This window comes from Parasteatoda tepidariorum, chromosome 1 (assembly GCF_982258835.1).
Source record: "Parasteatoda tepidariorum strain Cologne lab strain chromosome 1, Ptep-v5.0, whole genome shotgun sequence".
NCBI classification, from domain to species: Eukaryota; Metazoa; Arthropoda; class Arachnida; order Araneae; family Theridiidae; genus Parasteatoda; species Parasteatoda tepidariorum.
Genome location: NC_141755.1, coordinates 74,652,268 through 74,796,446, shown reverse-complemented (window position 1 = coordinate 74,796,446; position 144,179 = coordinate 74,652,268). Strand labels below are relative to the sequence as shown.

At 29.5% G+C, this 144,179-nt stretch overlaps 2 protein-coding genes across 5 annotated transcripts; one reads left to right on the top strand and one right to left on the bottom strand.

Annotated features, from left to right (window-relative positions):
• Positions 1-25,471: 25,471 nt before the first annotated feature.
• Positions 25,472-57,423, bottom strand: LOC107442832 (uncharacterized). Of its 3 annotated transcripts, XM_087166960.1 has the most exons (13): positions 57,091-57,403; positions 51,822-52,066; positions 49,633-49,826; positions 48,949-49,014; positions 45,714-45,797; positions 44,268-44,305; positions 41,536-41,661; positions 39,923-40,025; positions 37,100-37,285; positions 35,740-35,861; positions 32,344-32,407; positions 30,696-30,827; positions 25,472-27,201 (listed from the first exon to the last, which is right to left on the bottom strand). In XM_087166960.1, the coding sequence occupies exons 1-12, from the start codon at positions 57,099-57,101 to the stop codon at positions 30,702-30,704; spliced, it is 1,365 nt and encodes a 454-aa protein (XP_087023086.1). In that variant the 5' UTR covers positions 57,102-57,403; the 3' UTR covers positions 25,472-27,201; positions 30,696-30,701. The 3 variants fall into 3 exon arrangements, with proteins under 3 accessions (XP_087023086.1, XP_087023095.1, XP_087023090.1); XM_087166969.1 differs by lacking the exon at positions 30,696-30,827 and having other exon boundaries at positions 57,091-57,423; XM_087166964.1 differs by lacking the exons at positions 25,472-27,201; positions 30,696-30,827 and adding an exon at positions 29,366-30,451.
• A 22,146-nt stretch (positions 57,424-79,569) lies between these two features.
• Positions 79,570-143,108, top strand: LOC107442863 (uncharacterized). Of its 2 annotated transcripts, XM_016056527.4 has the most exons (25): positions 79,570-79,903; positions 87,010-87,257; positions 93,477-93,633; positions 94,559-94,678; positions 95,242-95,406; positions 96,516-96,665; positions 96,755-96,910; positions 98,140-98,277; positions 99,475-99,633; positions 99,748-99,912; positions 102,921-103,073; positions 105,423-105,578; positions 108,271-108,411; positions 109,357-109,515; positions 111,821-111,946; positions 114,536-114,676; positions 116,022-116,207; positions 117,806-117,943; positions 122,339-122,464; positions 123,943-124,074; positions 126,435-126,557; positions 129,630-129,761; positions 131,999-132,128; positions 139,893-140,149; positions 141,768-143,108. In XM_016056527.4, the coding sequence occupies exons 1-25, from the start codon at positions 79,819-79,821 to the stop codon at positions 141,923-141,925; spliced, it is 3,801 nt and encodes a 1,266-aa protein (XP_015912013.2). In that variant the 5' UTR covers positions 79,570-79,818; the 3' UTR covers positions 141,926-143,108. The 2 variants fall into 2 exon arrangements, with proteins under 2 accessions (XP_015912013.2, XP_015912023.2); XM_016056537.4 differs by lacking the exons at positions 139,893-140,149; positions 141,768-143,108 and adding an exon at positions 136,025-138,329.
• Positions 143,109-144,179: the final 1,071 nt, after the last annotated feature.

Genomic DNA, 144,179 nt, shown 5'->3' with positions numbered 1-144,179 from the left:
AAGGTAAAACAACGTTTAGAGCACACAAAAAAGAAAAGAAAAAAAAAAGCTTTTTTTTGTGCTTTTAAACGTTGTTTTACCTTACTTTGTATTTCAGCACAAAGGTCGCTCTTATGTGTATTTATGATATCATAAGTAGTTTCTTAGAAAAGGTTTATCGAAAAAGCTCAGTTTTAGCATTATTGATATATGCCCTACTTACTCCCCTAAAGTCTTCTTTACAATGTATTAATTAATTATGTTACTTCTAAAATGCATTAATTCTAAAAAATTTATTCGACTAAACTTAGATGATATATTTTAGATCGTCCTTCCCAATGCTTTCTGTGATTATTTTCTTAACGGAGCCTTATTTGCATCCCTTTTTATCCTGTATCTAACAAGACCTGATATATGATTTTATATCACGGTGAATAATGGGTAATCGGACAAAAAGATACCCCACAACAATATACATTTTTTTTTTTTATGTATCGCTTTTCATTGTTTTTCCAGTTCTTATTGTTTCAAAGACAGCATTTTTAAAATTAAAAATGGAAATATTAAATGAATGTAGGCAAAACACAAATAGTTTTATTTATAGTTTATCGTCCGCTCACATATATTCTCAAATAAATTGAAAACATAAAAACATAGATTTCTTTTTTTTTTCTTCTTTTTGTTAGGAGAGAGAAAAATGAGGCGGGGGTGGGGAATTCTGTCTTATTTAATAGAGACTGTCAAAATCGGCTGGCGCCAGGCGGCTTCCCGACATTTGATTTATACTATTTTCACAAAATAAATTGAATTTCACCTACTATTTGTTGGTGCGGGCAGAACACGCTTGTATTTGAAACAGATGATTTAATAACGCCTTGTCCTCAATCTAAGAATTTTATCTTTGAAAGCTAAGAAGAAATACGCAGGTGTTTTCGTGCCAGGATCGGTCTTTCACATTCGAATTCCTCTCCGTCTACGATATTCCCAATAATTTAAAGCATGTAAAGAAAATTCTGATGAAACCAATTCTTGTAAAAAATTTTGTTTTCACCTATGAGATTTTATATCCATTTTAAAAGCATTTTGTTTTTCTTACTAATAACATTTTTCCCTTAAAAATAATTTCTTTTTCATGTTGACAGTAGTGCGAATTTAAGAACATAATACTATAAGTATTCAAATTCGAAAAGATTTTCCAAAAAATATGATATATATTGGGTGTTCTTAAATTCGACCAACAAGGACCCTGCACAAATCTTATGAAGAATTAATTGTCTGTCAAATTTGCTGAAAATCTGTTGCAGTTTAAAGCATTCTAATCAGAAATTCTCATTTGCAAAAAATCCAAAAATGTATTGATTTTGTTAAACAGACAATGAATATTTTTCTATTCATGAAAATTAAGTTTTATGATTTTTAATTTATTAATGCGCCTTCTACGCAAAAATGTTTCCAAATTCCTGTAGTCTAATCCCTTAAAAAATTGTCTTTTTCTCCCCCCCAAATGAATGACAGCGTCGCATATCGGACCAAGAGTCCAAGACGACACTTAAACACATATTTGTGAGGAAGTACGTATCTGTTTTAGTTATGTTAAAGAGATTATTTGTAATAAGTGTGCTATTATCAAGAAAAAAATTAATATAAATGTAAGCTCATTCAAATTTCTTTTATTCTATTATACATTTCATTTCTAATGCTAAAACGCTTTTTTTTCACTTAAAACACACACAAATGAAGTTTTATAAAAACTCTTTTTTTTCACGTATGAATCACTCGAATAAATATTATTTTTATTGAACAAGTTGCAACTAGAGAAAGTTTTCATCAAAAATCAATTTATCTAATCATTTTTTTAAAATAAAATTGTTTTAGAAATCGTTTTTTTTTTAATGAATATGATATAGAAGTTTCAAATAACAAATGTTAAATCTGCAATTTAAATTACAGTTTTGTTGAATACCCTCTCTTTTTCTCTTTAAAAACCCGAGCAAGAAAAATACTTGTAAATGGAAATGTCTTAGAATATTGTTTTATTTGCGAGCTTAATGCGATGGATATATTTTTAATGGTTTCAAAAATCACTTACGTTGAAATATTTTTCTTTTCAAGCGTTTAAAATTAAATTTGTTTTCTACGTCGATTATATTCTTTTCAATGTTGATATAAAATTTTTAAAAAAATGTGATAAAAGTAGTAAAACTATGATTCTGATAAATGATTTAAAATTGAAGATTCCGTTATTGAAATCTCTTTGAAGTTTATTTTTTAATATAAATTGTTTAAGACGTTATTCCCGATCTTTATTCAAATAAAATAAGAAACATAAAAAATTTTATCCGTTCTCAAATACTGCCATGCTCGGCGTACGCATTTTAATTTTAGTTTTCTCTTAACATTTTTTAGATTGAACATTTTTTTAGGAACTATCAGATTGATTTCCAATTTTTATTATGAAATTAATCAGTTTCATTTATTTCTTTATTATTTAATGATGACATGGTTTGTGATAATACGATTTTTAATAAGAATGCGTCAGATTGTTGAAAAAAAGCTAATATTTTAAGCGCACTCTGATGAAAAAGAAAAGCTAAACCATTTAACGGAAATTATATTGTCAAGTCTTAATTCAGTGTTTCCCAACGTGGGGCCCACGCCCCACCGGGGGGCAATTTAACTGCAAAGGGGGGCAATTCAAAAATGGACTCGACATGAGTTTAAACCTTTTGCGCTGGGCCATTTAAATGCAATGCGAGATTTCGGTGACAAAATCGAAAGAAAAAAGCAAATTCTTAAATAATTGCGGTCAATAAGTATTATGTGACTGAGGGATTTTTTTAAGTGACAAACCTGAAATGAAGTATCTGTTTACAGTCGATGGTAAAGCATTTGCGAGTTATTTAGTCAATACCTTTGAAAAACTGAATATATTAAATAAGAAACTTCAAGGAACAAATAAAACCTTGTTGATGCAAAAGCGAAGATATATGGCTTCATTACCCTTATTGAGTTATGTCAGAAATATATTAACAACAAAAACTTTGAACAGTTTCATTGGCTCCAAAAATGTGAAGTAAATGATACCCCTTTACTTGTTATTATCTATCATCTGAAAATTCTATCGGCTGATTTAAAAGAAAGATATTCTGATTTAAAACAAATTTATTTTCAAACATGGATGTTGCAGTCCATGTTAGTGGATTTGTCTGATATATCAAATATACCAAGAAGAACTTGCAGAAATGCAAAATAATGAGCCAGTTATAACCTTATTTAATATGAAAGGAGTGATGGCATGGCTTCGTGAGGAAACAGAAAACAAATACCCAAATTCAATCAAATTTGCAAGAAAACTATTGTTACCGATTCCATCTTCATATTTAGCTGAATGTGGATTTAGTGCTGTAAATGATTTTATTGGTAAAAAAAATCGTCTAGATATAACACAACGAGACTTGAGACTGAGGCTAACCAAATTGGAACCTAAGATAAAATCTATGTGCAGCAAGCATCAAGGGCAAGAATCTCACTTAATTAAAATATTAAATTATTATAGAAAAATATTTATTAAAATTATTTCGAATTTGAATTTTAGTTCTTCATTATATGTTCTGAAAATTTACTTACTTTGTTTCGCTAACAATTTCCTAAGTTTCTTAAGTGAACAATTCGATTTTTTTAATATTAAAAATTATGTACATGTTACATAGGGGGGCATAAGAATTTTAGAAAGGCTTGGGTGGGGCATGGTACAAAAAAGGTTGGGAAACACTGTCTTAATTTTTTTTCTCCTTGACGAAATGTCGGAAACTTTCGGGATATTTCGGGATCCATTTGGGCTATTTTCGAAATGGAGAGGCATTTAAAAAAATTTTCCTGAAAAATAAAACATTCAAAGTACTACTTATTTCATTTTTTTTGGCACCTAGATTATTATTACCAATAAGTAGCATCAATTAGAGCCAGCCGCGGCAGAGGGGATAGAGCGTTTGAATCCCAATGAGGTAACCCAGGTTCGAATCCCAGTGGTAGCTGGTTGGGATAAATTCTGCTCCCTGCGTAAAATATTTTCAGTGGTAGATGGATCATGGGTTAGAAATCCCCTAGGAGGCTAATCGTAGGAGGCAATCCGCTGGAGGTTTTCGTGGTTTTTTTCCCCATGTAACGCCAATACGAGTTAGTTCCAACAAAGGTTTCCACAAGGGATAGTTTTCTCCAATGCTTGATCCAGGAGTTCCTTTGTTTTCTGGGATGGATTCAAAATTACAAGGCTACGGAGTTGAACATTGATATTCGTAAACTCAGAATTGGGTCAGCTGCTCAACGTCGATTAAAAAATAAAATAAAAAATAGCATCAATTATTTTCCTATATTATTTGTATTACTATTAAAGATTAAAAAAATATTTCCCCTTTGAAAATATTTAAGGAACATTTTGTCGTTGGATTCTTTTTTTTCGGGGGGGGGGAGCAATATAATAACAAAATATTTCTTGAAACATTTAGACGAAATTCGCGAATTCGAAGAAGTTCATTTCATCCCTTTGACGAAATTTTCGCTTGGAGCATATACCAGGAAACGGTTTCGTCAAAAACGGAGAAAATTTCGTGATATTTGTGCATCCATTTTTACAGTGTAAATAATATGAATTCTTGCTTACTCTTACGCCAAAGCATTAGAAATAACACTTAAATTATTCTCAGCATAAAACTATAAAATTAGAGAGAAGTTTACTTAAATTGTTGCATAAGAGAATTTAGAAAAATAAAATTGTCGTTACTATTTAGCATTCACTTTCACCAAGAAAATTTTATAAATTCTTTTACATTAAAAAAGTCGGGAAACTATTCTCTTCTTCCTTTTTCGACGAGTGTTATCGAATTCCAATATTTTTAACGGCAATCTCAGCTAACAACAACCACATTCTTTTTCAGAGTGTCTAAAATGCTCTCCAGCCTTCATTAAAGTCGCTTGAAAGTAGTTCTTGTTATTCTGAAGACCATTCTAAAAAATGTTCTCAAATGCTCAGAACTTTCTTTGAAAATTAGATTTCCATTGATTTTAAATCTTTCCTCGTTCTTTAGAATCTAATAATTTAAACAAGGAATTCCCAAAGTTCTTCCTTCAGAACAATGACCACGGAACTTTTAAAATATTTCTTTCGGTGATTTGGGAGAAAAAATATTTGTTTAGCCTTTCTTTTTTTTTTTTCGTATACAGCCAACTCTCGATTATTGATTTGCACGTTCTTGTTTTTTTGACAAAATCTTGAGCGTGGCTATATTAGACTATATTTCTATATTGTATATTTCTATATTGTACTATAGGGCTAAGCCCCCTGTTCGCTCCCGCTCACCAACCTCGATGATTGCTTAGCAATAATCGAGTGTGTGTGGCGTAACTACCACTATGATTATTAAACATCAATTCACTGGTAGATAAAACATGCTAACTTGATTCAATCACGAGGTACCTTTTGATAGATGAAGGTTGGCATTGTCGATAACTCCTCTCCCCACATTGGTGACTTACGGACGTGATATGATCACGCCTATCTTGACAGTAACGCCCACTTCGATCTGTAACGCTACTTCGATGGATGGTCCACATTGAACAGTTGATTTGCTACTTGTGACTGCGACATTATCCACCTCCTCACGCTGTTGCTGCTCAGTCTCGCCTCGATCATACACAACGTCAGTCTGCATACACTCGGCTACTAAAGGCAACACAGGAGCGACTACGACCGTGAAGTTAATATACCTCTCACGTTCAGCATTTAAAAACCCGGTGACATTAATCCAGCTCTCCCGGTCTTTCACAAATACAGAAACTAGTGGTATCCGTTCATCGAATTCTATCCCCGATAAAATTCTGGTAGAGGAATATTGTGGCGTAACTACCACTTTGGTTATTAAACATCAATTCACTGGTATATAAGTCATGCTAACTTGATTCAACCACGAGGTACCTTTTGATAGATGAAGGTTGGCATTGTCGATAACTCCTCTCCCCGCAGCAGAAAACAGTTTCTCTATTAAAGTTAAAATTATTCACTTAACTTATATGTACTAAAAGTAATTCTGTTTGCTTAAGCTTGTGCCTGCACTTTTCACGTCCAAATATTATTATCCATTAGTATTATAAATATTTAGATCTATTGGCAAACAGAAGGATTTTTTCTAACTAATAATTTCTTAAAATAACATTTATATTCTTATAACATATTGTTCAAATAGATTTGATAAGTTCACAACCGTAGTTTAATATTTTCGCTAACCAGACTGGCGAATATATTAAATACTATTTTTGCTTGAATCTTTTTTGGCATATATCTGATTGTGAAGTTGTTATTCATTTAACAGATCTCTTAACTGTAATTTATAAGAATATAGTGTTATTTGCACAAAAATAATAATTGCAGAATATTGAATAATAATATTTGACCACCTTTCTGAATAACTTTATCTTAAAATGTAGCGGAGAATTACATTATGATAATAATAATAAACAATTCTCTTAGTTTTAAACTCCAGAATTAAAAGTGTAATAATAGCAGTACAGGAAAATAATTTTAAATTAAGAATACAAAAATATTTATAAAAAAACAATACCTTTGTTACGAGACTCTATCAGAAAGTAAAATATTCTGTCATTCTCTACTTCTTCTCTTAATAATAAATCTGACTCCAACTTTTAGTAAAAAAGAACAACATTTTATTTACATAATAATTTTCAGACGATCATTACTTGTTCCACAAAAAGAAGAATAAAAACGTTTCCATAGCAACTCGACAGTTTTAATAGAAATCAACAGTTAGCTTTTAGCTTACATAAAAAGTAATTAACAACCTTTGTGACTTTTATTAATTTTATGCTGATGACAACCAAAACAAAATGGAAATAAATGAGGAAAAACTGGATCCTACCACGTAAATTTCTGGGCAATAAAAATGTACGGACAACAATTCGCGATCGCAACGAACTATAGGGGGCGTTGTTGTATGAGACGCTTACCTGCGATTTCTATATGAACCGTCATTCAGTTACTCTAGAGACGTCTTTAATGTAGCATGTAGCATTGCAACGTTCCTTCCTTATTGTGGCTTATTAAATTTAAAAACGAAAAATGTTTGATATTCTTTCTTATACAACCGAAAACAAAATGGTATCTCTTTTTATTAGAGAAGGAACATCCAAAACACATCGGAAAAATATTTGTACATTAACAGAAAAAAATATGTATATTCTTATAAGAGTTAAAACCTAATGCCCGAGAAATAGTATTACTAAATTTAATGATATAACATGAAAGGCCCATTTAAACTTTACATTCTATAGTTTTAAGAATCATATTAGTTCAAAAATTAAAATGAACAAAAAGTATACATAAGCCTCATAATTTTATGAAATTTAATTTTGTAAACAACGTTTTTTGACAACAATTTTTATCAAAAAATTTCAAGTTTCAATAAAAATCATTATTTAGAAACTAAGAAACGTAAAATAAAGAATACTGACGAAACAAAAACAAAAAAAAAAAAAGACAATTCTTTTTTGTCGCCATTTTTAGTGCTACGAATATTCGTCTTTGGGATTTGCCAAAAACAAAACAAGATGCAATTTTATTTTTTCAGGAGGTAAATATTTTACCGAAAAAACGAAAATGTACCAATTCCCACAACATAAAACTTTATCTTGGTAAACGTACGTTTTGGAATTGTTATTTCATTTGGAATCTTATTCATCAGAGTTCATATGGCGATATGATTGTTTTGAATCTATGCTAAACTCTATATCGGCTCATTTTCCACCGAAATCCGATTAACTATTTTGATTTTAAATAAAGTGTTTTATTTTATGAATTGTCGCAAAAATTTTAAGTGTAGATTAGCGGCTCTTAAAAACCGCCAAATCTGTAGCGGCGGTGGCGTTAATACGTTAGTACCGAATTTTTATTCCATACTTTTCTGAATCATATTACTTCAAACATTGGAATATACAAGAAGTATACATAAACACATAATGTTATACCATTTAATTTTTCAAAAAAAGTATTTTGAGAACAATTTTTATCAAAAAATTATAAACTAAAAAACGGAAAATAAAGAATTCTTAGGATAAAAAAACGATTTTAAGAATTCTTTACATTGAAATAAAAACTTTCATATTGTTTCTTTTTTTATTATTCTTATAGTTCTTAATCAGACGTAAAAACCCATTCTGTAGTGTAGAGAACCATCATCAAATGAAAAAAAAATATTTACAAGCAAATTTTTTATTGTAAAAATCATTGCACTTACCTGATTTATGATTCCCGGAGAATTCCAAAATGATAAGTTCCTCGTTTGAAAACTTTATTCTCAAATAATAGATACATAGTTTATACCTTCATTACTTTTAGATAACATACTACACAGCGAAATTTTATAATTGATATGAATTTGAATATGTAGCTAAAAACAGAATAGCTGAATTCTAGTTGAACTTATTCTTTCAAAATTAAAAAAAACTTACCAAGAAAACGATTTAAATTAATTAAGAATCAGCAGAAATGGCACTATTTCAAGTAACTTGGATAATTTTTTATTGTTGTTTTCCGAATTATATGGATACAGAAATATATACTATTCTATAACTATTACAATTCTGTATGTTCTGAATTCATATTTATTCACTGGAATGACGAAAGCAATGTTGACTTCACTTTAATTCGTAATGAATTGAAGACAGAAGAAATGCATTTTACCTTAATACACACATCTGTAACAGTATCCGAAATCGGAAGTCATCAGTTGCAAGTTTGTTGATAATAGAAATTAAAAATTATTGAAGAATTTTTCTTCAAATGTTTGGCGTGTTCTGTTCCTGAAAGATTTACTAATATTCTGGAGATTTTTTTCAAGTTCTTCGGCCTTTTCCTTAGGGAAATTTTGTTTCCTATTTGCTGCTAAAAAATGGCGTCTGATTCAGTCAATGACTTTGATGGAACTAAATGAAAACGTGATAAATTAATGTCCGATATTTACAGGCTCCCGCTAGACGGCGTACTCGAGCGTTGCGATCGCGAATAGAAAACTGCGACACAATCATTTAATTTTTATATATAGTAAAACAAATATTTTGTGAATAATAGATTTTGGTTCACAATCTGCGTGAGATTCTTGTCTGCAATATTATGTATAAGATTCTATTTTTCTTGATTTTGTTCCAAGGAGAATCTGTCCCACGATATTCTATTGTTCGTGAGAGATTTTGTATCTATATCACCATATTTTATCCGATTGCTGTTCTGTCGCATGATTAATTAGTGCTAACTATTAATAACGTTACGAAAACAGACACAAAAACATAATTTCACTGTAGACATAAAGATACTTTATTTATTCGACTTCGAGCGTACTTGCCTAACTAAGTCTAACTTACAAAAATACATTATTTCTTCTTTTGTAAACGTAATTGTCAAAAACTAAATATAAGAATACTTATCTAAGCCTTGCAATTGTTCCAAAACTGTGGCAGTGTGAATGAAAATAAGGTTAAGAAAAATATGTTTAATGTATCGAAAAAATGTATCAACGAAAAATAGGTATAACATCGGTGTGCTATTTATTCTGGTACAAATCGAAATCTGCCTTTAAGAAAATGAACACAGAAAAAAACATGCCTTTTCACAATTCAACCAAATTTAATAACTAAACGAAGAATTACGTATTTACTTTTCTTTGCTTTTTTAAAAACTAAGCATAATTATTACGTGGAAAAATCTCGAACTTAAATTTTTCGAGGTGGCTATGTATGTTACAGATGCATGCTTTTCATGCATCTTTTCGTATTCAAAGCAATAAACAATGAAGTGGGATTCAAAAAATCCATACTCGTACAATGTTAATATAATACCACCATTAAAAATTTATTGGACAAATGACAACCTTGTAAAAAGAACTGACTTAAATTTTAATATCGTTTATAAAAAAAAAGCAAATTATAAACAGAAATGTTCTAAATTATTTAGGCAAATGAACATTACATTACGAATTTATTTATCTTCATTAGCTGAAATAATAATAATAATAATAAAATATAAATAATTTTTACAAATTAATAAGCCAAGTCCATTTTCTTAAACATGCATTTTTTTTTATGTGAACATTTACTTATTTACGAATTTTGAATTGTGTCTATTTTAAACTTGCAATTTGAGTGCTTCCATTTTCTTAAACATGCATTTTGAGCTGTCTCCATTTTCTTAATTATGCATTTTGAGTTGTGTACATTTTATTAAATACGCATTTTGAGCTGTATCTTTCTTAAACATGCATTTTGAGCTGTGTACATTTTCTGAAATATGCATTTTCAGTTGTGCACATTTTCTTAAATACGCTTTTTTAGGTGTGTACATTTTCTTAAATGCTCATTTTTAAGTGTCTTCATTTTGCTAAACATGCATTTTGAGCTGAGTACATTTTCTTATATGCGCATTTTGAGCTGCGTTAATTTTCCTTAACATGCATTTTAAGCTGTTTATATTTTCTTAAATACGCATTTGGAGTTGCATCCATTTTCTTAAATATGCATTTTGCACTATGTCCATTTCCTTAAATACACATTTTGAGTTGTGTCCATTTTCATAAACATGCATTTTTAGTAGTGCACGTTTTCTTAAATACGCATTTTGAGCTGTGTTCATTTTAGTAAATACGCATTTTGAGCTGTGTTTATCTTCTTAAATGCGTAATTTGAACTGACAAAAGTTAAGTCACGAGTTCTTAGCGCTAAAAAAAGTCCAGTTTAGATTTTCTTATGTACATAAAAGTAACTATTCAAAACTAAATATAAAAACCTGTCCTAAACTTGCTATTTTTTAAAACAAAATCATATTAGCTTCTACAAATACTACTGAGCTATTAGCTACTGATACTATTACTATTAGCAACTAATACTATTAGCAACTGAGATAGATTGAATGCAAATACAACTTAAGAAAAATTAGTTTATTTTCACTTAAATTTAATAAAGGAAAAAAAATGGCTTATTTTTTTCTTTTTCGGAATGCGAAAATACCTGAGAAACAAATACATTTTATAGAGTCAGTTCACAAACAAAAAAATCTACATATTAAGAATTTAGTCTGGGAAAAAATAAAAATTTTACCTTTCGAACTAGATATCACTTCTTTATTAATCTAGATATCACTTCGTTCAAAAATAAAAATAAAGGCAAAAAAAATAGTTTATTTGAAATGTAATATGAAAAAAAAAGCATGCAGCAACATGTTTTGCTGAGTAAGCGAAACTATCTTTTTCATTTAAGGATAGCTGGAAGCTAACATTAGAAAGGTTAAAACTATTGAAATTCGATAATACTCCAATAACGGAAAGAATTCTTTTTATTTGATTATTCAATTTTTTCCCCATTTCGAACGTCAAATTTGCTCCATTTCAATCAATTTCCTTTCGTATGATAAAAATAACGATTTTTTTTTAGTGTTTTATATTATTCCATAATCAAGACAAAAATAACTGAAGAGCCAAATCAAAACCTTGTTTGATAATTTTTTTTAAATTAATGAGAGAAAAAAATAAACATAATTGGTAGAATAAATTTTTAGAATTTCTGCAATATCTGCCCTACTTTAAAAAAAATCTAAAAAAGTAGTATTAAAAGTAAGTTATGAAAAAAGTATATACATCAGATACTGAAAAGGTATTCTCATTGCAGAGTTTTTATTATATTTTTTGATTCATCAAAAGAAGTTTAGTTTAAAAATAGTTTAAAATGAGAAAATAGTTAATAAATAGTTAAAAATAGTTGTAAAAATAGTTTTAGAGAGAATGGTTGCATAAGACATTTAAAAAAATTTAAAAATCTAAAATAATTTCATTTTTCTAATTTTTGATACAAGCAATTCTTTTCATCAAAAGTGATCCAGGTTCAAATTCAAGCTATCGGCAAACGATTCGCCAAACGGCTCACTACTCGCTCCGACCGCCATCTTGATTTAAAATAAATTCTGTGATTGTGATTGATGAATCATGTATAAAAGCAAACTAATGTCAAACTAACCATGGGAAGTTTCTATAGCTTTTTCTCCTTTCAAAAATCCCCTTAAAATACTTATTGGATTCACTAATTATGTTCGCTCATGGTGGCGAGTGTATTGAACCAGGAGTTCTGTTGTCTTCTAAGTTTGGTACAAAATTAAAGGTAATGATTTTGAGCATAGCCGCAAATGTGATATAAAATTGAAAAACTGTATTATTATAAATCAACAAAAATCATCTGTGCCAATAGTCTTATTTTCTTTCATTGAATTCGACGAACTAAAAAGTTGTTAAGAAAAATCAGATTGTTTTTAATTAATTACTAATTTTTTTATGCCTGATGCTCCATTAGGAAAATTAAAAGTAATTAGCTTCAAAAAAAAGTAGCTGTAATCAGTAACATATTTCAATGGCCTCAATTCTTTTTTAAGTCATTTTTAGCGCCATTAAGAAACCATTAATCTTTTAACTTTTTTTTTCTATATATATTTTTAAAATTCGCCTCCGTCGTAAAGGGTTTTAAGAAAAGAGTTGTTGAATAGCCTATTAAATACTAAGTAATTTTAAACTGTACGATACAGCATCAAGAAAGTTTTTTTTTGGTTTAAAATTGTATGATTTTTTTTAATAATTATCTTCTGTTCTAATGGAATTCTAAAGTGAACAAAGTCTGAATTCGAAAAAAGATTATCCCCATTAGTAACCCAAGTCTGAATACTGAATTTAAAACCAGGCGGAAACATAGGGCTCAAACTTAAATTTATAACAACACGTTTATGTAAAATTTAGAATGAAAGTGAAAAAAAAATTTTTTAAATACTACAAAATGGCGATGAACTGTTATCTAGTTACTCAGATATTAATTTATAAAATTGAAAGCAAAAAGCAAACCTCTCTGTGAAGTATTTTGTATTAGTGCTTTACATTAATTATTATGGTCTTTTGTAATCAAAATTTTAAAAATATTGATTCAACTCGGTTTAAATTTAATGGATTATTTCTTTCAAAAATATGAGATTTTGAGGGAAATAACATTTAATTCTAATTGAAACGTTAAAAGAAAGCAATTGTAAAACTGTCAGTCAAATATGTTAAAAGACATTTTCAAATTATTTGAAAATTCTTAAAATTTGTCATAAAGAAACCTGAATATTGAATTAACAACTTAAACACCGTCAGAGATCTGATTATCATGTTTTAATAATTTATTATGGTTTTAGCATTCACTCGGAAAAAAATTAGAGTAGAGTTTAGTTAAGCACCTCTTTTACTGAAAGTCCAAAACATGGCTGGTATTAATGAATTAATGTCAAATATTTGTAATAATTCATGTCTTTCAGGTTTATAAATGCTTTTGGTTAATAGAGTAGTAAAAAAAGCAAAGGCTAATATGAAATTTGTTTTTTTTTTCTTTTTTTTTCGTCCAGAAGAGCAGAGTAAGTGTTTAAATTATTTATTAATCGAATTGTATAATGTAATATTGAAAATCGAAAAATATTTTATTAGGTAGAAGGTTCGAATACCACTACAACCCTGGGTGTATCAAAGTGTTTTTTCTTATTTGTGCTTTCTGTTTTTCTACATGATTAGCCTTCTATTATATTGAGTACATTCACACACACACACACACACACACACACATGTATGTGAATAAAATAAATACAATTGTCTATTAGATGAATGTTTAGTTTTCAATTTCAGGGGGGGGGGGTGAAAATATCAATAAACTTTTATTTTATCAGCTTCAGATCACTTGGTACTAGCTTGTACGTAGTGCTGACCATATTTTATTTTATAGCCGTCGTTGAACGGCGACCCTGTGTTTTGTGTTTACAACTACTAATGTTCAATTCCGTAGACTGGTAATTTTGAATCCAGAAGACAAGGGAACTCCTGGATCAAGTATAAGAAATTTGCTTTCGTGGGGGACTTTTTTATGAAACTAACTCGCATTTGAGTTACATGGAGAGAAAAACCGTGAAAACCAAGGAAGGGTTAGCCTCGCTGGCAATGGGACTCTAACCCATGATCCGTTTACCCCTGAGGATAATTTACGTCAGCACTGTGGTCGGTGAGAGCCGGGTGCGGAATTCGCATCTCTCAGCCACCGATGAGATTCGAACTCGGTTCACCTCGTTGGAAGGTGAACGCTTTATCCCCTAATGTTTCCATTTTCGTTGTATATAAAGTTCATTAATGAGCAGCATCTGAAAATCATCGTTGTCAAGTCTTCTTATCAGATTCCATGATATCGTTACCTTTTTAATAATTGATTCTTTAAAATAAAAAGACTAAAGGTATGAGAACCATCTGCGTAAGCATCCTATGTTAGGTATGTAATACTAAAGAACTCCATTAATGCTTGTTCGTACTTGATACCACTTTGTTAATAATAGCTAACTGTCTTGCAATGCTCGTTAGTTTAGTTGGGGAATAAAAATGAATAAATCAACTTCATTTTAAAAAATTTTTTATTCAATTCTATTAAAATTTAAGTCTAATCAAATATAGTCGATTTTTCTCTCTTCTTTTGGTGCCGTTTATCCGCTCCATTCGGCATCCTGGCGATTTTTCTCAAAATTTGAAGGGACGCATAGCTGATATTTTACGATATTGCTGAAAAGGATGCTTGATTTGAATTTTTGCACGCCGTGCATATCAGAGAACATTATTTTCGAACTCTGATAGGCACCTAAGATAGCTGATGGTACCAACGAAGGGATATTTTTCAAGATTTAATAATAATATTCAATGAATTAATTGGAAAACTGGGTATTTAAAAAAATTACCAAACTCTTATTGGTGCCAGTAATGCTTAATTAATTGTGACAATGAATACTAAGAAACAGAGGTAACAAATAAGGTGCTGGCACTACAAGTTTTTTATAAACTCATACATTAAAAAATATTTAAAAATGATATTACCATAAAAGTTCCGATCTTTTTTTTTGTAACTATAATAGAATTAAGATAGATGAATAACAAAATCCTATTTATTCATCCCACCCAGAAGTATTCCATCATCATATATCTGCTGATAAACGATTCTGAAAGATGCTCTTTCTTCTACTTTACCACCACAAGAGAACAAAATAAATTTATTCCACTGGTGTTCGGTGTGGCAAATGGCCAGAATATCAACTCCGAGTTTTGACTGAATGAAGAATGATAGACTCTGAAAGGTGAATACGACAGAACTCCTTTATTTGATAAGTCCAAGTCCCTAACTCTTGCCAGAACGTGCTTCAAGTCTAAAAGTACTGCTCCATGAATATTTATGCATTTCTCTTTCTCTATTTTATTCCCCACTGGTGAAGTTATAGATGCCACCTATTTTCTTACAAATATTAATAATAATAAAAAAATTACAAAGTTGAGTTGGCAATGCTTGATGATTGATTATCTTTTTGATGTAATGTTCCTAAAAACTTACATTTTTACTGTTAAGTAAGTTACGTAAACTATGGGAACTCCTTTAATTAGAACAGAAGAATTCTCTATTACCAAGTATTTTAAATTTATATCGGTCTATAAAACGGGAAATAATTAAAACGTTAAATGCATTAATCGTTTTTTTATGATAAAAATTTTTAAAAGTTTTATTTTTCGATGTAGTTGTTTATGAAAAATGGTCACATAGCCGCATTTTTTACAAATATTGCTTTTATAATATCGATCCTTTTAGAGAACTTTTTAGACACTCTTTAAAATGTTTGCCCTATCTGATTATAATATCTATCTGTATAAAATGTTCCTTAATAATCAACCTCAATCTATATTATTAGAGTTGTTTTCAAAAATGCAGTTAAAAAAAGTAACTCTAAAAACTAACTCAGTGGCGCGACAGCCCATTAAGAGGGCCAAGGCCGACTGTGCCCATCTCAGTTTTCTTGACCTTGGGCTCTGGGGTGCAGGAGCATATGTTCCGGTCAGGTGGTCAGCCGAACGCGGAACCCCCAGTGTTAGTTCCCAAGCATGCTTGGTACTCATTTTATCGACCCACTGAAGGGATGAAAGGCTGAGTCGGCCTTGCCCGGCCCAAGGATCGAATAAAAAAAGTAAACTTCTTCATTATAATTGGCATGACAGTCCGGGGTGGGCCTCAGCCTTCTCAAGAATTCTCTTCCATTCTGACTTGCTCTCAGCAAAGGCTCTCCAGTTTTTACAGTTCAGTACAAGAAAGTTCTTATCTACAGAATAAGGCCATCTTTTCATGGTCAATTGCCAGATGGTCTAGTCATAAAAATCCTTTTAGATATTCATCCAGTTACCGCATTAGCAAACGCCTTAGGCATCAAAAATTAATATTTAAGCGATGAAAATAAAAGAAAGGTAATGCTATCGAAATATAACAAACCACTAAGGATGAAAACGGAACTTCAATATCACTGACTGTAGGAAAATTAGAGAAGAATTGTAAGAAAAATATTACAAAGACCTCCAAATGTCATTTAATCAAAATGGATACTATATTTTATTTTATAACCGTCGTTGAACAGCCGACTCAATTTTTGGGTTTATGACTACTAATGTTCAGCTACGTAACCTTGTAATTTTGAGCCCAATCCCGAAGACAAGGGAACTCCTGGATCGTATTGGGAGAAATTTGTTTCAGTGGAAGACTTTTTGTTGGAACTAACCCGCATTTGCGTTACGTGGAGAGGAAGACCACGAGAACCTCCCACGGTTAGACTGGTGGCAAGGGGACTCTAACCCATGATCCGCCTACCACTAAGGATATTTCACGTCAGCATTGTGGTCAGTGCAAGCTGGATGCGGAATTTGTATCGACCAGCCATTGCTGAGATTCAAACCCGTTTCACCTCATTGGAAGGTGAAAGCTCTATCCCCTGAGCCATCGCGGCTCAGATATTATAAGTAACCGCTTTCATCCCTAGTGATTCGTTACATTTCGGTATTGTTTTTGTATCTTCGTAACTTAAATAGTAATTTGAAATCGTCAATATGTATGATTTTTTTTTTTAACTTCATTTTTGACAAGGATTCTCAAAATATATTTTTAGTGTGTTATTTATGGAACAACCTAAAAAACAATTTTAACAAAATAGCATGTAAATTCTTTGTTGCAGTTCACCGAACATGTACTATTGTTTTCAAATTACAAATAGATTAATTTGTAAATTAATATGATTTTGAATTATTCATATGTAAATAAAATGCAGTATTTCCAAATTAAAATGCGAACTTCCTACGAATGATTCTTTCGGGTAAGTTATTAGTTTTTAATGCTTCAGTGGAATGATTTTATTATTTTTATAAAGTTATTAGGGTTTGCGTATTATGGGAAAAGTTATTCTCTTTAAAACTAAAGTTCCCTCGAGCTATTCACAATTTATTGGAAAGCAAACAATGTCGGAATTTAATTTAGATAAAAGTTAATTCAATTCATTAGTTTAAGCCAAGGATGTTTATCTTAAAAGTCGACAAGGCTATATCAAAAGTGTTCTCCGAGTTAAATTCAGAAACACCTTTGGTAAATCTTGTTTCCAATTCCCTTTGTCGATGAAAGTCAAATATTTCCCGATAAAACTTTTGGGTAAACTTAATGAATCTACATATAGCACATTTTTAAAAATTAGTTAACTTAACCCGGAGACAATCATATTAAGCATTTCAAATATTTAACGTTTGCCCACGTAATTGCCTTAACATCTAGATAAACACATAATTTTACCACAAACTATAATCGTTGTGGTATTTATTAAAATACATTAATATTCAAATCATATGAACATTATATATTACTTGACGATATAATTAATTAGACCAAGAATCGTCATTTATTAATTAATATCCAATTAATTGGAAAATAAAGGTGAAAATAAAAATCAGATTAACCACAGAGGCCGAGAGAGGTAAATCAGGACAAAATGCATTTCCACACGCTATGGTACTGAGAAACTCATGTCGTTAACAAGAAAATCGTCATCCAAATGAATGTTGTTGTTGTTGTTCATTTACGTCGCACTAGAGCTGCACAATGGGCTATTGGCGACGGTCTGGAAAACATCCCTGAGGATGATCCGAAGACATGCCATCACAATTTTGATCCTCTGCGGAAAGGATGGCACCCCCGCTTCGGTAGCCCGACGACCTGCACGCGAAGTCGAGCACATTACGGTAGAACAGTTTAACGAGAACCAATACCGCACACCCTCGGTCCCTATGCAGACTGATCCAAGTGGTCACCCACCCGCACACTGACCGCAGCCAGTGATGCTTGACTTCGGTGATCTGTTGGGAACCGTGTGTTAACGATCAGTCAACTGCGGGACTCCAAATGAGTGAAATAGCACTCCAGAGCCTCAAGATGGGCTGATGAGATAGGGGTAGAAAGAATTTTGACTTTATCGAAATATTATACCTAAGATCTCAACAACGATTAGCGATCAATGTTCGCTATCAAGAATGCATAGATGATTTATCGCAGTCTTGATAGCGAACGTGCCTAACGTGTTCCATTTTTTTTTGTTGCCCTATCTGATTAATATCTATCTCTAATTAACTTTACTATAACCGTTATGCTATTTATTAAAACACATTAATACTCAAAATATATGAACATCATATATTTTTTGACGATATAATCAATTAAACCACGTTTCGTCATTTATCAATTAATATCCAATTAGTTAGAAAATAAAGGAGAAAATAAAAATCAGATAAACCACAGGGGCCGAGAGAGGCAAATCAGGAGAAAATGCATTTCCACGCGTTATGGAGAGGTGGTGAGAATCATGTCGTTATTAAGAAAACCGGCAGTCAAATGAATGAAATACGACTCCATAAGCTCAAAATTAGCTGATGAGACTAGGGTAGAAAGAATTTTGACTTTATCGAAATTGAAATATTATATCTAAGGCCCGGATTTTGATGGCATTTTCATTTTTTTGCAAAATTTGCATTTTTGGACATTTTTTGTCCTTTAGAGCATTTTTTGAGATTTATAGGGCATTTTCTTTAAATTTTGGGGCATATTTTGCATTTTAAAGAATTTTTTGAATTTTTTGTTAATTTTTGTCTAATTTTTATTATTTTTCATAATTTTTTATTATTACACTGGCTTCCAAACAATGAAGAAAATCTCTAGGATATTAAAAGGTGAAGCAACATCTTTTCAAATTGAAGAAGAATTGTCAGTAAGTGTGACCGTCCTTTTTAAGTGCGCACCAATAACATCAGTAGACGTTGAAAGAAGATTCTCCTGGTATAAAAATTTGTTTTCAGACAAGAGACGCTCGTTTACATTTCAAAATATTAAAAAAAAAATTTATAATCCACTGTAATTCTGATATTTAGTAATATTATGAGATGGAAGTTGTTATATTCATTTAAGTTTCTATACAAAATGAAAATGTTTTGGAGTCAATATATTTTCCTTTTTTTTTTTTTGCTATTTTAGGATATAAAACATATTTTTCAAACTTTAATGAACGTAGAACAAGTATTGCATTGCTTTATATTTTTGAAACGACTCATAATAATTTTAAAGAGTAAAACATTGTTTTAGTTCAATATTTTTACTTCTATTTAAGTCATGTCATAAGCATTTTTAGCGCAATTTTCGCATTTTCAGGGCATTTTTTGCACTTTTAAGGGCATTTTTTGCACTTTTAAGGGCATTTTTTGCAGTTTGTAAGGGCATTTTTTGCACTTTTTAAGGGCATTAATTGAGATTTTTTAGGTCATCAAAATCCGGGCTCTAATTATATCTAAGATTCCAACAACATGCGGCAATAAATGATTTATCGCATTCTTGATAACGGACATATCTATCGTGCTCCATTTTTTCTTTTCGTTGGCAACTCTACTTTTCTATTTCAGATCTTCAGACTTTTGTTTTCCTCAATCACGTCTGCCGAGTCTTGAGAAATGGTGCCTATTTTTGAGAGCTCGAAACAATTTGACTTCTATTACCACCTTCAAATTTTTGAAGCAATTTAAATTTCTTTTTATGATCAAGTACATCTTTCCGTTTCAGTTTCCTCGGATTATTCATTTAAAACATTTAATAAATAAACAAATCATTTTTGAGAATATTTTAAAAATTTTTATTTATAAATGTAGTCTTTTGTTATAATTTATTTCTTCAAAATATTATGTTTCGAATCTAGGAATATGAGTAATTACAAGAAATATGATGGAGCTGTGTATGTTTTAATGAATTTTATTATTTTTTAATTTAATGCTATTTTATGAAGTGCATTAAAAAATTTCATCGGTTTATCAGAAACACTTTGATCGGTATTGTGACCAAGTATATCTATGCATTTTATAAAATATCGATAAATGCAGTTCGACCCATAATTACAAATTATTGGCTTTATACAAGAATATTTTATAGCAATTACACAAGGATTCTTAGTGCTATATCAAACACAATTATGACTCTTCCCTTGATAACGTTCAAGATACTGATAGTTCTTAATGTATATTTTTAATATCCTCCTAAATAATAAAGTAAAAAAAATATGCACACCCGAGATCGTAAGTTAGTAAAAAAAAATATTCAAATCGTTCTAACCGGCTTTTTTTTTAATTGTTTTTCTCACTTAAATATTAATGTGCATAGTTATTTTACTTTATTCTTTCACAATTTTTAAAATGCACAGTCTACCTAAAATAAGCAGTTTTCTCATTGGATTACCAATCTACGCCCGACACAAACGTAATTTAGAAGAAGGTGACAGCACTAGCATTAAAAGGTAAATCATAAATGCCTGATAAGGGAAGACTGGATACTGACTGAGATTTTCTTGCCCCGTATTACAGGAACAAACAGAAGTCGTTACCTAATAGAACCGGTTGAGAAGTCGTTACGCCGTAGTTAAACTGAAAATTAAGGAAAATGTTAGCACTGATAACAAAACATTTAGAAAGTTCCGTTTCTTGACGTAATCGAAAAACGCAGTTATTTATCTCACATCCAAATCGGCACGATCATTGACTTTTGAGACAAGGAGGAAAGTATTTTCGGAACTAATTTTTCAAATTAATTTACCCTAATAAAAGTATAAAGGCCTCAAATTAGCGACACGTCAAATGTGGTGCACCATGAGCCATAGATGACATAAGTGAAAGACCAACCTTTAGCCTAGTGGTTGCTAACAATAGTTTTTCAACGTCTATTCAGCAAATGTTGCTGCGTTTGGGCTTCCAAAACAAACGCCTAGCAAAGCAAATATGCAGACATCTATTCATCGGTGATTAAAGCTGGAATTTTCTTAGTTGTATTTCTGGACGATCACTGAGTGACTTATACGGTTTATCAAGTTTTATTCTTCTTTAGAGAGATATATGTTGGCACATATGGCGCAAAACATCGGAATACAAAAAAATTAAGAGGGAGCAATATGGCCTGCGAAATATTCCCATGACATTCTTTGGGTGCACTAATCATTGTGGAAGGCACGACTAATTAATAAAAGTAAGCATTGTACTGGCAGACTTTTCTTTCCCTTCAGAACGATGGCATTCCACCAACAATGCGACATTTCATTACGACTGCAGTGTAAGTACGTAGTTGACGTTTTTTTTTAGAGAAATTTTTTAAGCATGGATTCAAACTTATCAATTAATAAACTTCCCAATAAAAACCAAACAATCTAAATCTAATTATAAAGCTAATGCATTAAATAAACAGAAATAAAATTTTCTTTAATTTAATCGAAACAATCCCTTTGAATTAATTCTTAGTTTATTCTAGAAAAATCGAATCATATTGTTTCATGGCTGGTTTTTTCTTTTCTTTTTCTTCGAATATTTGTTAAGAAGTGCTAATGCAATCTTTTAACAAAAGCGTAAAAGAACTGAAAACGTTTTTATCTGAAACGAACGAACCATTCATTTCTAAGCTGGTAGCCTTAATTTGTCAACTGCATAGACAAAGACTTGTTATTTTGTGAGAAAAACACTCAATTACAACCTTTTTCGAACAACGGATAATAGAGGATTCTTCTTTCTGTGCTTTTGCAGAACCAATGAGATCCTATTTCAAAGCTTTATCAGCTGCTTCGAACAAGATGGGGCGTTTTTTTCGTTTGATCTAATTAAATTAGTCAGCAGGAAAGATCGTCTGCTGATCGATAATTAATTAGGATTATGTTTTGGCAACGTGTTGAAATTTTTTATCTCCTGAGAGAGAATCTAATTTCCTTCCATTTTCTTAGGGAAGAAATAAATCATAGAAGATTTTCTTTTGTCTTCGATTATTTAGAAAAATTACTAAAAATTAACCAAAAAAAAAGTTTAAAGCATATATTTATTTTTCATCACTGTCATTACATTTTTAATATTTCCACTTCTGTTAAAGCAGCTACATTAAATACACTGACCCAATGCGTTGACCCACTGATTAATTAACTATGTTTGGCAAAGATTCTGCTATATGTGAATTCTTTTAAACTTCTTTTTTTTTTTTTTTCATTTTTTCTTTTTTAATTTCTTCTAAACAGACGTTCTTCTTTTATTTATTAAAATGCATAAGACTTATAATGAAAACAACAATTTTAACAACTTCACGAGAAAGATTATTTCCAGAGATGAAAATTGAACCAAATAAACCAGATTTTGAAAAAACCCTTTTATCAAGTGGACTAAAAGCCTGAAAAGAATTATTTTAAAGTGATCGAAGTTTATTGCGATCAGAAATTTGAGCACTTTAACAATTGTCTTGAATTCAGGCATCAAAACTGGGTAAAAAAAATTAGACTAAAGTGAGGGGATATTTTGGTATCGATATATACGGTATACCAGACATATTTTAAAAAGGGCAAACAAAATACGAAAAAAAAAATATACAATTCGCTCTACAGATTCAAAAATAAAGGAAATTTTTACCCCAAAAATACAATAATACAAACAATTTTTAATACCAGAGATACTTTGCTCAGAAAAGAAAATTTTTAGTTTCCAGTATAAACTTATTAATGGCACAACAAATAACTCATAGTAGTTAAGAGATCAATACATGAATTTTTATAGCATTGTTGGATTAAAAAAAGAAAAACCAGTATCAATTAGTTAATATTTGCGAATACCAATGTTTAACTTCCTTAATCAAATACTTTTAAAGTATCGTTTTCAATAATCTTGAAACGACTATACTATGAATATGTCGTTTATTATTTTTGAACAAAAGAAATTTTGTGTATGATTGCTTACTTCCTCCATTTAAAAATTCTATGATGACTGTATTGTTGATTGGGATCAGTTTTAAATTCAAATGAATCAGTGATTACGAAACTACATTACATAACTCCACTCGACAACGAAATTTGTTATTGCACTTGTTGAAAAAAAAAAAGCTCTGAATTCATTACAATAAATATTTGATAATGCAAAATTATTAAGCGAATATCATCATAAGTGAATAGTTCTTAAAATAACTGAATTCTTATAAAGTTTGAAACAATGAATACAGTGCGTAAGGCAATATGTATGGAGGATGCCACACCACGGGAGAAATTTTTTGTCACAAATTCTCTTTCACCCCCATAGCTTATTTAAAATATAGAAAAAGTGAGTACAAACAAATCTAAAGTAAGCCGTGAAGTTTCAAATAATGAAATTAAATTTTTAGAATATCGGAATAAAAATAAATTATAAGAAGATAACTTAGGATTACGAAATGGAAAAGTTATCTTCCAATACTTTGTTTGTGCTTTCATATTTTGAATTTTTTTTTTCTCATCAATTTGAAACTTAATGGCTTACTCTAGGTGTGCCTGAACTCTCTTATTCTTTCTTTTAAATTAGTAATGGAGGTGAAAGAAAAAATGCGACGAAAAGTTTCTCGGGTGGTATGGCGGCCTATTAAGCTTGAACTGATTGCAGTTTGCGATTTTTTAAAATTCTAGCATCACTAATTAAATTTAAAAAAAGGTGTTGGATCGAAAATCTGAATCTTTGATTGTACAATTTGATTATATTAAAATCGGAATTTTATTAGAAGAAAACGTAATGTTTTAAACATACAAAACAATCCGGAATATCAAGACAGAACAGCTGAACATCAGAACAAAGTATTTTTATCAGAAAAATCAGGACAAATATGACACCCTAAGGAATTTGACCAAAAATTAATATTTTCAGCACTCTAGTTAATGAAAAAATGGTCAAAAAGTTTTACTGCAAGACTTGAACCACATAAACAAATAAACATGAAATAAATATTCTAAAAAATTCCTAACAAATGAAATATTTTAAAAAATTTATCAAAAAAATTAGATTTTGCATGATTGAACCTTGGGTGCACTGTATATTAACAAACACTGCCGAAATACAAATAATAAAATAATAGATATATTTATTTTACTTATTTACTATAAAAATATAGCTTGTAATAAATTTTGTCCTCCTTCAGTAAATGAAACAGTAGAAATTTGAACTATTCAACTTGGATATGAAGTTATGAACAAGTGCAAAGAAATGAACTTTAAATAAATGAAGTTATGAACAAGTACATAAAGGATTGGACAAAACGTACGAACTGAAATTGTATATTTCATTCTAAGACAAATGTACAAAATTCATAAGTTTGGAATACTTATTACTTTGTAATCTTTCTGGAGAATTGCAGTTATCAAGCATGCTCAGCAATGATACTTTTAACAAAGGGAAATGTTCATTTTTCTTAATATAACAAATTTGAGTCGAGAAGGGATTAAAATTAAACTTAAGAAAACTTTTTTATATTTTTTAACTGCATTGGTAAAAGCCTTTTAGTTTTGAGAATAGTGCAGAGGTGCTGCAAAGTGATAAACAAAAAGCATCATTCTTCAGTTTGTGCATGCACAAGCTATCAAGTTAGATCAGTGGTTTTTTAGAGCAACAATTATCCTGCTTAGACAGCTGCAACGACCTTCTTTACGAAGCTTATTAAATGCTGCACCAAGTGATTTCTTTGAGCTCTTGGGTAATGTAAAAAACATCAATTTATTCCAACTATTTCTAATTCATTCAACGAATACTAATTTACTAATTCCTATTTTTTTTACATTTAACCTTGGTTGAGAACAGATATTCAGCAGGTAATGTAATAATTGTTTTAAAAACCTAACTTTTATGTTAAACCAAAGCCTACAAAATCATTATTAATTTTTCATAATGATGTTAAAGGGAGAAAGAAATACTTTCAGATTTAGACTCTTGGTTTAAGTCTATACAGTGCACTATGATTTATGTACAGTATATCATCATTAATCATAGTGTAAGTTCTTTACACACATTGTAGATAACTATAGTGTAAAAATATTTACATGCAGTAAAATCAAAAATAAAAGTAAGAGAAAGAAAATGAGTGATATAAGAATTATTTTAAACCTTTTAATTTGATCTATAGTTTTAATTTATATTTTTGAAAATTTAGGTATTGTGTTATTTTGTTAATGTCAGATGAAACTGGAGAAACAAATACAAACCCGAAATTAGTGAAAACTTTTATTTTTTAACAAGGAATAACTAATATACACAATCAAAAAATAAACTAAAATAACACTATAATTAAACATCAATCTAATTTAGCAGTATTCAACACTTTAGCATGCTTATGTGCCAAGTTAAATTGATGTAACTCTAGTAAATATCACATTCAATATTTACTGTGCCAATGGATAACGTTGCTGGATTATTTGAATAACTATGGCACCAATACTTGCAGTCAAAAAAATGATCGAAATACATTTATATACTGATATTATAGATTCATATCGATAAATGAATTATACATATATATTAATACAACATACATTAATATTGAAATATATATTATAATACATACATAATTTATAGTCAGACAAAAATAAGAAACAGTTAAACAGTGCAATTAAAAAATTAGTAAATGTTAGAAACAAATCACCACACTTAAGCAACTATCATTTAGTTACAAACAACAATTGAAAATTCAATTTAAAATAAGTATAACACTATGTGAAATTTATTGTTTTTGTAGGAAAAAAATATTTTTATTTTTACTGCAGGAATATATTTATTATAATAGCTTATGCTAAAATATTTTAACAGGAACCTGTAAAAATGATACAGAGCTAAAGAAAAAATGATTCACCCATATTTTAATGAAAGACTTGCTAGCTTTTCAACAGAGGTTTTATTTTTCAACAATATTTACAATATTAACCAACAAATTACAATCAAAATAAAATTACCATTACAAGCAAGTAGTAAAATATAGTATACTTTAAACATAAGGCACATAATTACATTTTGATCTTTCTATTTGGTATAGCTTTTCTTTGAAAACCCCAATTAAAGCTAACAAAACTAGTCTATTATTTTTCACGCATCAAAATTAAGACTTTAAATAAGTTACTCAGAACATTTGCTTCATTAATAAAACTAAAACATTCCGTACGTATAATAATTAAAATATAAACTGTAAAAATTAAAAATCCACAAATTTATTCTTTCTTAAATATTTGCATCAAATTTGAAAATCGTTTAGCATTTGTAAGTACAATGTTGGCATACAGTTTAATAAATTCTAAGTAAAAATAATTTTCAATGATACTCTTCTTTAGTGATATTAAAATGCAAAATTTATAATTCTTAAATGTTGATTACAAATTATTTTTCTCCAAGCAATGAAAATACATTTAACTATAGAAACAGGGCTTTCCAAAAGAGTTTTTAGATTTAGTTTCTGAAAGTCTATTAAACATGAAAAGTGCAAATTTGTCTCTTAATTTTGAAAAACATAAAAATAAACAGTAAACCCAAATTTACATTTTATACAACATCAATTTATTTTTTCATTCATTCCCTTTATTTCATTCATTCTATTTTATCATTCCATTCATTTTTTTAAAAAAGATAAAAATTGGATTATTCATGATTACTAGATAACTCCTTAGATATTGTATTAAATTTACAGTAGTTAGCATTCTTGCAACTGGTATGCGAAAAATATTTGTACTATGTTAACACATAATATTAAGTTTTATGTGAAATGTCTATTTTGAAAATATTTTATAAATGAATAAGTAACATATTTTATTTCTCCTACAGTGGCACAATTTTAATGTGATTTTTCTGATTGATCAATACAATCATTGGCATGGCTTTCAACTGCTCGAAGACTTGTAAATCCTTTCAAACAAAGAGGACAACAAAAGAGTTCATCTTTTAGTTTTAACTCCAGCTGAAAACAGTTAAATAATTAAATAAAATCTAAAATTGCAATAAATGTCTGTGTACAGCTCAAAATATGATAAAATATTTTAATAAGTATATAGGGGGCCGCGATAGTCTGGCTGGTAGGGCACTGGGCCCATGTCCCAAGAGGTCGTAGGTTCGATCCCCAACGAAGGAAGACTTCCTGTGTAGTAAATAGTGACTGACTGAGTCACAAAGTTCTCCATGTTCCCATAACAAATCATACCTCTGGGAGCACTGATCCAGGGGTTTCCTTGTCTTCGGGATTGGGTACAAAATTATAAGACTACAGAGTTGAACATTAGTACTAGCCGTATATCCAAAATTGGGTCCGTATTTCTACTTATCTGAACTAATTGTTAGGGATGGTGATACAAATAAAAAACCACTGTTTTACTATAATATTATTTCGTTCATTTAATCAAAATTTTTAATAAGTTTAAACTAGAGAATATTATTAAGTTTTTATCTCTGTAAAGCTCGAAAAGTTACAAAATAATTATTGAATAAAAATTAAACTGTAACTAAAAAACATAGCATATAACCCCATTGTTCAAGAATATCACATAGAAAATAACTTTACTATGTTTCATAACTTTATTATACTTCATAAGAAAATATTAAATTTATTTAAAAAATCAGTTGCTTAAGGATTGTAAATAAAGCACAAAATAGGAAGGAAAAAAAAGTCTGGTCAAATTTGCAAATACAAATACTTTATGCAAATTAATGCAAAATAAATTAAATAATCAGCATCAAGAAATTTCAAGGAATATCGCATATTCAAAACAATAAAACACAAAAGTAAATAATACTTAAAATGAGAAAATAAATCTTTGCTATATTTTCCATATCAGCTTAACAAATAAGAAAACAATCATAACTATTAATCTAACAATAAAAAGAATTAACAATAATTATTTAAACGCTTCAATTGCCTAATAAAATACATGATTTGTTTAAATTAATATGTTAGATCGAAAATGAAGATATTCATATGAATTAAATTCAATGACTTACTAGTTAAATAAGGTACAACACAAAACAAACCAACACATACAACACATGGCTACTAAAGTTGCAAGCACTAATACAAATGTTTACTAAGCTAATATTTAGGGGCTATTACAAATTAAAAAACTTGCAAGCATGTTTTCCCACAAAGCACAATTTTCTTTCTTAATAGCATGCAAGACCCTCAGATGATTTAAAGCATAAAATACATAATATCCTATAAACTAGTATTACAATAGGTCAACAAATTCTTTTTTATGAATATATATATAATTTGTATACATAATCGTGAACTAAAATCATTTGATATGTTTATGGCGTGAATAAGAGACGTAAAACTTACAATTAAGCTCATTTTATGTTGCTGCCTTTTGGAAAGTATATGTAACAGTGTGCATAGTCAAATCTTTCAACAAAAAATAAGCACCTTTGAAGTACTTTTTAAGCACTATATACATTAACGAAATGCAAAATAATTTTCAAAGACTTTACATGATCATGATAAAATAAATAGTTTCTGACGAAGGACTCTTTCTTGATTACATAAGCTACCATAAAAAGATGAGAGATTTTTCGGTTCAATTTCAGAGGATGGAAAATGAAGCTGGAAATTGAGAATCTCTTGCAAAATGCAGCAGAAATGCACATGATAGTGCAAAAACAATTCCCACTGAATCCCGCTTGATATATGCACATGAGGACCAGCAAGCAATTCATCAAACATGTAAAATGATTGGCATGTAAAATTATACACTACAGAATGACGGTACGTCGAAATAGATTGTGTTTGAATGATTTGTGAAAACGTTGAATAGAACAATGTGAAAACCACACTTTTGCATTAAACGTGGCAAAATCAACATGACAAAGAAAAAAAACTCTTTTTAGAAAAGTGAAAAGTAAGCACATTTTAAAAACACCCAATAAAAAAAGCACCTTTAAAAGCTTTTAAAAAACGAAAATCGAAACTAAGCACTTTTTAAAAACGTGGCGCATCCTGAGTAACAATAACAATGCACATTGCTAATTGAAATTTTAAGTACAGTGAGGAGAAAAACTGAAGAAACTGAACAAAATATCTTTTTTATCTCATTTCTGCATAAAAGTAACAATGGAAACAGTAACAATGCTATTAAGACAGATCGCTAACTTTTTTATTCACTTTTGCACATATAACAATTCTATAAAACTGTATTGCTCATTAAATAATAATTTTTAAAGTATAAAATAATTGTACTACTTATACAGTGGCTTCATAAAGCCACTTGTATGCTCAAGCAGAAGCTTCTGTTTCATGTTTCAAAAAAGAAATTTTAAAATAAACTAATCTTGGAAATTTTAATATCAAAAACCATTCAGATCTTTAGTAATGTACATTTTAATATAAATTTAAGAATAAAAATCATTCTTTCTACATACCCACTCCAAAAAAAAAAAAAAAAAAAAACTTTTATACCATTTATTTTAAACATTTTCTTTAAAATTCTAAAAAATAAAATTTAAGAAAAACAATTTGAATAGAAACTACTAACTTGTAATAATACATTTTGTAACTTTATAATAATTTTTAGTATAGTTACAAATGCTAAATGCCGTAAATAAAAATATTTTATTACTAACTATGATGACAATAATTAATGTAAAAATAATTGAGAATTAGTAATGTGAATTAGATATAAACAATAATAAATTTAAAGTACAAAATAATTTAAGCTAATTAGACTTTAACAAATTATACTTCAGTTAACCTATATAGATCAAAAGTAATTTTTGAGTAATAGTTAGCAGAAACATTTATAGTAAAATAATATACATAATCTTACTTTCTACAATATTCACAAGGCATCTAAAATTGTCAAAATAAATGTCGTATTTTTGAAATATATGTGATTTTTAAAACTGAACTTGAATTCAATTAATATTATTTAACATTTCTATCTTGAAGATAAATATTGTGATACATAGTATTATGAATTAAAGATTTAGAGGTAATGCATATGAAAAAGTATTAGAGATGCCTTAAAAGCACTAAAACTTATTTTACACAAAACAAGGAATCGTGTCAAACACTGTAATATAGCTTGAATAATAAGTTCTTAGTTGTAACCGGCTTCATGTTTATCAAGACAGTCATTTACATGGTTTGCACATGCTTGAATATCTGTAAATCCAAAGCAACAAAGTGGGCATTCATAAATTTTTCTCTCTTGCGCACCATCAGGCTAAAAACGATGTGTAAAATAAGAAACAGGGAAGTGTCTCAATTTTAAGTTATAATATTAAATGAAAATGTTAAATTTAAAAGTGCTGCAACACAAAGCTTCATTTTATAAACAACCTTCAAAAATTATAGTCCTCTCTAATTATTTCTTGAATTTTTCTAAACTCTCTTTTATTCTTCGAATATTATGGAGGAAAAAAACTTATTTCAAGAATCTAAGAACTAGCAAATAGTCTAATCCTCACATAACTTTAGTCAAAAGCAGCTTCATGTTTATCAAGACAGTCATTAACATGGTTTGCACATGCTTGAATATCTGTAAATCCAAAGCAACAAAGTGGGCATTCATATAGTTTTCTCTCTTGTACACCATCAGGCTAGAAATGATGTACAAAATAAGAAACAGGGATTTTTTTTGAATTTTATGTAATAATGTTAAGGGAAAAAAAATTTAATTTAAAAATGCTACAACCTAAAGCTTTTACTTTGTTAACAAAGAAAAATACCTTTCCAGATTATTAAAAACTACAATACTCTAAACAATTTTTAAAATTGGACAAATATTTCAATCTGAAGCTGACATTTGTTGAAAAGAAAAAAAAAATTAAAAATATTTTTAAAGACCCTATTGAAATAATAAATAATGTATCATTTATAAAAAATAGCTGTTAAACTAGATTAAATTATATAACAAACTATAAATGCTAGAAAATTTAAATTAGCATAAAAAATAAATAATAAATGAGATAAAAGGAAAGAGGTTAGTAACACAACACAAAAAGTTTATATGCTCCATACTTTCATGATGCTTTTTTAAAAATCATTTCATTAATATCTTTGTTAAACTGTGTCACATATTCAACAAAAAATCAAATAGCTTCTCAATATTAAAATACATTTTTTAATACATTACATACTTCCACATCAGAATACTTCAATTAAAAAGAAAAGCTTGTTCTGTGCATATATACAATATTTAAAAAAAAAGAAATAAATTTAAATTTTTTTTCCAAAGCTATTTGATTTTAAAGATTTTGATAACTAAAATAAAAACAATCATTGATTTAAATAATTTTTATGAAGTAAGAAACTAAATAACATACTAACTAAATAAACTAAATAAAATGTATATTAAATATGGGTAAAGAAAAGGAAGATAAAGCATAATACAAATTAAGCTTTAACAGATACCATGTAAATTATAATGAACAGAGTTATTTGAGAATTCTTATTTATTCACCATTATTGAGTAGATTTTACAAGACACTCTCACACTTGTTATGTATTTTTTCCTCACACTTTCTAAAAGAAATTTTTTTCCTCTTAAAACAAGTGCAAAAAACTAAGCACAGATTAAATAAAAGTCCTATATTAGTTATAATATTAGATGAAGATGTTTGGTATTTCAGAGAAGTCTGGAGCAACTATTCAGATTTTGACAGAATTTACTGATACATTCAATTTAACTTTATTTTTATAATTAGTATTACTTGATAAACAAAATGGCAATGAAACAGGTCTAATTAAAGTAATATATTTTCCCCTTTTATGTAGAAAATCATACGAGAAAAAACTCATATAATAGCACAAGTATAAGCCAAGTTTGAAGGGGAATATGTATTAAAGTAAATTTCAAAAATTTGTGTTCCAAATTATTACTTTTGGAAGTTTTAATAAGACAACCTTATTTTGATTTGAGATTATTATTAATACATTTTTTTTATGTCACCAATAAGTTTTTTTATAGTACATTTTAAAAGTTATAATTAACATTTTAAAAAAAGTTTAAATTTTCCATGAATGTAAAATAGTGGCAAGCATAACTTTTAGTTTGGCTAGTGTCTTTTAAACAGAAATTTCATGCCATGGTTTTATATTAAGTAAAAAAGGTACCTTTTTATAAATGTTCGGTTTTTTCTTTCCGTTTCCTTTTGAGGCTCCCATCATACTTCCATGACTAAAAAGAGAGAGAGATTATAATGCTCAGCAATATTTTGAGTTTGTTTAATAAGTTAAAATGCTGATATTGACGGTAAAAAACGTAAGTACAGTAACCCCTTGCCATCCTTGGGCGTACATATATATATATATATATATATATATATATATATATATATATATATATATATATACCAGGGTGTGCAAATCTTTCAACAAAAAATAAGCACCTTTTGAGTACTTTTTAAGCACTAAAAATATTTTTAAGCACTAGATACAATAACGAAATGCAAAATAATTTTCCAAGAATTTACATGATCATGATAAAATAACTAGTTTCTGACAAAGAACTCTTTTTCTTGATCGTTTTAGCCGCCATAAAAAGATGAAGCCTGAAATTGAGAATATTGCGCAAAATGCAGCAGAGTTGCACATGAAAGTGCAAGAATCTCACCCAATCTAGCTCAGTAAACGCACATGCGGACCCGCAAGAATTTCTTCAACCATGTAAGATGATTGGCACTTTCATACGTTACGTAGCGTGGGTAAAAACATTGTGTTCGAATGAATTATGAAAACCTTGAAAAGAACAATGCGAAAAACAGGCTTTTGCATAATACGTGGCAAAAAGCGCATAGGAAAAGAAAAATGTTTAATTTCGAAAAAGGAAAATTGAACACTTTTTAAAAACTCCCAATAAAAAAGCACCTTCAAGAGCTTTTAATAAACCAAAATCGAAAATAAGTACCTTTAAGCAATTTTTACAAATGGTACAAGCCATGCATATGCCTTTCCAAAGTACGCATTGCGCTTTGCCATGTGCTGTTATCAGTAAAACTACTCCCACAGCTTAGGAGTGCAATAGAATGACCTTGAGAGTGTTTTCAAAGGATTTCAGACAAGAGGGGGAGAGAGAAGGTAAATTTTTTCTCGAAAGTAAATCACAGCTGTGCAGTTTATTGCATGTGCTTCTTTTGAGTAGTATGCACATTTTCACTTTTCTTTCGCTTCAGTGGAAACCAGTGGAACTGGGTGGCCACAGGTTTCCCTCAAAGACATATTGTTATTTCTCGTATTTCTTTCGTAAAAGTAAACAGATTTTTGGTTGAAAAGCGTGGCTTTTTTTTCTTCTTCAATACACACCATAAAAATATGTGACTCTGTGGAAACCATTGGCACTGGGTGGTGAATCTCAAAATTTTCCTCGGCAGGCAAGAGGTTAACACATTAGCTGTTATACGAACCATTTATGGTACACAGTAAACATTTTATTTAATAGAATGCGGTTTAGATTACAGATAATATTCATGGACTAAATGAAACAATATTTTCTAATAATAAGAAGAATCTAAGATTCTAAGAATAATGAATACCTGAGATTCTAATAATAATACTGCCGTGCAATCGAAAAAACAAAGTAAATGCCTAATAATACATTTTGAGAAAAGTACCTTGACAACTACATTCTTTCTAACACTAATGTTTTGAACACTAAGATAAAATTTCAAAAGAAAGATAAAACAAAATTTCTGAATTTTTTTTTTTCAATTAATAGCAAATCATACAAAAACACCAAATATATTAAAAATTTAATTTTGAATCTTTTTGTGGATTATGTTAATTTTTCTATTGCACGGCAGAATAAACATCTTCAGATTATTAAATACTAAGTAAATCTCAAGTATTTTTAGAATTTTCTATAATTCAAATTTCCTTACACAGTTTTAATTTATTCTTATCCTGATACACAAAGAATTATACCTTTATTTTATACAGTAGCTAATGTGTTAATATTTAAGTTTTGTTTGAAAAACGTGATACTCATATTATCCAATTAATGTGAGAAAAGCAAAAGATAAAAAAATTTTACTTTTGTAATGTGCAACTGTAAATAACAATAAATGAATTGTTTGAAAAAATTCCTTAATTGCAAATTTATTTCAGTTTTTGCTTGGAATATAAAAATCAAAGCTGCTGCTGACACGTTATACCCAGAAAAGTAAAAGAGTGAATTTCTATCACCCTTATCACAATTCAGTATGTTGGAAAATAAATAAATTGGTAAAAATTGATTATTCTAACTCATAAAATTAATGGTCACACATTAATAAATTCAGGTGGTTCCACATTAATAATAAATTCAGGTGGCTCCACATTAATAATAAATTCAAAAATCTTGATTGGTTTAAAATTATTGGCCAGGGGTGTATAGTAAACTCATTCTGATGCTCTTAAACTACAAATGTATGACATTCTTGTTTCTGCATTACGCCAACCATTGCAGTGTTTTCAAAATTTCGTTAGACACCATTTATGAACACAACACTGCAATGCGCTGCCACGTGACTTCTGCGACTGATTATTTAACATTGGTGTCATAAGTAAGTGGTGATCAGATTAATGTGACTAAAAATGTTATGACAAAATTTGGCATTTGTAAGACAATCATTTTTGTACGGATATATTGTGATAATACTTACCACTTATTTTTTAAGCTTTTAATTTTGAATAATAATAGCAAGTATTATAAACAAATGATAATAATGATGTAAAATAGCAAACAAAAAATTTCAAGTAAACTTAATTTTTATTAAATGGTGGCTGATGTCAGCTTAAGATATTGAAATTGTTTTTCTATATTAAAAATCATGTCAGGTAATTTTTTTTTCCTAACAAGAATCAGAAAATTAGTAAGGCAACTTTTATTTCTATGCATAATAGTAGTACTAATGCGCCAGACTGGCATAAAAAGAACCTTGATAATGATGAATTATTTTATTTGCATTGCACAATGGGCTACTGACAGCAGCCTGGGAAACATCCATAGGGATATATCCAATGACATACCATCACAATTTTGATCCTCTGCAGAGGAGATGGGTCCCCTGCTGAGGTATCCCAAAGTCTGCACATTAAGTTGAACACTTTACAGTAGAAAGAGGACTGATACTATGCACCCACAGCTTCTCTGTTGGCTAATCAAAGTGGTCATCCACTCATCTTCTGACCACTGACCACAATCAAGCATCACTGACATAACAGTGATGCTTGACTTGGGTTGATCTACTGGGAACCGTAACTTGCAATCATTATTAAACTAAATCTAAACATGTCACTGTGGGACTCTATGCATAAATAATAATTAATAATAATAATATGACAATAAATTAATAATTAATATGAAGAATAGTTAATATTTAAACAAGAATAATAATTAATACAAGTAATTAATTAATAAGAATAATAAATAAGAATAATTTGACACAAATATTAATAATAATTATAATAAAAGAAATACTGATAAGTTTCAATCTTCTAGGAAACTTTAAAGTTGGAGATAGTTATACATACCTGCTATCACAACAAGAAGCAGACCCCACCTCATGTAACTGCTGAGCTAATCTGTTCACTTCTTCTTTAGCAGCATCACGGGCTAAAGAAGCTGATTCTAAATCCATTTTATAAACTTCAGCCTAATAAATACACACTCTTTTTATAACTTTGTTCAAAATTTTAATAACGCAGCAAAAAGAAAAACAATAAGAAAAATTAGATATTTTGTTCTAAAAAGAACTTATATAACATTTTACTTTATAAAGTCCAAGTAGAGATTTCATGATAAAAACATGGTCTTAGACCAGTTAAAGAAAGCTTACTCCATGCCAGCTTTGCTTACGAAACCCCACAAATACTTTGCAATCATTTTGTTTATTAAAAACAAAAATTTCTACATAAAAATTACATAGTATTCAACAAAAGACAACAATGTTAATATTGTATTAACACAATTTAGTTTCCTTTTCAATTGGAATAAAATTTATATCTAAATATTTTTTTAGAATTACAATTGCAACTTCATCTCACTCAAATTTTTACAATTATTCATCTATTTTGTTACCCTAACTTTATAAAGTCACCAATACAATTGAACAAAATGTAAACGGCGACAGTGTATTCCCTTATTTCATAAAATGTTTGTTGGGACAACACTGTTGTATTAAAAGAAACCATTTTTTTTAAAATATCAATTAACAAAAAAATGAGCTGTTAAATATCAATTAACAAAAAATTGAGTTATGTATATATATATACATAACTCAAAACTATTTTTAAAATATTAATTTTAAACTAAACATTAAGACCATCTAAATATCAACTCATGTTATGATGAGAAAAATAGAAAATCTGTTTGAGGTTCAACAAAATGCTTTCCTTTGGAAATCTTAATTATACAGTACAGAACCCATTATCCGGAAATCAGAAAACCGGAAACCAAAAAACCGGAACAAAATTCGATAAATTTTCCCGCAATTTTTTTTAAAAAAAAATTTTTTCCTCATAAGATTTTAGGATTTTTCTTTCTTTTTTGAAAGATGTTTACCTTACCATCATTTCAGAAATAATCATTAGTGTATTACCTCATTGTTTTTTCTTATTTCTAAGATTATTTCCAAAAAAAATTTTTTTTTAGTTGGGTTTAACACTAAAAAAACGGCTTTTTGCAGCGATTCAGAAAACCGGAAAAATCAGTTATCCGGAATAGCGATAGTCCCGATCGTTCCGGATAATCGGTTCTCTACTGTACATGGTTATAAACCAATTAACTTGATATTAGAGTCATTTCAGTAAAAACAACAATATAAACTTATGGTTAACACATTGACAAAAATATTTGTTCTACATTTCAAAATTTAAATAAATAAAGAAGTACCTGGGCTTTGAGTATTGGGATAGTTTCTGAATCCTCTTTTAAAGTGTTCAACTCAGAAGTGAGAGCTTTATTCCTTTCTTCATATTCTTGTATTTTCTGCTCACTATCTAATAGTTTTGCAGTGAGTTGATCAATTTGCTCTAAATACATCTTTGTATCCATTTCTCGCTCTATATCATTTGCAGTCTGAAATGTAAAAGATCAATAGCTTCATTCATAAATAGTTAACATCTTTGACCAAAAATTGAATGAAAGTCATAAAATTAATATTTTTATACTACAGTAGAGAACCATTTATCCGGTATCCAGATAACCGGGGAAAATTTTGCTCAGTTTAACCGAAATTTCAAACTAGAACAATTATGAAAAAAAGCGGAAATTGGACTCATCTTTGAAGTTGAGTAGAGGAAAATGTGAGGAAGGGGAGAATTCCCCCCCCCCCCCGTTAACCCAGAGAAACGTCATTTCTTCCGTGACCTTGAAGATCTTCAGACGAAGAGAAGACAGGAAAGGGATGAATGTTTTATTTTCATCTTTAGGCCGTCAATCAAACTCAAAGGAGTGGCATGCTGATTTCGTTTACTCTTTGATTTACGAGGGGGTGGGAAAAATGCATTGCACAAGTATGTCACTGAACAGAAGATGAAAGATATATCTATATTTTTGACATCAATTAAGAAAAATAAAATATTTTTCTTTCGAAAAAATTCTGATTCTTTGGAAGTGCGGTATCATTTGCAAGTTTTTCTTGATGTGGAATCGCATCTACTTTCGTTAAAAATCGTGTTTTTATAAAAATAAAAAAAAAATGAGAATTGTTTATTAATTTAAACATACGATTATTTTATGAAACAGATTGCAGTTTTGTTTTTCTGATTCCACTACGTTTGATTTTTCTTTTTTCACGATAAATTTCGCACTCCATAAATTAATTCTTTTTATTCATAAATTTTATCATTAGTTTTTTTCTTTTCTTAATTGCGTTGATCTTATTGATCTTGCCTTGTTCCGGGTATTAATATTTATGTTAGTGATAGTGCCTCTTTTCAACTATCTTTTCGGTTTGATAATTGTCGTTGTTTTTATTTAGATTAATAAATTTTCCTTTTATTTTATCATTTTCCCCCTGCTTAATTAGGTATGAAATATATTGCGTTATTTAATCATTGGTTTTATTTATATTAGCTAATTTAGGAATTGTAATTATTTTTAAAAAATAAATAGGAGAAATTTGTATTTTTAAAACTTGTTTTTCTGGTCTAAACTTGCAATTTTTTTAAATTCTTTTAAATGTTATTTTTCTACCATTTTTTCTTTTTAAATTTAGGAGTGCTTTTCTTTTTTCTCTGACTTTAAAACGTTTTACACTTTTTCCTCGTAATTCGGGTTCATTAATACATTGATAACGACACTTTTTGGTCGATCCAGAAAACAGGGAAATTCGGACATCCGGGATAGCGATGGTCCCGAGCATACCGGATAGTTGGTTCTCTACTGTATTATAGTATGTAACTTGCAAGATATAATAAAAAATTATGAAATGTTTTATTATTATGAAAATCATGGTTCAAATTATGAAAAATTGTACATAATATTAACAAAAGAATAAAGCAAAAAATTAATAATCCAGTTTTTATTAGAATATTTACTTTTTTATTAAAATAAAAATATCGACGTTGTTTGCAGCAATGATACTTCATCAATGAGAATTTCCAAGTACATAATAGCATGAAAAGTGACAGAGTAGCCAACAGTTGCTTTAGTTTGGAGAATTTATGACTATGTGCTGCTTCAAAACCCTGAACTCTTAACCTTAGTTTCCAAATCCTGTTTCACCCAAGTCCTCACTGTTTAATCAGAATTCCCACCATTTAACATTATCATTATTTTTTTTTAAAAAAAACTTGGTTTATTCATTTATTTTGCTGAAACTGTAAAAATGAAAACTGTAAAAATGAATACTTGCACATTTAGAGTAAACAAAGACTAAAATTAATAAGATATTAACCCCTTAACAATCGGTTAATTTTCAAGAAAACGGTCATAAAAGTGCCCATTTTTTTTATTCCTGAAAATTATATAAAAATATGTGTATGAACAATATATCTATGAGATATTAACCCTTTAACGATCAGTTAATTTTCAAGAAAACGGTCATAAAAGAGACCTTTTTTTTAATCCCTGAAAATTATATAAAAATATGTGTATGAACAATATATATATTCATTTTTAATTTTTGATTTGTTTTTAGCTTGAAATTTTAAAAAATTAAATTTTTAGGAAAACCCAACATTCTGCACACATCTGCACATGAAGTCACATCAACATGTGACTTAATGTTGGTTTTTCAGCAAGTAAGTAAAATTTAAAAAATATGTGTTTGAAACGTTAAAAACGAATTTTATTAAACTTACGTATAATATAAATAAAGATTAGTAATTTTTTCCTGTGATAAATCTCAAAGCATGAGATACAGAGGCCAAAGTCACAATCTGGACAGTAGTATCGAGTCTCCTTCCTACATCCTGGTTTCCTTCCTACATCTACAATGACCTTAAAAATATCCAGGCACTGCCACCTGGTGTGTAAAATGAGAAATAAAATGTTTTTTGGGCAAAAGAAATGAATTAGTTTTATTTCCTATTGGCGCGTTACTACTGAACACTCCAGCCCGGAAATATCACGAGAGCAAGAAATAGAGGGCAAAACCTCACCCCGTCATTTTCACGGGGGCGAGTAAAAAAGGGGTTAAAAAAAAAAAAACAATTGCGAAATTTTTTGTTTTTGTTTTTCATTTATTGTAGGAAAAGAAAAAATGCAAACCTTGTCTTTTTCATCTCTAGACTGAATCTGCAACAACTTTGTAACTCTATCGTAATTGGTTTGTACCGTGGCAAACATTTTCTTAGTTTCTAAGTGGCAAGACCTAAATATTGTATCATATTAGTTAAAAAATCAGCACAATAATAGCAGGAACCAGAATTTACAGAGAAAGTTTATTTCAAGTACAATGAATGAATGAGAAAAATACTACATATATTTCTGTTAACATAAAAAGGGTATTTTTTTCTTCTACAAAATATAGGACTAAAGAGTTCAAATAAAAATGTCATCAGTGAAGTCAAAATTACCATTAAAAGAATTTTTTTCTTTCTTGATACTAAATATATTTTTTCTCTCAACATTTTGCTTGATTTTTAGGATAGCAAATTTGTTTTTATTGATGTTTGGTACTTAGCAAGAAAATAGCTCTATAAATTTGTTAAAGGTGTGCGAAAATAAGAGGTTTCTTCCTTTGCTGCGAAATTCAACTATCACAGGGGTGCAGATGGAGAAAAACTTTAAATGTGCTTTTAATTATCTTAATTCAATTTTAATAATAAAACTGATGGTTATAATTTACTTGACAGTATCTTTTAAAACATGTAAAATGTAAAGATGCTACCTAATCAAATCACGGAGCATAAGGACCATTATTTTATGATTTTAAAAGATTCTTCTGGAATATATTTTTGCAATCAGAATAATTTCGGAAAAAAAATTTGAGTTAAAAAGATAAGTGATAATTAATTAGAAAGATAACTGAGTATTTTATATTTGTCTACATTTAAATTTTATAAATATATATATTGCATAATGTAGAACATTTATCAACATCATTCAAAATTAAATTTTAACATTTTAAACAAATTTTAAAAAACTTAATTAAAAAGAAACAATATAAGAACAGATATATGTATAGTGTAAATACCAATTAAAATATATAACTGCACAATTTAATTGCTTTAAAAGCACAATTTCATAGTTTTAAGAAAAATCTGAAGAAAAAATCTGTTTTTATAATTCTAATAATGCAAAGCTTTTAATGTACCTAATTTTTAATCTTTTGCAAAATAAAAAGAAATAATTAAATATAATCATGCCAACATATAGAGATGTATTTCTGTAAACACAAAGCTAACTTTCAAGTAGTAACACAGATTTTTACAAATAATATCAAAGTGCAAAATGAAATATTTATTTGATAAGTTTTTTTTTTTTTTAGCAGTAAAGTCCAGTTTTAGAAAACTTATTAGTCTTAAGATTAATAATGCTTGTAAAACTATAACAAAAAAGATTTATTTGAATTTAATTACAAAACAAATAAACAAGCTTACTTCCTCTCAAAAAAAAATGTCTCCTAATTTTAAAACAAATTATAAAAATTGGGAATAAGTCACAAATGGGAGGAAAAAAATTTAATGGAAAACAAGAGATTTTAAAAAAATAGGACTTCAATATAAGAATTTTAAAGTTCTATGCATAGTTTAAATTAAATTCCTGAGAGATTGTAGTAGAATTGCATTCATTGACAAACTCATTATAAAAGTTCCTAATATAAACAATATACTATATACAACATGAAAATAGCAATATATATATATATATATACAAACTTTTCTTCTTCAAGATTTGCTGATTCCACAGTTAAGGATTCCTCCAATTCCTTCACCCTCTTTTCCAGTTGTTGAATCAATGCATTTGATCTAGATGCCTCCTGACTTTGCAAGGATTCTTTGCATCTGATAATGAAACAATTTTAAAGAATAAAGAAGGCACACCTGCATTTCCTTTTTTTAAAATTTGACCTAGTTCAGCCCCTTCAGGGAAGATTGTGAGCCCAACTCAAAAATACTGAAAATTTCTTGAGTAAAATCATTAATGATGCATACCAAAAAATTAATGTCTTTATAAATTTAAATTATTGATGTTTTCAAAACATGAAATTCGAAATAAATTATATGCAGTATAATTTAAATGAATAATAAGTTTACTTTCATTACATTTATCTATATCTAATCACATTTATTATTATACCAGAAAAAATATCTACAAATGAAATAAATACCAAGCATAAATTCTAGTTCTAATATTTCTAAATAAAATATACAGGAATTTTTATACATTAATGTGATGAATTATTTCTTGAAACTTCTAGACCTTGGATTTTTCCCGAAAACTTCTGGATCACACTTAGCGAAAAATCCGAATTTATCCCACAACACAATTATCTCTGGCCATTCAACTGTCATTATTCTACATACCCATTAAAAATTGTTCATTTTTTGCATTAAATTTCATATAAGCAAACTGGTTTCCAATTCAAGAAATATTTATATTGTGTTTTAATTACATTTATGCAGGTTCAATAATAATTTAATTCATTGTTATTACTGTGCATTGAAAAATTAGTATTAGTCATGCTATTATGCTTTTAGAGAATAAAAATAATAATGCTTGAATATTCAAACAGAGCTTTAAAAAACGTTGATGATAGATGTAACAATGAAAGAATGTGTAAGAGACGTGTGATCATACATGTTTTTTAAAATCATAATTTTTTTCCTCAGTAAAATTTGTCCCTTTCATGTCATCCATTTCAATTTAAATTTTTTTTTTCAATTGCTTAGAGACTAAAATGTTAATTTTGAAAGAGGAACCAATTTTAAAAAATTTATTAATGGATTTAAATTCACAAGATTTTATGGTAGAGCACATACCATATGGGCTTAACTTAGCAAGCATGGAAAGCAAACCAAACAAGCGTCTTTTATGGATTGCTTCATTTAGTATTATGCAGTGGAGCCCACTATCATTCACATTTTTTATGCAAAATTGATGTTTGGTAAGTGAACCCTTTATAGGGATCAAAATCCTCAGGTACTGATACTATCAAATTAAAGGCTGGGCATTGTAATAACCATTAGTATTTTCAAAATTTTAAGCTGACTGCTTTTCTGAAAGAGAAAGCTGTTTTTCCCCATGTTATGCATTGAAAAAATGCATTTAACAAGACAAAGTTTAGAGGGTAAACAAGGGAGGATAAATTAAATTCAAAATTTAATTTAAACAAAAGGTAATCATTTCCTGCTAGGATTTGTTTCAAAAGTGTACTAAAAAAATTATAAAACAAAAAAAAACAACTAAATCAAAAATATAAATAATTTATGCCTAGAACAGTAAAATATCAATGCAAAGAAGAAAAATTGTAAATAAAATCTGAAGAATAATTAATGAAAAGACATAAATTACTTTAGCAATACAAATTACCATTTTTATTGGTTGTACACTCAAACCTTGTTAAAGTCAACTCAATGAGAGACAGAAAAATTTTTCACATTAAAAGTAGTTCAAGTTCTACGAAAATGAACTTTTAGTGCTCTATTTGTTGCAAATTAAAAATTACAGAAAAGTAACTAACTAATAGAAGTAAACTGATTTATTATACAATTAGAGAGGATTGCTAATAAAACAATCACTGACAGCTTGCTGTTTTGGTTTCTTATTCACACATCTACTTTCTAAAAATCTTCTAAACTTATCAACTGGATCTAAAAAATTATTTGAATTTCTCTTTTGCATTATAAAAGAAAGAACAGTTTTAATTGCGTTGTAAGCATCTATAAAAGGAAACTAAACCAAAGTATTTGCCAGTGAAATTTAAGAAATATTTTAACTACACTTGTCTTCTCCAGTAGAAATGCAATTCGGCCATAACAATTTCTCAGAACAACCTATAAGAGTGTATGGAGAAATGACTACCCAAGTTGAAAGATAAATATAGATGTTCATTACTGAGGAAAACATGCTTCTTTGCATTCACACCCAGACATGAAAGAAAACTCAATTTATAATGTGTGTTGTTTCCCGTAATATCCAGTCCCTCTCAACAGATTCAATCCATACAACTCTTTCATTTGACTGTGATAATCATCATTTGATTATCACATTCCATTCCATTTGACTGTGATAATCTTACAATTAACAACACTATAACAAAGCATTCAAAAAACTCACTCATATAGATATAAAACTGTGAATGATCAGTTTTCTATTGCCTGTCGGAGAGGAAATAAGTTTTCTGTTCAAAAATATAAGTAAAATTTTTTTCAAGGGTAATGAAATTCAAGTTTACATTAAAAGACATTTCAGGTCAAGTGCATTCGTGCTAAAACTACTTTAAAGAATCATACAATTTGACCATGTATCTAAAATTAGCTCACTTTAAAACAAATTCGTGTTAAGCTTATTCAGGTTAAAAAGGTTTGATTGTATTTTAGATTCTTACATTCATTTCATAAATAATTAATACAAGAATATATTATCTATAACACTAAGTTATACTTACGTGGCTTCACTTTCATTTGACTTCTTCAAAGATTCTATCTGCATGGAAAAAAAAGGTTTTATGAACAGAAATAAAATTTGAAATATGCTTACTCATTCAAATAAAGATTAATAGTTGTAACATTTAACAGAAAGCAACAAATTTTTTTTGGTAACACATTAATTTCCAATTAATAAAAAATGCATATTTATAATACTACTATAGCTACATAAATTCATACTAGTCTTTCTTATAAATTTATAGAATAAAAATTTTATAAACTCCAGGAATCACTATTTAAAATATCTTTAGTTTAAATAACAATAGTCCATGCTTTTTAACCTGAATTCTTTATGGAATATTCAAAAAGTACCTTGTTCAAAATCTTTTTCTTTTTTTTCTCTTTTTGGGAAGTAAAAAAAATGGTTTTTCGTATTTAAAATTTACACTTATTTTTAGCACAAAATATTGGATTTTGTGTGTTTCAGGTGTTCAAGCTGAACTCTAAATTTTAAGATTTTTTTATGATCATTTTAAAAATTTATTAGGAAATGTCATTACTTAATTAAAATATACTTATAAGTAAGAAGAATTAATTGATTCAATTATGTTTCACTCTAAATCGATGTTAATGAGTAAATTCAGTAAAATTTTATATCTTTTAAAAAAAATTCTCACAGCAAAGTACTGTTTTGTTACAATGTCCTCAATGCAATACAATTTATTAAAACTTCAAAACAAGTGCATTCCTGTTTTTTTTTTTGGGGGGGGGGAATATTAATAAAATTTTAAATTCAAAAGTTTCTAAAAAATCTATATAAATATATTTTGACAAAAATTCTAGGCTACTTTACAGATATTAAGAATGGAAATTATAAGATGATGAAAGCAAAATATAGAAACGTTAATACATATTCACAAATATACTATATTTTATTAAAATATATTTTCAATTTTAATGTTTCTTACAACTCCAAAAAATTACTTTTCTTAAAAATAAGAAGTAGATCATTATGGCAAAACAATTCTACAAGTTTCATTTTCAATTTATTGAAAAACAAATGTGTTTAAAGTTACCTATAGAATGCTTAGAGATAATCACTTTTAATTATTATGAAATGAGTTAAATCAATTAACCATTATTAATAAATTTTACAAAACAAATGACATTGAACTGAGATCAGAGAGAAATATAAATTATTTTTCAATTATGACATGTAACGGAAAGCTGTATTCAGAAGAGAAACTTTTATACAAATATGAAGGACAGTTAAAGCACAAAAAGAAATGAAAAAAATAATTTTGAACTACTTTTCCAAATCAATAAATAGATTTTTAACTGTTATCAACAATTGCACTTTTTCAGAATTAAACATTGACTATTTAAAAAATAAAATAGTACTGAAAAATATGATGAATGAGTAAAAAAATTCATGATTTGTAGTTTATATAATTGTTTATACTTACTTCCTTATTCTGATCTTCAATTACTCTGATCAGATTTGATATTTTATCTTCAGCCTGCTTCAATTTGGATTCATCAACCATTTTCTACAGAATATTAAATAACTAAATAAAGTAATAAATATAGTAACATAAGCCTTCATAATGTACTATTGCCAGCAAAAGCAATAAAAAAAGAACTATTTGCATGTTACAAATTGTACTAATTGTTATCATGTTACCAAAATGGGCAACTAGTGTTCCTCTCATAAGGGTTGAAAAAAACTTAACCTGACATTTCAATAGACTTCTGGTAAAATTAAGCATAAAATATACTAATTACTAAGAAAGAAAGAAAAATAGCATTTTTAACTTAAATTTTACAAAAGAGTTTAATTTCTTTTTTAAATTAAATTCGTTTCTTTGAATTTTTTAGAGTTTCGCTAAGAAAATTTAGTCAAACAGAAGAGAGAAACAACAGAATTTAACATTACAATACAAAGAATACTCATTAACTAAACAAAGAAATTAAAGGGTGTTTTGTTATAAAAATTAGACTAATAATTCTAATTCTAAATTTGAAATTTTGCATGCTTTTTGTAACTGGAAATTTAATTAAAAACTTTAGCAATGTCAGAAAACTGCAGTAAAATCACTTTCCAGGGTTTCTCTTTTTAAACATGCAAATATAATTTTTATAAGAAAATAAAACAATTTATTTGTTTAAAATAATGATTTTTGTGTGCAATAAAATAAGCATTATTTCTACTGCTTATTAGCACAGATTTCATAATTAATTAGATTAGCAGTTAGAAGGCACTTAATGTCAACTAGACAAGTCTACAAAAAAAGTTATAAAAAAAAAAGTTTAATGCAAATAAATAAATATCTACATCTAGACTTGAATGCAATTCTATAATAAAAATAATAATAAATAAAGGTCATTAGGAAAAAAAAGAACAGCCTTTTAAATTAATGTCATAACATCAGCATAGCGGCCAACCTCTAGTTATAAAAATGCAGAAGATAGACAAAAAAAAAAAAAAAATACAGAAGAAATACCTAAAACTGCAGAAGATTTGCAACTGCATACTATACTAATGAATTTATCTTTAAGAAAAAATATTGTTTTAAAAACAAGATAAGGAAGAAAAAAAATTTAAAAACTTTTGACCAGCTACTTGAGGGTACAATATTCATTTATTAATTCTTGATTAAAGGGAAATATATAATATTTTAAGACTTATATTAACATTAGTTTAATTACACTTTAATAGTATGCACTATATATTAACTCAATACAAATTATGGAAAAAGAATGACATCAAAAAAAAGTTCTTTTGCAAAGATGCTTTAGTAACATCTTTTGCTTTTACTAAAAATTCTTTAGAAAAATCTCTTTCAAAACAAAGTATTCCTTCTTTAGACTTAATTATTAAAAGTTTTTTGAGAGTCTCATCAGACATCGATGAGTGGAATTGAGTCCTATTTTTTTTTTTTTTTTTACTACAGAAAACACCCTATCGCATTCAGAATTGCTGAGGGGTATAGTCGATATAGTCTGACTGAAAGAAAATACTAGCTATCGGGCGGGCGGGTAAAATGCAGAAGATCTTATCTTCTGAGCGTAAAAAATAACTAAAATGAGTAAAAGTGCGGAAAGCTTCTGCAAAATGAGGAAGGGTTTGGCAGCTATACATTACCAAAAACATTTCATACATATTTTCAAGTCCTTAAACATGGATTTATTGAATTGATTAAGATGTTTATATTTCATGTTACTTTTAATACTTTCCTAAAACCCATGATAATGTATAAAATAAATGAAATTTTAAGAAGTTTTAAACATCATTATTCACAGGGAGTAATTTCATCTAATAAGGTGGTAGTAAATACGCCTCGTAACTCCATTTTAAAAAGTTGAATTTTGAAAAGAAAAAAAAAATAAACAATCATGGAATAGTGTATTTGAAAGACATTTCTCTTAACTTAATTGATTTTTATTTTTAAATACATAAAAATATTTCAGAATAAGAGCTTACTTAACAGGGGTCTGCCCAGACATTTTGTGAAAGGTCCTGTTTTTGTAAAATTGTGAAAAAATTACTCGTAATTTGCGAATATAAAATAAATCTTAAGTCACATTCTTTCAACCAAGGTCTTGCTTTTGTGAATTTGTGCAAATAGGGTCGTGTTATTGCAAAAAACTTTTTCAAGGAGTTATTAAATTGTAAATCGATACAAGAATATGCTCTTCACTGTAAAATTATAATTTAAAAAAATTTAATTTTCAAAAATAAACAGCAATTGCTGCTACTAAATTAAAGATGCAACAAATAATTATTTGATATTTAGCCTATACTGCTGAACGCAGAATATTAATTTCGGACGAATAAATGAAGAAGCGTCTGCCGAAGACAAAACTTAGTTCGTTTACACCTGTCTTTCTCCCACTCCCTGGGAAGGGTTTATTCGATTAACAAAACAATAATGAAGATAAACAAATGTGTGAAGTGTCCGATTAAAAGATAAATTATTTTGTAAAGGGTCCGTTTTAAAATAAAATATTTTGTGAAGGGTCCGTTTTTAAGTTAAAACATTTTTTGAAGGGTCCGTTATCCCCTGCTTAAGTATCCATTAAAAATAAATAAATTTGCAAGCAATAGCATTTCAAAAACATACAAAAGTAGTTCAAATTAAGGAAAGAAAAAAATGTAGCTCGTTTAACTTCCCAAAAAATACAGTAAAAGTTTATCAGAGAAAAAATATTTTAGCCACAACTGCTTCGAAACATTCCAGCCAAGTGCCTTAAATTAAAATTTTACTAAAAAAGTATTATAGAAAGTCAAAAAGTAAACAAAATATCAAAAAGAATCAGATATATTCAGTATTCAAGTGAGTAAGCACTCAAACAGTTAACAAATTAAAAAATTAATTTATGAAACAAAACATTTCAAATCATATGCAACAACAGGTATGGGAAGTGGGATACTTTAATTTGAACCATCAGATTCGGATATTTTTAGCAGAATTGTTACAAATTATAGCAGCTAAATTTAAGATTTCTTTTTAAAAAAATGACATAATTATATCATAAATTTAAAATTTTCATGGCTTTTTTATGCTTAAGAAATTTTAACAATTAATAAATAATTTGATAATAAAAAAAATGAAAACAGTCAACCATAAAATAGGATGAGGAAGGAAATAATAAAAAATTTAAACTGTTTACAAAAATAAAAATTACAACTAAAATTACCTTTATTTCCTTACGATTAATTATTTCAAAATCCACTTCTTCATCACTAAGAGGGGATATGCTATCCTGCAAAAAAAAAGAACAAAAAAAGATAAAGATACTATCCAAGAAAATAAATTTTTATTTAAAAAAAATAACATTGTTCTACTGGTTACAAGATAACAAGCTTTATTTGGGATTTCTTTAAAAAAAATTTTAAATTAATCCCCCGAAAGAAAAAAATTTCCCCTGTCAGGTATGATTCAAAAACAGAACTATTGTTATTCATAAACATTGTCTTTAAATTTCATAGCAAGATTTATTTTTGTAAATTAATTTTCATCTGAAAAAAATAGAGGCATTATAAAATAAATTTGAACAAGTTTAAGAGATATAAAAAAAAACGCTACAAATTTTTGGTAAAAAATTCTAACATACCTTTATTTATACCTTAATTATTTGATAAAAAAAAAACAGATATTAATTATTCAAGGGGGGAAAAATATTATTAATCAGTAAAGGACTGCATTCCCTTCATTCTCACTTAAATATTGAACTGACTACAAATAAGTAATTTTTTAACTAACCTTTTTATTAATATTCTAACATTACAAAAAACAGATTGTCTTTACAGAAAATCATGTATATTTATCAATGGGAAAATTATATATATTTATAATTTAACACTAAGTATTCATCACTTACTCTTATTATCCTGTTTTTCTTCTCTTCTGCTTCTTTTATTTTATTCTGAAGCTCCTGTTCTAATTCCTTGATTTTTTGTTGAGCTTCTTTTAATTCTAGTTGCTGTTTTGACATGGTAGTCGTCAGTTGATTGTGCCAAGATTGAGTGCTACTCAAATGCTGATGCATCATGTCATTGTTTTTCCTCAGAGCCTCTGTTTATTAAAAAATTTTACAAAAAAATATTTAAAAATACTAGAATTGACAGAAACCATAAAGAATATTTTAGAACATTTCCAGTATTTAAAAATTGTCTAATTTTCAAACCTATAGCACATTTTTTTAATTGACATTAGTATGAAGAATTAAATTGAAGAATGACAGATTTTCTATATGTTCTTCTAATTTGAAGAATTAGAAGAACATATAGAAAAGTTGTGTTGAGTTGTGTTTTATTAATTCTTCATAAATAAGAAATTTTAAAAATTGGTGATAAATTGTCTTCATTTTTAGTACATTCCAAGAAGAAGTTCTAATCAATACTTGGCGAAAACATCAAGCAGGGTGCATAGTCAAATCTTTCAACAAAAAATAAGCACCTTTTAAGTACTTTTTAAGCACTCAAAAAATATTTTTAGCCACTATATACATTAACAAAATGCAAACTAATTTTCAAAGACTTTACATGATCATGATAAAACAACTAGTTTCTGACAAAGAACTCTTTTCTTGATTATATTAGTCGCCATTAAAAAATAGAGATTTTTCGGTTTGATTTCAGAGGGTGTAAAATGAAACCTGAAAATGAGAATATCTTGCAAAATGCAGCAGAGTTGCACATGAGAATGCTAGAATTTCACCAAACTCAGCTCAGTAGACGCACATGCGGACTCGCAAGTATTTCATCAAACGTGTAAAATGATTGGCGCTTTGACACGCTGTGGACCAACGGTAAGCGAAATTAATTGTGAAAACATTGTATAGAACAATGTGAAAAGCACGCTTTTGCATAATACATGGCGAAAATCTACACGGTAAAGAAAAAAATCTCATTTTCAAAAAGGGAAAATTAAACACTTTTTAAAAACACCTAATGAAAAAAGCACCATTAAGGGCTTTAAAAAAACGAAAATTGGAAATAATCACCTTTAAGCACTTTATAAAAACGCTATGCACCATGTCAAGAATAACATCAAGCGTACAAACACACATTAGTATGATTGGACTAAATTTATCCAAACCACGTAAATTTTTTAAAGGTGCACAAGAATGCTAGCTTTGAAAAGTTTGACCGTAACAGACAAAAAACAAAATAGGGATTTGGCTCTAAAATTTTTAATGAAAAATAATTTAAATTACTTGTGAAGTTTCATGAGATGTGTTTTAATAACAAGAACAAAGTGAAAATAAGCTACAATTATATTATTTATGAATGCATTTCTGAGATTAGTTTTCTTTAATTGTGCTCTTTACGACATGCCATTGTTAAACATTATTACTCACAGAGAGTTCCTTCATCTAATAAAGTGGTAGTAAATGTGCAGCATAACTCCATTTAAAATAAGTCAAATTATTTCAAAAACATACAAAAGTAGTTCAAATTAAAGAAAGAAAAAATTTTCATGCTCTTAACTTCCCAATTAAAAATACACTAAAAGTTTATCAGACATAATTGTTTAGAAACAACTGCTTCAAAACAATTTAGTTAAGTATCTTAAATTAAAATTTTCTAAAAAAAATGTATTACCAAAGGTGAAAAATAAATAAAATATCAAAAAGAATTAGATATATTCAGTATTCAAGTGGGCATTCAAACGGTTGACAAATTACTTTCATGTGCACAAATAAAATAAAGACATTCTAAAATAATAATAAAAATGCTAGCTTTAAAAAGTTTGACTTAAAAATAAAATAGAAATTGGCCATAAAATTTTTAATGAAAATAATTAACAAGCCATAATTAAATTATGCATAAATCCATTTCCGAGATCACTTTTTTTAATTGTGCTTCTTGCAACTTGTCACTGTTTAACAAATAGAATGTCATATTCTGATAATTTAAGGAAAATTAAAACATATAAATAAGGAAGTTCATTATCACTTGTGTCTATTTTTTATTTACACAACTCTCATATTAGACAATATGATTTCATATTAGATGGCAGTATTTTGCCATCAATAAAAACATGATTTTAAAATGTTATACCTACCTCTAAGAGAAACATTATCTTCAACAACATCAGCCAATCGACTTTGCAATTCTTCTAAACTCAGATCAGGGGTTGCAGATGTCAATGCAAAATGCAAATCAAATACCCCATTTGTTGTTGCATCTTCAGATACACCATTGACCATAGGCTGGTCTGCTATAATACTATATTCAGAATCTATGGATTCAAGCCCACCATTGTGATGCTGCAAAACTTCCAATGAACTCATGCTTTCAACAGAAGTGCTTTAAGAAAAGAAAGAAAAAGAAAATGCAAATTTTCAATATTTTACAAATTTTTAAAACAGGTAATTTATATTTTTTCATATAATGAACATTATAAGATGTTTTAAACAAATTGAATAAAATATCAATTTAATAAGAATAAAACAATTACCTCATTTAATTTCAGATAAAATTTAGAAACATATTATAATATTATTTGAAATCTATAAAACAAACCAAAGATGAAAATCTCAATTTTAAAGTCTTGTTTTAGTCAATTTATAAAATGACAGGCTGTAGCAGATATTATGAGAGGTGCAGCTGATATTTTTTTTATGAATTAGTTGAGTACCCAATTTTTGTACAAAGTAAAAATATAAAAAAATTCACGTTAATAATGGAGTGATCTATATGAACTAAAATGTGATAAAGAAGTACTTGTGGGGATACTACTTTATAAGCATTTTTGCTAATAAAGAAATATTGACAACAAGTACTACCTCTTTTAGTCATGCTTTTAATTTTCAATCTGATCTAACAATTAAAATTGAATTGACAAAGCTTTAAAATAAAAAATTTAACACAAATTTTCGATAGTACAGATTCATCTCAATCATCATTCCAATTATTGAAAATTGTTATTAATAGCAATCAGTGGCATACGCAAGGGAGGGGTTTAGGGGTCTAAACACCCCCCTTGAGCTCAGACAAAATGGAAAAAATAAAAATTTTAGTAGAAATTATGTGGGCTATTTTTTAAGACTATGTATTTTTATTTGCCTTATTCCTACTTTTTTTTTCCTCACGGTATTTCTCAGAATACTGAGAAAACATTTACTACAATATTGTTGTACTTTTGAAACCAAATTCACGTGATACTGTTACGGACTGGTTCCTTTCTGTCTTGCCATTCGCGATAGTTTTCGAGACTTGTTGTCATTCGCAAGGTCTTTACGCGATGATTCTGGAATCCTACACGCTCTGTCGTCTTTGAGACAATTCGAGAATTTTGGAGATGCGGTGAATAATTATATAAAAGGGGAAACGGAGTACAGTGGAGTTAGTACTTGTATATAGCGTAAATAATTTTCTTTTATCTTCAATTGTTTCTATTACTATGTATCAAATTGCGATTTTATTGTTATGTATAACCCAGACTTGAATTTTGATTTTCAACTGTTGTACAATATGAGATTTAACTTACTGTTAACGCAGCACCCCCTTCCCATCCTCCAATTTATTTTTCTATTGCGATGAAAGAGTAGATATTCAACACTGGATAGGTACTCTGATAAAACTTGAATAGTTAGCTTGAGGAATTAGTCAGACTAAGAGTTATCTCCGCCGTTTGTCGCTAAATCTGTTTTGTTTTGCCTTAACAAAAAGTGCATTCAATCGCCGAACCCGTCGTCGCCACTATTTCGACTAGTGAAGAAATCAGTAACAATACCTTAGGAGATACTGTGCTCGTTGAAGTTATTCATTCCAGTTCCAAACTTTGAGCATAGCGGATATTTCTGTGCCAATATATATATATCAGGGTTGGCAGGTTTTTGACATGTGACAGTTTTTGACAGTTTAAACCATGGTTTAAACCGTCACGTCAAAAACCTCACTGTCAAAAATGTCGAAAATGTCAAAAACCTATATTCATATGTGAAATTTAATTAATACATAAAATTTATATATTTTTTATAAAGGATAGTGTTTCTAAATATGTTCTAGAAAAAATAAATTTAAAATTTTGAAGAAACACTTATATTTTGAATAGTAACCAAAATCTTGTACTTTTGAAAGCTCACATCTTTTGTAATATTATGTATTCATTTTCATGTGTTATTGAAAATCTGCAGTGATATTATTAAAAAATTTATTTATAACCAAATTTAGTGTATAGTATAGATTATACTAAAAATTTGACATTTTTAAAGATAAACATTAGCAGTTTTGTACATTAGACATCTCTTAAAGAAAAATCTTTTTAATATTCTTTTAAATCTTCTTAATAATCTTTTTAACATAAGACAATACAAATTTAAGTGCTTTCTGTTAAATACACAGAGTAGTTAGTGTCGATTTACAGTATATTCAGCCTATTCATTTACTATGCTGAAAATTTAGCTTATCCAAATACTTGTGAATTTCATTTTGCTGAATACTATATACATACTTTTGTTGAATATCTAAATATTCAGCTGTTGAATAATTAGTTCTTGCTTTCAAGATATGCATTATTTGTATTCTTAATACAAGTGGGGGGGAAAAATTAAGAGGTAAAAATTGTTTTAAAATGATAAGTGTAATAATTATAAATAAATATAATAAACAATATGAATTATATTTATCATTATTCACAAATATAACTACTTTTAAATTCAAATTAACATACTGGATAATAAAGATATTTGGTATAACATTAATTTTTTTTTCATTCACTTGTATCAAGTTTGTATTTATACAACATAACTTGTAAGTTCCTTATAAATATTAGTTATATGTTCCTTATATGTCAAAAATGCATAGTAATAAACTTTTAATTTTCTTAAGTATCAAAAAAAAAAATTTTTTTTTCAAAATATAAATATTTAAAAAAATTTTGTGCAAAATTTTTCTGCACATGCATTTGAATATAAATTTCTGAGATTTTAAATCTGTTATTTTACCTTAATTTTAATTAAAAAATATTTTAAAATCTGCTGATTACCTATAAATTAATTAAATTTCAATATAATGCATGGCAACTGTTGGTAGTTTTGAAGTTTATATATTTTTTTGGCAAACTTTAGTTTTTGACATTTTTGACGGGTTTTTGACGGTTTAAACCAGTATTATACCCTTGTCATGTCAAAAACCACTTTTTGACGTCAAAAACCCAACCCTGATATATATATATTTATCTTGGCACAGATCTTGATCTTTAGGATGTCAAAATGCAAGATTTTAACAATTTTTAATCATTTTGAGAAAAAATCACGACCTGAAATTAGTGAGGTGACAGCATCTAATACCAATATAAGTTTTTCTGTTATACAGAAATGTGATACTCCCGTTGAAAAAAAAGTTTCTAGCATAACAAAATCTGATAAATGTAAAAGTGGCCCTCAAAGTATTACTTCCCATATATGACATTGGGCTTTTTTCAGAAGATATTACATGCAAGAAGATATTACATTATGATCTTAAACTTAAAGAATCAAATCAAAATTTAACTAAATAATGTTGTCTAAGTAAAAAGTCAAAATTGTCTAGTTATCTAAATTAGGGAAATAATAGTGCTTTATTACATACTCGAATTTCTTTTAGTAGCTTCAGAAAATTATGAACACCCCCCTTGAAAAAATTCTGCGTACGCCGCTGATAGCAATATCTTTATAGTTATCATTAATAAACTGATATCACAGTACGACAAAATCTTAGTTCTTTAACCTTCTCCAAATCATCTTGATGGTCATGATAAATTATCAGATTTTATTAGTCTTCTCCGTGACTTCATATTATACAATAAAAAGGGGTTCAGACACTCAACTTACAAAAAGAAAAGTTTATATTATACTTAATATTATTCAATCCATGTTTGTCAAGTTTTACAAAGATTTCAAATTTTTTGATGAAAGTGACATTAACTTTACTATTTGTTAACGTAGCATGATTTAAATTTATAAATCTATAGAAACAAGTTTGTAACCATATAAGAATTGTACAAAAAAATGGTCACTACATTTTAGAATTTACTAAGCTACGTTTTAGAAACTAAAAACACATTATGGGATAGCACAAATTCAAAGGGTAAAATTCAGAGTAAGTCCCTAAAAATACATCTTTTCATTTATTGAAAGAACAAGCACTCGGCAATGGCAGGAAAAACTTCTATGCCAAGTGTGAGAAAATTCCAGGAACACTAAAAAATTGTTAAAAATTTAATGTAAAAAAAAAAAACAAGAACAAATGGATGCCATCTTGAAAAGTACCTACATAATTTGCAGCAATGCAGAGGCAAACCACAAAATATACATTTTTTTTAGATATTTCTATGTCGTGATCTGTCACGCCAATTACTATTGCCCAGGTGCCAAGTAGATTTTAAACTTGAATTGTTTTTAAAAAAATATGTAGATGTTAGCCTGGGGGTTATACCTTTTGAGAAGGTCACTTTTAGTATTGTTTTTTTTTTTTTTTTTTTACTTTTATAAGTTTCTTACGGGACACTGCCCGAAAGCTGCCAAGACCTGGCAATTATTTTGCCACAAAACAAATCACGATATGGAAATCTCCCTTGATTTTTTTTTTTTAATAATTTTTGCCTTAGGTGCAGATGGATACCACTATGGAATTACCCCACATTGGCATTTCAATTTCTGTGATCAGAATCTGATTGAGAATTCTCCAATTTCTAAGTTATTAAAATTCCAAAATGGAAAATGGTTAATTGTTAAGCATAGATAAGATTTCCTAAGAAACTTAGTTATATTGAACTGTCATATATTTCAATTGTTGTAGATACAAGATGTGTTATATCTTTTACAAGCCTATGAAAGATAATCTTAAAACAACTTATTGTTTTGCTAATCTCAGCAAGAACTCAAACAAAATCAGTTCACAGTATGATTTTGATCGATTAAATACTTTTAAATAACGGCACAAACCATAGAGTGCGACAAAAAAAGATAATTCTTTTCGGGGATATTCCCGTGTAGGTACCTGTTCGGAACAACTACGATCGAAAAAGGTTTTTAATACTACAAAACTATTTTTTAAAATATATGCTAATGTTTGTTAATAATGTTTATAATAATGTGAAGACGAATTATATCTTTAAAGTTTGTTTCCTTCTGTGATATTTATAAAAACGTAAACAAATAAGAACTTTATTTCGTCGAATAGCTTGAAATAAATGAGATACATTTAAAAAATGATAAAATTTGCTTAATGAATCGGTTGACAACGAAAATTAATCTCTAAAGGAAATAATTTATATAAGTTTCACTTTGTAACAAACATTAACTCAAAAAAAAAAATTAATAAATAATGATGCACATCATACAAACCTTTCGCACATGAAAACTCTATATAACAATAACAATCTTTTCAGAAATATAAATTAGTTAATTATTACAATTAAGTTCTAAGTCATGAGAGGTAAATGGTTTCACTTTCACGTCAACTTATTAACAACTTGAGGAAGTCTTGTTTCAAACGATTGCGTTATTCTTAAACCAGCTCCTCAGGCATTTCCCCTCCATATGAGAAACAAGCGGTAACATATACCGATCGCAAACGGTTATATGTTGAAATGATAACTGTGAAAAAGTGAACTGAAAAAGTTGAAAATGTTCAGTGCTAATATCCACCTTATATATTAAAGCAACTCTTCTGACTATATTTTGAGTAGTGCCGTAGATATAAGGAACCCGTAAGAGGAAGTGAAGGTCCTATCTTCTCGATGGCAACGAAAAACCGGTTTTCAGAGTTACCTTATTTTTGTGGTTTATTTTATTATTGGCGTTTTAAAAAAATTTACTACCTTTTTTTTTTCGTTGAGTGCTTAGTTGTACTAGCTCTGATTTCGAATATAACAATATAATAAAATATAAAAAATGGACAATAAATTGTATTTTTACTTTTAGAGTTAATAAAACTTTTAACTCGATTTAAAAATATGTATTAACTTAGTTAATTACTTATTAATAATTAATTTGATAATTTAATTTTACAATGCTAAACTACTAACAGAGCCTTTAGTAGAGTGTACTTTAATGCAGAGCTGCCATCTAGTGATGGAATTAGTAAATCCCTACAGCAATGAAATGAAAATAGAAAGGAGTGAACAAAAAATAAAATTAATTTTGGGAGGGATGAATTTTTTTTTTTTATTTCCTTCAAAAATAAGTCGTTTAAGAATTTTTTACATTTTAAAAGAAGAATTTACTGACATTGTCAAAAAGTGTAGAAACATTACTATTATATTCGGACCAGCAAATCATTCCAAAATAGAAAAGAGTATTGAAGAAAATGAAACTTTTACAATTTAAATAATGTTTTTTCTTCCTTTCATAAAACTTGAAACAAAAATAATTTTTTTAAAATAGTTTAATTTGTATAAAAAAATTCCTTGATGTTATGTTGACATTTTGCTTTACACTTACCTTTAAAAGTATTTAATTACGAATTGAATTGTAGTTTATGTTGATTTAGTTGATTTTACTGTGCTTGAACACTATTTCGAGAGCACAAAGCTTGACATCAAAGATTTTCTTTTCCGTCCACGCTGAAAATGCCCTAAACCTTCTTCGAAGAAGCATTATTTACATGCATTAACACATTGGTCACATATACATGAGTTGGTTTTCAGATATTTAAATTTAAACAAAAGGGGGAGGGAAAAACATTTTTCTAATTCTTATACTATTGAACTATTGTTTTAAAAATTATCTTGTGTGTGTTAATGTTAGCCTTTTCTAAAAAAAAAAAAAATGGTTCATCGAAAATTCGTTGTTTTGACACTTCAGCTTTTTAACTTCTTCTGAAGAAGGAAAATAAATTATATTTAAAATTGCACTTAAAAGAAACTATAGACAAAGGCTGCAAATAAATTTCATGCATATTAAAATTTAAGCGAGAACGAAACATTATCTGTGAAAACCAGCGAATCCCAGTTGGGGTAAATAACGAAGCATACTTGATTTTCGGGTGAAACAGAAAAAAATTGAAAGGAGATTGGTAGAACTATATCTAAGAATCATTAGGCAATCAAATTGGTTTTGCCGTTTTTTCATCTTTTCTTTTTTAGGGACTCGATAGTTTCCAACTATCTTTTTGTTACTTCCTCGCTTCCCCGCATATTAGCCTGCGACCAATAATCAAAGAATATTATAGACAGTGTCCCCCCCCCCCAAGTTCTTGGGCGCATTCATCCCCCCCCCTAAAATAATTTGCTAACTTCCCCCTTCCATGTTAGCTTGTTCGAAATAGTGCTACGTTGCTTCTTTTATTTATGTACTTAAAAAGAAAAAAATTCTCTCGTCTAAATCCCCCCCCCCCAAGCTTTAAGTGGGCGCATCGTGCGCCCACCTTCCCCCCTGATTATAGAACCCCTCTATATCCTTTGATATAGTTATCGGTCTCCGATAATTATAGGTTAGCCTATAATTATTCTTAATAAAATAACCTATAATTATAGATTAACCAATAATTATAGGTTATTTTATTGAGAATTTAATCTAAATAGTACGCAATTTATTGCGTACTATTTAGATTAAATTCTTAATAAATATTTAAACAATTAATATTAAGAACGAGGAAACGGAACACTCTGTTCATATATTTTAAAAATGCTTGTGGCACATGAAGTCGCAATCTGATTAAAAACTTCATGTTCTGGTGTCGCAAATAAATGTCTCAGTCAGAATTTTATCAAAATCTTAGGAATCACTGTTGAGGATAATCACAGCTTAAATGGTTTCATAATTAATTAGAAAAATAGTAATAATCCAATTAGTCAAACAAATAAATCTAGTAACCCAAATAATATCCTTACTTCCCCATTTAGTCTATGGCATACTAACTGGTCTTTTATGATTTTGATGACATACATGCTATCCGTGACTGAAATTAAATTATCAGATTTTAATAATGCTCTTTTTTTTTATTGTTTTCTTTTTCTTTGTATATATATATATATATATATATATATATATATATATATATATATATATATATATATATATATATATATATATATATATATATATATATATATATATATATATATATATATATATATATATATATATATATATATATATATATATATATATATATATACTTTTCATAACTATTTTTTCTTTCTGACAAATATTTTGCAGCATAATTGTTACCGTGGATGACTGAAATCAAGGGAATGTCGATTTTCACCGGTGAATGCCAAGAATCACATTGTCGCTTTGGTGAATGTCCGAAATATTTGTTTTATCCGATTAGATATTACTTTATTCGTTGATATTATTTTATTTATTCGCTATTTTAATATCGTGGGATAGATTGGGTGAAACATCAGTGTTCGGAGAACCGATTTAATGCATATTGGGCAGTGGCACTTGACCTTAAAAAAACATCGATGTAGGACATACCGGGCAATGGCACTGAACCTTTAAAATACATTGATATGGGGCATACCGGGCAAATGTATATCGGGTAGTTGCACATAATTAGAGCTAGTATATAATTCGGACATTTACCAAAGCGATTAGGTTATTGCCAACATTCACCGGTGGAAGTTAACAACCACCAATTTCTTTCATTCACGGTAATATAAATAAATGCTGTCTCATAGTATTCAAATTATCTACGAAACTGGCAGGATGCTTTGGAATTCGAAATTTTTTTTCTGATTTCTTTGGATCATTAATTCCCAGGAAAGGGACCTAAGGAAGCACGTGCCATAACCCAAAAATTTTTCAAAATTTTCCGATTTTTTTTTAAATTCTTTCTTTAAATCCATAAAATGATATTTTTATGAATTAAAAATTTGTATAATTCATATGTAATTTAGCAAAATAAAAGATTAAATTTAATAATACTACAAAATGTATGCATCATTCTCAATTGTTGTATTTATTTAGTTTATAATTGGAGTTAGTTGCTATTTACGAAAGATAAATTTTCTTTTAATTACCTTTATTTTCCATTGATACAGAGAAATAATTTTTAAAGACACCTTTGTTGAAATTAAAAGTTCAATACTGATTTTTATTTTATTTTTGCTATTTTAAATAACTTACAGCATTATCGAATTCAAAATTTACATTCTGATTTATTTCAAGGATTAATTTCTTGATAAAACTTGATAGACTATGATGAATGTTCTTAGAATTTTTAACTAATAATTTCCACTTCAGACGATGTAATTTATGAATGAAAAAATGAATAATTTATGAATGAAAAAAACAAACAAACTGTATTTAGCTTTTTTACATTTTGATTGTTCTCGGCAAAGAGATTATTTATCTAAAATTAGCTAGTTTCTAAAAAAAAAATGTCTCTTTGAAAAATTGTTCCCGCTGCATTTAATATTATATTTTTTAACCATTGTTGAAATAAAGTTAATATGAAACAAAATATCTTTTTTATATTTATTTACTGGTTAATTTTATACGTCGCGTGAAATTTTTTGACATATTTGCATCGAATGTATTCCAAAATACTTTATTAGACCATAAAATAATTTGGAGAAGCAGCGGATTTCGAGAGGATCAAATTGCAAAATGCTTCAAAATACAAAGGATGATAGAAAAATGCGATCCATAATTATTTTCTTAGTTTTTATTGATATCTTAAATCTAATAATTACAAATATACATTATGATGTGAATCTTCTACACGCATCAGGTGAGAACGGAATAGTAACATTTTTAGAAAATTTATTTGTTTCACAAATTTGAGGAAGAATATTTTAACAAAATTTTCAAACTCTTTGTATTCTTACTTAATTATTAGATCTAAAGTTTTTATATATATGCTATCATATATTTTGATAAGCTCATATATAAGAAGCTCCGTTACCACAGTTTTTAATATACTTTTTGAGGATGCGCAAAATTAAATGAAAACACATACATGTGTTGCTAAGTAAAGTTCAACGAAACTAACGCAGAAAGGTTATGAAAATCTGAAAAATCTTTCATTCGTAATTTTAAAACAATAAAACTTGGTAGGTTGCTAAAGAAAACCGGGAGGATGTGAAAGGCAAATGTTTGAAATATATCAGGTTTAAATTTAATCCTGCTTTCCTCAATGATGATTCATCATTCAAGAAGCTTATTTTCTTCCTTATTTGAAAACTAATCTGCGACCGCTAATGTTAATTCTGTCTTTATTTTTGAAAACAATTCTAAAATTATAAATTAAAAACAAGATTTAAAGAACCCCTTTTACACTCAAATGGTTATAAAAATCAGCTGTATATATGTATATGGTCTGAACTTGTAAAGGTTTCCTAAATTTATTTTAGAACGTCATAATTAATTAATTTTAATAAATTAAAGAAAAATTGCATACAAAGTACTTAAAATATTTCATTTATTTCTAGGCTATTTTAAAAAATTCCACATCCATTATCTCACAAGAGAAAAAATAATTTTATTGAAATGTACCTTAAAAAAAGTAAAACCTTTATTTTCTGAGTATATTATGCTTATTTTTAATATGTATTTTGTATTCTTCTGAAAAGTGTTCAAGATGCTAATTTCTCAGAAACAGAGAAATTGTTCCAAGTAGAGTTATTGCTGAGCAATTGTTCCATTTTAATGGATCTGATTGCATTTTGTATAGAATTTCCCAAACTATTTCATTACCTGAAGATCAAACGTTTAAAAAATGCACTAATATTAAGGAAGATAGGACAGAAAGTTTATCTGAAAAATTGCAATAAAATTTAAAAGTGTAGAATTTTAAGTTGGTAGATATCGCAAATTGATATTTACACACTGTTTCCAAATTTCAAAAGTGATAACTCAAAACATACCTCAACAGATTTTTTTAATTAAATATTTTAAGCATTATTTACAACAAATATCTTTACTAATTTTATTTATTTATTGTACAAAGATACTGTAATCAACATCTTGTAGGTGCATTGGATATGAATTTTTACTTCAATAAAATTTTTTTAAGTACGAAGCTATAATAAATGAAAGAAGTCAAAATTACTACTGGTTATGTGAACAATTTAAAACTTTACTTAATAAAATAGTTGCACAGTTTCTCATTTTTCTGAAATTTCAGCAGACAGACATCACAACTTAAATACACTTCACCTAAATGCATATTCTTAAATAAATGTATTAATAACCATACAAACAATAGTTTTAGATACAAATAACAAATATAAATAAGAATTTTGCACATAAGGATTCTTTCCTTGATAGAACGGTTTTAAAAATTACTACTTAGTGGTAGCTTCTTCAAACATTACATTCAAATAGTACCAGGATTGGTAAGCTCTTGTCAGGCTAGAAAAAACTGATTATGTAAATCTACCCAATCCAAGAAACTGTCATTTACAATAAACATCTAATTTAAAAATGGAAGTTTAACATAATTCACCCAATAATTCTATACGAAAATCTATTTTATTAATTTTTAACGTTATATTATACATGCTTAAAGAATCTAGTTTAGAAGAGAAAATTATTAAATTTTGTCTGGGTTTTCAAAAAAAAATATATATATATATTTTTTTTCTTCACAAATAATGTGCAATTGAAAATAAAACAAAAATTCAGAATAATATTTGCCATTCATTTAAAGCCTACAAATAATTTTAATTAGGTGTTCACAACTCCAAAATATTCTTTATAGGATTAATAGTAACTTTTTCAAAGTTTATTAAAACAATATCTTAAAAACACATTTAAAACATGTGTCTTTGCATTTTATAGAATTTTGTGTCATACAGAACATTGGACACATGTTTAAACTTACCAACTAAGCATGACAGTAATATTCATCTGAGAAAGACAAGCCATAAAATGCGTAATATAATTTTAAGATTCAAATATTTAGACACATAAATATGTGCTTAAGCATTACAGAAAAAAACTTTTTTTTAAACTTTCAAGAACATATAACAACTAATATAACACAATAAATTTATCAACTTTAGTTTGCTTAACCAAGTAGAGTAGACTTAAAAATAGAAAGATATTAAAAGTTAACGTGGTTTATAGAATTTCATTGCATAGAATTTCTTCCTTAAATAAATTTCCAGCATACAAAAAAAAAAAAGTTTCATATACATAAGTATAAACCTTAATAACCATATTTCAAATTGTCGAAACTCTCCTCTGAAAAATTGCGTTGAAACGACAGGGATAGGAAAAAATCCAGTAGATTTTACGAAACAATATACATTTTATGATAATTGTCACAGAATGTACTACATATTTTACACAAAAGGAATTTTAGAGATTTTTCTAGTTATCAAAATAGAAAAAGTGCAATATTTTCCAGGTAAAATTGACAATATACTTGAAATTCTATGTGATATGTTTACTCATTTTACAACAATACATGGAATGTGTATTAAAAGAGTTAAAGAACTTAAATTATCATCAATAACTTGATCATTTAGTCATGTACAATTTTAAAAACAATACTTAAATTTTTATAAATTAGAAACAATAACCTTAACATTACTCCCAAACAGCAGATTAAATTTTGTATAAATACGAGAATCAGAACTTTGGATTACATTTCATGATATGATTATATGCACACAACTAAATGGAGAATAATGAAAACTCCAAATGTTTATTTACATATCCATATAAAGGCCAAATTATAAATAATCCGCAATATAAATATTATAATATATATGATTATAATATATGAATTACAGAAAACTTTCATATCTTTAAAGATCAAAATTAAACTAAAAATATTTTGATAAAACTGCAATGTTTTACCCAAAAATGGGAGCTTACCAGTTTCGGGAGTCTGTAAAAATGTCACTTAACTTTTATTGATGTCATATCAATGCAATACTAATTGCAGTAAGAGGTACATAATATAGCTAATGTAGTAATAAGTTTTTTAGAACATTCTTAAACTTATAAGTACTTGAAAATTTTAATGAATGACTTACCCTAGAAAGTAATTAATATCTAGCCAAGTTTGCAGGTGAGCTTTAGCTGTTATACTGAACTTGGAAAAAACAATAAAAAGAAAACCAGTTTAAAAACATCTATATAGAAAGGTTAATAAACTTTCTAAATAGGCAGTTCTCTAGCTATTGTTTCACCAAGTTTATCTTCTCCACGGTCAGCCAACTGTATGTGGTACACAGACATGCTTCCAGTCATTCCTATATATGAATCATGAACCACTAGAGAAAAAAAAGTAACATCAACAATACTTGTATTAAAAAATTACAACGTCAAAAGAGATAAATTTCTCACAGTGACAAAAAATCACAATATGTTGTTACTCTTTCTTAGAGTTAACTTATTTATTTTAAATACATTAATCTCATCTATCAATTTTGAATGCAAGGCATACAATTCCTATGATAGTTACTAGGAAATTTAGAAATATATAAAGATGAATTGTAGATCTAAAATACTCTTAACTTTAATCACCACTTTTTCTTAATATAGCTAAATACAACCTTCATATATTAATACTCCATATTATAAACTATTCGTAACGTAAAATTTAGTATCGTTCCTAAATTCTAATGACAAACAGCACAAAACACAAGCATTTATCTCTAAATAAGTTCATTTACTATTATGCATAAATAACAGACTATATAATTTCCTAAAATTTATGCAAGCTCATTTTCGCTATATTATCGCAGATTTTACTAAAACAATATTAATGATCAAAACATTCGGTAGAATAAATATTCCAATATGAAAACATTTTTAGGTTATCAGAAATTTCCCTCTGTAAAAATTATTTTACAAATTTTTTAAACAATAACCACTCAATCAATTAATGCTAAGCACATAAAAATAATTTTCTAAAAGAGTGGAGTTATAAATGCATAATAAAATTCATTCTCATTGGAAAATAACACGAGAATGGTGTTTACGCTTTATAGAACGTAATATATAAACATTTATGCAATGTTTTCACATTTAATTAGCTAAAAATAAATACAAACAATTAATATATTAATAATTTTTACTTACCACAACAGATTAGATATCGATCCCATGCAGTAAAATTTCAACACGTGAAATTAACAAGCCATCACAACAAAGCACACGAACACTGGCGATGTGGCGATTTAACAGATAGAAAAAGTCGCCACGATGATTGAAAAAAGTAACCCATTTTTCGTTGCCACCGGAAAGATAGGACCTTCACTTCCTCTTACGGGTTCCTTATATCTATGAAACTCATATTTAGTGGAATGCGGTTGCCATATTTCATTATAAAATAAAACTCATTTCATTATGGATGGTTGATTATGTAAAGCAAAACACAGATGGCGCTAAAAATTAAAATTCGTCACAAGACTTCCAGGTTACCACTTTCCAGTGATTTTGCGCATAAGCATGTAAAAGAGTGCCATCCAATATTATTATACTTGTCTTGTAGTGTTTGCAATATAACACGTTCTTTCAGTTTAAATTTCAACGAAATAAGCAATAAATGAATTGGAAGACTCCGCAAGCATGCTATGATGCAATAGATGGTGTTTTCAGTAGAAATGTAAACAATAACAATCTCGAGGTGTATGCCTGCTCTAGTTCTGGTTAGAAAGTTTGCAGCTGCTTACTACATGTTATTCTGCGAGGCGATATTTTCAAGCGGATAATTTTGTTTTCAATAAAAGAAATAAATTAGATAATTTCTGAGCTCAAATCTGCCGTATTTCATACGATATTAATGTTATTATGCAATTCTGATGAGTTTGAAGGGAAAATATGTTTGAGTTATTTAGAGATATATTGTTAAAAAAGGTGAGATGGTTGCTAGATTTTGAATAACTCGCTTTTATAGCAGTCTTGACATGGCCTCTTTCCATAAGTTTATTACTGTTTGTTCTTGTTGCAAGCTGTGCACCATCTTACGTTAGTATTGTTATATAAAATGTATTTGATTACTTATTACTTGTGTTTATAATGATATCATTATAAACACAAGTAATAAGTAATCAAATACATTATTTGCAAGAATCTCAAAACACAATTATGCCAAATGGCTTTGAAATACAACGGAAACAGTAACCCGGAAATTTAGGCTTTACCGAGCTTGTAGCGTTCCCTAGTGTAGAAAACACCATTCATACAAAAATAACAAACGGTGATATTTTGTACTAATACTGTAAAATATCGCTGTAAAATAACTAAATTATATTATCAACTAATAAGGGATAACACGCAAAACATGGCAATCCTTATAATTTATTTATGTTGTGATATTAACTATCTTAAATTTGTTTTAGGGTTACGAACTGTTGGAATTTATAAATTAGAGAAAATTCTCCTGAATGATAAAATTACGCGCAAATTTAAAAACAAACCATAATATTGTTGTTGTTGTACTTCATTTACGTCCTACCAGAGTTGCACAATGGGCTATTGGTGACAGTCTGGGAAACATCCCAGAGGATGAACCGAATACACGCCATCACAATTTTGATCCTCTGCAGAGGGGATGGCACCTTCGCTTCGGTAGCCCGACGAACTGCATGCGAAGTCGAGCACTTTACGGTAGAGCAGTTTAACGAGGACCAATACCGCATACGGTCGGTCCCTACGCAGACTGATCCAAGTGGTCACCCACCCGCACACTGACCACAGCCAGTGATGCTTGACTTCGGTGATCTGCTGGGAACCTTGTCTCCCCGATCAGTCCACTACGGGATCCAAATCACAGTAATAAAACTTTCTACAATAATAAGCCTTTTCACACATCGCCTCGTCAGTATAACATAAGTGGAGAAATATACCGAAAGTTTTCTAAATTTCCCTGTTTTGGGAAACTTGTTATTATTTACATTCAGTCAACCATCCATTGGCGATCGTAATGGGTAGAGAGAAACCATTCGCTAGTACTTTCGAAAAAACATAAATTTTTTTTGTTGCTGAATTTGCAATTTTATCGCACTTGGCGTCCTGGCGCGAGCCGTGTATCTTTATATATATAACTATGCTTATTTTTCCTTTTTATTTAATTTAATAATTATTTTAAAAAAATTTTCGTTTCTTGCGTATCCTCAGGAAGGGGGTGCTAAATTTGCATTTCAAAATTTAATGGCATATCTCTTTAGTTTCTGTTTCTATGTTTTGTTAGTTAGAAGATAAAACGAAAAAAATTAAATATGCAAAATGTACTAGAATTCACTGTTTTTTTTTTTTTTTTTTTTTTTTTTTTTTTTTTTTTTTTTTTTTTTATGTATAGTAATAACATGTTTACTGTAAAACTTTTCAGCTATACGAAAAATGAACAATGATATGCAATTCTTGATATATTTTAAGAAATATTTTCTGTCACCTCAAGGAAAGATTTTATTTTTATTAAAAAAAAAGAAGATCGAAAAAAAAGAAGTATATACGCTTCTTCTTTTTATAGAAAAAAAAAGAAGAAAGAAGGGAGAAAAAAAACACATTTACTCTGCTTTTCACAAAGCTGATGCATGCTAAAAATTTTGATAGAGAAAGAAATATAAATTAGAATTGTATAAGAGGAATTTTACTAGTTTATTAATATGTAAACTAAGTCAAAATATAAAATTTAAAATATAAATCACCTTCTAATTGATCCAATTTAAAAATTTATTTAGTTTGAGGTTATATGTTTATTTTTTGCAGTAGAAAATGTTGATATTTGAAAATATTTTGGAAAGACATAAAATTTAAATGTATACCTGAGAAGTAGAAGATATGTATATACGAATATAAAGTTTAAGAAATTAGTTTACAAAATCTCTTTGTAACGATTAAAGTTTTACCATACTTTTGTCGGTCCAAAGATTGTCATTCAAAATTTATATTAAAAAAATTTACAAAAACAATTTAAAGGGCTGGTCACGTTTCTTATATTATCAACCACCCCAAGTCTTTTTTTTATTCGATCAGTCACTTTTTGTAATGATTTGAAAATCTTTGCTTTAATCAGTGATGGGCATCATTCACGGAAATTTTATTCATGACTAAATTTAGTCAAAATAAATTTATTCTGAATGATTATTCATGTGCAACTTTAGTCATCATTCATTATTCAAATTTTTGATTGATGAATAAATTCATTAGTCATGACTAATATTTCTGATTAAAATTTTGAATAACTAGTGAAAAATGCAAGCATTATGTTATTTCCATTGCAAGTTGCGCGTCGATTACAGTAATCGATTACAAATGGAATTAATTATCGATACTGATTGTTTAGTAATTAACTACTTGCAATGGTCAGGATTTCAAGTAATCACAGTAACAAATAATTATTATTTCACATTACAAGAGGTTATGATTATTTATAATCACAGCAAAAAGTGATTACAGATAATCTGAATTACAAATAATCAAGCACTGGGATTGCAAGCTATCGTGATTACCTGTAATCATAAAGTAAAATATCATAACTACAAGTTATCATAGTCTAACAATTGCATGTAATCTTAAATTCAAGTAATTGTGATATATATGATTGCAACAGGATTTGATGTAATTATAATTTCAAGTGAGCTTGATTACATTGTACTAGGGATTGTTTGTAGGTAATTGAATACTTTTAAAACAATGCATAAATTTTATATGTAAATGAATTGTTTAGTTTATTATTGTTTGGTTTACTAAATGCAAACTTTTAAACATAAAATTACATGCGAAAATACGTAGACAAATAAGCAAATAAGATTATATTGTGCTTGCTTGTAATCACAATAAAAAACGATTACGAGTGATTATGATTGAGTAATCAAAATATATGATTACATTACATGTAATCATGATTACATACAATCATAAATGCGAGTACATGCAATTAAAATATGCGGTTACAAGTAATTATGATTGCATACTATATGCTTATTCAGTTTATATGTATGTATTACTCATATGTATGTAGTTTATATGTATGTATTCAGTTTTTATATGCATGTACATGTATGTTTGTATGTGTTCACATATCTTTCTGTACTTAGAATAAAAGTATGCATACAAGTACAATTTATGATTGTATGAACAATGCATATAAGTTAGTATGTATGTACTAGTTGTACAGTCAGCAAAAAAAAAAAGATATCACCCTGAATAACTTTTGTTCTAATGATCGGATTTTCACGAACTAAGTGTCAATCTTAATGGTTCCTGAGGGTGACCTCAAATATGCTAATTAATTAGTGCTAACTATTAATTAAGTTACGAAATCAGACACAAAAACGTACTTTCTCTGAATAAACATGTATTTTTTTTTACATATTTGGAATCCTGACCCTTAAAATAGGGGGGGTAGACAAAATTTCGAAAAAAATGGGTTGTAAATTAGGTCGCAATAAGGATTTATATATCTGGCGATTTTTTAAAAATATGCCAAATTACCTCGCCACAGAAGGGGAAATAATTTATAACAACCATAAAGAAACTGAATGAATGACAAGATGGGAAAAGATAGTGCTTCTCGTTGCTAAGCAACCAAAAGAATTTTTCGCGTTGCTTTCTGGGCTTTTTTTTTTTTTTTTTTTTAATCTCCTTTAAAAAGAAACTTTAAATAAATTATTAAATTATTTTTGATTCTGCAAGATTATAGAATCTTTACCTTTTTATCTGACATAATTTATTTTTTAAAGCTGTTTTAATGTAATTTGTATGACAGTTTTGAATTAAAAACAAATTTTTATAAGTTATCATAAATTTTTGAAGAGTTGTAGGGTTGAATGCTATTGCCCCACACTTCGAGTTTCTTAGGGAAGGAAAAAAAAGTGATCAAGCAAAGGTGGACCTGATAAAAGATAGCTATTCTGATGCATAATCGCAAAATTTTATAGAAATCACGGTATTTATTTTCGATAAAATTGTAAAACTTAATAAATGTTATATGGCCAACGATTTTGTCCCTTTTTTTTATTAGTTGAAACCAGCTTACGCATTCTTGTAATTTTTACATTTTATCTTTGAAATTTCGATCTCGAAAGACATGCATGAAGTGACGCCTAGTCAAAAGAATCTAAGTTAAATAGTTGTAAGGCCGATTATTACGAAAACAATTAACTACTCTGGTTCAATGAAACAATTACAGTAAAACTTGTGTAAGTTGACCACTTCATGTGCATTGTTTTAGTGGCCAACGTAGACAAGTGGTCAACTTATAGAAGGGGTGGGACATTGTTTACTTTTTCGTTTCCCACATGTTGCTATATATTTAATTTTTTTTTTTTTACTTGACATTAAAATTTGATTTAGCAAATGGCTAAATGAATATTAATGAATATTAATTCTCAAGAAATGTGTTTAAACCTAAACGAACTTCAATTTGTTACACAGAAATAATTTTAATATTTAACTAACTTTTAAAAAAAATTATTTTGTTAGTTATGCATGTGAAGTGTTTAATAAAAATAATTTCTTAAAATATCAGAACAGCAAAACATTGAAAACTTTAACAAAACAAAATTATTTTAACACTTTAAAATTTATTCTGTTATTACTACACATACAAGCCTATTTGCTCACTATTGCAACTGGAAGAGCAACTTTTCAACTAACACACCTGTTTTCAATGAATGAATGAAAGAAATGGTCAAAAGCTGACTCCCTACAGTTTCCCCAGATGGTCAACTCACAAAAGGGTTTAGATTAGCTTTTTACACAACTTCACCAAACAAGTGAAATATTAACATACATTGCAAAATGACAGAAAATTTTCTGAATTTTTTTTTCTGGTCAACTTATGAGGGTTTTAGAATAGAATTTCATAATACTCCTAGACAAAATTAACTTATTTCAGTGGTCAACATACAAGATAGACAGGTGGTCAAGTTACAAAGGTTTTGCTTCTTTATTATGTAGGAAAATTTCCGTTCTTGATAATTGAGGTCAACTTATTCAGGTGTAAAACTTACAAGTGTGGTCAACTTGGCAGGTTTCACTGTATAAATAAATCATTAATATTTTTGTTTTTTTATTACGAAATATTAGGAGTAATTTGTATACATAATTTCTTCAAAACGTGTGTTAAAACTATGATTATAAGTTATTTAAGAAGAAAAAAGTCAAATGGAGTAAAAGAACAATTTTTGAGATGATGATTCTAAAAATAGCACGTTTTTCAAATCTTTTTACAATTTTTTATTTTAGTAGTTGTTTAACAAAACAAGGCATATCGAACATTTTCCTGATATAGCAATATTTTTTTGAACTGTGCAAAAGTTGAGAAATCATACAAACAACTTTTAAAGAAAATATTTTCAACTTTTTAAGACAAAAGGGTAACTTAAAAGGGTTAGCGCACAAGATTAACTTTGAATGTTGAATTAAAATTGCATGCCCATAGTTTTTTGTTCATTTAAAAAACAAAACAATCTGTTAAATTTTTCCCCTGTGCGCACATACGCATTTACTTTTCATTACTCGAATAAATAAGAAGCAATAAAAAAAATAAAATTAATAATTTATCTTCATTTTTCGTAAACAATAGTATTTTCAGTAAATAGTCAGCTGTTCTGCTTCGAATGATATTGTGTGTGATCAGTAGAATATTTTTAATTTCTTAACAAGATTTAATTCTGAGATAGCTGGCAATAATTCTAAGTTTTCTTTCAATAAGAACTTAGCAATAATTTAAAAAGTAATTTTATTTTAAAGAAAAACATAAATTAAAGTACTTAAATGATTGATTAGTATATTATTGGAAAAAAATATACGTAATAGAATTTAAAAAAAAATTGCATTAAAATTCAATGAAAAAGTTAGAAAAATAATTCTGCGAAACACGCACAGACAGGCAATTTACAAATTTATTTTAAGATTAAGGCGATATATAAGATGTAAAGAAGTTTTAAAAAACTCTACTCTAAACTCAGCTGCACGACAGCCCATGAAGGGCCAAGGCCTACTGTGCCCACCTCAGTTTTCTGGACCTAGGGCTCTGGGGTGCAGGAGCAGATGTTCCGGTCAGGTGGTCAGCCGAACGCGGAACCCCCAGTGTTTAGTTCCCAATCATGCTTGGTATTTATTTATCGACCCACTGAAAGGATGAAAGGCTGAGTCAGCCTTGCCCGGCCCGAGGAACGACATCGCGAAGCGCTACCGCTCAGCCACCGGGCGAAGTTTTAAGTTGATTAAAAATGTTGACTACGCATTCGTATTAATAATTATAAAATATATATTCAAGAAATTGATAAATATATTATTCCAAATCTATGCATACGTATGTATATTATTGAAATTGTATCAGTTATTGAAAAAGAAAATCAAAAATTAAAAAATAATCACATTAAGTAAGCACAATCTGGTGCATAATCATATTCTATCAGATGCACGCCTTTATAAAACTAGACATTCGTTGAATAAAATGTTTTTTATTCAAAATGTTTTATTCATAATTTCTTTACTGAATTACAAATAAATTATTAAATGACTAAAAAGAAACATCGTATTTTATAGTTTGAAAGAAATAAAAGTAAAAAGATTAGCAAACGATTATTAGCGAAAAAAATATGAATGAAATTTTACACTACGCGCGCGAAGTCAAGTTCCTCGCAAGTTTATCACATTTTAATATTAATCGCCCCATTTAATCACTTTTTTATTGTCGCCAAATTATTTTTTTAAAAATAATAAATTGTAATTTTTTTCAGATTCTAATAAATAAAAACAGTTGAAACTTTAGATTTTTCTATTGAAAAATATGTAGATTATTATGGTATAAAAAAATTTATACCTTATAATTCAATATTTTTTCATCCTCACTTTAATTAAATAATAAAAAATAATAAATAAATATTAAAAATTATTTTTTTCATGAAATTATCTTTGGGTAAATGAGTTTTATGAGTGGGTGCAATTTTTTTTTGAATTGCTTCATTAGTTTTGAAAATATGACTGAAAACGCAAAAAGCGAAATTAACATTAAGGGGTACGAACTTTGGATCGCTCTCCTGACCAAACTATGGGGACCACATTTCCCAGATTGCGGCTACCCCCTATATTTTGAAGGTCAGGAATCCAAATATGTAAAAAAAAATACATGTTTATTCAGAGAAAGTACGTTTTTGTGTCTGATTTCGTAACTTAATTAATAGTTAGCACTAATTAATTAGCATATTTGAGGTCACCCCCGGGAACCATTAAGATTGACACTTAGATCGTGAAAATCCGATCATTAGAACAAAAGTTATTCAGGGTGATATCTTTTTTTTTTTGCTGACTGTACATATGTATATGCAGCATACGTACAATCACTCATACATAGATATATTTTGAACTCATTCAATAGTTGCACGTATGCATGTACATGTATGTACGTACGCATGCATATAAGATATATGCATGAATGTACAGATTTAAATACAATGTACGTATGTATGCACAGACGTTATTTGTACGTACATTATACGTGCATAATTTCGCACATAACTTACATGAAAACATGTATGCAACTTTGTAAGTACACATGTAGAGACAGTATATATAGATTTATGAACGTGTATTTATACACGCAAGTACATTCATAGTACAAATGTAGGTAAGCACGGGCTTTGTACGTGGACGTAAGAACTTTTTTTATTCATAAAATATATGTGCATACATATGCATATAAAATTCATGTACAGACTTATCATATAAAATTCATGTTCATATATATGCATAAAAATGCAACATGCATATATGCATGTCCATATAAAATTCATGTACAGACAAAAAATTCATATACAGACATATCAGACATTCGTACGTGTATTGTATGTTCATATGTATGTACGCACATATCTATGTACATCATCAAATCATGTGTATGTAATGTATGAGTGTACGCATGTATGTACAAAAATGTTTGTATCATTTTGCATCATACGTATGTATATATAATGTATGCATGTATGTTAGTGCATATAATGTATAAATGCGCGCATGTACAAGAAATATGTGTACACGTATCTTGTACATGCATAAATACATGTACAAGAAATTATGTGTATGTAAGCCAAACTCTTTACCTTTCAAACTCTGAAGCTATGTCTTTTCACGGACCGAGATACAAAACATCGTTAGCTCTTAAACGCCTTATATAAGGAATTTAACCATAAAGCTAACCATGATAAAACCAAATTCATAAACAAGTATGAAATTTATTTTTATGTTCTTTTAACTTACTCCAGCGTAACATTATTGCATTATAAGTTTTTATACTTAGTTGTGCTAAAAAGTAGTTTATAACAGTTTAGTTATTTAAGTTCATTTTAAATTTTTTTCTAATATCTATAAAACTCAATTTCTTATAGTTTTTGAAAGCAAACGATAATCGTATTTTAAATACCTAAGTATATTTTTAACTTAAAAAATAAAATTCTTTTTTGTCATGTAAGCATTTCTCAGAACTATGCATTATGTTATATAAAAGTAAAGTTCCACAAAAATTTTATAAAAATACCTGAAAAGGAATTTTTATTCAAATATCGATAGCAACGAACTATGAGGGGCGTTGTTGTATGAGACGAATACCTGCGACTTCTATATGAACAGTCATTCAAGTGCTCTGGAGACGTCTTTAATGTAGCGTGTAGCATTGTAACATTCCTTCTTTATTGTGGCTTATTAAATTTAAAAAATAAAAATGTTTGATATTCTTTCTTATGCAAGCGAAAACAAAATGGTATCTCTTTTTTTAGAGAGGGAACATCCAAAACACGTCGGAAAAATATTTGTAAATAAACAGAAAAAAAAATACGTATCTTCGTATTAGAGTTAAAATGTAATGCTTGCGAAAAAGTTTTACTAAATTTAAAGATCTAACATGAAAGGCCTATTTAAACTTTACATTCCATAGTTTTATGAATCATATTTCTTCAAACATTAAAATATGCAAAAAGTATACATCAGCCCATAGTTTTATATCGCTTAATTTGCAAAAAAAAATTCTTGCGAACAATTTTTATCAAGAAATTTTAAGTTTCTATAAAAATCCTTATTTATAAGCTAAAAAACGCAAAATAAATAATGCTTACGAAAAAAAAAATCAAAACGATTCTAAAAAATTCCTTAATCTAAAATAAAGAATTTTCATGTTTTTTTTATTCATTAATCGGACGTAGAAAACCATTCTATAGAGAACAAATTAGAAAAAAAAAATTATTTACAAGTAATTTTTTTATTATAAAAATCATCTGATTTATAAATCCGCAGAATTCCAAAATGATATGTTCTTCGTTTGAAAACTTTATTCTCAAATAATGTATGCATAGATTATCCCTTCAATACTTTAAGATGACGTACCACACAACGAAATTTTATAATTGCAGGATCCCGATATGAATTTCAATATGTAACTTAAAAACAGAATTCGCGATCGCAACACTCGAGTACGCCGTCTAGCGGGAGCCTGTAAATATCAGACATTAATTTATCACGTTTTCATTTAGTTCCTTCAAAATCATTGACTGAATCAGACGCCATTTTTTAGCAGCAAATAAGAAACAAAATATCCCTAAGGAAAAGGCCGAAGAACTTGAAAAAAATCTCCAGAATATTAGTAAATCTTTCAGGAACAGAACACGCCAAACATTTGAAGAAAAATTCCTCAATAATTTTTAATTTCTATTATCAACAAACTTGCAACTGATGACTTCCGATTTCGGATACTGTTACAGATGTGTGTATTAAGGTAAAATGCATTTCTTCTGTCTTCAATTCATTACGAATTAAAGTGAAGTCAACATTGCTTTCGTCATTCCAGTGAATAAATATGAATTCAGAACATACAGAATTGTAATAGTTATAGCATATTCTTCTTCGTTATAGAATAGTATATATTTCTGTATCCATATAATTCGGAAAACAACAATAAAAAATTATCCAAGTTACTTCAAATAGTGCCATTTGTGCTGATTCTTAATCAATTTTAATCGTTTTCTTGGAAAGTATTTTTTAGTTTTGAAAGAATAAGTTCAACTAGAATTCAGCTGTTCTGTTTTTAGCTACATATTCAAATTAATATCAATTGGGTATAATATAGCCCAAGTCACAGGTTGTGTTGTTCCTACTAAATTTAACCCATGAACGGCATTTTCTGCGAGCCTAACTTCAAGCCACAAATAAACAAACGAAGTGTTCGATCGTTTAAATAGCTACTCGCCAGATTTTATTGCATTATAAAGAAAAGTTATTGAAACTAAATACAACTAAATAAACAACAACAACTAAAACAAATAACAACAACTACTAATAACAATAACTAAATAAACAACAACTAAATTCCATTCGTTTAGCATTGCGTCATATGTTGTTCCTACTAAATCGAAGTAGTTGTGTTTTTTTCATATTATACCCAATTATAAAATTTTGCTGTGTAGTATGTTATCTAAAAGTAATGAAGGGATAAACTATGTATCTATTATTTGAGAATAAAGTTTTCAAACAAGGAACTTATCATTTTGGAATTCTCCGGGAATTATAAATCAGGTAAGTGCAATGATTTTTACAATAAAAAATTTGCTTGTAAATATTTCTTTTTCATTTGATGATGGTTCTCTACAGAATGGTTTTTTACGTCTGATTAAGAACTATAAGAATAATAAAAAAAGAAACAATATGAAAGTTTTTATTTCAGTGTAAAGAATTCTTAAAATCATTTTTTTATCCTAAGAATTCTTCATTTTCCGTTTTTTAGTTTATAATTTTTTGATAAAAATTGTTCTCAAAATACTTTTTTTGAAAAATTAAATGGTATAACATTATGTGTTTATGTATACTTCTTGTATATTCCAATGTTTGAAGTAATATGATTCAGAAAAGTATGGAATAAAAATTCGGTACTTACGTATTAACGCCACCGCCGCTACAGATTCGGCGGTTTTTAAGTGCCGCTAATCTACACTTAAAATTTTTGCGACAATTCATAAAATAAAACACTTTATTTAAAATCAAAATAGTCAATCGGATTTCGGTGGAAAATGAGCCGATATAGAGTTTAGCATAGATTCAAAACAATCATATCGCCATATGAACTCTGATAAATAAGATTCCAAATGAAATAACATTTCCAAAACGTACGTTTACCAAGATAAAGTTTTATGTTGTGGGAATTGGTACATTTTCGTTTTTTCTGTAAAATATTTCCCTCCTGAAAAAATAAAATTGCATCTTGTTTTGTTTTTGGCAAATCCCAAAGACGAATTTTTTGTAGCACTAAAAATGGCGACAAAAAAGAATTTTTTTTTTTTTTTTGTTTTTGTTTCATCAGCATTCTTTATTTTACGTTTCTTAGTTTCTAAATAATGATTTTTATTGAAACTTGAAATTTTTTGATAAAAATTGTTGTCAAAAACCTTTGTTTACAAAATTAAATTTCTTTAAATTATGAGGCTTATGTATACTTTTTGTTCATTTTAATTTTTGAAGTAATATGATTCTTAAAACTATAGAATGTGAAGTTTAAATGAGCCTTTCATGTTATATCATTAAATTTAGTACAACTATTTCTCGGGCATTAGGTTTTAACTTTTATAAGAATATACATATTTTTTTCTGTTAATGTACAAATATTTTTCCGATGTGTTTTGGATATTCCTTCTCTAATAAAAAGAGATACCATTTTGTTTTCGTTTGCATAAGAAAGAATATCAAGCATTTTTCTTTTTGAAATTTAATTAGCCACAATAAAGAAGGAACGTTGCAATGCTACGTGCTACATTAACGACGTCTCTAGAGTAACTGAATGACTGTTCATATAGAAATCGCAGGTATTAGTCTCATACAACAATGCCCCCTATAGTTCGTTGCGATCGCGAATAGCTGAATTCTAGTTGACGTTTATCATTCAAAATTAAAAAATACTTACCAAGAAAACGATAATAATTTGTTAATAATCAACACAAGGGATACTATTTCAAGTAATTACGATTATTCTTTACTGCTATTTTTCGAATTGTATAAATAGAGAAATATGTACTATTGTGTAGAGAAGAGGAATATTCTATAACTATTACAGTTCTGTACTCATAAATCATATTTATTCATTGGAATGAAGTAAGAAATGTTGAATTCACTTCAATTTGTAATGAATTGAAGACAAAAAAAAATTATTTTACCGTAAAATACACATATGTAACAGCATGCGATCACGAAGTCGGAAGCTATGTTGCTGATAATAGAAAGGTAAAGAAAGATAGAGAAATTGTTCTTCAAATGTTGTGCTCGTTCTGTTTCAGAAAGATTTAATGTTGTGGTTCCTTTTTTCAAGCTTTTCAGCCTTTTCCTTAAGGAAATTTTGCTTTTTATTTGCTGCTAAAAAATGGCGTCCTACTTTGCTAATGATTTTGATAGAACTAAATAAATTAAAAAAAACTGCAAATAACCTATCCGCTAAAGGACGTACTCGAGCTTTGCATAGAACTTAAACTTTAAACATAACATAATAAAAACATAACATAGAATAAAACTTAAAACGGGTTGGTCATATTTCTTACAATGCCAAACATCACAAGACCTATTCGGTCTATTACTAGTTAAAAATATTTTTCAATTTCAGCATTTTTACCCTCAATAAACTGTAAAACCGAGTTAGGGGATGTTATACCATCACACATTCCTAGAATGTTTTTAATAGAATACAAATTAAATTTAAATGCACCAAAGCTAATAACTGAATTGCTTTTGAAAAAGTAGAAAACCGTTTAAAAAATACTACATTTGTTCATTAAACCGTCGCAGTGTTGTTCCTTTTTAAAAAGATAAACAAGAAATAATGAGATAGAATTTCTACTGGTAAACATAAGTACACAAATCTGTTCGGAATAAGAAAAGAATTATATTCCTTCCAAATCCATCTTTCTAGTATGAGTTAGGGGTGAAGGAGGGGAGTACTCTAGATTTTTATCTCGTGAGTTGATAATCTCTAAGAACTATAGTTCATAGGTCACTCTGAGCTTAGAGACACACCGTGTTCCATTCATAACTTAGTTTGTGTGAAACTAAGATAGGAATTGGAACAGAAATTCGAGCAGTTTACAGCAGGAAATAATGCTCAGGATCGGAATTAACTGCTGAAAGAAAAGACAACATTAAATTGAGAACTATATTGGTGACTCAGAATTCCAGGATAATATTATGACTATCATGCTTGAACACCAAAAAAGAAGAATATTAGTCATTTTTATTACTTTATCAGCATTCGTGAATATCCCCGTGTCTGGTAAGCTACATTTATGTTGTAATTTTTTTTAATCTTTTTCGGAAGTCCTCTTCTGATATTAATTCATATTCAATTAATTTCAATTTAAGTGTAAGAATATTTGAAGAAAATTCTTTATTAATTTCAATTCCTTGATGTAGCTCAATTAGATAAGGCCACCTAAGAAATCAAAAGCTATCACTTAAATATTCATGATTCCTGAAAACATTGGGGGGTTTTTTATCACTGAAAATAATGATTCTATATATACCCTGTAGCAAAATTTACAGAGGGAACCTGCAGCATTATCTTCATAAATCCAAATTTGTTAGCGACCTCAACGCAATTAGACAAGGATTATAATTGTATTTATTCAGTATATAAGTATATAAATTCAGTATACATTCAGTATACTCCGGGTATAAATTGAAATTTGCAAATATAAGGTCTTTAAAAGTTAGACAGGAGAACTTTATGATGTTTAAATTGAGATTGAATTTTATACAATGATACTATTATTAAAAAAAATGTGATAAATCCCTATGCAGTTGAACCTGTAATCGAGTAACAAATATATATATATATATCTTCCCTACTACTACTTTAGAAAATGAGGTAGGAGGCAAATTTCAGATATCCATATTGAGACTTTACCACAACTTGCAAAAAAAATTTCCAGCGTTAGCCAAATTAATTTCCATGCTTAACTACTTAATAAGTAACCTATAGGGGTAGTAGTGGGTATTAAAAATTACGGACCTTCCTTCGCACTTAAATAATGAACAATAAAAAAGGATAAGAGGAAAGTAATGAAAGGTTGCAATTAAATTTAAATCTATTCGTTTATTTATAGTTTTGTTATCTGAATATACTTGTTAGCGTTTTGTTATTTTATATCGACTTTTGTTACATAAAGTATTCGGATGTATCGCTTTTTTTCCCTTTCTTTTATTGGTCTCCCGGCATACGGGATATAACGGGAATGCTACTGTATTATTAGATTAATTCGTATTTTCATTCTATTGAAAATTAACGTAGCTCAATTTTAAAATGATATTTGGATGTTGAGGAGTCATAGAGAAAAATATCCATCGATTACAGTATTTAAAATAAATAAAATTCATATAATCGTTATATATAATCGAAATTTCATGTGTTAAAATTCAAAAAATGTTTTACTTTTCATTTTTTAATATCTGAACAACCTCTAGTCTGTGAATTTTGATTCAAATTTTGAATTATTCAACCTCTCTAACTCTTAATAGAATAACTTACAACGTTGTGCATAGTGTTCAAAAGCATTGTTTATTTATTTTATTTTTTAGATTTTTCCTGGGAAGGAACAAGAAAAGTATATAAAATTTAGCGATTATTAACTTTCCTGTTTTAATAAAAATAACGATCACTCAAATTTTAATGCAAAACGTCTTACCGAATTGCTGTGGAAAATGACAGAAAATCATCAAAATACTGATTATTTCAAAATTTTTACAAATGTTGTATTTTACACAATTACTATTGTAAATGTGGACAACATAGCAATAAAAACTGCACTTTAGGAAATTACACTCTATATAAAAGTATTATTTTAGAGGCTAATATTGATTGGTGCGAAAAGTAATTAGGAATATTTTAGTTGACAAAATGAAGAAGGGTTCATTTAATTAATAATGAGTGAAACTTTTTCTTTCTTTAACGATTTCTTATTTTCAGCTTGGCATACTTTCAAATTTTTTTTAATGAAATTTTAGTTCTTGATGTTCCAAATAACCCATAACAGTTTTTAGCTCGATAATTAAATTAAAATAGTTTTGTTTAATCAATTATTTAGGCACATAAATCAAAATAATTAATCGCAAACCAATTTCTATCTAACCACACATAATTTTAAGCTTTACAAGAGCATATATTTTCAATAACGTTGATATCTGATGTCATATCGCTCAATCCTGGGCACTCTAAAAAAATTATTATTATACCTGTTAAACCGTGATATTGTTAAACTTGACACGACAAATAAATTCGTTACCGTGCCTTAAAGAATTTCAAATATGAAATAACTGGTTTCTAGTTGTGAAATATTGTCCTCTATGCTGGGTGCTCTGTCATAATTAGCCTTAATATATATATTTTTAGAATTCTTGTCAAAACGAAAGTCAAAAAATATCTCTTTCGATACGTAAATTAATATTTAAGCACTGAAAAATATGCATACAATCGAAATCAAATTATTCACTGCTGAGAAACACATTGAAACATGTTTGATTGCCTGATGTAACAAAAGGGAGTTGAAAGGTAATTATTGGAAACACCTTTTAAGTTTCCCTAAGCAATTAAACTAGTTTTTATATTTTTTAACCCTGATTTCCCCTTAATAACTCAACTGCTATTTTACAACACTTTCGCCAATACTTTGAGTTCAATTTTGACACGGATTCCTAAAAACATGCATTAAGAGTGTTCTTTATCGAACAACTTGCATACCTACAGGGGGTAAAAAAATCATGAATGGTGCCAATTATCTGGAGAATCTCACATCGAATAAAAATTCTGACATAACGAAATATATATTTATTTATTTCAAATGGCAGAGGTGAATCGACATGTTAAAAAGCAAAAACACAGGAACAAAACACGAAAGTAAAAAGTCAGCGAAATATATATAAACTTAACCATCTGATTTTACACCGGGTTGGGATGGGACTGCTTCAAAATCCTAAATAAGCCCATTGCAAACCGAAATATCACCTGGATAAATCTGCGAAGCAGTCAAATCGGGGTACTTTATTTTTGGAAAAACCAAATCTGCAATAAAAATTTGTGTTTTTTTTTTTTTAACTTCAGAACCAATTATTTATATTGTCGATATATTATAGTACAATGATAGACAATAGACAGAACTATCTCGCTTCTATTAAATAAAACCTAAAAATGCAACACTTGTGCTACCACTTTTTGAAGTCTCTCCTTCCCCCAGGGGAGTGAAATTAGAGGGGATCGTGTTCAGTTTCATTGAATACATCTTTTGAAAATATTTACACATTTTGAAAATATTAACACATGTAGTTTTAGATTTTTGATCCAGCGCATATTTCTCAAGATATTTGTCCGTTTCGATACTTTTCGGACACATTGTTAAAAATATTTAGTATTCAATTATTTTATGGGAACATTGTATCTCATTTTGATATGAAAATGAACAAAAGCTTAAGCTTTATTTAATCCATCATCCAAATCTTCTCCGGAAAAATAATTTGTGTTTAATGCACAAGTTATGATTATTATGCCTAACTTAATTTAACAAGCAAATCTAACTGTTTGGTCTACTCATATTAATTCTGTCTTTCTTTCTTTTTTTCCCTTATCCCAAAACATACAGGTTTATAATTCTTCAGACATGTAAAGCTTGTTGCGAAATCCTATCTTGCTTGCATTAGCTTTGCTGATAAGATTGAGCTGTATTTTAGTTTTTTGCCGACAAAAGACAAAAAAGCTTTTAAAAAAGTTTTAAAGTGGTTTTTGAATTTTGCACTGATTTTCTTGCACTGACGACAGCAAATTTTGAGCTGACGAAGGTGATTGTGACACATTTTAATTATGACATCTTTTTCCCTTGGAGTTTTATTTTTGCCATATTCTTCATTATTTTTCGAAACGTTATAGGTGACTTTAACACTTTGCCCAATTTTTGGTACAATTATACTTAATGTTAATTTTTTCACAGCTCAAACTAGGAATTTTCCTTTGTTCTTCACCACATAAACAGTCCTCTTGTACATAATAGTTTAAATAATGCAATACTATGTTACAAAGCAAAAATCAAAAAAAGTTATAGTTAAAGTTTTGTTTTTCAAATTCGAAAAAGCAATATTTCATCATTCAAAACGTAGCTTTTTCTTACCTTCATGAAGGTTCCGTAAGGTAAAAATTAAAAAAATAATCTTGAAATTAAAAAAATTGGTGCAAAATTAGTGAAAGGAAAAAAAATTACAAATATTTCAAGTGGTGTTAATTGTTTCGTTTTTTTAACAATCTTGAAATTAAAAAAAAATTGCAAAATTAGTGAAAGGAAAAAAAATTACAAATATTTCAAGTGGTGTTAATTGTTTCGTTTTTAAATTTTCGCTTTCGAGTCGGTAAAGATTGAATCTCGGAATCGAAATATTGTCCTATTCAGACACATGGTACCCATTAAGGTACCTCACCAAATGAAGGGTGTCCACAACCTGTAAAAATTAAAGAGTGGCGACGAACTTTTCTCAAGACAGCTTAAATTCTCATAAAATTAACTTCCAATTTACTTTTATAAAACTATACTACAAAGCTATTTATAAAACTTTTATAAAGCATATATTATGTTTTTTTTCACTTTTATTTTTTCCTATTGCGAGTTATTGCGCTACGCTATTTGTCGCCAAGCTTTAGGCCGCTGCAGGGAAAGTTCGCCTATCTTTTCTTCGCTGTTGTACCAGCATAGCCGCTGTCGGCCACTGTTTTGAACACTTATTGTAATCACATGCCATTAAATTTGCTTTTATAACTTAACTTCATCGTTCTTTGTGTGTTTTTGCCTCATATAAGAACATAAACTTTGACGCCATCTAGCGATTTTGGGTTTTGTTTTCGATCATGCATTCTTTGATCAAAATTGTTTTTCTGGGTGTGTACTATCACTTCCTAAAATTTTTCCCAACTTTTTAGAATCACCCTGTATATATATATATATATATATATATATATATATATATATATATATATATATATATATATATATATATATATATATATATATATATATATATATATATATATATATATATATATATATATATATATATATATATATATATATATATATATATATATATATATATATATATATATATATATAGCACCCACCCAGTCTTGAGATCTTTTCTCTGTCACTGTGTGTGTCTATGTCGTTATATGTTTCAGTAAAAATCTTAGATTTGATGTAAGTCGACATTCACGTAATCGGTGATGCTGAATATCAGCAATAATTTTTAAATATTGTTATTCTCCTCTAACATCCGCTGATATTCAGTTGAAATTATTACTCACATACAAAGCAGAAACTTGGTAAATGGATGTGTGTCACATGTTTAAATAATGCTTATCAGGAGAGGTAAAAGATCATTTAATATTAACCTACTGGACTAAAATAATAAATCTCCTTTCACACACTCTTATTGACAACCTATCATTTTTTAATAGCCTTGGATGATACGTCGCACAAACAGAGATTTCCTCTGAAGAGATGCGCCTACCGATAACTTTGCCCGTAGTTTGTTCAGATAACAACTATCAGAAAAGATCCTCCACACTTAGCTAGTGCGAGACTTTTTAAAGATAACACACGAGCGTTTCTAGATCAGACATTTGTCGAATGTCCAATGAAAGTGAAACTATCGCGATCAGCTTTATTTTTATTACCACGTTCTTACTTGCGGACTACCTTTGTAGGCGAAATATTTAAATATTTAATTTGAATTTTTTTTTTAATTTTTATTTACGTATGTATTGCATAATAAAACATGATATTAATGCATTAATACTTAAAAACAATTTTTGTTAAAATCGTAAGAGGGTTAAACGTGGCTAAAAAAACAATTAAAAAAAACGCATGTTACAAATAATAATTTTTTTTGAAAATTTCGTTTGCTTTTAAGTGTTTTTAAATAGCGAAATTAAACTAGACATATTATTATTTTTTAAATAATTTACAGCCAATATCGCAACGCCTTTCGCAAAAACGATCAAAATATATGAATATTTTTAAAATTTTGGTTCGTTGATATAGCTAAAATTCGGTCAGTTAGGGTAGTCTTCTCTTTAGACACCTATACCGAGAACATTTATGCAAAATATTAAGTAAATAGGGTAGACAGATTTTAAAATAACATATTTAAAACTTGTGGAAACAATTAGAAAACACGCTCTGAGACTAAAGGTCGAGTTACGGACAGTGATTTGTGAACTTATGGGGATGTAGTTTTTTAAATTTTCCAAACTTCTATTCTAATTAAGAAGGAAACTGAATTCAAATTGTTTTAGAAACTATTAAAAGTGAATTTTATTATGGAAGAAATTTCATATTTGGTGGTTTAATCATAACTAAATATTATGTATTATTAGTATATTTTCTTACTTCATATTATTATTATATATAATTAGGCATAAATAAATATATTAGTATAATTATATATAATTATAAATATATTATTATAAAATATATATATAATATATATAATAATATATAAATATATTAGCCTAAAATAAATATTAAGGTACCTTAAAATTTACCGTATCAGTTTGTAAAAGATAGATATTGCAATTGAAATTTCGGCACCTCTCCAACAGACTATAAAGTTCGAATTTTATATAGAACTTCTATGCCGAATAAAAATAAAAGTTTCCATCATTTTTTAATCGCTACAAGCAGCTTTTATTGTCATTTTTTTAATAAGAGAGAAATGATTTAATTTGCAAAATAAAACAAATTTTTGAATTTTTTGATAAAAGTCGAAATATTTTAAATTAAAAATCACAATTTTTTTGGCAAAATACATTTTTGAGAAATTTTATGAAATGTTCACAAAAAAATGGGGGGGGGGGAATTTTTACATGAAAACATGAAAAGAATGTTAGAAACATGAAAAGATACATTTTTATACTAAAAAAAAAAGGAAGGTATAAATTAACAAGAGAAATCTCGGATACGAAGAGGTGGCGATTGGGCGAAGGAACAAATACATTTTGTACAAAACATTTCCATGTACAATTCAAAACTGAAATCCTTTACTAGAGTATCCTCGTTTAGATGAATTAAACAAAACTTAATGAAATCAAGGTAACCTGAGAAAGACTTTTTGGCGATACTGAAATCAAACTTTTATCAATGTTATTGCTAACTGAAAATGCAAGAAAATAAAGGAAAATTTTAAGCAATACACATCAAACAAAAAAGTTTTCTTATCTGACAACAATTTCTTCTTAGTAATACTAATGTTAAAATTTAAGACTTTTTTTCAAATAATTACAATGAATTTAATATTAAACTTTTAAAAAATTTAAATGTTTTTTAAAAAAAATAATATTATGTTTAGGTGACTTAGAGCCTGTTCTTCAACGTTGCTGTTTATCTGGAGAGTCATGGGCTCGGAATCACACAACATGCACGGGTCCAAGCGACATGACAAACTTGCAAGCAGCAGACAGGCTGACATGTCTGACCACTCTCTATATATGCTGCATAAGAACTCACAGGAAAACCCACTGCGAAAACGGTAAAAATGCAGCTAAAGCCAAAAGACAATGTCTTGTTTCGCCTGAAGAAGGTGGGGAAACTTATAAGGTATCTATCTCATTTACTTTTCAACTTCCTTTCTTACTGCTACAGAAAAAAGAACAAAAAAAGAAGAAAAAAACATTAATAAACTTCGTAATCTAAAAGTTCAAGCTTAACAGCACATCAATTTAATCTCTAGGCTTGCTACTAAAAGAAACAAAATTATTGGAAAGAGTGACTAAGAAAAATACTCCAGGCACCAGCAAGCTGTTCCGATTGTTCAGCTATGGCCCTCATTCTATGTGGTACCCATTTGGAAAATATAATATGACCAATTTTATTTTGTTGTTATTATTATTATTATTTTATAATTTTCTGGCTCAATCACCGCATTTGGACATACCTAGAGTTAAATACTATAGCATAAATGCATAGTCCGTTTAAGCTTCTCCAACCACCTATAGTGATTGTTCTCAATCACACAATGAGTGCTATTATTAAATAAACCAATACATCTGCGGCGTAACTACCACTACGAAAATTAAACATCAATTCACAGGTATATAAGACATGCTAACTTGATTCAATCACGAGGTACCTTTTGATAGATGAAGGTTAGCATTGTCGATAACTCCGCCCCCCCCCAAATTGGTGACCTCCGGACGTGATTTGAACATGCAGTAACGCCTACTTCGTTGGATGGTCCACATTGAACGGTTGACTTGCTGCTTGTGACTGCGACATTATCCACCTCCTCACGCTGTTGCTGCTCAGTCTCTTCTCGATATGCTCAACGTCAGCCTGCATACACTCGATTGCTAATGACAACACAGGAGCGACTACGACTGTGAAGTTAATACAACTCTCACATTCAGCACTCAAAAACCCGATGACCTTAAAATCAGCTCTCCCGGTCTTTCACAAGTACAACAACTAGTGGTATCCGCTCATCGAATTCTTTCCCTAATAAAATTCTGGTGGGGGAGTACTGTGGCGTAACTACCACTACGAAAATTAAACATCAATTCACTGGTATATAAGACTTACTAACTTGATTCAATCACGAGGTACTTTTTGATTGATGAAGGTTGGCATTGTCTATAACTCCGCCCCCCACACATCAAATATCAAAATAATTTTTTGATACATCAAAATTCGAAATAAAGATTAACTGTACTCTCATTCGGCACTAAAAATGCTGCTGTTGCTCGTGGACAATCCGAAATCATCCAAGATCATCCTGAACCAAGAAATTTTCGCCAGATTAATTTTGCAAATTAGTAATTATTAATTAAGATTTATTTTATAAAGTACTTATAAATCACTTATTATAAAGTACTTATAAAGTACTAATAAAGTACTTTTGATTCATCCATTCAAGTTCAAATACCTTTTTTGAACTTGTTGTGGATGACACTTGATGTTAATACAGTTTTTTTCAAATATTAATTCATTAATTAAATTTAATTAATTAATTTTAGCTTTATATGGGTGAAAAAATTTTAATTATTTAATAAAAAGGGACGAAAATAAAATTTTTCCTTGTTGACTTAAGTATGAATTGACTTTGAAAATTTTTTTTTTAGATATTGCTTGTTTTAATTTTAATTACCGATGTATCTATTTTATTTATGTTTATGGAAACACGTTTCAAAAGTGTAGACAAAATACAGACTAGGTTTAAGATAAGGCTACTATACTAGGTCTAATTCAGGGGCTATAGTTTAAGATAGTTTTTTAAGCTACTAATTCGATGACGTCAACTCAGTAGCGTACGCAGAATTTTTTCAAGGGGGGTGTTCATAATTTTCTGAAGCTACTAAAAGAAATTCGAGTATGTAATAAAGCACTATTATTTCCTTAATTTAGACAGCTAGACAGTTTTGACTTTTTATTTAGACAACATTGTTTAGTTAAATTTTTATTTGATTTTTTAAGTTTAAGAACATAATGTAATATCTTCTCGCATGTAATATCTTCTGAAAAAAGTCCAATGCCATATGGGTGGGAAGTAACACTTGGAGGACCACTTTCACATTCATCAGATTTTGTTATGCTAGAAACGTTTTCTTCAACGGAAGTATCACATTTCTGTACAACAGAAAAACTTACATTGTACTCCGTTTCCCCTTTTATATAATTTTTCACCGCATCTCCAATATTCTCGAATTGTCTCAAAGACGACAGAACGTCTAAGATTCCAGAATCATCGCGTAAAGACCTCGCGAATGACAGCCAGTCTCGAAAACTATCGCGACTGGCAGAACAGAAAGGAACCAGTCCATAACAGTACCACGTGAATTTGGTTTCAAAAGTACAACCCTATTATAGTAAATGTTTTTTTCAGTATTCTGAGAAATACCGTGAGATAAAAAGGTAGGCATAAGGCAAATAAAAATATATAGTCTTAAAAAATAATACCCGCATAATTTCTACTACTAAAATGTTTATTTTTGCCATTTTGTCTGAGCTCAAGGGGGGTGTTCAAACTCCTAAACCCCTCCCTTGGGTACGCCACTGCGTCAACTCACATTGCGTATGCTTACGCGACATTATGTTCAAGTATAAATAATTATTAAAGAGCGTACAGTACGCAAAAAAAAAAATTAATAATAATAATAATTTTTAAGAAAACGGAATACCCTGAATAACTTTCAATCTAATGATTGGATCTTTACGTATGTAGGACTCAATCTTAATGATTTGGGGGGTGGGCTCACATATGCTAATTACTTTTTGCTTATTTCACTACATCTTACGAAGTTATTAAGGGAAATGAAATTTTTTTGATTAAAATTTTAAAAAATTTCGTTTATCAGAAGACAATGCAAAAATTAATTTTAGTAAATATTTATTATTTTTTATTATTTTGTTTAATAATATTCGAAAACATTTTGATTGGTAAGATATAAATTTTTCTCGTCATTTTAAATTATGTATTTCTGTATGGCAAAATGCGAAATTTGTGAGAAATCGGTAGAATAGTTCCCGAGAAATCGAATTTTAAAGAAGCCATATATTTAAAATTCGATTTCTCAGAATATATTCAGCCGATTTCGCTCAAATAATGTATTTTGGCACCTAAAACTGCACACTTTAAAATTACTATTCAAATAACACAATAAACGTTTACATAATAAATAATAAAAATAATAAATGTTCAAAAAAATAATAAATTTTTACCAAAAAATTTTTTTTGTAAACAGAATGTGTGTTTTTGTGTCTGATTTTATAACTTAAAATATCCTCTGCCCTAATTAATAATCATATTTGCTTTTACCCTCTTGAACCTTTAATAATGAGTCCTAGAACGTGAAGATCCGATCATTAGATCAAAAGTTATTCAGTTTCCGATCATTAAATCAAAAATTATAAGTTTCTTTTTTTTTTTTTTTTTGCTCATTGCACAATCAATTCTTCTTCAAACTCGACTTTCATCACAGAGAGAGAAGAGAATAGTCTAAAGTTAAATTTAAAACATTGCCTTTAGTTAAACTGAACAAAAAAATTACTTTTTCGAACGTCTTTCTCGAATGGACTAATTAAATATTTTGAATAATCTTTAGAATCGAGGGCTGAATTTTCTCTATAAAACCACCATGCTAATTTCGGTTCCCAGCGTATAGGAAAAGAATTAACGGTCACCCCCACCACTAGGTGACAAATTATAAGAAATGGCGATTAAAAAAAAATTGCCTGACAATCACCATCAGATCACAAATTTTATCACCGAAAATGCACCCCCAAGTTCATTTTTAAATAATTATGAAATTAGGAATATTTTATAATATTCAAAAAATTACTTTATTTCACGCTTGTTCATTTCATTTTAGAAATGAACTTTTTAATGTTTACCATATTTTGAGAAAGGCTTCAAAAGAAATGCTTTACATTTTTAATGTCAACAAATTTCTTAATCTTTTGAAACTTTCGGGTTTTGAAAAAAGAGACTAAGTTAAATTATATAAAAAACAACGTTTAAAATCACAAATGGTGAAATTTTTATTATTAAGCTTTTCGATTTCACGTGGTGGTTCAGGGGGTAGAGAGCGCTCACCTACCAATGTGGTGTACGGGATTCGAATCCCAGTGACGGTTATTCGTTTAGAATTCCGTACCAGGATCACATCGTGCTAACGTAAAATAGCCTCAGTGGTAGACGGATCATGGGTAAGAGTTCTCTTGTCGTTAAACTAACCGTGAGAGGGTTTAGCAGTTTTCCTCTCCAAGTTACACAATTGCGGGTAAATTCCATCAAAAGGTCCTACACGAAAACATATTTCTCTTAATACTTGATCCAGGAGTTGCTTTGTCTTTTAAATTGGGTTTAAAATTACAAGGCTACGGAGTTGAACATTGGTAGTTGTAAACTCAAAAATGGTGGGTTTCAACAATGGTCATGTAATTTGAAATACGATAAAATGATTCCTCTTCTTCAGTAGATTAAATGGCAAGGATGGTAAAACAGAGATGATTTAATCCTAAAGAGATTACGTCATACTAAAGAGATATATACATATACAGTTAAAGGTAAAACATTTAAATGATAAAAAATTAAAAAAGAAAAAATAATGATTTCCAAAGTTTTGACAAATGTAGTATGGTAACAAGATCATTAACAGTAGATCTTTTATCTTTGATAACGCAGTATTCCTCTCAAAATCCAGGTTAACGCATGAAATACATTTATGAATGATAATTATGTCTCAAATTAAGAACTTCACCGTTAATCAAAAGCAAAACATTACAGAAGGCCATAGGCTCTATTTTTCTTCATCTTATTTCATTCTTCTATTCATAATATTATCACAAATACGAGAGTTGCTATTTATATTTCTGGCCTTGGCAACAGTAAGTGTTGCTAGGCGACCGCAGACGATTTTTATCGAAAGTTTGATATTTTGAAACATAAATTCAGCAGACGATTTACCATTATAGCTTCATTTGTGCTGTTGACAGTAAATTGAAAAGTTCTTCTCTTTCAAAAAATGGAATTGAATCGTGAACATTTTCGTGCCATTATTTTTCATAACTTTCGACATGGATTGTCAAGACAAGAGTGCTTCGATGAACTTAACTCTTTATTCAGCGATAAAGCGCCATCCTACAGCACTGTAAAAAATTGGTATAACGAATTTAGTCGTGGTCGATGTTCGATCCAGGACGAATCCCGTGCAGGTCGTCCAAAATCCGTTGTTGTGCCAGAAAAAATCGATGCTGTGCGTGAACTGATAAAGCAAGATCGTCATGTGACATACCGTGAGATAGAGGCGTCTTTGGACATTAGTATGACTAGCATCAATAAAATATTGCATGAACATTTGAGCGTAAAATTTTTTTTTCGCGTTGGATCCCGCATAATCTGACAAACGCTCAAAAAAAAGGCTCGTGTCGATTGGTGCAAGGAAATGTTGGAAAAATACGTTCAAGGTACATCAAAGGCTGTGTATAACATCTACACAGGTGACGAATCATGGATCTATGCATATGAACCGGAAACAAAACAGCAATCAACTGTATGGGTCTTCCAAGACGAAGCAAAACCAACAAAAGTTGTTCGAGGAAGAAGCACATCGAAGCATATGATTGCCTGTTCCTTCGGCATTAACGGTCATGTGGCAACAGTGGCGTTAGAGCAACGCAGGACGGTCAATTCTGAATGGTACACGACCATTTGTTTGCCAGAAGTCATCGGAGAAATTCGAAAAAAGCAGAAGAACAGGCGAATCATTCTTCATCATGACAATGCGAGCTCTCACACATCGACTCAAACAAAGGCATTTCTAACGGAGCGAAAGATCGAACTGATGGGTCATCCGCTGTACAGCCCTGATTTGACACCCAATGACTTCTTCTTATTCCCACACATCAAAAATAAATTACATGGACAACGATTTTCGACCCCCGAAGAAGCGGTTGATGCATTCAAAACGCATGTTTTGGAGTTACCTCAATCGGACTGGAAAAAGTGCTTTAAAAATTGGTTCAAACGCATGCAAAAGTGTATTGATCATCATGGAGAATATTTTGAAAAACAATAAAACCAATTTCGATCCTATATATTTGTTTTTTCATTATTAAGCCAGAAATATAAATAGCAACCCTCGTAATTACTCTGGCACTATAATAAGTGGCTAATGTATTAAAAAATGGCAACTGTAAAAAAGTGCTGCAACTGGTGTCCCTGGGTATAGGACGAAAATTTCTTAATTTTTGCCCTATATCTTAGCACAGACGGTTCTGGAGTTATAAGAACACCCATGGTTGATATTTTTTCCTTTCCAGGATTGCTGCGATGGATGCACTCTGGGATTGCAAGCTGAAAAGATGAGGATGCCTTGTTCTTTTTCCCGTTTCACTTTCGGAAGTCCCTGGGATGAAGCTTTTAGAGAATGTTGTGAAAATCCCTACTCTGCTCTTGGAACTTCACCCCAAGTCACGGGTCTGTAATTTTTACATTACATTGCAAGGAAATGCACATTGCATCCTGATAAATTTTGTTCAATTGATAGGATTTTCATAACGACAATCATAATGGTACTGTGACATAACTTAAATATGCATATTAAACGGTGCAGGCGATGTTAAAAATTGACGAATCTGACACAAAAACGCATTTTTTTTTCTTTAAATAAATAAAACTTTTTAAGATGGAGTTCAAATATTAGATGTTACCACGATGTCGGAAGTGTGGCCAGAAATTGAACTAAAATTTGCTTTAAATACGTTTTGCGTATTAGGCAAAATTATTGGAACTATTTGAGGGAATCAAAGTATCTTTGAATTCATTCACAAAAAAGTACGTTTTTGGGTCAGATTTCATTACTTAGAGATGGCCTGTCTGAAGGGCAAAAGAGCTTGACTTACCTCCAAACCATACTTTTATTTAAATTCATGAAAGAAGAAAAATTATTAAATCCAAAAACAAACGAGAAGATAAAACAGACAAAAAAATTTTAATGGTTTAATGAAAAGGATTTAAAAAAAGCTAAAGAAAACAATTAAAAAGTTTGAAGGTATAAAAAATGTTAAAAACAATTTTCTATGAACAAAAAAATTTAACTACATTTCTAATTAAGGTTAAAGTAAGGTTAATATTTAAGATATGTTTTTCAAATCATTAAGATCTACTTAGTAAGTGTAATTCCGATCATTGGATAAGTTATTCTGGTTGTAACTTTTTATTTATTTATAAAGAACGTGAACTGTGCACATTGATTTTCAATTTCATTAAACTGCTTCAATGCATTAGACATTAAATAATTAAAATCAAAAGAATGGTTTAAATAATTTTAATTATTTATCTAATTTTTTTAGTTTGTACACATAATACTTATTTCATTTAAGTGTTCTTCCGTTTTTTGCAGTCAACAGTGAATGTGAAGTCAACAATCCATGTAGTCAAAAGTGCGAGGTGGTAGCCAATCAAATCAGATGCTCTTGTTATCCTGGCTATCAATTGTCTCAAGATCTAACTACCTGTAATGGTATGTTAAATTAATAAGTTGATTCACAATCGAACTATAATAAATTATATTTAACCAAACCACGTGACCATAATGTATTGATTCACTGTTCTTCACTGCTACAATGCTTTTAATTGTTAAATTATTGATGTCTAAGTAATGCAGCGCAATCGTAACAATGTAGTTATAATGTAGTTGTAGTTTATTTACGTCGCACTAGAGCTGCACAATGGGTTATTGGCGACGGTCTGGGAAACATTCCTGAGGATCATCCGAAGACATGCCATCACAATTTTGATCCTCTGCAGAGGGGATGGCACCCCCGCTATGATGTAGTTATAAACAATGTGACGGTGAACTATATGGTCACCATTGTATGTACTTTTTTAGTTAGTTTTTTTACAAGGATTCCTAAGTAATATACCATTTGGTATTGATAATATACCATTGTAATATACCATTTGCTATTGATAATATACCATTGCAATATACCATTTGCTATTGATTAGGTTTGTTGTTATCAACTAAGTAACACACCTGAGTGTATCATTTGATTTGTCCAATTCTCTATCTCTTTGTTTCAGATGTGAATGAATGTTTATTGGGGACGCATTCCTGTAATCCTTCGAGTGAAACTTGCGTCAATGCCATTGGTGGATTTCAATGTGTTGCAAATCCAAATCTACCTCCAAGGCTAGGTCCATGCCCTCCTGGATATACGTACAATCAAGAGAAGCGTGCTTGCGATGGTAAATACTTTTTATGTGTTTGGAATGTTTTAGGACCTATGTTATTTATCTATTTATTTATTGTTTCTTTGATGGTAATAGTTTACAATCGGAGGTCCCTCTTATATTTAAGGATTTTAAAATAAACCAGTATACAGTAGAGTGCCGATTATCCGAAAGCTCATTTTCCGGATTGTCTGATTATTCGGATCGTTCAACGATTATGTGTTTTCCCACCTTCTCCAAAAAAGGAAACTTTTCCTCGCGAAAATGTTTCTTTATTTTAAGAACATCAGTAAGGGGACGAAAAATGGCTTCTTTGGTTACTTTGTGACCTTGAAAGGAACATCACGTTTCTTATGGCGAGTTTCAGTGTCGGTGGCATGTAGTTTCTAATAAAGGAATAGGTTTCTAATGAAATTTAAAAAAATTAAAACTTTTAAACACGTTGCTTGTAATATGCTATAATTGGCCCTACTACTATCAATTCTACTCCTAGAAAAAGTTTGAACGGTTTGTTTTTAACTGTTTACAACTAGTATGGTTTCAAAAACATAATAACGAAATTTAACAGGACATTGTAGCTAGGCTTTTCGTTAGGTAATGGGCATTGGAGTGTACAGGTCACAAATTGAGAAGTGTAGAAAACTCCTCATGTGTTGAAGGGAATGGGTGAAATATTGTAATGTCAAATCTAGAACTCGACCCCCATTCTGACCATCAAGTGACTAACCGATTAACTCTCTCGGTTATAAGATGTACCCTGCTGCATGGAACTAAGTTGCTTCATTAGATGGACCTAATTAGTGTGATAAAATTCTTGTTGTTCTTCTATATTAGGGTAAAGCATTTAATAAACAGTTTTTCTCACTTTTAACAGTTTGAATACCGTCTTAATTAGAGCTACTTGAGGTGGGCTTATAGGTGGGCTTAGCTGGTGCAATAAAATTCTGATTGTCTAACCGTTTTAGGTAAATGCAGTTACAAACGGTTTTTCTAACAGTTAACTGTTTGAATACCATCTTATTTATAATTATTTGACTGTTTTGTTTGAATATGGTAAAAAATTAATTATAAAAATTGTTATTGAGTCATTTATTGAGAAATTTGGCGTATATAAATATTTTTAGACATAGATGAATGTCTGCATCCAATATGTCCACGAGGACAAAGATGTCTGAACAGTATAGGATCTTATAGATGCCTTACGATCAACTCAACAGCTACAAGCCAGTGTCCAAACGGATTTACATTTTCATCGGATAATGGCAGATGCATTGGTAAGGCAGTATCTTAAATTTGTTTTATTTATTTATTTTAATGAAAATCCCGTGAGAGAGGACAACATTATTTTAAATTTTGTCGCTAGACGTTGACGAATGTCGCCAAGGAGAAGATGATTGCGACAGGGAGAGAGAGATTTGCCAGAACTCTTACGGTGGTTACCAGTGCGTAGAAAAACCTAGAAAGAATAGGAACTGCCCAGCTGGCTTCAAATGGGATGAAAATAAAGACAACTGTGAAGGTAAAAGTCTAAATTAATTGTTCATTTCAGCAGTGAACAACATTTTATAGAAAAATATTCCTTGAGTAAATACTTTGTAAAGAGTTATATTTTGAGCATTACTTAAAATATATATGTATGGAGCAATAGTTTGTAGAAAAATTTATATTTAGCAGCTCATTCTTAAATTTTATTCATTAAGCAAAAAATTGCAGCAGAATATGCAATAATCAATAATTTTAAAAAATACATTGAACTGCGTTCAGAATTAAAATATAGCCAAATCAGCAATTTTCAGAAATATGAACGTTTCGTAATATGCAGGAAAATGTCCCGTATCCTACATCTGAGAAATATAAATTCATTTTTGTTGCTCGCGGCACAATACAAAAACTGATAAAATGTCATTGTCAAAAGAAGGTTTTGAAGGTTCATTAAAATAGCAGCGCAGTTATGATCACCTTTCACAAAAATGTTTCATTGTTATTTTAGTATTTGTAGTAACTTATTTTTAAAAATAATATTTTTTTAAAGCAGAAAAATGTGACTTTTTACAGACTTAACACCAATTTACGCACGAACGTTTTTTTTTTCTTCAAATTTTTAATTATAAATTCGAAACGCTCAGGAAAAAAAAAAAATTGCGTTTTTCGATGTATTCGCCAAGTAGGAATGGGTTTAACTTTAAAATTTTTGATTTTTATTTAGTTTTCTTAAACTTTTCCAGTATAATTCGGAAGCTAGGCTACTTATTGTAAATATTTTTAGTCATCCTCTATTGCATGTAAAAATTTCATCTGAGTGTACGATTTTAGCTATATTTGTAATGTACTCCTTTAATAAATATCACAATGTCAACACTTTTACATTCATTTTTCTAAAATTCAAATTTTAAAAAAATAGATAGTCACCAGTAATCAAAATTTTAAAAAAATAATAAAATAGCAAATTAAAGTAAATTTTTAAAATTTAGTTCCGCGCTTTTGTAATTAAATTAAAGCAATCTACACAAACACATCCTTAACTATTAAAAAAAAAACATACCATATTGTACATTAATCGCTTTGGTTATATTATCAGCTTCTAAACAGTGTTTTTTGAAAAGGATTCCGTTTTTTGCTTTTTCTCTGAAAAATATTAATGCTTGTGTACAGAATGTCTTAGTCTACGTAATCCGTTTTATGTTATCCTCTGTGCTTAAAGTATGTCTTCGTCATTTTGTTTCCGTTCTTGTTTGTCATTGCAATCAGACGTCGATGAGTGCAGGGAAGATCTTCACAATTGCAACCAGGCAGACGATGTCTGTAGGAATACTATGGGAGGTTATGAGTGTGATCCTAAATGCCCCCTCACCATGGGATTCGACCCACTGCAGAACAAATGCGTTGGTAAGTTAATTCATTTACTCATTTTTACTTTCGTTAATCCTAATATATTATTTTTCTTAAAAGTAACCAAAACTATGTGAAATTAAATTACGTTCCGTATGTTATGTTGAATAAGGACAAAATGTTTTTAAAAAAAATTAGTTAAAAGTTTTTTTTACTTATTTTTTTTCTCGAACTGGAGAAATATAATCATATTTTGTAGAGAATTTTAAAAAGCAATTTTAATTACAATAGAGAAGACAGTAGATATGGAGTAGTTGACACTTGACAAGAGAAATCTAATACTTTAAAAGCATTTTAAAAAGCGCATGACACCTGAACATGTGGCAACACACATGACATCTGACATCTCACTAAAGAGGAATGCAGTATATCAAAATTAGTTCGATAGTTAGATGAAATTTGAAAATATTTCATATAATTGCAATTTACTTCCTCCTCTCAATTTCCCATTGTCGAACAAGTTTTTTTTGGTTTTTGATATCACCATCCTCGCTTATTATTCGTTAGATTTTGATACCATTTTTCACATTCCAATGTGCGCGTAATTTTAATTTCTTTTTGACAAGGGTTCTAACAAAAGATATTAAAGTCGGTCGTTAGAGAAATACAAAAATATTTTTTACAAATAAAAGCATTTAAATCACTGATACTTCGTATACTACTTCTGGTAATATTATTATTTTTATTTAGTGGATGAAGAGACAAATAAATTTTCTGATAAACAGTTCAGTTACGTTGTACTGACATACAATGCACCGGTATTTAATTCACTCTGGTGGTGCAGTCGGTTAAGGTGCCGCTCTCACCAAAGGTTGGAGACCTGGGGGTTGTGCGTTCGGTCCTGGTGGCCAACAAAGCGTGTATGCGCATCAAAATGCAAGTCGAATCTATCGTAGCAGACAATTCTCTTTTTGGTTACGGTGTGAAATATTAAGAGAGGGGTACCAGCTCAGGTGCTGTCCACTTTGTCTGACCAGGCTCAAAATTACGTGACCTTAGCACCATGGCCACTTAAAGATAGAGCCCTGAAAATTGTCATCATTGAATGATGATGATGTACTGTCATTCATAATTAAAAACATTTATAAATATAATTTACAGTACAAAACAAAATTGATAATAACTGACTATTATATTAATCTTCATTGTTTAATATGGACTCATGAGTTATAGTTTAACTATTTTTAATTGCAGAACTAGATATGTGCTCATCAAATTTACACAACTGCAAATCTGATGAGATATGCGTACCAGTCTCTGATAGTTTTCGATGTGTACCAAAAAGTGTTACTGACAACTGTGAACCAGGTTTTAAACCAATTGTCCAAACAGATGGATCTAAAAAATGTGAAGGTAAATCAATTTATAAGCTTGTCATTCACAAAAATTGTATTCTTAATTAGCAGTCAACATTACTTGATGGAAAATTGACTTCATTTCTTCATGAATTTATTTACTTGCTTAAAGATGTGAATGAATGCGAAGAGTTTCCGGGCATTTGTGAAGACGAGTCTAAAGTCTGCAGGAATGACGTAGGAAGTTACAAGTGCGTTGTTCCACTCTTGTTGGAGCCTCTAGTCGAAAATTGTGCTCCAGGATTTCGATTCAATCAGTCAAGGAAAAAGTGTGTTGGTAAGTAAAGGATAAATCTACGAACTAGTAATGCTATTGTACTGCTTTCAGGAGAACTACTCCAGACATCCGTCTCGCGTCGTGGCGGTTACTATAGTTACGAGAAGAGGTCACTTTGAATAGGGGTGTGGGGTGAATAGTTTTGTTTTAATCTTATCGTAGGTCGTCATAAGTAAACCAACCGGCACCTACCTTCCTCCATTTCATCCCCCATTAGCAATGTGCTCTCACTTGTTACCATAGCAGCAGGCAGCCCCAGACTTTCAGTCTGGAGGGGTTCTCCTCAAAGCCGCACTATACTCAAGTTCATTTTTTGCATAAGTAATTTGTGTATCATAAAATTAGGTGGAAAAATCTTTTTAACAAAATTGTTTCAATTAAATTGTACTTAATACAAGAAGCAATGATTTTCATTTTTTACAATTTATTAATGAAACTTCAGCATAAATCAAAATATTTTTTGCTATGTTTACTTGCGTCTTCATTATAAATATGAATATGAAGAAAATAAAAGGGAAAATAATGTAGATAATTGTATTTATAAAATAGAATCTTGTGTTAGTATTTTATATTTAAAAATATTAGGAAGGGGGAAAAATCTTTTTGAAGAAATTATTTCTATTAAATTATACTGAATACAACAAGCAATGATATTCATTTTTTGCAATTTATTAATGAAACTTTAGCATAAATCAAAATATTTTTTGCTACGTTTACTTGCACATTCATTATAAATATGAATATGATGCACTGATTGAATGGTTATCTATTATTAGTTTTTGTACTTAATAAAATTCGGTAACCAAAATATTTTTAAGAAATTATTTCTATTAAAGTATGCTCAATACAAGAAGCGGGACTTTTCTTTATAATTTAATAGTAAAGCTCTTGTATAAATCAAAATATTTTTTGCAACATTTACTTGGACATTCATTATAAATATGAATAAAGTGGATTTAAAGCAACAAAAGAAATAAAATTAGAATAGAGTCAATTTATTTTACCCATTTTGTTATTGTCTAAAACAGACATGATATAATTAAATTGAGATACTGAGAATAAATACACGTACTAAAAAACTTACACTTCTAAAAAGACTAGTTTCACAGTTGTTGCTTAACGTTAGCATCATTATAATGAAATAGTTACAACTTCTTTCAAATACTGATCTGACCGGCGCGTTCTTCTATTAGATATTATTTCTTTCATCGTTTTTTTATGCTTGATTATTCTGTATAAAACAACTAAACAGACTAATTTGACTATCTCTTTATACTTATACAGTAAAAAATTCCGGATCAAAATACGGTAAAAAAATATACGTTGCTGGTACTTTTTTCCGTAAAATCCATATTTACCGGCACATGTGGAGGAACAAAAAAACCTGATATACCGTAATTTTTACCGTCATAATTACTATAAAATCACCGAATCTCTCTAATTACATAAATATCAGTGTAAAAATTACTGCATAATATTTTACGTTAAAAAATGGATTTTACGGTAAAATGGAATTTACGGATAATGCACCCAAAGTTCTGGTACCTTATACCGCAATGATCCGGAATTTTTTACTGTGTATAAGCCTCGAAGTTGGCACTTAAAGTTATAATCAGAAATAATTGTCATTCTATGAATTTTTTTTAAAATTAGATTTCCTTTTCAAACAACACTTTAATCGGAACAAGATAATTCAGCGGGACTGGTCATGGTGGCCGTTTGAACGGCGTTGAGAAAATCTTAATTCGTGCAAAACATTCGACATCTTGCTGTTCTAAATTTTCGCTAAAAGAGAGACATTCTAAGATTAGTCGACATCTGTTTGTTGCTCTTGAAACCTTCTTTTTTGTTTAAAACACTAAAGGACTCCTTTTATTTACATTTTTTCCCTCTAAGATGTCACTAACTCAATGACTTAGTAAAATAAACGAATGTCTTATTATTAAATAAGATTGAAATTAGATCTTCCTCCAAGAAATCACAATTTTTTTAAAATGTCACTTAGAACTTTATTTTTTTTTATTAAGCTCTTCTTTTTAGTAGTTGAATCTAAATTTTGATAATAGGTATCCTATTTTCTAAAATAATTCCTTTAGTTTGAATTTTTATTTTAGTAAATTGTTCTTGGTTTGAAAATAAGAATAGTTTATTTTTTAAGGCACATATCCTGGGTGTTGTAAGACTTGATAGCAAAATGTGTTTTGATATCAATATCTGCATACATTTTTTATAATTGATATTATATACACCGAAGAGCTATTACATTATGACCACCCCCTCTATAACGATGGGCTCGCCCAGGTTTTCATGGTTTCCCGCCCAAGAACAATGTTTTCATGGGGCATATTAGGACCCATAATCCTCATAGAACAATCCCTGACGTCTGTAAGCTACTTGTACATAGTTACAGACCAGGTTCACCCATTCATGGCAACAGTTTTTCCTGCGGGGGATGGTGTTTACCAACAGGATAATGCACCATGTCATAAAGGTCGAATCGTCATGGATTGGTTCGAGGAACATGCCAGTGACTTTCAAGTCATGTCTTGGCCCCCAAATTCACCTGACCTTAATCCAATAGAGCATTTGTGGTCCTACTTGGAAAACCAAATTCGTGCTGCCACTTTACCCCTTCGCAATGTGAGGGAATTGCAGGACCAGTTGGTGAGCGCTTGGTACCAGATACCTCAGACTACCTATCAGCACCTTGTGGAATCAATGCCACGGCGGGTGCTAGCAGTTTTGAGGGCTAAAGGTGGTCCTATATGTTAGTAGCAGGGTGGTCATAATGTAATGGCTCTTCAGTGTATATGCAGCTTCAAAATACTGTGACCAGATAATTAAAGAAATTACTGTATACGGAACTCAGTGTTGTTGTTAAAAGGCAAATGTTAACTTTGAGCAAAACTTTTTTCGAAAGAGGTATTTTAAATTTTTCCAGTGCTATATCAACGATGTATGTAAACTCTGTTTAGAAAACTGAATTTAGTGACTGTTTCCTCTTATAGATATTGATGAGTGCTTAGAAAATCTTGACAACTGCAGCAGGGTAAATAAAAATTGTATCAACATAGATGGCAGCTTCGAGTGTGTAGATCAACCACCATTTCGCATCTGTCCTCCAGGATACAGACAAAATCCTCGAAATGGAAGTTGCGAAGGTATTCTAATATACGAAAAAACTTTGTTAGAATTATACAAGAAAATTAATTACATTGTTTGTTCAGATAACAAAGTCTACGAATCTACTAAGAAACATGCATTAATTTAATCGATACAAAATAGTGGAAAATCGGAAAATATATTCCAACATCATTAAAACACTTCCAGCTAGCCTTACAAAAAGCTTTATTCAGAATGTTCTTTGAAACCTTGATGTAAGTCTTTTCTTGACTTAGCCAACTGTCCTAGAATGCTGTCCTTTTATGGGAGTTTACAAGTTTTGGAACAGGAAAACCTATGGTGGAGCTACGTTGGAACTTAAAAAGACACCTTACCGCTAGAGAAACTTTTAATCGCTAATTCTCTTTTACCTTCATAAGTAATTTAAAAAATTCAAAGTATAGAAAAAATAAGAACAGACAAACCTAGAGTTGGCCATAAAGTTAAATTGCCGAAAAAAAATTCAAAATATCAAAATGCAAGCAAATTGTAGGAAGAGAGCTTCCCCATTGCATAATTCTAAGTTATCTTCTTAGAATTTTTTTTCATTTTGATATCTTACAAATTTGTTTGCAGTAATTGAAATTTCATTATGACCTTCTAGATTTCTTTGACATCTTCACAAATTTCAACAAATATCTTGTGGTACCGTTCCGATGAGTGGCCACTTTAAAGGCCATTTTTATCATAGGAAAAGTTTCCGCTGCCAATTTTCTGAGTGTCACAAAAAACTTCCAGCGTGGCAATCCACCGTGAACGGCACGGCGGCTTGCACGGGTAACAAAATGAATTCTTAAAAAAAAAAAAAATGCTTGCCCTTGTTCTCTGAATAGCCAAAGATCATCATGAAATTTATCTCGTAATTGTATAACTCTAACCTATATGACCTTCCAGGCCAAAAAATTGGTTGTAGCGAGCACAAAAGAACTCATTTTCTAATTGTCAAATCAAATGAAATTATTTTTTGTTAAATGTAATTTTTCCGATTTATGCTTTGAGAAATACCCCCGAGAAATTATTTAAGGAAAATCTTGGGTCACTTAAGGTCGTAGACATACTTTTCTAAAGATGAATATTTTTTTACACCAAAAACTGTTCCTTAGTATTGTTTCCAAATACCTACTTTACAAGTTTCCGGTTTTTCCTCTTAATAAAAGCACGATACCCAGAACATCTTATTTGCGATACTTTCCTTTGAACACGAGGCTAATCATCATTTGCTCCAAGCGATTCAAATATTTGAGGTACATTCATTAACTTTTTAAAAGTTTTTTTTTTAAGTTAACTTCTGTGCCCCACTTTTACCAATGTACTAAATATGTATCAGGGTAGCGGTGGTTCAGGATATATATCGTTCGTCTTCAAATGAGGTAACCCAAATTTGAATCCTACCAGTGGCTGGTTCTTCTTCCAAGTTGTGCAGACCACAGTGCTGACATAAAATATTCCCAGTGGTAGATGAATTATGAATTTGAATCCCTTTGCCATCCAGCTAACCGTGGGAAGTTTGTGTGGTTTTCCTCTCCATGTAACGCCAATTCGGGTTAGTTCCATCAAAAAGACCTTACGAAGGCAAATTTCTCTCCATACTTGATCCCTCGTTTTCTGGATTTTGTTTAAAATTACAAAGCTACGGAATTAAACATTTCTAGTTGTAAACTCAGAATTGGGTAATCTGTTCAGCGCCGGTTATAAATAAAATAAAAAAATGGGGACGAATTTCACAACATTATTCATTTTTAAATGTTTTAGCAACTTAAAAAAAAAAAAGTATACTCGTGTAAAAAATTAAGAGAATTTGCAGACTTAGTCGATTATCTCTAGAACTACTGGACCGATTTCAAGGAAATTTGATGTGTACATACATTGATACAGTACAAAACAAATAACCATTCAACAATTGTTATACACACGCATGATAGTGTGTAGCACGCGTTGGAGTAGGCAGGTATGTAACAGCGGTTGCAGAATAAACAACAACAAAAAAACCCAGCAAAAATGGGTTGATACGGGGTATATGGTCCCCTCTTACAGATATACAAGCTTTGCAACGTGATTTCATACTTGAAATAAGGCAGTTTATCATTTCTTGTGGCAATTTCATACCTTCCGACTCCAACTAGTATTACGCATGATCATTCCTGTGTTTTACAATTGTTGAATAGTTATTTGTTTTGCATTGTACACATCAAATTTCATTAAAATTGGTCCAGTAGTTCTAGAGATAATGGACCAAGTTTAGAAATTCTCTTAATTTCTCACAACAGTATGTTTTAAAATATTTTGTATATTCAAAGAGTTTTTGTGTTGAAATTTCACTTTTAACCATGGTTTATTGTTGTATTTAGATATCAACGAATGCTTGGAGGGTCGTCATCGATGCATGATAGACAAAGAGGTATGTCAGAATGTTGGGGGTGCCTACAGGTGTGTCCCATCATCGACACCACTACGGCCATGCCCTACTGGAAGACGGTACTCTCTCACGACCTTATCTTGCGAGGGTTAGTTAAGCAAAATGATTATTTTTACTTTTAAGTTATCGTTTGCTAATGATCTTTGGTTTGTTTTAGTTAGTCAAAGTTTTTGTATGAAAAAAATACTTTAAATTTATGCTAGAGTTCAGACCAAAGTGTTATCATTTATTGCCCCCATATAGAAAAGGAACTCGTTCCCGTTGTGGAACGGCCTTCTTCTTATAGGCCTTATAGCCTTTATGGCTTTTTTATAGGAAAAAAAATCCCTCTCCTAATAATTTTCCTTTAGGAAACAAAATCCTACGAAAATCTGTTCATATTTTTTTTCAATATTTATGTTATAAATTTAAAATGTACCTCTGAGGTGCTAGCAGCAACGTATGGAAATTGAATTCATCTAAATTTATGCGCATAAATTTATATAAATTTATCATATCGTCTAAATTTATTGAGATTATTTTTTAGAACATTTTTTGTCTTATAAAAAAATGGAAAAGTCATTGAAATATTTAGTCTGGATTACAATTTTATTGCTCTTTTCTTCTTTCCATACTTCTGTAAATTTCCAGTTGAAGCAATATTTTCTCCTTAATTAAAGAAAAAGAAAGGAAAGGAAAACAGGCTTCAAATTTAAAGAAATGTAAAAAGTTATACCTTCTATTTAAGACACGAACGCAACCTTTAAATAGTAATCCTCACAAAAAAGTTAATAAATGCAAAAACTATATTGATAGTGGTTGTCAAAAGAAAAAATGGCAGGCATTTTTGTTACAATCAAAAATTTCTACTTTAAGACAAGAAGAGAATTTAAAAAGTCCAACAAAGTTGTCCTTTTTAGAAGAAAAAGAATGTAATTGAGAAAGGGTAACAATAACTGAAATCCTCTTCATGGAAATAATCGTTCTTAAAAATGAGATGAGTAAATTTAAAAATATTTTATTTTCTATTTTTTTTATCATTTTCTTACTACTTTACTAATAAATTAACATTTGTTTCTTTTTTCCTTACAGATGATACTGTAGAAAAATGCAAATGAAACTAATTCCTCACTGGCAGAACTAAACCACTTAACCCGTCATCTCCTTATTTGTACTTTTTTTTTAATGTTGCTTTATTTTGCATGTTGTTTGTTTTGCATGTTGCTTTGTTTTGCATGTTGCTTTATTTTGCATGTACTACTACTTCCACAGATGCATGCATCATGTTGTGATGATATAACTTTTACTTTATTCCCATTTTTAAAACTAATTTTATTTTTAATCTACTATTAAAATTCTTGCATGTTTAATTTTAATTACCTTCTCTATTCCTTTACTTAAAAAATTTCATTTTTAGTTTTCCAAACAATTTTATTTTAGTCCATTGTATTCCAAGTTTTCAATTTTTAGAAAATAATTAAATTTCAAGTTTAGAAATATAATCCTTACCTACGGACATACTGCTTATATGTCCGATTTTTATTCGCCCAATTTTCTAGGGGAAAAATAATTATCAAATTATCAAAAAGAAAATCAGTTTAGAAAAAGATGCTTCTCATCGTATGAAATAATAATAATTCTGTCATTATAAAGTTCTGTAGATGCTCTTAATTTTTCTCTATTATAGTGAAAAAAGCATCATTATTAAGTAGCCATTTATCATTTACACTGAATAAATAAATCATGTTTTCCATTTATTATTTTTGAAATTTATACTGCAAATAAAGAGCCCTTTACTGAACTTACAGACAATCCTCAAACAATAGTATGAAATTTGCTTTTTATAAATTAAATTGAAAGAGCCTTTTTTTTAAAATCTTAATTGGAATAATTTCTGTCAAATATTTATTAATTTATATTCATCTCGCCTTTTAAAACTCGCCAGATTAAAAATAATATAACACTTTACATTGAAATGGAATTGGATGTAGATGAAATTGAGATCTTGTTCATCAGAACAACCATAACGCCAAAATTCATATCTCCATTTAGAGAAATGGGGGAAATGACCTCCCCAATATCCCATACACAACATCCTTCTAAAAACTTCATTATGCAAATTAGTCTGACATCATCCTGTAATTATAATGAGTGTAGAAGTGAGTAAATAAATGAATGAATGATTCAATGGGACGAGCGAAGAAAAAAACTAAATTAGTGAAGCGGCGAGTTATTATATCAATGAATCGGCGCGGATCAGGGAACCAATGCATTGCTGATTCATAGAATTAATGAATCAATACAAGTAAAATGTATCGAGAGAAAAAACTATTGTCTAAGCTTAAGAGGATGATATACCACGGGAGAAGCTTAACGTCACAAGCTCTCTTTCACCTTCATAACTAATTTAAAATTTGAAGGAAAGAAAAAGTGAATTCAGGCAATTGTATAGTAAGTCATAAATATTCAATTACTGAAGAAAAAAAATTCTAAAATATCGAAATACAAGCAAATTATTCGTCGAGAACTTTTCCATTGCGTAATCCTAAGTTATCCTCTCATAATTCATTTTCATATTTTAAAAATTTCTTTTCAATATTCGAAACTTCGTGTCTTACTCTATGTTTGCTTGAACTCTCTTTCTCTATACTTTAAATTTTAAATTAGTTATTGAGGTAAAAGAGAATTTGGGGGAAAATAGTTTTCTCCCGCGATATGGCGTCCTCTTAAGCAGTAGCAAAAAGTTCATTTTCCGGTTTTCAGGAATTAACACGAATTATTTTTCTTTTATTCTCATTCAGATGTGGATGAATGCCGTGAAGAAAGTCATGATTGCATTCCTACTGAAAGCTGTATCAATTCCATAGGCAGTTACAGATGCGTTCCCATTGTTCAGTGCCCACATGGCTACAGGTGGCGACCGGAACGAAGCAAGTGCGACGGTGAGTCATCCTTATCCAATCCAGGGCTCTGTCTACGAATTTCGTAGAGATTTTTTCACAGGGAGAAGTTTTGCATGACTCTGTGTTAACCAGAAGTGAATATTATACATTCGTTGATTTCAGTATAATAGCAAGCATTACATAAGCAAGCACATCGTTAGAACTATAGTATGGCTTTCAGGAGAACTCCTCCAGACATCCGTCTCGCATCGTGGCGGTTACTATGGTTACGAGGAAAGGTCACTTCGAATAGGGGTGTAGGGCGAATAGTTTTGTCTTAATCTTATCGTAGATTGTCGTAAGTAAACCAATCAACACCTACTTTCCTCCATTTCACCCCTCATTAGAAATGTGCTCTCACTTGTTACCATAGCAGCAGACAGCCCCAGACTTTCAGTCTGGAGGAGTTCTCCTCAAATCCGCACTATAAATTTACTGACTAATTAAATAACTTCCTTTACCACATGTCTAGAGCTTTGTCAGTGACTTACAAGGTAAAACTAATTCAAGTAATATGGTGTAAGCATCTAGGGCAGGTTTTTACTCAGATCGATAAGAAAGCATCGAAAATTCCTCTCTTTTAAATCTGCTTTTTCTTGTTTCCACAACAGCAGATACTCCTAAACTGTGGCGGGAGGAGTTCTTTGGCTAGGCAGATAGTAGTCCACTTAGTAAGCTATTAGGATTACTATCCGCTTAGTAAGCAATAACTTACTGTTGCTTATCCTCAGAGGCGATAGCTTAGAATTAGTGATTTTTTTGCAATTGAAACAAATAAATAAAGTTTAAAAAAATTGAAAAAATGCTTTATTCAATCACCTGGCTGGAAAAAAATTAGTTTTATACAATACAACAGATTATAATATGTTTTTAAACACATAATCACGTGATTGCTTTTTAAACTAATTATATTAAAACTCACTTTTTTTTCCTTGCCTCTTCAAGATGTGGACGAATGCTCTGAAGGTAATCATGACTGTGATTCAAGATCCCAAACATGCGTCAATACAGTTGGTAGCTACCAATGCCAGTCTAGACCCAACCAAAGAGTCACTAACTGTGGTACTGGATACACGTACAATTCCATTTCAGATACATGTGAAGGTAAGTAACATGATTTAAGGGAAACCAGGAATATAAGTTACACGGATCAGTATTAACATTGAAAATTTTGCAATAACTAAGGATTTTTACTGGGCTTATGTTCAGGGACATAAAATTTAAAAATTCTCTTGTACAATGTTGCTTCAATATTAGTATTTTCAAGCACTGCTTGACAAATGAAGTTCTATTATGTGATAGAATACGTGCTCAGTTACTGTTACAACTTTGAAACTGCATTTCGTTTCTCCAAGCACGATGTTGCAACATCAATGGACAGTTAGTTTAAATAATTGTTTTAAATCGTCTGTCAACTCTTTTGAACATAATAACTGCAACTCTGACTGGTTGCTAAGCAACCAAACGACTTTTACTTGTTATTAATGTTTTTTTTTATCGTCTGTGTATGTTAGTGGAAATAAAAGAATATAATCGCTGCAAAAGCTAACACACGATATATCGTTACAACCGTCTTTCTATTTTGCCAAACGGGATAGTTATAAAAGGAAAAATATGATATAACGTTGAAATAATTTTTACCTTTAATCATTTTATGATTTATTACAACTAGTTGTGGTGAATCGTTTATTCTGAAGAGTGATGGATGGTTTGAAGAATAAACACATTAAATAATTATAATTTACATTTATTTACAATTTATACATGACTAGTTTAGTTTAAATGCGGCATCAAATATTTAAGATGCAAATACGCAAAGATCAAATAATAGAACAACATTAAAATGCAATTGGGTGTAATATAAAAAAAAACGCAACTTTGGGTATACTATAGCCTACGTCACAGGTTGTGTAATTCCTACTAAATTTAACCTATGAACGGCATTTTCTGCGAGCCTAACTTCAAGCCACAAATAAACAAACGAAGTGTTTGATCGTTTAAATAGCTGCTCGTCAGATTTTATTGCAGATTATAAAGAAAAGTAATTGATATTCGATTTTTGATTAATAATTGATTTATGTGGATAGTGGCATAGAATTTAGCATTGCGTCATGGTAAATGTTATTCCTACTAAGTAGAAGTAGTTGTGTTTTTTTTTATATTATACCCAATTCTAAAAAGTAGGAATTAAAGTTGTAGTTAAAACAAACCTAAAGTTAATAAATAATTATAAAAACAATTAATGCAGAATATGATGAGTGATGTCACGTCGCTTCAATTCACGGAAATGCCAAGTTCGGGTGAATTGAACTTACAGGATCAATGGTTGTCAATTTTTGCATGGCAATTTTTTAATTGAAATACAATTACTTACTGTATTTGAATAGAAAAGACTAAGTTGCAAAAATAGATGTAGTATAGTGCTTTATATTCACATTACTGGTGGAATTAATTTTGCGGCCCCTAATTTCAGCATGCTTCACGGAAGAGAAAAGTCTGGTGAAAATTGCGTTTTAGGAATCTAAGTTTTAGGAAGTAAAAATGTTTTCGGGGACTTTTGAAAAATTCTTATTTATTTCAAATGCATCAATATAATTCCAATTCTTAACGCATTGCGAATATTTGGGATGTGTACCCTGTTAGAATTTTCGTTTTAAAATTATCGCAAAATAATCGATAGCAATTTGTTAACTTTTTACTATTAGCATGGTTTCAAAATCGCAAATAATAAATTTAACTGGACATTGGAATTACGCTTTCCGTTAGATTAGGGGCATTGGAGTTAAATTGTGATCGAGTTTGTTTGTTTTTTTTTTTTTTTTTTTTTCAAATGAACCTTGGATATGGTTTATTTAATTTACGTGGTTGTTTCACCAATTGTAAGAGAAAGGAAATATTAGACTTTTTTGTGTCAAGCATGTTTATGGTGCTGCCATCTATGCGTGAATGAGAGTATCTTATACTAATAGTCCGGATTCTCAAATTGGGGAGTACAGGACGCTGGAAACGCTATGTTGAAATGAAGTAATGGAATGTCAACGCTGGGATTCAAACCCCCATTCCATCGGTCATGAGACTAACGGATTAGCCCTCGCAGCGATAATACGTCCACAGTTGTACGGAACTAAATGGCTTCATAAAGTGAGCCTAGTTGGTGCGATAAAATTCTGGTTGTTTAACCGTATTAGGTGAAAGCAGTTAAACGGTTTTTCTAACAGTTAGTTTGAATACCATCTTATTTACGGTTTTTTTAAGTGATTTGTATGAATATGGTAAAATAACAATTAAATAAATTGTTATTTAACCATTTTTTCCGAGAAATTTCAAACAGTGTGGTGGGTTGTTCTTATCAAACGACTTTCTAAAAATAGCTATTAGTTTTTATTAACATTGGTTTATTTCATTTTAGATTTGAATGAATGTGATATATTCCAACCATGCAAAAGTGACCAACAATGTGAAAATACACTTGGAAGCTACAAATGCTTTTGTCAGCAAGGGTATACATTGGATGCAATCACTAAACAATGCAAAGGTAATAACAAGCGAAAACAATGTGTCATAATGTACCCTAGCTAGTATCAAAGCAGCACTTTCTTTTGAATAAATCATATGGGTAGATTACATCGGGACAATTCATTAAGTTTTCCTGTTTGTGACCCATAAAGTGATAAAAGTTAATCTTTATGATTAACCTGTGGGGCATGTAGTTACAGACCATGTCAACCGTCATCTATGAAAAGGTACCCCACAATAGAGTCGAGTTAACATGTCTTATATACTAGTGAATTGTAGTTGTAATTTTGTAGTGGTAGATACGCTACAGTACTCCCCCACCAGAATTTTATCTGTGATAGAATTCGATGATTGGATACCACTAGTTGAATAATTGCTGTTCTTGTGCGAAGCCGGGAGAGCTATAGTAAGATCATCGTACTTCTTGAGTGCTGAATGTGAGAGGTGTATTAACTTCACGGTCGTAGTCGCTCCTGTGTTGCCTTTAGCAGTCGAGTGTATGCAGGCTGACGTTGTGTGCTCGAGACTGAGTAGCAACAGTGCGAGGAGGTGGATAATGTTGCAGTCACAAGTAGCAAGTTAACTATTCAATGTGGACCATCCAATGAAGTAGGCGTATCCATACAAAGTGGGCGTTTTTGCCAAGGTAGGCGTGTTCACATCACGTCCGAAGGTCACCAATGTGAGGCAAGTAGTTGTTATCGACCATGTCAACCGTCATCTATGAAAAGGTACCCCACCATAGAATCGAGTTAATATGTCTTATATACTAGTGAATTGTAGTTGTAATTTTGTATTGGTAGATACGCTACAAACCCATATGGGATACAGGAAATAAATGTTATATTAATTAATAATTATTTATGGTCCGTAGTTACTGCATGATAAATTTGAACTGTGTGCTTAGACTGGGTTTTTACTTAGTATTTCTAAATAACTATTAAGGATTTATAACTTACTGAGTGACAAGTTTTTACACAGTTAGATACTATAAAGAGAGAAAATCCTCATATTAAGTAGTTATACATAATTGTAATCAATTTATTTACAATGATGAATCCGAATATCTATATCATAATCTGAGTTCATTAAAAAGCAGACAATTTAGGCATAAATATTTTGATCACAATGTTTGTTTAATAGCGATGTTAACTTGCTCATCTTCTTTTTCTTTCATTTATTATATATATTTTTTCTCTTGTTTTATTTTATTTTATTTTACTTTACTTTATTTCATTTTATTTTATTTTAATTTGTTTCATTTCCCTTTATTTCATTTTATTTTCACTTATTTTATTTCATTTATTTATTTATTTATTTATTTATTTTTATTTATTTATTTATTTTTTTTATTTATTAATTTTTCGACTTTAATTATCTTTTTTTTCTGCATATGGCTCAAAAATATTTCCTTTAAAGAAAAGCGATTGCATCCGTTTGCAACTTGTTTTGAAAATAAAACAAATTTGTGATATATTGAGAAAAAAAATTACTGACATATTTTTACTGATTTAAGTTAATTTAAATTAAATTTGATTAAGTTAAATTTCTAACTGGAAATAATGCTTAATTAATATAGCTCTTTAAATTTTAAGACTGTTACATAACCAAGCTAGCAATGACAGTTTCAGCTTAAAATCGAAACATGAGCTTCAATTTGGTAAAAAAAAAATTTCAATATTTTTTATTCGAATCTAGTTTCTTATTGGATAATATGTGGTGATTCAATAATGTAGGGAATTGGAAATGTTTTTAATTTATTTTTATCTCATAATACTCAAACATTTCTAAAAATTATAATAATTTATAAAAAAAATCTAGTATATTTCTAAAACTAACTTTTGTTAAGTTTCTGACAAAAGTCAATTGGCGTTTTCTGAACAAGCAGTTACTATCAAATGAAAAGTCCCAAAAAACTATGTATATACTAGTCCAGTGTTTCCCAAAGTGTGCTACGCGTACCCCCAAGGGTAACGGGAACAGTTTATCGGGGGTACGCGTTCTTATGCGAAATATCTTGCAACAAACGAAAATTTCAATAAATTTTATTTAAAAGCAAAGCTAGCCATGAAAATTCGTGACTACGTATTTTTCTATTGGCTATTTTTGCAGAGTTAACAGTTAATAATTAGTGGTGTCAACAGCCAGTTATAATTTTTAACTTTTGTGCAGTTTTTTATAGTAAAAAATGCATTCTTTTTTTATTAGTGGTACACAGAGTTATGAAAAATTTAGAAAGGGTTAACAAAAGTCATAAGTTTGGGACACACTGTACTAGTCAATGGAAAAACTTCTTTAGTTTCAATAATTGAAATAAGAACAGTTGACATATCTCACGCTCTCAAAACAAGACCCCCATACCGTTAATGAAAAAATCTGTTACGTCTTTTAAGTGTTGATGTGTCTTAATAATGGGTGCCTTGCTTTGAGCGTACGAAGCATGTCGATTTCTTTCGCCTCAATTTTTAATTGACAATATAATACCAGTTGAAACTGTTATTTATTTCGTAAATAACAATCATAATTGTCTTCTGACAATTTAGCTTAACTTTTTTTATCACGATTCTAATCCTAACTTTTTTATACCCTTAATCACTTTGTCTTTCAGATGTAAATGAATGCCAGTTAGAATTGCATTCATGTGCGCACAGTCAACGGTGTGACAACACGATTGGTTCTTTCACGTGCGTACGAGTTACAAGTTGTGGTACTGGATATACTTTAAACGCTGCTACCAATCATTGTGAAGGTAACGAACATTTAGATTGCATAAACTTTAATTAAAAATACAAAAAATTTTCAACTCTTGTTTAATTTTATCGATAATTTTTTTTAATATCCCTGACCCATACTTTCATGAAAAAATAACGCACTCCGCTTTTTGCTTTAATAATTGAATTGTCAGTCTATAAATTATCCATGAAAATATTTAACTAGGAGTTTCATATCCCATAATCCGTCTATTCACAAGATTTGCCCCTGCTTGCATTTTATAGTAAAGTAAAGGATTCTTGAAACAGTTCGTTGTGGGCCAAGGAGGTTAAGGCTTCACAATTTCGGGACCAACGGCGTGAATGTGGGTCAGCAGATCCATAGTGACCACAGTGCTAACGAAAAATTTCCTCAGTGGTAGATGGACCATGAATTAGAGTCCCCTTACCGTCAGACTAACTGTTGGAGGTTTTCGTACTTTTTTTCTTCATGAAACACAAATGCGGATTACTTCCTCCACAAAGAGTCTCCGAGATGGAAAGTCCACCACGAAGGCAAATTTCTCCCAATTCTTGATCCAGAAGTTCCCTTGTCTTCTGGATCGGGTTCAAAATTACAAGGCTGGGGAATTGAACATTGGTAGTCGTAAACTCAAAATTGCATCGGCTGTTCGACGACGATTATAAAATAAAATATGGTCAGCACAAGCTAGTACCAATTGATCTGAAGCTAAGTGGGCTTCAAGCGGGCACTGGGATCGAACCCCAGTTTTTATATTTTACAGTATTTTAGTACATTTTTAGGTGGCATGCAAAATAATTTTTTTTTCAGACATCAGCTTTCGTTACAAAAAAACTGTTGGTCACGCCTGATATAAATTAATAAAATTATAATTCAGATCAAGCCGACCAGGTGGCCGAGTAGTTAGCGTGCCTGACTGCGGAGCCGATGGTTGCGGGTTCGAATCCCGCTCAGGGCATGGATGTATCTTTCTCTCTCTGTGCTCTATGTCCTTTCTTCTGTGTAATTGTGTGAATGTTACCCGCCCTATAAACGGGTTTGTGGTTGTATGACGTAGCCGACGCTACTCCACGGCCGTGGCTTAGCCATAGGTGCTCACTGGGTAACGATAAGAGAGTAGCAATTCTGGCATTTCTGAGGCCAATGGGAAATAGACACAAGTGCCCGTCATTACCCAAAGAAAAAATAAATAATTCCGATCAACAGTATTTAAAAAATGAATAAAAACTAACAGAGTGTAAGCAAACAAAATATAAATTAAAATAAAATGGAGAATAAGTGAATACAATATGAACTAGCGGCATACATGAAATTCATATTCCTAATTATATTCGTGCTGCTCAAAATTATTTCTTTTCTAGATGATGATGAGTGCACGTTGGGTAACCACAATTGTGGAAATGGATTCGTGTGTCGTAATACAGCAGGTTCTTTCAGATGCGACAGAAGTAAATGTCCAGCTGGTCAGAAGCTGTTATCGGATGGCACGTGTAAAGTGGTCATTTGCGGAACTGGAATGGAACATGATGACGATGGAAACTGCATAGGTGAGGCAAATAATGCAAATATATCTGAAACTACACTAAAAACCGCCATCATTAAAAATTATGATGACGCACAGAATTAAATAAATAAAAAAACATTTTTATTTTAGTTTTGCAAGTATTTCAACGTATTTCTGATGTTAACAGCTATATTTATAAGGAAATACTTCTAAATTTCGCTTAATTTATTTATTATCTAGCGATACATATTAGAGTAACACTAATGAGCTTGTTTTTTTTAAAAAAAAGCATGAATTTCTTGGTATTTTTATTGATCATACAATAAATAAAAAGTCATTGTTTACGAATAAATAAAATTTAAAAAGCGAGAAATATTTAAATGAAAAAAATTAAAAATGAATCGTTGCTTTTGCATTGTTTCGACATATTTTTGATTATATTTAATCTATTTGGATTACTGATGTTGTAAAAATTATTTCTCAAAGAAACCTGTCAATTTCCATCCATTTTATTAAAAGCTTTAAAACTTTCAAATTATTTATTTTATAAGCAATGCCCGTAGGATATTTTCTTTTACAAAATGGAGACACGCATGAAAACACTCTTTAAAAGTCAGAATTTGTCATTTAATTAAATTTAGGCAATAACTCAATGGGAACAGATCCTACGAGCAACAGAAACCAGATGATTTCTATTATTCTGTATGAATTCTACATGAATTCCGAAGATGAATTTTGTTACATTTCTTAAAAGATGCGAGTCGTTTAATGCAAACCCTACGTGCAGAGGAAACCACCCTAAACAAGTGTATTCTGTTAAATGTCTCAGAAATCATTTCAGGACTTTCTTAAAAATCCTTTTTTTTTTTTAATATTTCTTAATACCTTAAAATGACGTTTTCAAATTTATAAAAGCAGGTAAAATATCGATAACATTTTTCAAATTAGAAGAACGCGTAACTTAAAATATTCATTGGTTGACTTCCAATTTAAACTGTATATCAGAAATTACATTATTTACACTAGTAGTGCAGTGGATTACCACATTCTGTTACGTATTTTTTTATTAAAAAAAAATTTTCGATGAATTTCTTTGGAAATTTTCAATTTTTTTAATAATTTTTTTGCAATAAATTTTATAATTAAATTTTACGTGCTTTTGTAGGTATTCACATATGTAATCTAAAACTTCTAATCCGACATCATCGCACTTCTACTCATTCTACTTTACATCCTTCTAAAAAAAGACTTTATTAACAAAAATCTATATATTTATACTTCTTGTAAACAATGTAAGCTTCAATTTTACATTTTAAATTTCAAATGAACCAATAAAGATTTCGAGTCAATTTGCTCGGGTAACTTTAAAAAAAATATCAAGAAATACTGTTTAGAACTTTTCTATTCGCATGCAATAGACTGTGAAAGGCTACGCAAAAGATTAAGAATTCGAGTACTTAGATATTTTACCTGCTCAATAAAATTTGTACGTAGAGTTCACACAGTAAAAAACTGGCTTTCTTGTTTCAAAAGTTAGTTTTAAGGCCTAGTGCCTCCTTAAATAAATGTTCTTTTTACACTCTTAGTCAGAAACTCTTTTTTTTACTATGAAAAATACAGCAAATTTGTGCTGTCTTGCAGATGTGAATGAATGCATTCGGGGACATGCCTGTCGCACTTATCAGCGATGCGTCAACACCGTAGGTTCTTATCGGTGCCAAAATCTTATCAATTGTGAAGCAGGTTATGAACTCAATGAACAAGGGGACCAGTGCGTTGGTATGTTATCTTTCAAATTCAGAATATACACACGTATATATATATATATATATATATATATATATATATATATATATATATATATATATATATATATATATATATATATAGATATATAGATATATATATATATATATATTTTTTTTTTTTTTTTTTTTTTTTTTAATGATTGAGTTAGATCTCACATTGCTATTGAGAACTATGCAAATAAATCAGGAAAAAAAACGCGCGCTGCATATTAATCGTTGACAACACATTGGATTTGAATTCCACGCTTTATGATGAAATCATAACCGTTCAATCTTATCTTAACCTTTTCATCACCTCGGTCCACATATGTGTGGACCTTCACTTCTTAGCTTCTAAAAACACGTCGTAAGAAAATCTATAGTTTTGCCTTCACTGAAACATTAGTGGATATTTAAGCTTTTCTGCGGATTCCGCAATAAATGCAGAACATGTACACCGAAGAGCCATTACATTATGACCACCCTGCTACCAGCTAATAACATGTAGGGCCACCTTCAGCCCTCAAAACTGCTAGCACCCACCGTGGCATTGATTCCACAAGGAGCTGATAGGTAGTCTGAGGTATCTGGTACCAAGCGCTCACCAACTGGTCCAGCAATTCCCTCACATTGCGAGGGGGTAGCGTGGCAGCACGAATTTGGTTTTCCAAGTAGGACCACAAATGTTCTATTGGATTAAGGTCAGGTGAATTTGGGGGCCAAGACATGACTTGAAAGTCACTGGAAAGTTCCTCGACGATTCGACCCTTATGACATGGTGCATTATCCTGTTGTTAAACACCATCCCCTGCAGGAAAAACTGTTGCCATGAACGGGTGAACCTGGTCTGCAACTATGTTCAAGTAGCCTACAAACGTCAGGGATTGTTTTATGGTCCTAATGTGCTATGGGTCGTAATGTGCCCCATGAAAACATTGTTTTTGGGCGAGAAACCAGGAAAACCTGGGCCAGCCCATTGCTATAGATGGAGAGTGGTCATAATGTAATGGCTCTTCGGTGTGAGTTGCTTAGGTAGAAATCCATTTAAACAGAAGTGATTTTCGAAAAAGGGCGCTATATCCGGGTCCATTTTAATTTTGAATTTACTTAATATTTAAAAATAAAACAGTCGAGAATATGCAGGTTCACGTATGCAGGTTCACTTATGCATGGTTCACTTATGCAGGTTCACTTATGCACTTATGCAGGTTCACTTATGCACTTATGCATGGTATGTGCAGGTTCACCTTGGTACGTATGGCAAAATTTATAACAGCTTATTAATCAAGTGAAATCTCATAGTATTATGAGTATCCAATTTTATATCCATTTAGTAAAATTTTATGTATACTTTAATTAATTGTTTTATAAAAGATATGCCTACATGTATTTAATAAGTTTTACTTTTTGTGGTTTTTAAATTTTAATCTCAATTTTCATAATTTTAAAATTTTATCCTCACGAATGAATTTTTTTTTTTAAAGTTGATGTCAAATTCTTTTCAATAATTATTTATTTTGCTTGACTTGCATAATTAAAATAGTTTTGAAACTAACTTTTCAGGCATGTATTTGTAAGCATTGGTATTGCTTACAAATACATGCACGTATCGCATTTTTTTTTAAAAAAATTCTAAAATTTTTTATAAATCTGTTTGTTCTTGTATCTAAATGGACCAAAATATATAACATTATGCATATTTGTTCCTACTTTAGGTGCAATTTAGCATTTGAAATATTTGTATTAATTTGCTTAGTTAAAACCTGAGGTTCATAGCATGAGTACCTGAAATAATTAGCCCCCCCCCCCTTGGTAGACTAATCAAAGAATGAAACTGATTTACAAATTCAGAAAAAGACAAGATAAGTAAATAACATTTAAAATCAAAATGGAAAATCGCTTATAGCAGCTAAAACCAAATTTGTTTTATTTTAATTTAGAATGTCGGAAATACTATTTTAGCAGAAAGCGAAAAAATTTATAGAATATGTGTGTTAGCAAGACAGCACTTCTTCAAAGGACACATTGTCTGCCAACACACAGGAGCCTTTCTGTTGTCAGTGGTAATACCAAAAACTGACAGAGCCCCGAGGCTCTATAATGGATAAACAAATAAGAAAATCAATTAGAAAAATTGAAATGTAAATGCAAAGAAAAATTAATGACAAACAAACGCAATTTCTAAATGCATAGAGTAAGACTTAGTAATGATGCTCCCTCATATAAGAAAAATAAATAAAGATGAAGTTACAGTTAGAATAAATAAATCAAAATAAAATATAAATTGCCAAATCATTAAGAAGACTTTAGAAATAAATATGGCAGTATAATTCATATTTTGCTTATCTTATTATGATTTATGGCAGAAAAATAGAAATTCGGAACTGTTAATTTTTTCTTTGCTATATTCCTTTATACTTCAGTAGTGAAGAGGTTAATTATCTTAACTAATTAGTATTATTAATTAACATAAATTGAATAATAAGTATAATTAGTAACAAGTAATAAGCAATCATTCAGGCACAATTAAATTCATAAGATTCTAATTTATGACCCCAACTGGAATTGGAAGGTATGATGAGATATGATAATATGATTCAGTGTGAAATGATCCCACATTAGAAGATAAGATCTCAACAATTTGATTGGGCACCTAAACGTTCTGCAATTTTTTACTTTCTGCACTTAGCCTGAAACTAATTTGCACGAAACAAAATATTTTTACACATATTTATAAAACTCTTATACCCAAATGCAATTTTTAACAAAACTATTATTAATAATTGTTTTCAATTAATTTATAATAATGATGTAATTTATAATAATGATGTAATTTATAATAATTTTATAATAATTTTAATGCTAATAATTTATAATAATATTGTTAACGATAATTTGTTATAATTAATATGTTAACGATAATAATTTATAATAATTTTGTTAACGATAATTTGTTATAATTATTCTGTTAACGATAATAATTTATAATCATATTTAAATCTTGCGTATAGCTTGTGTAGACTTTCAGTTATGTAATTTAAAACTTATGTAATTTTAAACTTCAACATTTAAATGATATCAATTTAAAAGAATTTAAGAAATAAAATTTTAAGAATGAGAGACCTTTTTACTAATTTTTTTTTCGTGAAGAATTTTACTGATTTCGTTCGCATTTTACACTGAAATTCTAAGCATTTTGGATCCTTTTTAAAATAAATAGCTAAAATTTATAACTAATTCACTGCCGGTAATTTTCCTTGATTAAACAGCGTATTATTTCTCATTCGGGGAAGTTCTTCAGGGAAACTGGCATACGACTCTAGGTTTTACACAAGAACTTTCATATTGAATGAGTGAAATTAGTGAAAACTGATATTTCAGCAGGAAAAGCAGCAGGTTTTATAATGTCTTTATGCTCTGCAGACCACGAACTTATGCAAAATATTTTTGATAACTGCAATCAGAGATTTGACAAAATAGCAAAAAGTAAAAAAAGTAGTTTGCAGTAGTAATCCTGACTCAACTGTTGTGACTTTTCCTGACTCAACTGTTGTGACTTTAGATTACGGAACGTGGCTTTACACCGTGTTTTCTGATTCAGAAATTTCAATCCGAAAAGAGTAATGTAAATTTAGAGAAATTACGTCTCTCTGCCTTATTGTTATCGTCTATACTGATTAATTAGCATAGTTATATTATAGTCTTCAGTTACATAATTAGCAAAAGGGGCTGTCCTTCGAACAAATAAGAGTGTATCGCAGTAAATTAAATTTTTATGTTTCAGCCAAACTCTATTCAAATTCTTCCAACTCGATTTTTTTTCCCTGATGACTGTACATTTAAATATAATAACAGTGGAAAAAGTGAAAAGAAAGTACAATTAAGAGAAGGACTAACACGCCTCTTAGAAAAAGTCTGTATAATTCAAATAGGCTGTTTTTTAATATATTTGCTCAGTCTATTAAAAAACTACTGTTATCAATTATTTCGAAACTGTTGGTAAAGCTTATTTTTTATTTTTTAAACATTTTAATAAAAAGTTGTGAAATCTTAATCAACTGCATAAGTTTTTTAATACCGAAGAGCCATAAATCATCTGAAAGAAAAAGAATGCAATACTTATTCTTTCAATCTTATAACTGGCACTTTATGTCTTAAGTTGAATTTAAAATTAAAATTTGAATTTTTGTTTATAACGTTATTTTTTTTAGTCTTTTAACATTAAAAGCGATATTCTTTATTGCAAATTTCATTTTTAATTAGCTGATTTCATTTTAAACCATTGGTAGCACATCTGGTTGTTAATTTTGTTAAAACGAAAATATTCCAATGACATCAATGATTTTGATTGTTAACAATTTTTGATTCTGAATCATGTTATTTGTAGATATCGATGAATGTGTACGTGGATTAGCAGAATGTGACCAGCAACAGACATGCCGCAATCGCCCAGGTGGTTACATTTGCGAATGTCCAAGAGGATATTCTCTCAACACCCAACGAGTATGCGAAGGTAATTTATTATCTACATGACCATAAATACATATCTGCATCTTCAAATTCATTCTTTAAATTCAAAATAACCTCCTAAGATACAATCGACATTCACAAGCATGCGAAACAAAACAATAATTATGTTTTATGAAAAACAGCATGAATGGCGGGCACGTCTCCTAAGCATTCTTTAAATGTTGCTTCTCTCGTAACTGTCATCAATGCTTTTTTAAATGCCCTCAGTTTTTTTTATTATACTTAAAAAGCTATACAGCGAGATTAATACTCATTTTTCAAAGAATGAATTTATTACAACTGAACCTGCATAAGCACAATAAAAACATAATATCGAACACTTCATTTGTTAATATGAATCATTCACTTTAAACCCTTAAATTTTTCCCAAACTTAAAGCTCAGTTTGTTTTTACTTTTCGTAACTCACGTTAAGAAGAGAATTTTAATTCAGAAATTTACATCGTTCCGACTTTCTTTGCCACCGAATAGGAAAAATGTATATACACGTGAGTCTTTTTCAATAAATTAATTTTGAATGACCTGGATTTATAAAAAAAAAAAGTGCACCAATTTTTAAATTAGCGCGTTTTAATTTAGGAATAGAATAAAAAAAATTTCAAAATGTATACACTTAAATAACTCTAAAAAACTCATCAATCTCACCACCAGTCGCTGGGACTATGTTTTTCAGACTGCGCATGTCCGCTGAAAATCCACCAATGATCAATTTTTTTTTACAGAGCAACCAAAAGGAATGCTTTTCTATTCAGATGGAAATACGAATCTTCCAATCGAAATAGTGCAAACAATTTGTTGCCGTTCATAACTGCTAAATAATGACGACTGATTTAAACCACACCAGAGATGTAGCTCAGCCACTTGCTGAAACATCTCTATTATAAACAGACGATTACAATCAAGTTCAGCCTTGACCTGATGTAACGAATAAAAAAAATTAAATTTCAACCCTCCAAAAAAGCGTTGAATTCCTAAACAAAATTGTACCGGAAGTTTCTTGCTACACACTATTTTTCCATTTAATAATAAAGAGAAACTGATTTTTTTATGTGAAAAAAGCCTAGAATAAATCTCAGAATTTTAAGGAATATGCAACTTCTTGATTACTTTGTGTCCTTTTTGATTAAATACAGTTAGTAACATCAAATATCACTGGTAATGTCTTTTTAATATTTAAAAAAAAACATAATGGTCTACTCTTTAATTTATTACAATGACTGATGCTAAACCAATGAGAAAAATAATTCAAAAATTTTAAAAAATCTTTCGGTACAATTTCTAAAATTTTCCTTTTCAACTGCTATCTCAATTTTACGACTCTAGTACCAACAGTTCTGGAGTAAGAGACACGCTCTGGTGTTAGATAAGAGAGAGATATAAGGACACAGGGTTAACTATTCCTTTTATTATTATTGATTAATGCATCCTTCATGTATGTACCATAATGTTAACTGGATTTCAGATATTGATGAATGTACCAGATTCCGCGGACAGATTTGTGCCAGTCACTCAGAGTGTATCAACACGCAGGGATCTTACAAGTGCAACTGTAACGAAGGATTTCGTGCTGGAAATGATGACAAGACTTGCGCTGGTAAGAGATTTAATTGATGAATTATTTCATATATAAAATAAATGTATATGTCGCATTAAATTAAGGCTTCACTGTAAAGAATGGATGCTCAAATTTCACGAAACTGCCTTTCCTAGTATTTGATCCTCGACAACATTTCGTCAAAGTTACGAAATAACTATCGATCGAATTTTGTAAAAAGTTAAGAAATATTTCATCATTCTAGTTTCGATCGTTTAGCCTTCATTCTAGTTTCGTCAGCAATCAATTCAATTCTCAATTCAATCTCGTCAATTGACAATCTCCCACAATGTTGTGCGATGAGATTCTGAGTTGAGGAAATGTTTTCATACTTTATTTTAGAGTTCGTGTTCGTTCACGAAATCACATGGTTTCGTGACGAAATGGTTCTCAAAATTGACGAAATACAGCTCAAGGATTGTTGAATCGTCAAAAAAGAGAGCTTTACTTCGGAGGGAGTTTCCAAAACTAATAATAATAATACCTTTTGTTACTTTTGCAAAGTTCTGAAATTTCGTCTTAAGGAAAAATGTGCTTTTCAAATTAAAATGTTCATTTAGTCAACTCAAGGTAAATACACATTAAGGATTAGTTTATTAAGCATTATTTGAAGTAAATAATAATTCTTTATCAACAATGTGTCAAATAATAGTTTAAGGACTATTTACAAAATATACACGCCATTTCATCGTTTTTTCTACCATAGTATATGGTGTTCAAATCGCAATGCTATCACTTAATTGAAATGCTCACTATTTCATTGCCTTGCGATAACATAGTAAAAATTCACTGCGGTCCATCATTGTCCGATGTTACGCTATAACAAAAACGTTGTTTTTCAGATAGCAGAAAGAATGAAAAACGCACCCTTATAAAATAGCAGCACATAGCTAGAAATTATAATTCCAGTTGTAATTCAGCTATAATCAACAATTGATATCATACGAAAAAAAGTACTAAAATTAAGTATAAAAAGTTAACAACCTCTTTAAAATCAAAAATAACACTGACAGCACCTTAGGCGATTCTCTTTCTCTTTGTAAATGAAGCACTTAATAAAAAAAGGCACTAAGTTACATTTTTAATTAAAACATATTGATATTTCTATGAGGAAAATCCTATTTTAGTCGTATTTTATTTAATTCTACTCAAATTCTATTTAAATCAGCATTAATTTATATTGTAAACACGCAAAGTTTCCAAGATCTAAGTGAATAAAGGTAACAAGTGGATAAGGCTACATGTGACCAAAATTTATTTTGAGAATCAAAGATTCCAAATGCATTTGGTAGCTAAAAATATTAATTATTGTCACTACACTAAAAAAATACTAATTATTTGGTAACTAAAAATACTAATTAGTTATTACCATAAATACTAATTATTGTAATAAAAACTGTCGTATTTTATTTAATTCTACTTAAATCCTATTTAAATCAGCATTAATTTATATTGTCAACTCCCTAAGTTTCAAAGATCTAAGTGGATAAAGGTAATAAGTGGATAAGGCTACATGTGATCAAAAAATTTTTTGAGAATCAAAGAAGATTCCAAATGCATTTGGTAACTAAAAATACTAATTATTGTCACTACACTAAAGAAATACTAATTATTTGGTAACTAAAAATACTAATTATTTGGTAACTAAATATACTAATTAGTTACTGCAATAAATATATTATTGTAATAAATACTGTCGTATTTTATTTAATTCTACTTAAATCCTATTTAAATCAGTATTAATTTATATTGTCAACTCCCAAAGTTTCAAAGATCTAAGTGGATAATGGTAATAAGTGGATATGGCTACATGTGATCAAGGAAATTTTTGAGAATCAAAGAAGATTCCAAAAGCATTTGGTAACTAACAGTCGACGAATAACCTCACAAAGTCTCTGTTTCAGCGGCATGATCAAAACACCAACAGTTTCGAGCGCTTTGACGCTAATTTTTTAAAGGAGAGTTAAGAATTTATAGTTTTCGCAAATTTCGGACAAGAAATAAAAGCAAGAAATATTCTTTATTTCCTAAAATTAATAAATAAATTTTAAATCTGATTTACGCAAATTTACTGAAATGGCAATTTAGTATCTTCATCCTCTAAATTTTCCAAAGTTTGTTATGAAAGAAGGGAAAGAAAGAAGGTATTTAATAGTTTAAATTTAAGTGTTGTTCTTTTTTTAAAAAAAGCACAATTTTGATTTTAGCCACAATAGCAGAATTAAAATTTTTAAGCTTTATCTGATAAATCACTCTTCACTTTTACAGTTTATGCCATATGTTCCTGAAGAATTTGTAATAAATTGAGACTTTTTATTCAAAAAGTTTAACTTTATTGACTGTATACTTATATGTTTCAGATGTTGACGAGTGTTCGGAATCTCCAAATATCTGTCAACAAACCTGCAATAACGTTTGGGGATCATATCAGTGCTCCTGTAAGCTAGGTTACACCCTCGGCCCTGATGAAAGATCCTGTATAGGTAATATGAATTGCATGTAAATAATTAAACATTTATAATAACAGAGATTTCCATGTTAATAAAGGAATCCTCGCATATTATTAACATGGAATATTATAGATTTCCATGTTATAATATTCCATCTTAATAATATAAGACAGAGATTTCCTGCATATATATTTCTGTTGTTTTGTATTTTCTATAATCAGATTTTGTCTGTTTGCTTTGAAGGAAATTTCATTAAAGGATTTTATGAAATTTGTATGAAAAAATTTAGATAAATTATCAATAGTTAATATATTTAAAATGAGTAAATCATTATTAATTTTTCGGAACTGCTTGTGATAAATTTGTTATAAGTAGTGACTGTTTGCATTTTTTGTATTTCATACATTGATTAAGAGCGTGTGGGTTTCATAATAATATATTTTCAACTTATTTATTTTAAATTTTATACAAGATATGATAATATTTCGGGGAGGAAAAGGCATACAATTTACCAATTTTTATGAACACAAATTAAAATATATTGGTACTGATGCGTGCCTAAAAATATTCATGCATTTTACTTTTTGAGCACACTCTAAAAAAAAGTTTTTCAAAATCGAGTAAAAATGAGTAAAAATAGCTCCAAACTAAATATTAGTCGATTTTGAAATCCCCATGTATTCATTATTGAAACGCATATGGATGATTCTCACGAAACATGACAATTCGGGCCAAAAAACTTCTTCAAATTTAAAGTCTTCAAAATAATTAAAAAAAAATTTTGTGTACTTCTTTGGCTACACTTATTAATATCTTATAGACAGCAGTGTAGTTTATTGACATTTGCTCGAGAAAAAAAATAAAATAGAAATTCACCAAATCTTGAATGCCAGGAAAATGACATATTACCTTAGAAGTTTTAAAAACAGCCATTTTAAGTTAATAGTAAGTAACTCAACTTAAGCCTTTATGTTAGATGGACCATAAATTGCTTAAATTAATTCTTTTTATCCACTGTAGAAAGAAACAAAAAAAAATGTTCTTGCTGATATGTGCAGAATAAAATTTTGTATAATAATCAATCACTAAATAAATAAATAACTTTGATTACATCCAAGCATATTACAATCACACATAAACTTGGTATTAGGTTAATATTTGCTTTCCCTCTTTACAGTATTAGCAGTTAAAAAGAATTTCTGGTAACACTTCAATGTCCTGGCATTCATAAGCCAGGATAATGACAAATTCGCCATTGTATAGCATATAACTTTACTTTAATTTAATATTTTGGCCGAAGACGTTTATATTCTGCAGAAAACAACAGTATTTCTTAAAATAACTCAGATAAATCTATGCAGCTTTTGTTATTAATGATTTCAAGAAGCCAGGAAAATGACAGCATAAAAACCTACTCAACTTGAAAAAATTTTTGAAATAGATTTTGAGCCAGAAAATTGGTTTTTTATTCATGCAACAAGACATATTCAGATAGGAGGGTATCTAATCAATCTATTAATATAAGATATTGATTCCTGGCGCTATCTATTTTGGTTATAAATCACTAAATAAAAGTAACCAGGAAAATGACAGATTTTCATGGGACAAACAAACTATTGACAGAAAAAATTATTTTAAACGAAGTTTTAGTAAGCAATACCCTCTGCGTATATTCTAGAAATGCTTACATAGGATAAGATAAAAAAAATTAGATTTTGAAAAATGTATGGGAAGTTTTAAAGCTAGTTATTATTGAAAATATTGTTTGGGACATGCCCGGAAAATGATATTTTGATATTCAATTAAAGTTTTTTAAGTATACAAAACAGTCAATGCTAGTGCAAAGCCATTTTAAAATGCTAACAGCAATGCTATTTGTTTATTTTTTTTAAAAAAAGTTCTTTTAGTATTATAGTATTAGATCTTGGAGCAAGGGACAGTGAATTTCATGTTTCGTGAGAATCACCCATATATTAATTTTTGAGCAAAATGCATAGTCTCTTAAAGTGTTGTGGGAGGGGGGGAAATGTGTGGGAAAGATATTCGTTAGCTGCCAGCAGGATTCGAAGCAAGGACTTCTGGGTTCGTAATAGAATGCTCTAGCAACCATATAGTTGTACATCCATGTACAATGAGACTTAGGAAGCATTTTACATTTCCAGATATCGCAAATTAGGAAAAAAATGAAGTTAAAATTTCCGATCTCCTGACTAAACTATTGGTACCATTTTTTTTCCATATTGCAACTCTTAGTACCATTAAAATTAGAAATTAGTAGGTCATGATATGCCACTACATAAAACTTCCCAACTCTTCGTGGACTGAGTTGTACAACTATGGTGCTTCTGGAGGCCCTTGGTTCGAAACCGAGGAGCCAAAAAGCATCTCCCTCACACATATCTCCCCCCACATCAATTTTGAGACTATGTATTTTGTATGGGTATATGCTGCCTCAATTTTAAATACATTGGTTTTATTGTTCCATTGGGTATACATTGGTATACATATTGTATACACTGGTATTATTTGTTTCAAAGCTTTTTTTTCTCAATCTTTGAGAAATTTTTTTTACTGTATGAAAAGCAATTTATTATGAGGACAACTTAGAATATATGGATACAGAATAGAAAAATTGTAAGCAAGAAAAAATATGTGATTTAATTTTTATGTATAAAAAGCATTTTATTGTGAGGACGAATCAAAATACGTAGATATACATTATTAGGAATTGTAAGTAAAAGAAACACATACACTTTACTTTTTATGCCTGGAAAACATTTTATTGTGAGGACAAATTAGAATAAGTAGATGCAAAATCGGAAAGTTGTACTGAGAAAAAGTGTTTTTTTTTTTGGAAGTGATACCCTATAGAAGAATTAACGTCATCATTACAGCATTAAAGTTTTATTAAAGATAGAAAACACGAGAGAAAGAAAATCAAAAAAAAAAATCCAAGATGGTTAAGACAGAGGGAGTATTTTAAGGGAATATTTATTTCATAAAATGTCTATTCCAATCTCTTTTTTTTTAATTTGAATTTTTTTGTGTAGTTATTTATGAAAAGTAATTGACTCAAAATATGATATATTTTTTCTTGTATTAAAGATATAAACGAATGCGAAGTGTATGGAGGTCTAGGGAATCTTTGCATCGGTTTCTGTATCAACGAACCAGGATCTTTCAAATGCTCTTGTCCAAGTGGTTACAGATTAGCATCGGACGGAAGAACCTGCCAAGGTATTTCTGCGACTGTGTACTTTTCGTTTTTAAAATAAGTATCCTTAGTTTTTATCAATTCTACTTAATTTTAACCGTTTTTAGTTAATATTAAAAACAGTAATTCATTTTATTTAAAAAAGTAATTTTTAAAATTTTTAAATTCATTTATACAGACAGTTTAAATATATTTTATTCAGAACTCTTAATATATGGTAAAATACCATATTACCATATACAGTATATACACCGAAGAGCCATTACATTATGATCCCCCTCCATCTATAACAATGGGCTCGCCCAGGTTTTCATAGTTTCTCGCCCAGGAACAATGTTTTCATGGGGCACATTAGGACCCATAATCCTCATAGAACAATTCCTGACGTCTGTAAGCTACTTGAACATAGTTGCAGACCAGATTCACCCACTCATGGCAACAGTTTTTCCTGCGGAGGATAATGCACCATGTCATAAGGGTCGAATCGTCATGGATTGGTTCGAGGAGCATTCCAGTGACTTTCAAGTCATGTCTTGGCCCCCAAATTCACCTGACCTTAATGCAATAGAACATTTGTGGTCCTACTTGGAAAACCAAATTCGTGCTGCCACGCTACCCTCTCGCAATATGAGGGAATTGCTGGACCAGTTGGTGAGCGCTTGGTACCAGATACCTCAGACTACCTATCAGCACCTTGTGAAATCAATGCCACGGTGGGTACTAGCAGTTTTGAGGGCTAAAGGTGGCCCTACATGTTATTAGCAGGTAGCAGGGTGGTCATAATGTAATGGCTCTTCGGTGTATACAGATAATATATACCTGTAAATGATAAAATACAAGGTATTCTCTAATCAATATAAGTTAAAAATCCTCACCTAGCATGTAATGAAAAACTTTACATTACTGACCGCAAATTATTATTTAAATTTAAAAAAAATATTATCAAAAGTTAATTAGTTCTCATCACTTAGTGGTTAAGGAACTGAACTGTCATTGTGAGGAACTGGGATTCGATTCCCAGTGCCAAAGCCTGCCGATATTATTTTTCATGAAATTGTAGAGCTTTGACCTCACTGGCTGGCAAGGAATTATTGCAGAAATGCCTTACTTCACTTTTTTGCTTTTTTTAATGAAAAGTATAAAAAGTGGAAGCAAAAATCTAATTATGAACGATTCATTTGGATGTACCTAAAAGTATAGATATTTTGTTACAACCCATCTTTTTACTTTGAGCTAAATCATGTAAATGCTGTGTATTTATTTTTGCAATTTTAATGTAGTACATTCTTTGATTGACCTTAATAATGATTCATTGTATTTTGATAATATATTTAATTATTTTGCTCAAATAGATGTAATAAAGACAATAGCCAAAAGCTATTTCTCAGTATATAAAATATCTTTTTAGTTTTGTAGTTAGTCTTATAAATTGAGCTTGTTCTTTAACAATTTAAATTTTCGCTTGTGTACTTAAAAATGCTACTTTTTTATTTAATTTTACTTGCATTTGTTATTCCTGACAATTCAAAAACTGAACTTTTTAATTAAAAGTATAAATTATTCAATGTAAAAAAAAATACACTCTCTGAATAACTTTCTACCTAATGTTTGCATTTTCGCAAATACAAATGGAATTTTATTGGTTAGAGCATAGATTTTAAATGTGCTAATTAATAAGTGAAAGTAATGATTTAGGTTACAAACTCAGGCGCAAATACTTATTTTTTAAATATGAAACTTTCTTGAGAGTTTTCAAAATCGATATTCAAATTTTTTCGAACCTCAAAATATATGGGGAGATTGCTGTAATCTGGAAACTATAATGAGAAAAGAGTAAAAAAAAAAAGTTTAAGCTTCTTAATTTTTTTTTTCGTATTCTGCCATATCTCTGAAACTATTGAAGCAAATGAAAAGAATTTTTCCCCAGTGATAAAAATCGTATATTTATTTCAATAAATTTATTCAAGGTTTACCTCCCGAACTACAAGGTTTGAATCTTATTATATGAAAATTCAAAGCTTGTCAAAAGATATTCAGTGTAGTTTGTTTTTTGTTTATTTATTAATAAATTAATTTTCTTCTTTCACACTGCACTTTGCCATTAAATATAAGACGCAATTGCAATGTTCATTTAAATTAGAATAACTCTATTTAGAATTGGATTTGAGTTTTCTTAATAGAAATTTAAAAATTTTCAATTATTCATGGCCAAACTAGATCTTTTTATTAATTAATTGTCAATCAAAATAATTTTTTTCAGATATTGATGAATGCCGTGAACAAAATGTGTGTAATGATGACAAAGCTGTTTGCTTAAACACTAGAGGAGGTTATAAATGTAATAGAATCGACTGTCCACCCAACTATTATAAAGATAACTCTCACAAAAAGTAAGTCATTTTAATTTTACGCAACAAATGAAAAAAAAAATCTATAGCCGGACTGGAAAAAAGCAAGTGCACAGCACTATTTCTTTAATTGCAATCTGCCTCCCTTTAGGAATGGACTGTTCCATATCTTATGAGGATGGAGAAAGATAAGGGGTTTTTCCTGAAACAGAAGAAACAATCAGAATTTATTTTCGAATTCAAAATTCGAATGCAAAATATTATACCTTTCTAATACCGAAAGGCATTTAAAAGAATTTTCACTCGCGTTTGCCACACTTAGTATTAATTTTTAATTTCTTTTATTGCATTTATTCATATTTCTTCAGTCGTTGGGGCATTTTTATGCCCGGAAGTTACGATTAACAAAATTTAATTTAGTAAAAATATCAGAATGGGAAATATAATGCAATGGCACTTACAAATAAATAACATCTGTGAAAAGAATACCGATCAATGGCACTTTACCTTTAAAAAACTACATCAGTCATGGAAATGTGTGATCAGGGGTATGTCCAGACATTTTGTGAAAGGTCCGGTTTTTTTTATAAAATTGAGAAAAAATTACTCGTAATTTGTGGATATAAAATAATTTTTATAAATTTGTATAAATAGGGTCCGGTTATTGCAAAATACTTTTTAAAGGAGTTTTTAAATTGTAATAAGATTATGCTCAGCACTGTAAAATTATAATAAAAAAAATAAATTTTCAAAAATAAACAGCAATTGCTGCTTCAAAATTAGAGATGCAACATACAAATATTTGTTATTTAGCCTATACTGCTGAACGCAGAATATTCATTTCGGACGAATAAAGGAAGAAGCGTCTGACAAAGACATAACTTAATTCGTTTACATCTGTCTTTCTCGGTTTCGCCCCTGGGAAGAGTTTATTGGATTAACAAAACAGTAATGAAGATAAAGAAATTTGTAAAGGGTCCGATTGAAGGAAAACTCATTTTGTGAAGGGTCCGTTTTTAAGTTAAAATATTTTGTGAAGGGTTCGTTTTCATGAAAACATATTTTGTGAAGGGTCCGTTAAGGGACCCAAATTTCTTCTGAACAAACCCCTGGTGATGCATTTTATAACTTTATGAACAGGCAAAAGAAAAGTAAAAATCACTCCCATTGGGAAAAAGCTCAAAATTGATGAATTATCGCTGTTTGTAGGCTGTTAGTTTTGTAATCTTGCTGCCGACGAATAATTTTTGCGGCCCTCACTAATTATCTTAGATTTAAAACAATAAAATTATGCTGTTGGTAATATTAGATGGGTGCTTTAATACTGTTTTATGGTTTTGTTTTTAACTGACAAATACCTATTTGAATGCTTCTAAAAATTGTCTTAACGTAAATGGCGCAAAAGTAAGGACAATGTTCAAAAATTTAAAAATTTTTGAATAATGTAAAACATGTGCTGTATTAACATAATTTAAGCAGAAAAAAATATGCGTAGAAATTATAAAATCACTCCCACTAAACATTCTAAGAAATGTCTGTTAAATTTGAAGAATTGAGCGTTAATTTATTCGGCCGTTAATTTATACAAACGTTAATTTATACAGACATTATGGAACGTTCCCCGATACCTTTATCGTATATTTTTAGTATCTCTGTCAAAAATTATGTAAAAATAATGCACCCATTGGAGTTCACAAATTAATGCTCACGAAACCAAATTAAAGTTTCTGAAAAAAAATTTATAAGAGCTTGACAAGCTATTAACAAAATATTAAGTAAGCATCTAAATGTTATATAAATTTTAATGTGGTATTAAACACATCACCACTTAAAAAAATTTTACACTATAAACACATTACACTGTAAAAATTAACAATAAGCTATCTGGCAATCAAACTGATTTTTTTATTTTTTTTATTTCTTTTTCTCAACAATGTTTCGTTAAATTTTTATCGTATTTTTGTTTTTCCTTGCGTTATTTGCAATCCCTAATTTGCATATTTTATTTACTTCGTCATCTACAAGGATTCTAAAGCTATCTAGTCAGTCATTACGGTATACCCAGTGTCCTCTTTTTTGCAATAATACAGGTAAAAAAATGTGTTTCATGTCAACAAAATAATATTTAAAGTAAAAACGTGAAACAAAATGTTAGAAAATTATGCGTCTTAAATAAACTTCTTACATGAACTAATTTTCAAATAATTCATATTTAAGTCAATTTAGGGATTATTTTTAAAGCTTTCGATATTGGTTATTAAGAATTGAGCGATTGGTAGTTTTTAGTTTTACAATTTGTGAAAAAATTTGAAATATATGAGAGAAAGGTATAAATAGAGAAGAAATCTGTACAATATTGTTGTTTCTTTGTTGATATGAGTAAGTCAGATTCTTCTATTTATTGAGTATTTTCTTTCATTTAAAACTAGGGTTGAGGAGATGTTCTTGTAAAATTTTCAAACTAAACCATAATCGTCATTTTAATTTAAATGTATTTTTTACCTATGAGAAATGTATACTTCGTTTTTAATTAACGAAGTATTTTAATTAACAAATTATTTATAACTGTTGCAGGCAATTTATTATAATATCTTAGTAAAACCTACAACTGCAATGTGCAAATATTGCTATTTCTATTAATTTTTGGAAATTATTGGGTTGTTTGGAATGTAATTTCGTTTTTTCATAACAGAGAACTTTACTATGTTTTCTCACAGCTAATTTCGCACTTAAGCTGCATAATCATTGTATATTTTGATAGCTTATAAAGCAACGCTTGCTTGTGGCAAAGTTCTGTTGATTCTAAGCAGTAGTTTTTGGTTGATGACTTTTCGAAAGTGGTTTACTACATAGAGGACGAAATGCTGCTCAAACAAGAAAAAATTATACGATATACATGCAGAAGATGTATTGGCATTACACCCGCGCGAAAACTGTTTTGCACAATTTAGAATGAGATGCACGAAGATTTTACCACGCCCTCTTAAGCTGATGAAGACGCAATAAAGGCATTAACTGATGCAAACAGCTGAATAAAACTCGTGAGGTTTCCGAGATATTAAATTTATCAAATTTGACTTTTCATGACCATTTGAAAAGCCTAATGGTTTAACCTCAAAGCGCGATATATGGGTTCCAGAAAGAAATTTGTGCCGTCACGTGGACGTCTGCGATTTGCTTCTCAGACGTCAAGAAAATTATCCTTTTTTGAAGCGCATCATCACTAGAGACAAGAAATGGATAGTCTACAAAAATGATCCTGTCACTGCAAAATTTTTTAGGTGGTAAAATCTTTGTTTCGAATAAGGAGGTCAAAATTCATCTAGATCAGTTTTTTTTTGCCAGAAAAGAACAAAAATTTTATTCTAGTAAATTCCTGCAACTGCTAGAAAGATGGCAAAGCGTATTAGACCAGAGTGATTTAATAAAATATTTATTCACATTAAAAAAATTGCCTTTATTTTCACGGAGGAAAGAAAATGAAATTACTTTCCAAACAACCCAATATTTGCTCCAACTCTTAATATTCTTCTCTAATAAATAGTTGTTTTTTTTTTTTTAAAAAAAAAAGTCAAAATATTATAAAATAATTGTGAATCTTGATAGATCATAAAAATGAGTACTACATCTTTATTTGTTATAACAGCTAATCATAATTCACAACCCTATCTGACTATTGAAAGTAATCTTATATTCTCTTTAAAAATAGCAAGATTTTCTTTGCTGTGATTGCTTATGATTCCAATATTTATTTTAATTTGGCTTTTCAAGCAAAATTAAATTATAACTCATAAAACACAATTTAATTTTTCAATACATGAAATTTTTTTAATTACTTTTGTTCCTTTATAATAAATGAATTTTTAAAGAACAATCATCTGTAAAAGAATTATGCACAGGTGCAGATTTCTTCTCATGTTCATACCTTTCTCTTGCAGCCGGTGCAAGCGAGTGACCAGGGACTGTCAGACAGGTGATTGTCTAAAAGAACCCCTTTCCTATTCCTACAACTACATCACTTTCGTGTCCAACATGAGGCTCCCTCTGTCAGGACAGGTGGACCTCTTCACCATGCGAGGACCAAGCTTCCAATCAACCACTGTCCAGTTTGAATTGCAGCTGACGAGTGCCAGGGCTCCGCCGGGAACAACACCAGCAACCAAAGATTACTTTCACTTGAGAAGGACTGCTTACAACGAAGCCATGATAGCCTTAACAAAAAGCATAACAGGACCACAAGAAATAGAATTGGATCTCGTCATGAAGATCTACCATAATGGGTTGTATGGAGGAACAGCCGTTGCAAAAATCTTCTTATTTGTCACAGAATATAACTTTTAAAAGTTTCAGTCTTGGAGGTGAAAATTTGAAGATGTGAACTCACTCGCCATACAGCTGCGTTCGAATATAGTCTCGATTGTGATGTAAACTAAAAACTCTTTTTCAATACAGGGTTTTACTGTTTGTCTAAGATAGGTACTCTGACCGCCACTAAGTCTGCGGCAGTCTGGTGCTATGGAAACAAGAAGAGGTTATTTTAGGGAGGGTAGCTTCGATGAAGAGGTCTCCTTTCCTCTCGCCGAAACCAGTCCCAAAGAGGGACCACGCAGCCCTACTTAAAAAAATCATACCTCGTTACCATAGTCACCGCCACAGCTCCAGACGAATGTCTGGCAGAGTATCTATCTTAGACAAACAGTACATGATTCCTTCCTGGTTTCAGAAACTAGGCTGTAGTAAATAAAAAAATTAAGACGAATACGGCAGAAACAAACCTTACACTAAATACAAAAATAAATCAAATTTCATTTAGAGTCGTTGCATATGTTGTATGAGAACCCTTTGCACGCGGCACACACAACAATGCATAGTTACTGCCAGACTCTATTCAACAAGATACTATGGTATTGACAGCACGTCTCGCGAGTGACTTTTTCTGTGGATTTTGACCATCTTTTCCTACCCCTTTTGTTAGCAAAACTACGTGAAAGATCACACGTGCTGTCAGTACCATTGATACTCTATCGTTTTGAATACAGTCTAGCGGAAACTAACCTATCGTATTTATTAATGCCATGCAATTAATGGTTCACACATCTGGAAAACCTGCACTGGTTGTAAATAAAACTTAAATTTTTTCTGTATTTAGAGCAAAATTTGTGACTTTTGTATTTGTCTTAAGTTTTTTTGTTGTCTTCTGAAAACCCAGGAGATAAATTATGACTGACTTTGTTAGAGCAATCAAGATTTCCAAATAAAAACTACAGGAATTGAAAATAAGCGGGTGAAAATTGCTTGCTGTTTTATTTTTGAATGCTCTAAAATAATAGTAGAACTGGCTTATATTATAAAAAATTCTTCATTTGACACATTAAAACTTTGCTCTGTAAAAATTTCCTAATCAAATTACGGTAAAAAGTACCGGCACTCAGGGTGCCAGTACTTTTTTCCAGAAAATCCTCTTTTACCGGAAACTGTTAAGGAACAAGAAATCAGATATACCGTAATTTTTGCACTAATAATTACCGTGAAATCCCTGAATCACTCCAATTAAATAAATATTACTGTAAAAAGTACGGTATAATATTTTACAATAAAAGGGAATTTTACGGATGATGCACCTAAAGTGCCGCCACTTTATACCGTAATTTGATACAAAATTTTTCACAGTGCATTTCTTAGATATATTTTGGAAAAGTCGATTTCTGAAAAGTCAATTAGACTATGTGAAACACCGCTGTCATGTACATTTTTGAAAAGTCAGTCACACTGTGAAGATGACAGGTGTTTATTTCTGAAAAGTCAATCAGTCTGCAGTAGACACTGCCGGTTTCTACATATATTTTTAATAATTTACAGCAATTTAACAGCCGAATTTCAAATTTCAGCTGCTATATCAGAACCCTTATAGAGTGATATTGTTAATTGTGAAATTTAAACTTATTATTATTCGCTTTTTTATGTTTATTTTTTGCTAATTCTACGACTTATTCTGGAACTTATTTTTTTTTCCGACACCTAAATTGATACGTCTGAATTAAATGTGCAAAAATTCGAATAAAAAACTAATTGCATTTATTGCTCAATGTTTTAAGGCTCTTTTTATGCTTATGAATGTTACAATGTACAGATAACACTGCCAAATGAAATTAAGTTCGAAATGTTTTCTTATTTTAAAATGTATTTTTCTAGATGGTATTGATATTACTAATTTATTTTAAATAAAAATATTTTAGAGTTTTGTTTTCTTATCTATATTATTCCTCACACATCCAAATCAACATCTGAAACTGAAAAAATAAACAAAATTAAAACCTCTCACGTAAAAACATAATTATACAGTAACTATGCTTAATTGTTTTAGCAATAACCCTAGATTCATAAACATTCACTTCACAGACAGATCTAATAAGATTTGATTCTCTCTCAGGCGAGAGTTTTATACTTCAAAATTCACTATCCCCTCAAATATAAAAGTTAGAAAAAAATACTACTCCAAATTCTTTTACATAAAGTGAAAAAGAATACTTTAATCAGCGAAACAATTTATTATCAATATAAAATCCATTGAAATTGAAATTACGCTTACTGATTAGCAATATTGTATTTATCTGATAAAACTCGAAGACGTTTCAATTGACTAAAATCAGCCACTCACTTGATTATACGAACAAAATTGTAATCAAGGCAATTAAAAATGCCGTATTTGCTTGAAAACCTTACAATTCATTGGCGATCGTAAAAGTAATCAAACCGCTTGCTTGACCCAACTCTTATTGTATATCGGAATATATTTTTAGAATATCGGTATATATTAACAAAAAAAAAGAAGAAAAAAAAAAACTTGGAGAAAATCCTTTGATCACTGTCGCTCACCAACCCCCGTGAATGCTTTGAAACAATATTTGTTTCTAAACACAAAAGAAAAGTTTTCTTACTTTCGAGGTTGAAAATATTCACATAAAATGTATTCACTAAAAAGAATTCTGTTTGCTCATTCTCATGTTTACTATGTCTAAACATTTCCCTTATTCTGTTAAGATCTAATTGGGAACTTCCACCTCGAGAACCAAGTGATTTAAATCAGATTTAATTGGATACCTGCTCTGACGTCAGATTTAATTGGATCGACAAATGCCACGATTTACCTACGTTGACGTCACTTTCAGGCATCCAATTGTCAACACCAATAATTTTATTAGCAAGCATTTTATTAAAGATAACGTTTGGATTAAAGTTTTGTTGTATTAAAAAATTTGCTCGGTTACTATTACAACTTTATCAGCAAATTTTGTTTTTTAAATTTCTAATTCTCCTTATTTGCTATAAAAACTCGTTAAATGTTTTTATGCCAAAGAGTTTACTAAAAGATTATTTTGTAATAATGATTTACAATTCTGTATTATTATTATAGAATATTAATTTTGAATGGACACAATTTTACACAAAGCTTATAATAAAATATATATTGATCTATAATAGATTGTTTTTCTTTTTAATAAATAAATGTCATCGGAATAAAGTATTGCCCTTGAAATCATATGGAACATTTTTCCCAAGTTGCGTTTAAAACTATTCATTAATGTCTCGTAAGCATTGTTGCAAGGTTTAAGAGATATTTCATAAACTTAAATAAAAGATTTTACTAGTGGTTACAAAAAAAACTATTATTGTAGTTTATAGGGAATTAAAAAAAGTTTTTACATTTAAAAAATAAAGTTTTTACATCTGCAATGTATGGCTTTTAAAAGATGTGCATCACGTCCATCGACGATTCTTAAAACATTCTATCTTTAATATTCACAGTCAGAATGTGAACACTGACGACACAATAATTTGCCGAAAGAAATGTACTCAGAACGACGTCGACTGCATCCTTAACGATACTCAGACTGTGACGTTTCAGACGTTGGCCTTGCCGACCATCCCTTACTTGCCGCAACCTTTCATCCTGACTACCATGAGGGCTATAGCGAATTCTGACGTCACTTTCCACACCAGCTACCACATTTTGGAGGGAAACGAAAACGAGTTGTTCGACATTTTAAAAGGTCAAGGTGTAGGTGAGTAGTTAACTATCTCGTGTTAATTACCTTTCATTCATTATTTTTTTTAAAAATTTATAAAGATTATTTAATTTCCGTCAAGTTATTTCTCTGGAGTGGCACAGAAGATAGAGCACCCACCTCAGAATGAAGTGATCTGGTTTGAATCCCAGGGATGACAGGTCGATTTGTATCTTGCTCCCGGATCGTATCCACTACAGTGTTAACGCGAAATATCTCAAGTAGTAAACGGATTCTAGTCTTCTTGATATCAGGCTAAACCAGGAATGGTTTCGTGATTTTCCTCTCCGTGTATCACGAATGCGCGTCAGTCCCATCAAAAATCTCTTTGTTAAAGCAACATGGTCATAATGGTTCATCCAGAAGTTCCTTTGCCTTTTGGATTAGGTTCAAAATTACAAAGCTGCGAAGTTGAACATTTCTTGCCACAAGTTCTATCAGTATTCAAGTATCGATCAGCTGTTCAATGCCAGTGACAAAACAAAATAAAATCATTCTTGGAGATAATCTCTTTGATTGATAACTGCACATCTAATACTTAATTACACACGTAAAAAAAATTTAGTTAAATAAATAAATTTCCAAAAAAAAATATTGTATTTTATATTATTTTATAACCAACGTTAAACAGCCGACCCAATTCTGAGTTTACTATCTATGTTTAACTCCGTGGCTTTGTAATTTTGAACCCAGCCCAGAAGATATGGGAGCCCTTGAAACAAACATTGGAACGAACTAGTCTTCGTGGCAGACTTTTTGATGGAACTATCCAGTATTTGCGTCACATGGAGAGGAAAACCACGAAAATCTCCTGCGATTTGTCAGATGGCAAGGGGATTCTAAGCAATAATCCGTCTACCATTGAGGATATCTTACATCAGCACTGTAGTTGATGCGAGCCGGAAGCAGGATTCGTATCAACCAACCCCCGTTGTAATTCGAACCTGGGTCAACTCATTTGGAGGCGAATGCCCTAGATTGTTAGAAGCAATTATGCTGTTAAACACTGTACGATTTGTTAAAATATCAGTTGAGTGCTATTGATTCGCCAATTTTCAACTTTGAACAAAGGTATTTGAAACTATAAGTTTAGGAAAGGCGAAAAAGTGTTAAGCTTGCTTTATTTATTTATATATTAAATTGAATTGATGTTGATTACTAATTTATAAATTTTTATTCTTGGCAATTTTTATATAAACATAGAAAAAAAACTTTTCAATCTTAGAGGAAAATTAAAAAAAGGCCATATTATCAATCGAATGTTTGATACGTGCAGAGGTTTACTAAATTTTAAGGAAATAAATGAATTGTCTGAGAATGCGGAGCATATTTTAATCGACCCGTAAAAAGGACGCTAGACAATAATGGGCTGAAAAATATTTCAAAATGTGTTATTTAAACAATTATTTGAATTTGAAAGAAAAAAATTAACAAAAACGTACCAGACCAACAAACAAATTTAAAATATATCTCTTTCCCACTAAAAAACTTTTTTCGTAAAAACTGTTTATTCGATAGGAATATGCATAATTTTAAAAGAAAATGCTTTATTGGTGTATCTGTATTAAAAAAAAGTATTTTATTAAATTAAAATGTTTGTAAATTTTCTCTTCAGGCTCTTTACGAATAAGAAAATCCATACACGGTCCTCAAGAATTGCTGTTGAAAATTCTGATGACAATTCATCTGAACTCTAATCCACGGATCAGATACACTTCCACTTCAAAGCATTTAGCTCTCATTCAAATCATAGTTTCTCAATATGATTTTTAGCTATCAGAAATTAGTGATTTATTTTGCTTCATAATTCTATGATCTGATTTCATTTTTTTTTTGCATAATTCTAAGATCTGATTTCATTTTTATGCATAATTCTAAGATCTGATTTCATTTTTATGCATAATTCTATGATCTGATTTAACATTACTCCATGTAATTATACTAAGCTGATTAATTTTACTCAGTTATTCTATGATCAACCAATATACTTTACTCCATAATTTCTTACCTGAAGTTATTTTTCTTCATAATTCTATGATCTGATTTTATTTTGATCCATAATTATATGACCTGATTTAATATCACTCTATGTAATCTGTAATTCAATGATATAATTTTTTTTACTCTATAATTTTTTGCTTGGTGTTATTTTACTTCATAACACTATGATCTGATTTCCTTTTAATTCATAATTCTTTGATATGATTCAATATCATTCCATGTAATTCTAAAATGTAGTTTAATTTTACTCGACAAACTAAATTTATGCTGCATAATTTTTTGCCTGTTGCTTGTTATTTTACTCCATAATTTTATGATCTGATTTCATTTTAATTCATAATTCTTCGATCTGATTTAATATCACTCCATGTAATTCTGTTGTTACATATGGCTTTATTGGAAATATTAATCCATATACAATCCATGTAATTCTATAATGTGTCTAAATTTTGGTCTATAATTCTCTGACTTGATTTGATCTGGTCTAGTGTTATTTTACTTCCTAATACTATGACCTGATTTCATTTTAATTCATAATTCGTTGATCTGATTTAATATCACTCCATGAATTTCTATAATGTAGTTTAATTTTACTCTGTAATTCTATGATCTAATTTTATTTTACACCATAATTTTTTGCTTGTTATTATTTTAATCCGTAATTATATGATCCAATTTGCTTTGCGCCATATTTCTGTGATCTGATTTAATATTACTCCATACGTTGAATTTTTCTTTTACTCAATAATTCCATGATCCAATCTTATTTTACTTTATGCGATTTCACGCCATAACTTTGTTATCTGATTTGTTTAAACTTCATTGTTGCTTTCATACTACAAATATCCCGGTGTTTGTTTTTTAATGTTTTATGTTAAGTCGATGTTCTTTTTTCTATGTCAGTGTTCATTTCTTAGTACTGTAAAATGGGGAATAAATTTTTTTTCTTTGCTTCTTTGTTACGTTTTATTGGATCTTCAAAGTAGGATCATTCAGAATACAGCTGTGAAATACGAAATACTTAATACGAAAAATAGAATAAAGCCATGTATATTTATTTTGCATAACAGGAATTAATAGTATTTTCTCAAGTTGACTATTATATGAAGGTTTCATTTTTTTTTATTCTTTTACAATTTTTAACGTACATTACAAAAAGTTTTGGATAAAAGTGCCGGCACTCAGGGTGCCGGTACTCTTTACTGTAAAATACATTCTTACCATAACATATTGTGAGCAAAAATCTGATATACCGTAATTTTTTCATTAATAATTACGGTATAATATTTTACGGTTAAAATGGATTTTTACGGATGTTGCTCCCAAAATGCGCCAATACTTTATACCGTAATTTGACCCAGAATTTTTTACAGTATTGTGATATTGTCTTATTTCGCATCTATTTTTTAATATTTCAAAATAATATCCAGTCAAAGGAATAACCTACACTTCTGGTCTAAATATTTTCAATAATATGCGCATACAGGGCCGGATTAAGACCTCTTGAGGCCCTAAGCACTGAAAATATTTTGGTGCCCCCTCCTCAACAAATCAAATATATCTAGTACTAAATCACGAGTTAATTCAAAATATAAAATCAAAATTTTTTGAAAAAAAAAGCATTTATTCAAATTAAATAAAAAAATTAAAATAGAATCAATTGAAAACTTTTCAATTAATATTAAAAAAATAACTTATGTTTGTGTGTATGTACAATGTGTAAAAAAGCAAACACTTCGAATAACTTATGATCGAAAGTTTGAACTTTTATATACTAAGACTCAAAATACTTTAAATTAAAAAAACAGACAAGTACTTTTTCTAAAAAAAGCATGCCTTTTTTTCGATTGATTCGAATTCTTGACTCTCGAAATAAATAGCCATATGTCGAGAATTTTTCAACCCAACTAAAACATTTTAGTTCACAATAATAAAATTCATTTACCTAAAAATAGTTCATTCTAAAAATAATTTTTAAGAAGTATTAATCATTTTATATTATTTTATTTATTAACAGAATAGTCGA

Bases quoted from the DNA above. Each gene is read 5' to 3' on its own strand.
- LOC107442832 (XM_087166960.1), bottom strand. The intron at 37,286-39,922 runs GTTTGCATTTTT...TTTACATTTCAG, and splicing joins CTAGAGATGAAAAAGACAAG to ACTGCAAATGATATAGAGCG. The intron at 32,408-35,739 runs GTATGTATAACT...CTCTCTTTTTAG, and splicing joins GCTTCTTGTTGTGATAGCAG to TCATGGAAGTATGATGGGAG.
- LOC107442863 (XM_016056527.4), top strand. From the start codon at position 79,819: ATGACTATCATGCTTGAACACCAAAAAAGAAGAATATTAGTCATTTTT. The intron at 111,947-114,535 runs GTAATAACAAGC...TTTGTCTTTCAG, and splicing joins AATCACTAAACAATGCAAAG to ATGTAAATGAATGCCAGTTA. The intron at 129,762-131,998 runs GTATTTCTGCGA...AATTTTTTTCAG, and splicing joins GGACGGAAGAACCTGCCAAG to ATATTGATGAATGCCGTGAA.